This window comes from Dama dama, chromosome 1 (genome assembly GCF_033118175.1).
Source record: "Dama dama isolate Ldn47 chromosome 1, ASM3311817v1, whole genome shotgun sequence".
NCBI classification, from domain to species: Eukaryota; Metazoa; Chordata; class Mammalia; order Artiodactyla; family Cervidae; genus Dama; species Dama dama.
Window position 1 is genome coordinate 21,247,444 of NC_083681.1, and position 131,840 is coordinate 21,379,283.

Below are 131,840 nucleotides of genomic sequence, written 5' to 3' on the forward strand. Positions count from 1 at the left end.
CTGGTCCTTAGTTCTGCTCTGTCCATCCAGGAATCACCTATAAAACAATGTTCAGAATGCCCATCTCCCTACAGATATTGGCAACTCACTTTCCTCAGTCTTTTTCCTTCTACCTCTCTGCCACTTTCTCTTTGTGTCCCAAAACACCTAAAAATGATCTTTGTTCCCACTGATCCTTCCTATCCACAAACTTGTCTCTCTTTGACTATACATACGCTATCTTCACGCTTCAACTTTATTATACTTAAGCCCTTTCCTTTTCTTTTCTACCTGGGAAATGTTTGCTCTGAAGTAAATCTCAGACTGTGTCTCCTTCATAGCTGATAACCCTCCTTGATAAAGACAGGCAATACTAGACTTCAACAGAAACAAGAATGTGATTCCCAGAAAAGATCCCATTTCATTCTAGACCTGTGCTGTTTTTTGCAGGACAGTTTAACCGTGCCTTTCTGAAACTTGCAGGGTTCTTCAGATCGCAATGGGTTCCACAGTCTTTTCTTCTACTTGAGATCTCAAATGACTCTATTTAACAGCAATATTTCTTTCTGTGTTCATGGCAGGTGGTAATTCATCTGTAAATGTTCATTTGGCCTTGAACGCCTTTCACAGTACTCTTGCTATGATCAAAGGAAATAGAGTGCAGTACAGAGACACCTACCAGCAAGTCAGAAAACAATTACATCCTATTCTGGGCATCCTTTCCAAGAAATTTCACACTGGTGTTTTTAAAAAATCCTTTGCTTTCCAGTTTCCCAGAGAAGTAGCTAAGTGTCCTCACATTTTACAGGGGAACAAGATGGAATTTGATATTAACTGTAGCAATCAAGGCACTAAATTATAGGAACTTTTAGTTCTATTCATTTATATTACCTGAAATCCTTCCTGTCATGTCAAATAAACCCTATTTTTTATTAACTCCTTATCAAGCCAATATCAGTCCTGTGTGATTCTCTGCTGTGGACCTAAATTATTTAGAAACTTGAAAAATAGAATAGGTAGATAATTCAATTTCCTAGTCCATCAAAAGAAAATCATTTTTATTTCTAATATTCATTATTAAAGCTCTTTTGGAAATATGAGTCTACTTGGCAGTCTCGATAAGCATGAAACAGTGATCAGGATTTAGTTTATTTCTACATGACTAAGGACCTTACAATATTGTGGGCTAAATATTCTGAAGAGTAGTTATAACTATTAGCAAAGGTTCTTAATCTGGGTTTCATAATTGAGCATCACAGTTTATGAGCTGTCAGAAATTAAATACAAAATATCACACAATTTTCCTGTCATAAAATTGGCCATCAGTTTCATTACATTTTCAAAGCAGCTGTGATGGAAATAGACCTGTCTTTAGAATGTTCAGTGTATGTGGAGCATGATGCTATTTACACAAAATTTTTTAAATTAATAAAAAAATATGAGGTTATTGTTCACATAAATGTAGTAAAGGTATAAATCCTGCTTGGAGTTGGTAAACACCAACTTCAGAACAGTGTTTAACCTCTGTGTCTGTCTGCTCAGCTGCTATAACAAAATGCCATAAACTAGGCAGCTTGCTGCTGCTGCTGCTAAGTCGCTTCAGTCGTGTCTGACTCTGTGCGATCCCATAGACAGCAGCCCACCAGGCTCCTCTGTCCCTGGGATTCTCCAGGCAAGAACACTGGAGTGGGTTGCCATTTCCTTCTCCAATGCATGAAAGTGAAAAGTGAAAATGAAGTCACTCAGTAGTGTCTGACTCTTCGAGACCCCATGGACTGTAGCCTACCAGGCTCCTCCGTCCATGGGATTCTCCAGGCAAGAGTACTGGAGTGGGGTGCCATTGCCTTCTCCACTAGGCAGCTTAAATAACAGAAATTTCTCTTCTCATAGTTCTGGATGCTGGGAAGTCCAAGATCAGAGTTCTGGTTGGTGAAGACCCTGTTCCTGGTTTTTAGACAGTCATCTCCTCTCTGTGTCTTCATATGGTAGAGACAGAGAGAGCTCTGTGCTTCTTTCTCTTTATTTAAGGCAACTAGCACATCAGGACCCCACCCTTATGACTTTGACCTTCTAGGTTCCTTCTGCAAACACAATCACATTGTGAGTTAGGGCTTCAGTATATGAATTTTGAAAGGACACAATTCAGTCCATAGCACTCTGGGAAGGAGAGGCTACATGGAGAGCTTTAACTAGTATGCAATATTTTTCCTTAAAAAAAAGGAAAAGCTAAACAAGTGTGGCAAACTGTTCAGATCTGACTAACAGCAGGGAATATATGAGTTTTGTTAATAATTTTTTATGCTTAAAGATTTTTGAAAAGAAGAAACAAGCAAACAAAAACTTACATAGATTTCTCTAGAATACTATCTCCATATGGAAAGGGATTTTTTTCACCTTGTTCTATGTTGTATCTCCAGTACTTAGGACAGTGTCTGGTCTAGAGTTGGCATTCAATAAATATCTGTTGAATTGAGTAAAAGGAAATGGATAGGTAATTAATTCATATCTTTCCTGAATCTAAATTATTCAACAACTTTAAAAGTTGTTAATAATGTTGTGCTCATTTTCCGGAATTACTTTACTTTAAATGAATATTATAAATCACATTCATATCTGTAAATAGAGACAAAAATGTCAAAGTAAACCTGGGTGTGAGACGAGGTATCTTACTTATAAAATTGATGAGTCAAAAGAGGTTTGGAGGCTAAATCTGGCTTTTGAAAACAACTCCTGCCAATTGCATTCAGTCCTAAGGAACTATGATTTTCCTATAGTCCTGCTAAAGGACACCAGCCATGTTTTCTAGTACAGAACCTTATCACTCACTGACTCTGACTGTATCAGGATGAGAGTTCATCTTGGGGTACCTCATCTATGGGCCGGCCGCAATCTGTAGCTGAGTGAATTGTTCCAGAATGATGAGTGGGGCAAGTCAGGTTCCTTCCAGGTACAAGGAATTAAGTGGAAGCTGACAGTCTGAAAAATTGACAGTAGAGGCAGAAACTGAAAATTAAGAATTGTCATAAAGTATTGGATACATGTATGTGAATGGCTGAAACTAACACAACATTGTTAATTGGCTATACTCCAATACAAAATAAAACATTTTAAAGAGAAGAACTGCCATAAAGTAGAGAGAGGTGGGATCTTCATAGTGGACCAGGTAAAGGTCAAAGTTCTAAAAAAACAAACAAAAAAAAATAGAAGCTAGAGGACAAGAAGGCAAATGGTAGAGAGGTGAGTAGAGAACAGACCTACAGAAAAAGAGATACTGAGAGAGAAGGAAAGAGAGAGGATCCCTGAGGGCATTTCTAAAGCCAAAAGCAGCCCAACTAAAAAGCATCTAGTCAGCCTCCTTACTGTATTTATAACTGGAAAACCAATGAGTTTAGTAATTTGCCCAAGGTTAACAGTGATGAGGAAAGGGCACTTGGCTGTTTTATCTTCCTTCAGTGCTTTTCTAACTCTTAGGATGTAGTAATCCAGTGGCAGAGGGGCGTAAACAACTCACAGGGTCCAAAGGCAAACCTAAAGCAGCCAATCTTCAGTGCAAAACTCTGTTTTAGATTTACCTAAGAATTGTGGCCAACATTGCAGCTGATTTCATAGTGTCTCCGTTTTAATACACAATGACATTTAAATTGACAATATAGGAAAGTGTGTCAAATTGGCTCCTACACTTGTATGCTCACGCTGCTTGTCCTCCCAATTTGAGAACTCTTCACCTTAGTCCAGGATTTTCTTCATTCCCAGAGCACATTCAGCATTTTCAGATGGACTCTTCGGAATGGTGAACTCCTTCCTCTGATCATGTAACAGATATTTGTTTGGAGCAGATCAGAGAAAGGAGCTTTGGGAGGACTCGTGCATTTGTATGTATCACTTGCACCTTGGAGTCCCTGAAGCTTCCAGCCTTTTGGAATCAACCTTCCCTTTAACAGTGTGTTTCAGCAGCATGGCCTGTCATTCCACATGTTGTGAAAAGGCCCGTGACCCTCACCCCAGCCGTATTTTCTGGGATTGCATGTGACACCTTTCTTCTCAGTGGATTGTTTCCACTGCATTTTCTAACTGCCTGAGTGAGGCAAACACTACTTGCACCCTCAAACAGGATGGCTGCGTCACTGCAAGTTGCAAAAAACAACTTCCACTTGAGTGTGAAACATCTTCTTAAATGGTCCTGAATCACCTCTGGACCTTGTTCACATCTTGCTGCTCACCCTTGCTCCCAGAGCCCTCATCCCTCTGCTGGGAAGCCGCCTGTGCAAACTTCAGAGGCAGAGTAGCTCAGATCTCTTTTGGTTCTGCCTTTCCTCTCAAGCCCATGTCCTGTGGACATCAGCTTGCATCACTGAATGTCCATTTATGCACATTTCCAAAAAGGAAAAAAAAAAAAATGGTCAACGTCAGCAAAGATCAGGGTGGGCCTCACTAAAAATGTGAGATCTCAGCAGAGACTCTAAGGGTGTGGGGCAGCTGGCCAAGAGGTTCTGTGGAGGAAGGGCATTGCTGGGAGGAAGCACAAGAGCCCTCCAGCAGGAGAGGGCCTGGTGTGCGCACAGAGCCGGTGAGCAGGAAGACAGCGGAAGGAGAGGGGATGGGCGAGGCCGGAGCCTGTCCCTGACTGTGTCACAGCTCAAAACTTGTGGCAAATTTTGACTTTTATTCTGAGTGAACTGGAGTTCTTTTAGGGCTTGGAGTCAAATAAGTGATATGATCTGACCTTGATTTTCAAAGGACTCTGCCCAAACAGGCTAGTAAGGTGTGTGGCAGGGGCTGCCAAGCAGAGGGATGGCAGAGCCCAAGCGAGAAAGGAGAGTAATTCTAGGCAGGGCAGCCTGGGGATGGGCATCAGAGGAGGGAGGCTGTGGGGTAAGGAGTTTCCACAACAAAGAACCAGCATGCCTTGGGAAAATGCCTGATTCCAAGGCTCAGGCAAGGAAGATATGAGTCTGGAGTGTCTGATGCCAAAAAAATAAGAAAATGTTCAAAGAATGATAGGAACATGGCAAAAGCATAGAGAAGCCACTGTGAAAGAGCTCCTACTAACCTAATTAAGGACAATATGAGCATCAGAATAAAAAATGATAATAACATGCAAAATAAAATAGCAAAATGATTTAAATATGCAAAATTAAAGTAAGTTAAAATTTTTAAAAATAGGAAACTATGAGTCCATAAAGATTAAAAAATTCATAAACTGTTTGAGGTAGAATGGGATATATACAAGTAATGTGCTGCAAATTACTTATCATTTACAAAGGAAGAAATGTAAGAAAGTGGAGAAAACTGGCAGACACTAAATGAGCAAATTGAACCTCATCAGGAATAGAAAACTTGAAACTCTACACCACCACCCCATGATAGGAAAACCCAACTCACTTCTGTCACGGTCCTGTCAAAGCAGCATAATTCAAATCTATTTATGAGGAAACATGAGACAAACTCGTATTGGGAAACATATTACAAAATAACTGGCCAGTTATCTTCAAAAATATCAACGTCTTGAAAGTCAGGGAAAGATTGAGGAACTGGTTTGTTTTGTTTTGTTTTGTTTTTTGAGGCAAAATCATTGTTTTATTTTTTTATTATTTTTTTTAAATTTTTTTCCATTTATTTATATTAGTTGGAGGCTAATTACTTTACAATACTGTAGTGGTTTTTGCCATACATTGATATGAATCAGCCATGGATTTACTGTTTTAAACTGAAGTTATTTAAAGAGAGATGATAACTAAGTACAACACAGGAAGCAGAGTCGGATCCCTTCATTAGATAAGTTATTAAATACTGGGACCGTATACCAATGAGCCTACAGTCAGGGCAGCAAAGGAGACACAGAGGTAAAGAACAGACCTCTGGAATTAGTGAGAGAAGGGGAGGGTGTGATGATTTGAGAGAATAGCTTTGAAATATATATATATACATTATCATATGTAAAATTGATAGTCAGTGGAGTTTGATATATGATACAGGGCATCCAAAGCCCATGCTCTGTGACACCCTGGAGGGTTGGAATAGGGAGGGAGGTTGGGAGGGGGGTTTCAGGATGGAGGGGACTCATGTATGCCTATGGCCAATTTATACTGATGTATGGCAAAAAACCATCACAATATTGTAATTATCCTCCAATGAAAATAAATAAATTTTTAAAAATATATTGGGACCACACTGGTGAAACTTGAATGTGGTCTGAGGATTCAGTAATAGATTAAAATGTATCATTGCTAATTTCCCGATTTTCAGTGGTTGTGTTGTTCTATGGAACAATGTCCTCATTATAGGAAATACATGCTAAGGTATTCAGGGGGAAGGGAGTGATGCATCAGATTAGCAATTATGTTCGCATGGCTCAGGAAATAGAAGTCCTTTGTACTGAATTTGCAACTTTTCTGTAATTTTGTGGAGCTTAGAGTTTTCATGGCAGTGAAACTACTCTGTATGATACTTGATTGGTAGATGTATCATGACTTATTTGTTCAAACTTGCAGAATGTAGAACACTTTTGGACACTGGGTGATTATGCTGTGTCAGTGTAGGTTCACCAATTGCAACAAATGTACCATTACGATGAGAGATGTTGATAATGGGGAAGGCGGTTAGTGTGTGGGTTGAGGGCTTAAATGGAAACTCTCTACACTTTCTGCTCAATTTTGTTGTGAACCTGAAACTGTTCTAAAAAAAGGTCTTTTAAAAAAGAGAGTGACTATTATTAATGTAAGAGAAATATTCTGTTTCTTTCATTTACCACATCAAAATTTTAGTTCTGATAAAATGGACATTATTCTGCAGAGAATATCTGTCTCCTAAAGATATACAGAGAAAAAGAGTTTGGTTATGCTGAATATAAAATTTGCTTTAAAATTAAATGCCTCATCCTTTAAAAATGTTCCTTATTTATAAGATAACCTGTGTCTTGTATTGGCCTAAACTCTCCTGGATTTTACCTTATTGTCCCAGATGACTGTCTTGGATTCTAACCCAGATCATGTTTCATGGACCCTGCCAAAAGCTACCTAATTCTAGGACACAAATGTCAATCTTGTGATTGGGAATCTGAAGTCAAAAATAGAGGGAAAGGAAGTGAATATTTTTATAGATTTTCACAATGTAGAAAATTGTAGGCATAATAGAAAATAGTGAATATGTCATCAATATTTCTTAAGAGCACATAGATTGAAAGAACAAATGGGTATTAATTTGTAAAGAGATTGAAATGCTCAGCTTATATTCAGTGCTTCTATTATTAAATTTTGGTCTTAGAGGTTGTACCCCTCTTGGTTCATTTAATTTCCTGTCTAAGATGACATTTTGCCTCCAATATTAACACAACGTGTAAATATCTTAAACATTTTAAACGTGTCTTTCCTATGTCCCCATTATTGTAAAGAACGTCATCGTTCCATTCATATGTCATGGTAGGTGTAGAGCCCCACATTTCCTGACAATGTAGCAAAGAGTTCAGCTTTGAGTTGAACTCCAGAGACTCTTGAGCCAAGGAGGACAAAGTCACAGCCTTAGCCAATAAAGTCCTTGTTCCCAAAGCAGTTCAGTCTGTGACTTAATTGAGTCCCAAGACATTAGTTAAAACGTAGGATTCTAGAATCTTTGAGGGAGAGGATGCTTGTTTTCAGAAAGAAGTCTTTTCACATTGATATATGGCAGAAACTAACACAAAACTGTTAAGCAATTATCCTTCAATTAAAAAAAATTTTTTTTTTTTAAGAAAAAGCTAAAGAAAAGAAATCTTAGGGCAGAGACAAGATGGTAGAGTAGAAGGATGTGAACTCACCTCTTCTTATGAAAATACCAAAATCACAACTAACTGCTGTGCATTTATTGACAAAAGAATAATGGAACCTGCCAAAAAAGATACCTTACATCCAAAGAAAGAAGAAACCTACAACCAAGAATACTCTGTCCCATAAGGCTCTCATTCAGATCTGACAGAGAAATCAAGTTTTACAGACAAACAAAAGCTAAGAGAATTCAGCACCACCAAAGCAGCTTTACAACAAATCCTAAAAGAATTTCTTGAGGCAGAAAAGAAAAGGCCAGAACTAGAATCAAGAAAATTATGAAAGGGAAAGCTCACCAGTGAGATCAAACATAGAATAAAGTTAGGAAATCACCCACACAAAAATATGCCATCAAAACCAGCAATCCTGAGAAGAGGAAAGTACAAATGCAGTATATTGGAAATGTATTTGAAATTAAAAGAACAGCAACTTGAAACAATCTTGTTTATGTATACACTGATATTTAAAAACCTCTTGGTAAGTACAAACAGAAAATTTACAAGAGATAAACAAAAAAAAAGAAAAAAGAATCCAAACACAACACTTAAGTTTGTCAGCAAATCACAAGAGAACAAAAGAGGAATGGAAGTAAAAAGACCTACAAAAGCAAATTCAAAACAATTAAAATGGCAGTAAGAACACACATATGGAAAATTATCTTAAACATGAATGCTCCGACCAAAAAACATAGACTGGCTGGCTGTATACAAAACAAGGATTAGATCCAAGAAGAAGTTATAACAATTGTGAACACATTCGCACCCAACATAGGAGCACCTCAAATGCTAACATCCATAAATAGAGAAATCAACAGTAACTCCAGAAGTGTGTTTTAACACCTGACTTACACCCATGGACAAATCATTCAGACAGAAAATCAGTAAAGGAATGCAGACCTTAAATGTTACATTAGACCAAAAGAAGTTCTAAGAGGGGAGTTTATATTAATAATATCTTACCTCAAAAAACAAGAAAAATCTTAATAAATAATCTAACCTTACATCTACAGCAACTAGAGAAAGAAAAACAAACAAAACCCAATATTAGTAGAAGGAAAGCAATAATAAAGATTAGAGTAGAAATAAAAGAAATAGAAATGAAGAAAGCAATAGAAAATATTAAGGAAACTAAAAGCTGGTTCTTTGTAAAGATAAACAAAAGTGATAAACCTTTAGCCAAACTCATCAAGAAAAAAAGGAAGACAGCTCAAATCAATAAAATGAAAAAGGAGAAGTTACAACTGACACCATAAAAATACAAAGGTCATAAGAGACTATTACAAGCAACTACATGCTACTAAAATGGAAACCTAGAAGAAATAGACAAATTCATAGAAAGATTCTTAAAAATCTCTGAAGACTGAACCAGGAAGAAAAGAAAATATGAACAGACAAATCACAAGTACTAAAGTTGAAATTGTGATTTAAAAATTCCCAGCAAGCAAAAGTCCAGGATCATAGTCTTCATAGATGAATTCTATCAAACATTTAGAGAAGAGTTAACATCTATCCTTCTGAAACTATTCAAAAAAAACAAAAAATGCAGAGGAAAGAACACTCCTAAACCCATTCTATGAAGCCACCATCACTCTGATACCAAAACCAAACAAAGATATCACACACACACACACACACAAAAATTACAGGTTAATATCACTGATGAACATCAGTCCAGTCATTCAGTCATATCCAACTCTTTGTGACTCCATGGAGCGCAGCACTCCAGGCCTCCCTGTCCATCACCAACTCCAAGTGTTTGCTCAAACTCATGTCCATCGAGTCAGTGATGTCATCCAACCATCTCATTCTCTGTCATCCCCCTCTCCTGCCTTCTATCTTTTCCAGCATCAAGGTTTTTTGCAACGAGTCGGTTCTTTGAATCAGGTGGCCAAAGTATTGGAGCTTCAGCTTCAGCATCAGTCCTTCCAATGGATATTCAGGATTGATTTCCTTTAGGATTTACTAGTTTGATTTCCTTGCTGTCCAAGGGACATAGGTACAAAAATTTTGAACATAGGTGCAAAACTTCTCAACAAATATTAGCAAAGCAAAGCCAACAATACATTAAAAAGATCATCCACCATTATCCAGTGGGATTAACCCCCAGATGGAAGGATTTTTCAATATACACAGATCAATCAATGTGATACACCACATCAACAAATTGAAGAATAAAAACCATATGATCATCTCAATAGTTGCAGGAAAAGCTTTTGAAAAATTCAACACCCCTTTATGATAAAAACTTCCCAGAAAGTGAATATAGAAGACCCCTATCTCAACATAATAAAGGCCATATATGACAAACATACAGCTAACATTATAACTCAAGACTTAAAAGCTGAAAGCATTTCCTCTAAGATCAGAAAGAACACAAGGATGTCCATTTTAGCCACTATTATTCAACATAGTCACAGAAGTCCTAACCATAGCAGAGAAGAAAAAGAAATAAAAGGAATCCAAAGTGGAAAATAAGTAAAATTATCACTGTTTGCAGACAACATAACATTATACATAGATAACACTAAAGATGCCAACAGAAAACTATTGAAGCTCATAATGATTTCAGTAAAGTTTCAGGATACAAAATTAATACACAGAAATCTCTTGCATTCCTATACACTAACAATGAAAGAACAGAAAGAGAAATTAAGGAAATAATCCCATTTACCACTGAAACAGAAAGAAAAAAATATCTAGGAATAAACTTACTTAAGGAGACAAAAGAAAACTATATACTCAGAAAGTTATAAGATACTGATGAAAGAAATCAAAGATGACACAAAAGATGGAGAAATACACCATGTTATTGGATTGGAAGAATCAATATTGTGAAAATGACCATACTACTAGAAGCAATCTACAAATTCAGTGTAATTCCTATCAAATTACCAATGGTATTCTTTACAGAATTAGAACAAAAAAAAATTGCTACTTAATAGAAACACAAAAGACTCTGAATAACCAAAGTAATCCTGAGAAAGAAACATGGAGCTGGAGGAATCAGCTCCCTGACTTCAAACTATACTATAAAGCTACAATAATCAAGATAGTGTGGGACTGGCACAAAAACAGATATAGATCAAGGGTACAGGATAGAAAACTCAGAGATAAATCCACAATCCTGTGATCACCTATGACAAAGGAAGCAAGAATATGCACTGGAGAAAAGACCACTTTTTCAATAAGTGGTTTGGGGAAATCTGGACAATTACATGTAAAAGAATGAAATTAGAACACCCCCTAATACCATACACAAAGTAAACTCAAAATGGATTAAAGATCTACATATAAGACTGGACAGTATAAAACTCAGAGGAAAACATATTTAAAAACACTCTCTGACATAAGCTACAGCAAGATCTTTTTTGAGCCACTTTCTATAACAATGAAAATAGAAGCAAAAGTAAAAAATGAGACTTAATTAAACTTAAAATCCTTTGCACCACAAAGGAAACCGCTCAATTCATATCAGTTCAGTTCAGTTCATCAGTCGTGTCTGACTCTATGCGACCCCACGGACTGCAGCACACCAGGCTTCCCTGTCCATCACCAACTCCCAAACTTACTCAAACTCATATCCATCAAGTCAGTGATGCCATCCAACCATCTCATCCTCTGTCATCCCCTTCTCCTCTTGCCTTCAATCTTTCCCAGCATCAGGGTCATTTCAAATGAGTCAGTTCTTTGCATCAGGTGGCCAAAGTATTGGAGTTTCAGCTTCAACATCAGTCCTTCCAATGAATATCCAGGACTAATTTCCTTTAGGATGGACTGGTTGGATCTTCTTGCAGTCCAAGGGACTCTCAAGAGTCTTCTCCAACAGCATAGTTCAAAAATATTGATTCTTCGGTGCTCAGCTTTTTAGTTCAATTCTCACATCCATACATGACTACTGGAAAAACCATAGCTTTGACTAGATGGACCTTTGTTGGCAAACTAATGTCTCTGGTTTTTAATAAGCTGTCTAGGCTGGTCATAGCTTTTCTTCCAAGGAGCAAGCGTCTTTTAATTTCATGGCTGCAGTCACCATCTGCAGTGATTTTGGAGCCCAGAAAAATAAAGTCTCTCACAGTTTCCACTGTTTCCTCATCTATTTGCCATGAAGTGATGGGACTGGATGCCCTGGTCTTGGTTTTCTGAATGTTGACTTTTAAGCCAACTTTTTCACTCTCGTCTCTCACTTTCATGAAGAGGTTCTTGAGTTCTTCTTCACTTTCTACCATAAGAGTGGTGTCATCTGCATATCTAAGGTTATTGATATTTCTCCCGGCAACCTTGATTCCAGCTTCTGCTTCATCCAGCCCAGCATTTCTCATGATGTACTCTGCATATAAGTTAAATAAGCAGGGTGACAATATACAGCCTTGACGTACTCCTTTCCCGATTTGGAACCAGTCCATTGTTCCAAGTCCAGTTCTAACTGTTGCTTCTTGACCCTGCATAGAGATTTCTCAGGAGGCAGGTAAGGTGGTCTCATATTCCCATCTCTTTTATGAATTTTCCACAGTTTCTTGTGATCCACAGAGTCAAAGGCTTTGGCGTAGTCAATAAAACAGAAGTAAATGTTTTTCTAGAACTCTCTTGCTTTTTTAATAATCCAACAGATGTTGGCAATTTGATCTCTGGTTCCTCTGCCTTCTAAATATTCAGCTTGAACATCTGGAACTTCACAGTTCACGTATTGTTGAAACCTGACTTGGAGAATTTTGAGCATTATTTTCTTAGTGTGTGAGATGCGTGCAATTGTGTTGTAGTTTGAACATACTTTGGCATTGCCTTTCTTTGGAATTGGAATGAAAACTGATTTTTCCAGTCCTGTGGCCCCTGCTGAGTTTTTCAAATTTGCTGGCATATTGAGTGAAGCACTTTCACAGCATCATCTTTTAGGATCTGAAATAGCACAAATGGAATCCTATCACCTCCACTAGCTTTGTGAGTAACGATGCTAAGGTCCACCTGACTTTGCTGGCTCTAGGTGAGTGATCACACCATCATGATTATCTGGGTCATGAAGATCTTTTTGGTATAGTTCTGTGTTTTCTTGCCACCTCTTCTTAATATCTTCTGCTTATGTTAGGTCCATACTACTTCTGTCCTTTATTATGCCCATTTTTGCATGAACTTTTCCCTTGGTATCTCTAATTTTCTTGAAGAGATCTCTAGTATTTCCTATTTTATTGTTTTCCTCTATTTCTTTGCATTGATCACTGAAGCAGGCTTTCTTATCTCTCCTTGCTGTTCTTTGGAACTCTGCATTCAGGTGGGTATATCTCTCCTTTTCTCCTTTGCCTTTAGCTTCTCTTCTTTTCTCAGCTATCTGTAAGGCCTCCTCAGACAACCATTTTGCCTTTTTTGCATTTCTTTTTCTTGGGGATGGTCTTGATCAGTGCCTCCTGTACAATGCCATGAATCTCCCTGCATAGTTCTTCAGGCACTCTGTCTATCAAATCTAACCCCTTGACTCTGTCACTTACACTGTATAATCATAAGGGATTTGATTTAGGTCATAACTGAATGGTCCAGTGGTTTTCCCTACTTTCTTCAATTTAAATCTGAATTTGGCAATAGGAATTTCATAGTCGGAGGCACAAGCTCCCAGTCTTGGTTTTGCTGACTGTATAGAGCTTCTCCATCTTTGGCTGCAAAGAATATAATCAATCTGACTTTGGTGTTAACCATCTGGTGATGTCCATGTGTAAAGTCTTCTCTTGTGTTGTTGGAAGAGGGTGTTTGCTATGACCAGTGCGTTCTCTCGGCAAAACTCTGTTAGTCTTTGCCCTGCTTTGTTTTGTACTCCAAAGCCAAACTTGCTTCTTACTCCAAGTATCTCTTGACTTTCTGCTTTTGCATTCCAGTCCACTATAATGAAAAGGACATCTTTTTTGGGTGTTAGTTCTAGAAGGTCTTGTAGGTCATCCTAGAATTGTTCAACTTCAGCTTCTTCAGCATTACTGGTTGGGGCATAGACTTGGTTTACTCTGATATTGAATGGTTTGCCTTGGAAATGAACTGCGATCATTCTGTCATTTTTGAGATTGCATTCAAGTACTGCATTTCAGACTTTTGTTGACTATGAAGGCTACTCCATTTCTTCTAAAGGATTCTTGCCTACCGTAGTACATATAATGGTCATCTGAGTTAAATTCACCCATTCCAGTCCATTTTAGTTCACTGATCCCTAAAATGGGAAACAATATTTGCAAATGAAGCAACAGACAAGGATTAATCTCCAAAATATACAAATAGCTCATGTGACTCAATATCAAGGAAACAAGCAATCCAATCTAAAAATGGGTGGAAGACATAAACAGACATCTCTCCAAAGAAGATATACACGTGTTCAAGAAGCACATGAAAAGATGCTCAAAATCACTAATTATTAGAGAAATGCAAATCGAAACTACAATGAGGTATCACTTCACGTTGGTCAGAAGAGCCATCATCAAAATATCTGCAAACAATAAATGCTGAAGAGGGTGTGGAGAAAAGGAAACCCTCTTGTACTGTTGGTGGGAATGTAAATTGATAAAGCCACTTTCAAGAATAGTAGTGGAAATTCCTTAAAAACCTAAACATAGAGTTACTATATGACCCAGAAATCCCACTACAGGGCAAACACCTGAGAAAATTATAATTCAGAAAGGACACATGTACCCCCAATGTTCATTGCAGCACTATTTACAATAGCCAGGATGTGTAAACAATCTAAATGTCCATCAACAGATGAATGGATAAAGAAGATGTGGTACATTACTCTGTCATGGAAAGGAATGAAAAAGGCCATTTGTAGAGACATGGATGGACCTGTCATACAGAGTGAAGTAAGTCATAAAGAAAAACAAATATCATATGTTGACATATATATGTGGAACCTAGAAAAATGGTACAGATGAACCTATTTCCAAGGTAGGAGTAGAACAGACATGATGGACATAGGCAGAAAGAGGGAAGGGGATGGTGGGATGAATTGGGAGACTGGGATTGACATATATAAACCACCATGTGTGAAATAGATAACTAGCAGGAAGCTGCTATAAAGCACAGGAAACTCAGCTCCATGTTCTGTGTTGACCTAGAGGGGTGGGTTGGGGGTGTGGTGAGAGGAAGGTCCATGAGAGAGGGGATAGAAGGGATACATGCACCCCAAGATTCACTGCAGTGCTGTTTACATCATCAACAGATGAATGGATAGAGAAGATGTGGTACATATACACAATGGAATGTTACTCAGCCATTAAAAAGAATGAAATAATGCCATTTGCAAAAACATGGATGGACCTGAAGATTATCATGCTAAGTGGAAAATATAATATTGCTTATATGTGGAATCTAAAAAAAAAATGACACAAATGAATTTGTTTACAAAACAGAAACAGACTCACAGAGTAAGTAAACAAAGGGGAAGGGTTACCAAAGGGGAAAGGTGGTGGAGAATGATAAATTGGGAGTTTGGGTTTGACATACACACACTATTTAAAATAGATAACCTACAAGGACCTGCATGGGAAACTCTGCTTGGTATTCTGTAACAACCTAAATGGAAAAGAATTTGAAAAAGAATAGATACATGTTTATGTATAACTGAATCACTTAGCTGTATGTGTAAAATTAGCACAACATTGTTTTTTTGTTTGTTTGTTTGTTTTTTATTTTTTTTTCCATTTATTTTTATTAGTTGGAGGCTAATTACTTTACAATATTGTAGTGGTTTTTGTCATACATTGACATGAATCAGCCATGGATTTACATGTATTCCCCATCCCGATCCCCCCTCCCACCTCCCTCTCCACCCAATCCCTCTAGGTCTCCCCAGTGCACCAGCCCCGAGCACTTGTCTCATGCATCCAACCTGCGCTGGTGATCTGTTTCACCATAGATAATATACATGTTTCGATGTTGTTCTCTCAAAACATCCCACCCTCGCCTTCTCCCACAGAGTTCAAAATTTTGTTCTGTACATCTGTGTCTCTTTTTCTGTTTTGCATATAGGGTTATTATTACCATCTTTCTAAATTCCATATATATGCGTTAGTATACTGTATTAGTCTTTATCTTTCTGGCTTACTTCACTCTGTATGATGGGCTCCAGTTTCATCCATCTCATTAGAACTGATTCAAATGAATTCTTCTTAATGGCTGAGTAATATTCCATGGTGTATATGTACCACAACTTCCTTATCCATTCGTCTGCTGTTGGGCATCTAGGTTGCTTCCATGTCCTGGCTATTATAAACAGTAGCACAACATTGTTAATCAACTATACTCCAAAATAAAATAATTTTAAGAAAAGAAAAAAAAAAAAACAGAAATCTTGGTAACTCTTCCTGACCTCAGCCTGTCCTCTGCTTCTTTATTTCTTCAGCATCTCCACTCTGGCCAGCCCCAACACCTCCCTGTTCCTTTGTGGCTGCTACAGTTTTCATACCCTACTTTGCCCACTCATTCTTTCTCCATTGGTTTGGAAGCAAATAAAGCAGAATCCAAGGTAAAATGCACTGACCCAACATAACGAGACATTTCATACTAATAAAGAGAATCATCCAAATTTTAAAATTCTTAGAAGAAAAGATAGGCAAAAAGCATGTACGTGAAACCAAAAGTACTGGCAACAAAAGAAAAAGATTGAACTTTATCAAAATTAAACATCTGCATGTATCAAAAGACATTATTGACAGCATGAGAAGGCAATTCTTACTCTAGAATGGTAGAATATTTACAAACTCTGTCTATTAAAGGGTTAATATCCAAAATATACAAAAAAAAACTTCTACAACTAAACAACAAAAACAAAAATAAATCTGATTTTTAAATGGGCAAAAGACTTGAATAAACTTTTCTCCAAATGTTACACAAATGACAATGACTTCATGAAAAGATGTTTGGCATTTCTAGTTTTCAGGGAACTGAAGTCAAAGTCACAGTGAAATACCACTTCATACCCACCAGGATGGCTATTATTTTTTTAAAAAATAGAAAATAAAGTATATTGGCAAAGCTACGTAGAATTTTCTTTATGATGTACACACACCAATTTAAGATGCTCAAATCTTGAGTTCAGTTCACTGAGTTTTGACAGTTCGGTTAACCCATTCAAGCACAACCCAAAGTAAAAATCTGCCTGCAAGGAACTGCAGAAGACAAAGGTTCGATCCCTGGATTGGAAAGGTCCCCGGGCAAAGGGAATGGCTAAACACTCCAGTATTCTTGCCTGGAGAACTCAATGGACAGAGAAGCCTGGCAGCCTACAGTCACAAAGAGTAGGTCACGACTGAGTGACTAACAAAGTAAAATCTAAGACTGTGGCCTCAGAAGATTCCCTCATATCCTTTTCCAGTCAATTCCTCTCCTCAGAGGCAATTGCTTTCTGACTATATCACTGTTGATTATCTTTGCCTGTTCTTAGACTCCATTTAAATGGAAATACCCTGTATATATTCTGTTGTGTCTGGGTTTTATCATTCAATATCATATCGTATCTGTGAGACTTACACACGTTGTTGATTGTGATGGTGGCTGTTCCTTTTTATTTCTGGGTAATATTCCACTATATAAATAAATCACAATTTGATTGTCCAATTTTTTGTAAATAGACATTCAAGATGGTTCCCAGTATTTGGCTACTATAACCAGAGTTTCCTTAAGTATTCTTATAAAGGGTTTTTTTTTGTTTTTTGGTTTTTTTTGGTGAAAATATGTTTTACTCCCCTTTGGTAAATACCTAGGAGCAGAATTACTGGTTCATAGATAAACATCTGATTGCCTTTATACCTAACTGCTGAAGTATTCTCCAAAGTACCACTTTATATACCCACCAACAATGCATGAAGGTTCTAGTTGCTCCTGATCCTATCCAATATTTGGTGGAGTCAGTCTTTTATTAATCCATTCTAATGTGGATGAGATGCCTTCCCACTGAGGTTTAGCATATCCCTAATGACATTGATCACTTTTTCATGGACTTATTCCTCATCCATGTATTTTCTTTCATTAAGTTATTGTTTAAATCTTTAACCTCTTTTAAATTTTTAATTGATTTGAGGGGAATTTTTAAATTTTGTATACAAATACATTCTCTCATATATTAATCCTGTAAATATATTTCCCCCTCATCTATGGTTTACCTATTTTTTGTAATGCTGACTTTGGAAGAATAAAAATTTAACATTTTGATGAAACCCAATTTATTTATATTTTAGTAACGCTTTTTCTGTCCCTTCCAAGAAATGTTGGCTTACTCTTAAGGTCACCAAGATATTTTCCGATGTTTTCTTCAAGAACTTTTGTATTAATTTTTGCACACAGAATGAGATGAAATCAAGATTCCATTTTTCCCATAAAAATATTCTATTGTTCCAGAAGCATTTGTTAAAAAGTCTTTTTAACCCATTGAATTGACTTTGTGCCTTGGTCAAAAATCAATTGAGAAAAAAAAAATCAATTGAGTACAGATATAAGGATCTATTTCTGAACTTTCTATTCTGTTCTTTCAATTTATTTGTCTATTCTTACACTCATACCACACTATCTTGATTATTGTAGCTTTACAGTAAATTTTAAAATAAGGAATAATTTTTCAATTTGGCTATTTAAGTTCCTTTGCATTTAGCTATAAATATTAGAATCATGTTGTTAGTTTCTATAAAAAATCTGATGTACATTTTAATAGAGATGGTATCAGATCTATTGCTCCCCAGGCATGTTAATGCAAGAGACTCAGTATGGGGGTTTGATCCCTGGATCAAGAAGTTCCACTGGAGTAGGAAATGGCAACCCATTCCTGTATTCTATTCTATTCAGTCACTAAGTCATGTACTGCTCTTTGCAACTCCATGGACTGCAGCATGCCAGGCTTCCCTGTCCTTCACCATCTCCCAGAATTTGCTCAAACTCTTGTCCATTGAGTCGGTGATGTCATCCAACCATCTCATCCTCTGTCGCCCCCTTCTCCTCTTGCCCTCAATCTTTCCCAGCATCAGGATCTTTTCCAATGAGTCGGCTCTTCCCATCAGGTGTCACATTAAAAAATTGCTTTATGATGTACACACACTAATCTTAAGATGTACGAATTTTGTGTTCATTTCATTGAGTTTTGACAATTGCATTTATACATTTAACCACCACAAAGTAAAGTCTAAGACAGTTGACCTCAGAAAATTCCTTCATATCTCTTTCCAGTCAATTCTGCTCCTCAGTTAATCCATATTCAATTTAATTCTGGACTGTGAGGCGAGCAGAAGTAACGCCATGGCAGGCAGCTTAGATTAGGAGTAGGCCTTCCTACTTCTCGGTGGTAAGATTATCAGGCCACCTGGATACAACCAATCAGCTTTCGCTTAACACTGACTGCTATTTGCCAATTAGGAACAGGGCGGAAACCCCCGGGGAAAGTCCCACGTGTGAAAGTTTTGAAAGATGTTTTTGTGTGTTTGACCAATGAAATTGCTTTGCAAACTTGTAACCAATCCGCTTAAACCAACTACCAACGGCGTGTGCTCACCCTATAAATTTGTGTAACAGCTTGGGCTCGGGGTTCTCTGACCCCGCACCACTGTGTTGGATGCGGCAGGAGCCCTGACTCGAGTCAGCAATAAACTTCCCTTTTTGCGAGTTGCATTGTCTTGGAGGCCTTCTCTCTTCCCACTCGGGGATTCGGACATCGGGCATAACAGACAAAACTTCAACAAGAATATCATGAATCTTTAGCTGATGTTAAGTTTCATATGCAAAGAACATATGAGTTAATAGCAAAGATTTTTAAAAAAATATTATGAGGAAAGCACTCTCCAAGATATTCCTTAAAATATTTTGAAGCTACAGTAATTAGATTAATATGATATGGATGTAAAAATACAGAGATAAATGAAACAGAATACAAAGTCCAGAAACACGCTTGTAAGTAAATAGGACTTCAGTATATTCCATAAAGGTGACATCACAGTCAGTTAGGAAATATACTCATTGAACAAATAATGTTAGAATATATGTCAATTTGGAAAAAATAAAACCAGCCTTTTACTTCAACTTACATATATACAAAACAATAATGGCAAATGTAATAGAGAACTAGAGGGAAAATATATAAAAATTATAATAAAAACAAAAAATAATTTTGAAATCTTAAAATTGATAAGGCTTTCTTGAACTCTGTGTGTGTGTGTGTGTGTGTGTTAGTTGCTTAGTCGTGTCTGACTCTTTGCAACCCCATAGACTGCAGCCCACCAGGCCCCTCCATCCATGGGATTCTCCAGGCAAGGGTATAGGAGCAGGTTGCCATTTCCTTCTCCTCTTGAACTGTAAAGCTCCAGAATTCAAAATGGGGAACATTGATGGATTTAATTAAATAAAACTAAAAATTTCTTAATGATGAGATTTGCCATAAAGTTAAAAGACAATACCAGTAGGAGATAGTAGAACGTAAAACAAATAGAGAATTAATATTCAGTCCACACTTTACCATCTGAGCCACCAGGGAAGCCCAAGAATACTGGGGTGGATAGCCTACCCCTTCTCCAGGGGATCTTCCTGACCCAGGAATCGAACCGGGGTCTCCGACATTACAGGAGCTACCAGCTGAGTTACCAGGGAAGCAATATTCAATCCACATATAAATCAAAGATTGTGAAAGATAATCAGTAGAAGAAATACAAATGGCCAATAAAAACCTATCAAAAGGTGTCTGACCTCACTAGTAATCAAGGGAATACATTTCAAATTAATATTTTTTAAAGATAATATATTTCCCCCATCAGATTAATTAGAATTTAAAAGATTTATAATACCTAGTATAAGCAAGGATATGGAAAAATAGTTACTGCTAGTAGATATATTGGCAAACTCTTTTGGGAAGGGAATTTGGCAGTACTTAATGAAATTTTAGATGCATATACATCTGATTCATCTATTTCATTCCTAGAAATTTAATTTATAAAAATTTTATTTAAAAATATGCATTAGGATCTCCATTTAGTATCATTCAAGACATTTAAAAATATAGCTACATGTTAAAAAAGAAATTAATAGCAAATACTGAGGTTAAATAAAGCATGAAACAGTCATACAGAATGTATTACTATTACTAGGATGAGGCAATCTAATTTCACATGCATAGTGCAATTTGTAAAGCAATGCATATATAACAAACCCACTTATGCATTTTAAATGATATATATGTATATCATTTAAATATTCAGAAAAAGACTTGAAGGGTACACTTCCAGAAGTTATAGAGGTTACTTCTGGGAAGAGAATTGTAACAAGTAAGAATAGACAGTTTCTTACATTTTATTCTGTGTATTTTCTATTGTTTGAGTCTTTTATTAAGTTATACCTCTTTTATTAGATTGGGCTATTTGAAATTTTGACCTACAAAAAAATAAACTTCATAAGACCCAGTTTAATAGAATAAGAATATTTGTGTATTGTCTTTGTAACTTAAACAAATGGATAAGAAAAGAAAAGAGAAAACTAGAATATGTATATACTCCCTCCCATACTGAGTTAAATAAGCAGCATCAGCCAAGACCCTAAGGATTTATGAGAAGCTGACCAGGAGGAGGGCCACCTTAGTCACTTCTCATTTAAAATAGCTGCTTACTCATCATATTGTCCCTCCTACTGTTTGTGCAGGAGTTGTATAACCTTTTCAGCTTTGGAGAGACAGGCCCTCTCGCCTCCTCCCTGACCCTGGGACCCTGCCTATTGAGTGTGACAGTGGTTCCAAAACAACGTATTCCTCTTTGAACACATCTTGACATTTTTATGTGCTAGAAATAAAAATTCCACATTTTACAAAGCATTGAGAAATGTGATAGTCACTATTTCTACATCTCCATTAGTAATTTTCTAAAATAACCCTGAGTTCAGTGGTGTGTTACTGTAAAAACAATGACCCAGACATCTTTTTCTTTTTCTTTTTTTGCATTACCGAAAACCCCATTAGCAATCTTACTTGAATAGACTGAGCCTTTTCCTGTAACCACTACAAACAATTTTAAATCAATCCATCTTTTTTTTTTTAATTGAACATAGAGCTGTTAACAGTTTCATTTGTTTTTTTTAAACCTTGCTTTTTGAATGATCGCTGCTCTGATTTACAGAGAATATATCATCTTAGTTAAGAAAAGAATCTCTCCTACTCTATTGAAAGATGACAGGTTTAATAACCCACTTTTTAAATTTTTCCCAAAGTCAATTTGAACAAGGTCTGTAGGTTAGATAATAATACTAGATTGATGTTAATTTTCTGACTTTAAAAATTGCTCTGTGGTTATATAAGAGCATGCTCTTGTTTTTAAGAAATACTCACTGAAGTATTTAGAGGTAAAGGAGTCAATATATCTCAACTTATTCTAAAACATATGAGAACAAATTATACACACGCTTACAGAGAGAACTATAAAATAAATAATGAAGCACACGTGGTATGATGTAAAAAATCCAGGTAACTATGGGTGAAAGGTAAACAGGAATTTTTGCACTATTTTACATATCTTTAAAGTCTGAAATTATTTTAGAATAAAGATTTTCTCATCTATATTTTCTCCCAAAGTGACCCACGGACTCACTAGTAATAACAATTTCTAATGCCCCTCAGTATCTGTGTGTGCCAGGCACTGGGTCAGGCCTTTACACTTCCAGTCCCTGGGAAGTAACACTGCTCTCCTCTTGCTCCTGAGCTTTTGAGGGCCTTGGCCAGGAGCTCAGCAGTATTCTCCAGGGCCTGTGGCTGGAGGCCCTGACCTATGGCTCTAGGGGCTGTTCTAAGCCTGCACGGCTCTCTTGAAGCCCACTTCCCCCATCATTCCCCTAACACCCTCCACCCCCTCAGCACACGAATTCATTTCTTTGTTCTTTTTTTTTTTATTATTATTTTATTATTTTTTTTTTCCAGTGGGTTTTGTCATACATTGATATGAATCAGCCATGGATTTACATGTATTCCCAATCCCGATCCCCCCTCCCACCTCCCTCTCCACCCGATTCCTCTGGGTCTTCCCAGTGCACCAGGCCAGAGCACTTGTCTCATGCATCCCACCTGGGCTGGTGATCTGTTTCACCATAGATAGTATACATGCTGTTCTTTTGAAATATCCCACCCTCACATTCTCCCACAGAGTTCAAAAGTCTGTTCTGTATTTCTGTGTCTCTTTTTCTGTTCTGCATATAGGGTTATCGTTATCACCTTTCTAAATTCCATATATATGTGTTAGTATGCTATAATGTTCTTTATCTTTCTGGCTTACTTCACTCTGTATAATGGGCTCCAGCTTCATCCATCTTATTAGGACTGGTTCAAATGAATTCTTTTTAATGGCTGAGTAATATTCCATGGTGTATATGTACCACAGCTTCCTTATCCATTCATCTGCTGATGGGCATCTAGGTTGCTTCCATGTCCTGGCTATTAAAAACAGTGCTGCGATGAACATTGGGGTGCACGTGTCTCTTTCAGATCTGGTTTCCTCAGTGTGTATGCCCAGAAGTGGGATTGCTGGGTCATATGGCAGTTCTATTTCCAGTTTTTTAAGAAATCTCCACACTGTTTTCCATAGCGGCTGTACTAGTTTACATTCCCACCAACAGTGTAAGAGGGTTCCCTTTTCTCCACACCCTCTCCAGCATTTATTGCTTGTAGACTTTTGGATAGCAGCCATCCTGACTGGTGTGTAATGGTACCTCATTGTGGTTTTGATTTGCATTTCTCTAATAATGAGTGATGTTGAGCATCTTTTCATGTGTTTGTTAGCCATCTGTATGTCTTCTTTGGAGAAATGTCTGTTTAGTTCTTTGGCCCATTTTTTGATTGGGTCATTTATTTTTCTGGAATTGAGCTGCAGGAGTTGCTTGTATATTTTTGAGATTAATCCTTTGTCTGTTGCTTTGTCTGCTATTATTTTCTCCCAATCTGAGGGCTGTCTTTTCACCTTACTTATAGTTTCCTTTGTAGTGCAAAAGCTTTTAAGTTTCATTAGGTCCCATTTGTTTAGTTTTGCTTTTATTTCCAATATTCTGGGAGGTGGGTCATATAGGATCTTGCTGTGATTTATGTCAGAGAGTGTTATTTCATTTCTCTTCTGTGTGTTCTGAACCTCTCAGCTGAGCCCCTCAGGCCACACAAGCACAGTAAAGTTACTCTCACCCTATTTCAAAAGTCCACCCTTAACTCAGTCTGCTTCTCTGGCTTTCAACCTCTGTCTTCGTTGAGGACCAGGTTTTTTTTGTTTGTTTGTTTGTTTGTGTGTTTGTTTTTATGACCAGGCTTTTGAAAAGAATAACCCATATCTCCAATCCTCATTCAATTGAGGATTCAATTGAGGATCTCCAATCCACTTCATTCAAGACAGTAGAGAGAATCTATATCCTACACTGGGATTGATTTTTGTCGCTTTTTTGGTTATGGGTGTCTAATAAACAGGGAAATTTTTAATTAAGAAAAAGATAGTGATGGTGCCTTCAGGAAGGAAAAGGCAGACTTTCTCCTTGGTATGCAAAACACACAATGAATGGAACAAATAGTTCCTGGGTATCTCTGTACAAAGTTTTCTGTGAGGGATTTGTTGCTGGATGTTTAAGAATCTTGTTCATAATCTATTTCTGGTTGTAAACATAAATCTCATGACCAGAAACAAAATAAATGCTAAAGACAAAGATTCTTCAAGTAGTGGGACACTATCAAAGAAACCCCAGCTTTTTAGGTCAAATAAGATACTGGCAATCAAGGACAATGAACATAGTCTACTGTCAGCTGAATCTGAATCTTCTATTACCAAGAGAGTCAAGTAACATTCTCACTTAAAGAAGGCTTAACATCCAGGAGAGTGTTGGGCTTTGCTTGCTCCTTTTGGTTCAAACTATCCAGTAGATACCAATCTTGAGTTAAATGAGCCCCTCCCAGTTGCCTTCTCCCTGCAGGAGGGGGTTGTAGGACATTTCCTCACCCTTCCCTGAGGGCAAGGCTCCATTGTCTGCATCTGGACACTTAGCCCTGTGCAAAGACAACTTGGAGCCACAGAAACAGGGGGCATCATTCAGCATTGTTAACTGAAAGGATGAATGAAAGAACTGTATCTCTAGTACCCAGCACATAGATGAAATTTTAGGAATATTTCTTGAATGAGTAAGTAAACTCAACCCAATAGATAAAAGTCAGGGCAGAATTTCTGGCCTTGTGGTTATAATTCCAGTTTCCTCACTGCCCTCCCCCATCCCCAAGCTCACCCTTCTCTTGGAAATGTCTGAGGAATTAGATGAGGCTGAAGACCATCAACTGACTATGTTTTACCTAGGGTCTTTTCTGAGCTTAATGCAGGTAGAAGCAAATAACTCTCAGAGCCAGCTCAGTGGTGTGGATGGATGGGTAGCTCCGGGCCATGAGTCAACACTGCACAGTTTTTCTTAGTTTCTTTGTTTCGTTGATCCCTTCATTCAACAACTAGCTATTTAAAAATTTTTGTAGGGCTTCCCAGGTGGTCTAGTGGTTAAGAATCTGCCTGCTAACAAAGAAGACATGGATTGGATCCCTAGTCCAGGAAGATCTCACATGCCTCGGAGCAACTAAGCCCGTGCACCCCAACTACTGAAGCCCAGGCGGCTAGAGAAGCCATGGCAATGAGGAGCCCTCGCATCGCAACTAGAGAAAGCCAGCGAAAACCAACAAAAGACCCAGCACAGCCAAAAATGCATGCATGCTAAATCACTCCAGTCGTGTCTGACTCTGTGCGACCCCATGGACGGCAGCTCACCAGGCTCCTCTGTCCACAGGATTTTCCAGGCAAGAATACTGGAGTGGGTTGCCATTTCCTTCTCCAACAGCCAAAAATAAATAATCTTTAAAAAAATAAAAAATAAGGTAATAAAAATTTTTGTGAGCCAGTTTTCTAGTCACTTGAGGCAGAGCAATGGACAAGCCAACAGTGTTCTCTTATGGAGTCTACCAGTGGATATGCATTCCTGCCTCCATGAAGTTTACATACCAATCAATGAAAACCACAAAAGAACAAATACTGACATATTGGAAAGTAATAGATCCCGGGGGCTTACAGGTACTGAAACAGGAAAGGAGATGGAATGTGGACAGAACATGCAATAAGGTGGTCAAGATAGAACTCACTGAGAAAGTGATACTGGAGCCAAGTTTTATAGGAGGATAGGGAGCCGGATGTCCAGGGAAAAGCATTCTAGGAAGAAGAAAGCAAATGTAAAGAGTTGGGAACATTCTTGGCTTGTTCAAGAAACAGCAAAGAGCCTAATTTGACTGAAATAAAGCAAATAAGGAGGGGACATGAGATGAAGCAGGGGCAGAGGGAATTGTGTTGAGCCTCATTGGCCACTTTATAGATATTTCCCTTTCCTCTGAGATAGGAAGCCATCAGATGATTCCTAACAGAGAAATAATGTAGTGAGACTCAGGTTTCAGCAGGATTACCCTGGCTGCTGAGCTAAGAACAGGCTGTAGTGTGGCAGGGACACGCTGTGTTACCGTGGGGTTTTGTAAGCTGATGGGTGTTGTTCTAGTGAAAAGGCAAGAAACGATGCTCCAAGGACAAGAAGGGATAACTTCTGGGAAATGTACTTGAGTGGGAAAGAGAGCGGAGGTCTCGTATGCAAGCAGAGGAGCGCACTCACAGAGGTTCCATCAGTAGTCATGGGGGAACGCAGAGCTTATGGGCATAGATGAATGTAAGTGGGTAAATGTGATGGGGGAGCGTGTGTTATTTGTTTCACATTTCCCTCGATCTTTCACTGAAGTAGGAAGTAAGACCACCAACAGAGAATGAAGACAGAGTAGGCAGTATTACAAATTGAGGAGACAAGAATCGTCCATATATGAATGCATTTTTAAATAATTCCTCCAAAATCAAAAGATAATACACAGAATACTAAAATTTTGGCTATAGATGTAGTTTCAGGAAAAAAAAAAAAAGATCAGAAACTATTTTTATACACACAGCCTATGTAAAGCCATCTGAGTACAACAACATGTACAAACCAAGTGACATGATTTGGCACAATTACATGAAGCAATGAAAACTGTAAGTCAATTCCATAAATTCTATTGAGATTTGATTTGGGCAAACATCTCTTTAGGGCTTCCCAGGTGGTGCAGTGGTAAAGAATCTGCCTGCCAATTCAGGAGAGGCAAGAGACACAAGTTTGATCCCTGGAGTAGAAAATGGCAACCCACGCCAATATTGTTGCCTGGAAAATTCCATGGACAGAGGAGCCTGGCAGGCTACAGTCTATGGGGTTGCAAAGAGTCAGACACGACTGAGCAACTGAGCAGGCAAACACCCCTTTGTTACTGGAGGCCATTTAAATTTAGGTCACTGCATGAAGAGTGAAATACTGGAGTGTCAAACATGTGTCCAGTGTTGAGCAAGTGAGAAACACTGGTTAAGGAGCAGGACTGCGGATCTGTCTCACACTCTACACTGAATTCTAACCACCAGCTGCCTTTCTAACTGATTGCCATATTGTACCTCCCCCCAGAGGTGGGGATTGGAGAGGGAAATGGCAACCCACTCCAGTATTCGTGCCTGGAGAATCCTGTGGACAGAGGAGCCTGGTGGGCTGCTGCCCACAGGGGTCGCACAGAGTCGGACATGACTGAAGAAATTTAGCAGCAGCAGCCAGAGGTGGGGAACCTGAAATTCCCAGAATTTTTTTACCCTTCTCTCCTCAGCCCACAGGACCACTACCAAGAAACATACTTAGCGTACCCTCAGTGCCACTACTGCTGGATTTTACCAGCTAGATAAGACAGCCTCGTGGGGCATCATGCAAACAATTAAGGTGAAGTACAAGCCCAAACACATCTGTCTATTAAATTTGTTTTTTAACCTGGAACATTTTAAAGTATTAGGCACTTGCTGGCTGTCTTGGGAGACTGTCCTCCAGCTGAAACCTTGGCAACATCGTCCAGCAACCAAGGCTACTGGTTGGTACGCCAAGCTGGGCCATGTACAGCTATTTCTTAGGGCAGGGACCCAGTTGTCCCCCAACACACAGAGCATTTAACCAAGAGGACCTGTGGGCCTGGTGGGAACTGGCAGAGCAAGGGGCAGGCAGAGACCCCAGGTCCCTGCTCGGGGCCATCAGCAATCCAGGGACTTACCTTTTAAGTAAGCGGCCTCATTCTGGAAGCTTTGAAGGTTTGTCCTCATGTGGAGAGCTTAGACTTAGAATTTTTATATGTTTTGCATTTTTTGCTTTCATTTTTAACTTTTTTAATCTCTCAATCTCTTAGCTTAATTGCATTTTTTAACACATTGTGTGTGTTGCTTGAAGTTTTTAAGAAAAGTGTGTGCTTATTTTATATAAATTTATTTATATATAATATCTGGGGATATAAACAAAGACCAACCAAATGAGAAAAGCAAAGCCAATTTACTCAGAGCTTGCTATAACAAAGGGGTGAACTGCATCACTTCTGTTTGGCTCAGAGAGACTTAAAAGCAGACAGAGGAGTAGGAAATGCTCGATTAGCAAAATTAGAAGGCTTCAGGTGTGCCCTGACTGGAGGCTGTTGGCATGGGGATGCCGTGGCTGGGCCAGCTAGGACTGGGGCATCCTGTGTGGTTGGTTAGAGGTACACATTTTGCTTTCCCCCGTTGGCCCTCAGTTGGAAGCAGGGACAAAGGTCAGGGAAGTTGTCAGTTATTAATCACATTCTGGTCATTTTGGAGTGATTGTTATAGAAGTCATTGTTTAGCTTCCTGGATTATCACTAGAGATAGCAAGCTGACCGTCTGTAAGATTGATTTACATGGACTGTCGTCCTGGGCTCAAGGTAAGGGGCTTGGGTTCCTGGCAGGTTGCTGCAGGTTGTGAGCTAGAATTCTATTTGTGTATATGCTCTGGCCATTGTCTGTATATTCAGTCTCTCATACTTCACTATTGTTTAGTCACTAACTTGTGTCTGACTCTTTTGCGAACCCATGGACCATAGCCCTTCCAGCTCCTCTGTCCATGGGATTTCCCAGGCAGGAATACTGAAGTGGGTTGCCATTTCCTCCTCCAGGGCATCTTCCCAACCCAGAGATCAAACCCATGTCTCCTGCATTAACAGGTGGATTCTTTACTGCTGAGCCATTGTGGAAACCCATACCTTACTATCAGTTTAGTCACTCAGTCGTGTCTGACTCTTTGCAACCCCATGGACTGCAGCACGCCAGGCCTCCCTGTCCATCACCAACTCCCACAGCTTGCTCAAACTCATGTCCATTGAGTCAGTGATGCCATCCAATCATCTCATCCTCTGTCATCCCCTTCTCCTCCTGCCTTCAATCTTTCCCAGCATCAGGGTCTTTACGGATGAGTCAGTTCTTCGCATCAGGTGGCCAAAGTATTGGAGTTTCAGCTTCAACACCAGTCCTTCCAATCAATATTCAGGACTGATTTCCTTTAGGATGGACTGATTGGACCTCCTTGCAGTCCAAGGGACTCTCAAGAGTCCTCTTCAACATATTTCAAAAGCTTCAATTCTTCGGCGCTCAGCTTTCTTTATAGTCCAACTCACATCCATACATGACAACTGGAAAAACAGCCTCCACTAGATGGAACTTTGTTGGCAAAGTAATGTCTCTGCTTTTTAATATGCTGTCTAGGTTGGTTATAACTTTTCTTCCAAGGAGTAAGCATCTTTTTATTTCATGGCTGCAGTCACCATGACAGTGATTTTGGAGCCCCCAAAAATAAAGTCTGACACTGTTTCCATTGTTTCCCCATCTATTTGCCATGAAGTGATGGGACTGGATGCCATGATCTTAGTTTTCTAAATGTTGAGCTTTAAGCTAACTTTTTCACTCTCTTATTTCACTTTCATGAAGAGGCTCTTTAGTTCTTCTTCACTTTCTACCATAAAGGTAGTGTCATCTGCATATCTGAGGTTATTGATATTTCTCTCAGCAATCTTGATTCCAGCTTGTGCTTCTTCCAGCCCAAAGTTTCTCATGATGTACTCTGCATATAAGTTAAGTAGGCAGGGTGACAATATACAGCCTTGATGTACTCCTTTTCCTATTTGGAACCAGTCTGTTGTTCCATGTCCAGTTCTAACTGTTGCTTCCTGACCTGCATACAGATTTCTCAAGAGGCAGGTCAGGTGGTCTGGTATTCCCATCTCTTTCAGAATTTTCCACAGTTTATTGTGATTTATACTAATTAACAAGCATATTTTATATAATATACTTAAATTTTATATAAAATTACCAATTTAAATTTTATATAAAAATAAAGATATTTAACTGTGGAAAAGACAATAAAAAATCTTTAAATAAAGTAGGCAAATGAATGACATAAAGGAGAAAAATGCCTCCTCTTATTAACACTTACACTAATATGGTAGTGGTTCTCAAACCTGTTTATATACATCATCACACTATTTAAAAAAATAGGAGTTTATTAAACTAAAATGGGCAGGATGATCCTATTTGTATGGGAATCTTTTTTAATTGAAAGAACTCCTAAATCCTGTTTTCAGCTGCCCTACCTATATCCTACCGATAGATTGACAACCCCATCCTTCTACTACAGGTGTATGCTGAGGACTGTTAGGTAGCAAGAATGAACCTGGCTTGGTTAGCCAGGCAAAAGGGCAAGTGATTGCTGAACTGCCCCAAAAACACCATAATCAACCATGCTAATTATTTGCCCCAAGTCCTCTCATTGAGGAAGTTAAAATTGAAAAACACCCAACATGAGGAGAGTTAGGGCAAAAGAGTCAACAAACAAGTGAGCCAAACACTATAGCAGGGGTGAGGCTGGCTCCTTAAGTAAGCCGAGAATCACTAGAACTTGCCTTTTTTGGCAACTGGAAAGAGTCAAGCTAACACGTTATCACTCAAGAAATAAATATTTCAAAATTTTGAAAATATTTTATTAAAAAGTGTAAAATATCAAGGTGGGAGGTCCTATGCATAGTTTGTAAAGATATATTTATTGACAGTTTTTCACTGTGTGTGCATGCTAAGATTCTTCAGTTGTGTCCAACTCTGTCCAGCCTTAAGGACTGTAGCCTGCCAGGCTCCTCTGTCCATGAGATTCTCCAGACAAGAATACTGGAGTGGGTTGCCACGCTCTTCTTCAAGGGATCTTCCCAACCCAGGGATTGAATCTGTGTCTCTTGCATTCACAGATGGGTTCTTTGCCAGTAGTGCCGCATGGAAAGTGTTTTCAAAAAAGATACTGGAAGCACAGACAAAAATTAAAATCTGAACAGCCTATTTCTTCTAGCTTTATAATTCTGAAGGGACCTTGTGTGCCTCCGGCTCCTCAAGTTTCAAACACTCCAAGCTGTTCTCAAACTGAACCCAGTCACTGGTTTTATAATTCATCTGAATATATCTCTTAAATTGAAGTTGAGGGTGACTATGCTTTGTCACAGAGCAATTTAGTATCTACTCCCAGCACTGACTGGAGAAGGAAATGGCAGCCCACTCCAGTACTCTTGCCTGGAGAATCCCATGGACAGAGGAGCCTAGCAGGCTACAGTTCATGGGGTCGCATAAGTCAGATACGACTTAGTGACTAGATCATCACCCAATGCTGACTGTGTAACACTTTCATCTCACAAAGAAATCAGAAAAGAAAAATTTAACACTGGAGAGAATGCCTACTTGAGAATAAATTTCCATTGTTTTCCTTCTGTTTTCCCTGAAGTGAAAGTCACTCAGTTGTGTCCAACTCTTTGTGACCCCATGGACTATAAAGTCTATGGAATTCTCCAGGACAGAATACTGGAGTGGGTAGCCATTCCCTTCTCCAGAGGATCTTCCCAACCCAGGGATCGAACACAGGTCTCCCTCATTGCAGGTGGATTCTTTACCAGCTGAGCCACAGGGGAAGCCAAGGGGATGCTTACTCACCTCCTGGTACAGAAACGGGAAACTTGAAGATTCATCCCTAAAGAGGGCTGGGTAGACACTCAGTGCCTCCACCCTTAGGCCAGGGTGGGATTATAGGGATTAAAGTTAGGCAGCCTGGAAAGGAGGATGTTGGGATTTAGCGCAGCTACCTTTCCAAGGGGTACAAGGGTACTTAGATAGAGTGGTCACCTATAAAAAGGAGAACAGAGCCCCATTGGCTGTAAGAGAGGGTGAGAGGGACAAAAAGTGAGGTCACTGGGGATTAGGAGCAGGACGGGATGAAAGGGTTGTGTCACAGAGAAGAGCAGGCACCTCCATTACTACTGCTTGCAACTCTCAATTGCCCTTTCCTTCAGGCAGCTTGCCTCTGAGCCAAGCTGCATGAACTTAATATAGACACTGGCTATTTATGTTCACACAAAATGAGGATAGGCATAAGTGATCTCTTGAGAAGTCAGATGATAACCTCCAGTGGTTTGTGTTCTGGCCCCACTTCTTTTTAATTTTTACATTCATAGCTTAAAATTGCTTTAGATGGCCTGGAGGATATCCCCTCCCATGCATAATAAGAAGGCAAGTATCTCACTACGTGCTATTAATAAGGTTTTCTTATGAATAGGGGATGGATTCATAAACAACTGGTTCTTGAATCTATTGTCAGAAAGAGAGTCTTGGTATTAATTATGCAAAAACTAAAGCATATTGTCTTTGATAGGCTCCAAAATTAACCCCAAAGTTTAACATAAAATAACCATTTACCATAAATAAATTTGATTCATTACCTAGAGATAAATTTTGCTGTTAATTTATCTTAGAAAATATCCTAAGAAAGCAACTGAAAAGCTTTCAAACCTATCTCTTCCTTTTTATCAACTTTGCCGCTCTTCAGTGTTTCTTGATTGGACAGTCACAACCGAGTTCTGACAAGTGTCTCATCCTGACTACATTCAATGAACCCACTCTGCCCATACATATGTGTGAAAATATAAAAGTTCCACTACCTGACGGTCCCAGCTTCCATCTTTGGAATTTACTCAGGCACCTCCTGCTCCATGTATTCCCATCTGTTATCCTTCACTCTTGACTCTTCTGGGTCTCTGACTCTAACTTTAATGGTTTCCTTTGGACAATTCTACTCCAACTCAACCCCAGTATCTCTCTCAAACAGAATCCTGGTGTTCACTTCATATCACTCTCCACCTAGCAGTTGGGTAAGAGATACCTCTAACCCTCCCCACAACAGTCTTTCAGCGCCTATGCCAAATGAAATTGGAAACTTCCTAGTTTTAATTACTTTATCTATTCTCTAAACTGAAGCCAGATTCATCTCTCTAAAATTAAAATTCACCCCTGCTTAAAATTTTGCAATGGCTCCTGCAGCCTGACTTCAAGAGAAAGTCGAAACTCCTCATGGCAAACATGGTGGAAAAGGGTGTTGGTGATGTTGCCCCTAACGCCTTTTCCTGCCTCCTTACTCACAGTCCTTCCCCAACTACTTCTCTTCTTAACTAGTATGATATATTTGCATTTCCCGCAATGTACCATGATTTCCTTACCTCTTCTATCCCCTCTTTCTAGAATGCTTTTGTCTGGATTGTTTACCAAGTTAATTCTAACTCAGTCTTTAAATATATAGTCAGAAAACTTTGCTTCACTTCTCTGAGCAGAGTTTATCATATCATTATTGTACGTCCTACAGTGCTTTTTACTAATCTCTTTATTTATCACTGTAATCATTTGTTTTTAATATTTGTCTTCTCACTAACTATTTTTGAATCTCTAGTTCCTTGCATCATATCTGACCCATAATTATTGTTGAGTGAAGGAATAAATAAATTAATTAATGTTAAAGTAGATGCAAAACACATTCTTTAAACAAAATGTAACTCTACCTGACTTTGGTAATATCACTGATTCCTTAAGGTGGATGAGAAGAAAAAGAAACACATATTCTCTAGTTTGAACAGTATTTTGTGAGAGTTTCTCTAGGTCCCTGGTGATTCCTGCACATTCTCCAGGAACTCTGAAAAAGAAGAGGTGAAGGGAAGGGAATGAAAGAAATTTTAAAAGATAGCAGCTGATGGCTTTGCCAGGTTAAAAAAAAAAGTAAAACTTTTCTTTGGTAACATTTTCAAATATATGAGTTACTGACAAAAAAATATTAACCAACCAATATTGTACAAGCTAGGAGGTAAGGAAAATTTACACCCAGTGATGTAAGTCTGTAAGTGATGCTTTGAGCAAACATAGCAGGCAGGACATCAGCCAGGAAAAGATGACACTATAGAATTGCTATTATTAACTGAGTTATACAAGGTGTTCAAATTTTGCTGTTGTTGTCGTTCTCTATATTACTGAAGGAAAAAGAAGATATTTTTGTGTGAATAAATATCATAGAATATCAGAGAGAGAATAAATAGAACCCTGAGGTCTGTTTTCAACATACATAGCTGATTGTATATATTTTTGATAATTATAAATAAAGCATAAAAATGTTTTGGAATTATATAATATGAAATATATTATATATATCACATATAATTATATATAATACATAATATAGAATTGAATTTTAATTTTTTTTAATTCTGAAAAGTTGGATGAGGAGAAATAAGTTTATTCTTCCACCCTACGTGTCTCAGATGTTTTTGATTTTCTGATCTCTTTCCATGTGGGGGTAGAAATAATTATTCCAGAGTGCACTGGAAGAGCTTATATATTAATAGTAGGATGACAATATGACCTCTGTTCTTTTAATTTTCAAAGCACATATCGATCTTCACCAGCCCCAGATATGTACGGAGACCCCTGGACATATCGGGCTGCAGAGAAGATGCCTTCAGCATAATCTGCCTCCTACTTGGCTCTGATCAAGAGCCTCTCTGAGAGTGGTATGATTTAGCAATTGTCTTTCAGGAAGTGCAGTCCCTCTGTTCCTCTAGGTATTATGTTACTGCATCAAATCAAATCAAACCATCAGATGAGATGCTATCAACAAAACCTGTAAGAAATAGTCACCTTAAATCCTCTGTTTGATTTCCTATAAAATTAATGACCATCCCTAACAAAAAATTTCACGTGTAACATTTCTTAAGATAAAAAGAAAACAAAATAACAGGAGTAGGAAGGTCTTAGCTACTCTGAGAGAAATTGTGTATGATTCTTCCTTTTTAGCAAGGGAAGTCAAAATTTCAGCCCAGTAGCTGATTTCTGCAGGTCCTCTGAGCCCAGCTCACAGCAGCAGTTCTGCTAGCCATTAGCAGGTGTTACAGTCACTCCAGCACTTACTTGCTATCTCCTGAGTTTACAAGTTACTTTCTCCACTTGCTTTTCCTCTCTTTTCTTTAGGCTTAAGCCTTTTTTAGTGGCAAACTCTCTGTTTTACTGTTTTATTCATTCATTCAACAAAATGTATTGTGGTGCATTGAGAGCCCACTACGTGCCAAGTCTTGGCAATTGTGATTAAGACAGAACAGTGGGAGTTAGGAGGGAGGTTCCCGAAGGAGGAGATATAGATATACTTATTGCTGATTCACGCTGTTGTATGGCAGAAACCAACACAACACTGTAAAGCAATTATCCTCTAATTAAAAAAAAAAAAGACAGAAGCAGTCATGTAGTTTACAGTCTAAGCTAGGAATCAACTCATGCTATTATTTTTGGCTCTTTTACAAACTTACAATTTCTCCATCAAAAACTCCAGGTTCTTTGCAATTCTCTGAGCCCCTGTATAGATCTCTCTGAACCAGAGGACTCTGTAGACAGTACCAGACCCATGCCCATTAAGGACCTGAGCAGCAGGGTAATACAAATGTCCATTCTACCCCTGCACAGCTCCTGACCCCAAGTTCAAAACGGCCCTCGAGTGAGATGTAGTTTAATATAGGTGCAGATTCTACCAGAGGCTACTGACATAAGGATATTCTAATTCCCATGACATGATCCTTGTCTAACTCTTCTGCTTACTCTGTTCCTTGCACCCTAGGCTTAGTCAACACCAAACTACCTCGGTTCCCGTGAACGCATGACGTCTTTCAGTTCTCAAATCGGTGCAACTGTTCGCCGTCACCCTTCCTTTGCCAACTTGTCCATCTGACGCACTGCTCTCATTGTCATTCAGACCATTGCTTAAGGAACACCTCCTCACTTATGCCTGCTGGCCTCCCTCTTCCCTTTCTCTTTTCCTTTCCCAAAGTAATCACTCCATCTCCCATGCTAGAGAGTTACAAGGCAATAGTTTCTAGCTTAGTCTCTGAATTCAAATCAATCTGAGTTTCTCTCCTGTCTCTACCACCTGGCAACTCTGTGATCTTGGATGATTTATTTAACCTAAAGAGTGTCAGTTTCCTGATCTGCAAAAGGGGACAATAATAGTATCTATCTTATAGGGTTGTTAGAATTAAACAATATAAAGAATTAAAAGTACTTAGGTTCTGACACATAGTAATCATTGATCATATCATACTGGGTTGTAATTATTTATTTCAGTTTCATTCTACCCAGCAAGACTGGCAGCTTCTTAAGAGCAAGAATCTTGTCTCGTTCATCACAGGACCTGGAATAAAGTAAATGCACAATAAGTGGGGTTTTTTGTTGTTGTTGTTTAGTTGCTAAGTCGTGTCCTGACTCTTCTGTGAACTCATGGACTATAGCCCTCCAGGCTCCTCTGTTCATGGGACTTCCCAGGCAAAAATACTGGATTGGGTTGCCATTTCCTTCTCCAGGGGATCTTCCCGATCCAGGGATCAAACCTTCTTCTCCTACATTGGCAGATAGATTCTTTACCATTGAGCCATGAGGGAAGCCCAAGGGGGTTTTTAAACATATGTAAAATTCTTTGCAATTTAATGTAATTCAAAGGAAGGACTTTTAATTAATCCCTGCTGTACTAACTGCAATTAGAGAGCATCCTTCTCCCATGCCCTCTTTAAAAGTTCCTTCTCTTTTATGGCTTAACATCAGTTACTCAACAAACCTGTCTGCCTAGTGTCTACCACGTGCCAAGCAATGTGCTAGGCTGTGAGACTTTCTTAGTAAATATAAAACAGTCCCAAGAATCTAGAAAAGAGACAGACACGTAAGTCAGTTTACGTAATCAAGTCCTGTGGGAGTCACAGCGGAGTAACACAAAATGTCATAGAAAAATTTAAGGAGAAGCAATTTTGCAAATTTTGGAGTTAGAGAAATGAAACCTGGCTGAAATTCAGAGCACATGGGTTTGTGAAGTTCACCCACCAAGTTAACAGTTGAACAACCAGCCGCCCAGGGGCACTCCTGGTCCAGAGGCACCCTTCTCTAACTATTAATGACAGGGTCTAGGGTACTTTGGAGAGCAATACCCTAGGGTCTTGGGCATCCCTAGCTTTCTTGCAACATTACTCCTTGTTGCTGTTGTTCCATCACTAAGTTGTGCCCAACTCTTTGCGACCCCATGGACTGCAGACACCAGGCTTCCCTGTCCTTCACCATCTCCCAGAGCTTGCTCAAACTCATGTCCATTGCATATTCAATCTTTAGATGATGATATATGCAAATGTGACATGAAAAACATGAGATGCCTGGGCCAGTAGCATCTGGAGTCTCCGTGCCTCCTAGAAATCACAGAAATGTCTTTCTGTTTTAAACAACCACATGTCTCTTCTTGGAAGGATTCAGGTTTTTTCCAAAACACCTGTTAAAATTATACATGCAAAAATTATTTTACTATAGTCAGAACGATTTTTAATTCTTTTTGCCTGTTACCTTTGCTCTACATACAAAACATTCTGAGACAATCTCTAAGTTCTTTCATTAAATAAAACATTCCCTGGGATATGATTATCATCATTACCCCAATTAGCATAGCTTGACTTTTTAATTCTTAGTTTCCTGACTCAGTTATCACGCACAGTTTTCCTACACCTGTGGGTCTGTTTATATAGTCAAGTAATTTGAGGGGAGTGTAAATACACTGAAGAACAATAAAAGTCAACAGAATCCTTCCTCAGAGATTAAAGCAGCTTCTAGCTATGGCTTGAGGGACCTCATTCTGGAAGTTCCAATCTGTTTAGCAAGGGTCCCTTTCTTTGTCTGAACAGCCCACTGGGGCAGTTGTCTTTAATTCACATTTTCCTTTCCATATGACATACAACACTTTCCCACTCCTATTACCAACAGAATAAAACTCTAGATGTTGAATTTGAGTTAACTGGTAACGGTTAAGAGTTCTGGATGTCAGGCAGACTGGATTTTAATTCTGTCTCCAAATCATTAACTAGCTATGTGACTTTGGAAAAGTTACTTAACATCTCTGGATCTAGTTTTCTCATTTGAATAGAATTATCATAAAGATTAAATGAAATAACACTTATAAGTTATTAAAGTGTAGTTAAAAGTTTAACTACACTTTGTTCTCAGTACTTTATATGTATTCACTACTTTATCCCTTCCAAGGTGTCCATCCCATATCAGATGCTTAGGGATAAATATCATGTGACCACTTTACAGTGAGCTCTACTAGCCCACATCACCCCTACATGCCATATTTTGTACTTGCCAGTCACAAAATAAAAGCAGTTTTCTTGCCATGACCAGCCTTGACGTGCTATTAACCCTAGCATCCAGCCCTGACCCCTTCTGAAAAGGGCCTTCCGTGCGCTCAGCGTGGCTGCTTGGCTCAGATAGGCAGCCTGCCGCCCTTTGCACTAACTGCTAATGCATCACTGCATTTTAATCCAGCAGAGCTGGCTTTGCTGACAGTGAGGACGTGATGCAAAGCACAGCTCTTTAGTTTCCAAATGAATGAAAACAGCACCCTGAAAGAGAGGCTGGCCACAGCTTCTAGCTAGAAAACAATAATGACTCACAGGAAAGACAAAGAACTGAGTAAGCGCCAACGACAAACCACTCATTCCTTCAGCATCACTTGGGAAGATGTGATCTGTCTATGGAACAACCAAAAACACATGGACAAAATCTCTCAGGCTTCTGAGGATGGTTCAATTCCCATCTGGCTTATAAATTTCATAACTTCTAAATTAGCTACACTAGGAGTTGGGGGAAGATGTACAGGGACCATAGATATTAGAAATATTTACATGTGATATGCATCTGCATCATGACTGGCATTGCTAATCAATTGTGAAACGAATGTTAAATAGCTTTGATGAGAAAGCTTGTTATTTACAGTCTGGTGACAATACAGAAAATATTCCATTGGTGACAAAAGGAGACTGAATCTTCTGTCTGTATGTATACTCTGTCAGAGGTCTGGACAGAAATCTAAAAATACATAAAATATTTATATATTTTATAATATATAAAGTGTGATACTCCTTCCCTAATGTTTATGATGATGATTTCCAACATATAATGCTACCTAATCACGGACTATCTTAAGTAAGAAAATGTCTTATTAATCCATAACTTTTTCTTTTAACCTATTCATTATTTTTATGGGTGATTATTTAATATATTCATAACTCTTTTTGTGTAAAAACTAACACATCCTAATTTTTCATGCTAGTAAATGTTCAAAATTTTGAACTAAGCAAAGGTTTACATAATATCTCACAGTGGGAAAAATTACTTTGGTAAAAGGGTCTAATGAATTAGTTTTCACTTTCTTTGGTATTTCTCAGGAATTGTCAGCAAGAACTAGAAGCTAAAAGGAAATGTCTACAAGTCTGAGCATGGTATGCTAAAATATCTTGTACTATCTAAATCAAGAGGTTGTAACCAAAACAAAGAGTTCTTAGAAGACAACCTTGCTTACACTTTTAATGTTTTTGGCTCCCCCACATCTAAACCTCTTTGTTATACATGAGAAGGCTTATGAGACAGAACCCACCTCCCACTACAGAAGCTCCAGATACTTGCCCAGCCTCCCTCTCAACTAGGCTGCTGGCATATGATCTAGACTCCTCTGACTGGATGCAGCCACCTCCGATTTTGAAACTGGACCAAAGAAGGAGTAAGCTCAGAGTCCATTCTGACAAGACTGACAATAATTATAAGAGTAATAATAGCAGGGACAGAAGCTGCATTCATTTTCCAGAGCATGGTGACTCCAGACCACCTGCAGGGCCAGCATTAGGGCAAGTGTCTGAACCTGTGAACAGAGACAGTGATATTTTACTGGGAAATTTCTGCAATGTGATGGTGGACATGATGCCTGGTTCTATCACCTACAAGCTTGGTTTTCAAGCCCTTCTAGAGATGATATCAAATTGTTGCTGTTTAGTCAATCAGTCATGCCCAACTCTTTGCAACTTCAAGGACTGTAGCATGCCAGGTTCCCTGTCCTTCTCTATCTTCTGGAGTTTGCTCAAGTCCATGTCCATTGAGTTGGTGATGCCATCCAGTCATTTCACCCTCTGTCATCCCCTTCTCATCTTGCCTTCAATCTTTCCCAGAATCAGGGTCTTTTCCAATGAGTCCGTTTTTTTGCATCATCTGGCCAAAGTATTAGAGCTTCAGCTTCAGCATCAGTCCTTCCAGTGAATATTCAGGATTGATTTCCTTTTAGATTGACTCGTTTGATCTCTTCACAGTCCAAGGGACTCTTAAGAGTCATCTCCAGCACCACAGTTCAGAAGTATCAGTTCTTTGGTGCTCAGACTTCTCTATGGTCCAACTCTTGAGTTATGATATCGAATACCAAACATTTTAAAATAAATTTTATTGTGTAAGACCAGAATCCTGATTATTTTGTTTTATTTATTTTTAAATATTGAACTCATTACTCCACCTGTCCATGGTAGCTTGAGGTAGGTGGCAGTTTTCTTCTAGGTTAAAAGAGAAGGAAACATAGAAACCTAAGCACCACAAGGCAGCTGGCAGTCATTGCAAAAACATTTGCTCTTAGCGGGGAGTTCTCACTTTGAATTCCAGTATGCACTTTTCAGGTGGCAATGTCTGTGCACTAACATGTAATGTGAGTTAGCATTTAACTGTTCTCTCTTTCCTGTCCTATAGTCCTCACACCACATTATGGCTTCCAAACTGCTCTTTCTCCATCTCAAATGACCCCCTCAGGGTGCCTGACTGGAAGTAATTCCCATTCACAGTCACTGAGAACAGCTTTGAAATCTTAGGTCAACCTTTTGTTCCACGGGACCTTCCTTCATTTTATTCATTCTCTTTACACTATTTTGTCAGAGTTCCTTAGTACAATATTCTGCTTCTTTGAAGAGGAGCCTTAATTAGCTCTTCTACCCCGTTTCATCCTACTTCTTAGGAGATAAATTCATCGATGTCAGTCGTGCTTGCTGGGGTTACCCTATTATCTCTCATTAGCATTTAGGAATGTCTCTTCCCTATACCTCTGAAAGATGAGAAAATCTTTGGTGGGAATTGTATCTTTGCTCTATTCCCAAAGAGCAGTGCTACTTTACGTAGTATCTTAACAAAATTTTCAGTAAATAACTAATTAAAACCATCCGTCTTCCTGAACAAAAAGGTTATTTGGGACCTGCTGGTGAAGTTCACCTAGAGCTTTCCAAAGCAAGCATCTATGAAATTATGAGTATATCCACTGGATGAAGGAGCAGTTGGGCATTAGAGAAACTTACTAACTTGCTCGAAGTTAGTTGAAAACACTCAGTATATGTTAGCTCTAATTACAGGCACATTGAACCAGACAGAGCTGGTTCAAAGTGGAACTGATCGCTGGAACTCAAAACCCAGGCTTCAAACCGCCTACTTTTCCTCTGCCTAACTGTACCTGTCAGCTGTAAGTGTCACTCACGGTACCTGCCACACCCAGAATCCAGAGCCACTTCTAAGGGAAACTCTTCCCTCTTGAGTCCCTGCTGACAGGCAGCCCCCACCATGGTGGTCTGGTCACACCCTCTGTGGGCCCCACTAATTGAACAGGCTGGGCAGCTGACCAAAAGGAAGCAAATTCACAGACTGGCCAGCCGTCTATGAAGTGGCCTGATACAAAAAGTTTTGACTCAACAGACCTAATTGACTCAAATTTATTATAGACAATTGTACACATTATTCTAATTAACACATAGAATGGAACAATCTTGTTCAATTTTCTTTCCACCACTCTCATGTAAACATGCCCTAATGGAATACCACATGTTGGAAGTTCCCAATCTTTTAACCTCTGATAATTACTTTTCTTCTAGGTTCTGTGGCCTCAAACAACTTTGATCCTCTCTACTTTTTGGTCTGTCATTCAGCATTGGAGTGCTTTACAGAAATTATCTTATCTGAGATTCATAACAATCCCATAAGGTAAGCACTATCAGTATTTACATTTTACAGATGAAGAAAGCAAGACACAGAGAGATGGTGGTCATTTGGATCAGGGTGATGGGAGAGGAGAAAAGAGGGCAGATTAACAGATATATTTTGAAAGTGGACTAACAAGGGCTGGCTTCTAGATTCTATGTGGAAGTGAGGGAAGGGGAGAATCCAGGATGATGCTAAAGCCACAGGGTAAATTATGCAGGCATTTGTTCAGCCCACTTGTCATCTCTAACTGGACGTTCCAGAAGCCCTCCCAGAAGACAAAGTCAATGTGTCTAAAACTGAATTTTATCAATAATTTTTTCCATAAAAGACATGCTCCTCTTTTTAATATTTTCTTTTTCAGAGTGTCACCATCACTGTATTAAGTGGCAAGGACTTTACAGAAAGTACTAGGGCTTCCCTGGTGGCTCAGTGGTAGAGAATCTATTTGCCAACCCTGGAGATGCAGGAGATGTGGGTTTGATACATGCATTGGGAAGATCCCCTGGGGGAGGAAATGGCAACTCACTCCAGTATTCTTGCCTGGGAAATCCCATGGACAGAAGAGCCTGGTAGGCTACAGTCCATGGGGTTGCAAAAGAGTCAGACACGACTTAGTGACTAAACAACAACAACAACTTTACAGAAACAGACAGGAATAAGAGAAGCAGTTTAAACTCTAGTTTTAGATCCTACCATAGTGAAGATCTGTCTAGTGTTCAAATTGTTTTTTCCAACTTATTAATGTATTTACTAGACATTTAGCTCCCTCATTTGACCATATGGCTCTCAAGGGCAGAGACTGTGCCTGTAATTAGAGCTAACATATACTGAATGTTTTCAAAATGTCAGGGCTGTATTATCCCATGCAGTGAGTGGGAGCAGGGGTGGGTGGAAGGAGACGAGGGGTAGGCAGTGAACAGGGGAAACGGAAGGAACCCACAACTGCCTTCATCTTAGGGGCTCTCTAAGTCTGCTTTAGGAAGTAGGGTGCAACCAAACAGCTCAGCACACAGTAAATGCCCAGTAAACATTTGCTGACTGCATGAATGCTAAGGCAGACAGAATTATTTGAGATCTGCATCCTGGTGATCACAGCTGACTGAATGAGCCCCTAACATGGGCAAGTTTGGCACTTAATCATATTTAAATTAGTGTTTTCTCTACAGTTTTTTCAAAAGTATGTCTTACCTTTCTGAGAAAGTACTTGGTTTTTTTAAGTTATGGATTGTGTCTTTTATGATTCCAACTTCAATGATAGAACTCAAAAAATAAATCAGGAGAGGCAGTGGAATATAGATATGTAATGGAAGAAAAAGTTAAATGGTTGTTAGTTATATCTGGGTGATGGGATGAAAGATGACTTGTATCTTTGAAACCTTATGTTTTTATATGTCTTAAAAAACTTATTGTGGCTCAGTGGTAAAGAATCCACCTGCCAATGCAGGAGATGCATGTTTGATCCCTGGTCAGGAAGATCCCCTGTAGGAGGAAATGGCAACTCACTCCAGTATTCTTGCCTGGGTTATCCCATGGACAGAGGTGCCTGGAGGGCTACGTCCCTGGGGTTGCAAAAGAGTCGGACACAACTTAGTGACTAACCAACAACAAAACAACAAAAATTTTCTACCAAAAAAATGTACATTTTTTTATAATTTAAAGTGATACTATAAGGTTACTAGATATTAAAGCCAGTGAAATCTACCTCCATTAACCCTTGTTCAAGATCCATACAGCTGAAGTATTTGAGTTTTAATTTCACTATTGGTCAGCTAGATATATTTAAAAAAAAAAAGTCATGGAAAATGCCAGCTCCTGCTTCTGTACATAATGAATTGACCACCAAGACAATAAAAACAATTGTTTAGATCCAATCCTACCAACACTCTAAAACGTTCTTGCAAGCACACATTTTAGCAAAGTAAACACAGAAAGTAGCAGTAATCTATTTCATCAGGAAAGGGTCTGCTAGTAAACAAGTTGTCCTTGCCAAAGCTTGTCGAGCATTTAGCTGCCTCTTACAGTTACAAGCAGCTCAAGAGGCTTCAAACCTAAGGATTGAATTATATATGAGCCAAGGCCTGCCAGCCTTTCTACGCTTCTCTTCCCTTTCTCTGTGTTCTACTGTATTTTGACAAAGTTGTGTTTACAGAACCATTGGTATCCCAAGGCTCTCCTGATCAAAGAGCAATAAGATGTTTCAAAATTGCTCCTGTGTTTGTGTTGCCATATGACCTTTTCTTTGAGAGGAAGTATTAGCATTGAGACTCTGGCCCCAGATTGGTATCTTCTGTGAAAATGGATACTGATGAATGACACTCAAAATGGCCTTCTCTCCAAATGTGAGTTAAGTGTAGTTTGTTAGCCCCAGACTTGGGCCAGAGCAAAAGTCTTAGGCCAGGGAGCTTACTGCTGTGTATGTTACAGACCTCAGTTCTCATTAAAATATTTACTGAGAGAAAAAAATACATAAGTAAAAATCAAAAAATAAAGTGACAAGTTCCAGAATTTCTCTAAGCAAGATTGCAATTAAAAAGTAGGAACTGCCAAAGACAGAAAACGCTCACTTTTAAAAATAGATGCTTGTAAAAATGACCCAGAAGGCCTAAACCTTCTCAGTAAACCAGGGGTCTGTGTACAAAACTAAAAAAAACCAGAGGAAGTCATGTGATAACTGAAGAGCTAGAGAAACATTTGGGGGGGGGGGGGGGGGGAATACTGACTTTGTTTCAAATTAGGTAAATGTTTGAACCAAAGGAAGGGTCATGAGACAGAGAAACAGATAAATGGCTGTACTGTATCCAAAACCATTAAAAGCCATCAGATAGCTCCAGTCTTTAGTTCCTCTTTGCCATTAGGGTAGTATCATCTGCATATCTGAGGTTGTTGATATTTCTCCCATCATGTACAGATGTGAGAGGTGGCCCATAAAGAAGGCTGAGCACCAAAAAATTGTTGCTTTTGAACTGTGGTGCTTGAGAAGACTCTTGAGAGTCCCTTGGGCAGCAGGAAATCAAACCAGTCCATCCTAAAGGAAACCAACCCTGAATATTCATTGGAAGGACTGATGCGGATTGAAGCTCCAATAATTTGGCCACCTGATACAAAGAGCCAACTCATTAGAAAAGACTCTGATGCTGGGAAAGATTGAGGGCAGGAGGAGAAGGGTGAAGAGGACAGAGGATGAGATGGTTGGATGGCATCATCGACTCAATGGACATGAGTTTGAGCGAACTCTGGGAGACGGTGAAGGACAGGGAGGCCTGGCGTGCTGCAGTCCATGAGATCACAAAGAGTCAGACATGACTTATCGACTGAACGACAATAAGCTCCAATCTATTTATCTCTTCAGCCGAGATGATCTCCTGCCTCTGCCTGTGGCAATTGTTTATGAGAAGACTTGAGCCACCCGACTGGACTCCTCACTTCTGGCTCCTGGATGCTCTGGCTCCAGGGGATATTTATCCCCTGGACTGTCTACATTCAAACAAAAAAAGTAGACACTGTAAATGTCTCATTGCTTTTTACTCTAAGGTTAAACGGGAGTACCTGGAACCTCCTTGTTGTTGTAGTTCAGTTATTCAGTCATGTCTGACTCTTTGTGACCCCATGGACCATGCCAGGCATCCCTGTCCTTCACTCTCTCCTGGGGGTTGCTCAAACTCATGTCTGTTGAGTTGCTAACACCATCCAACCATCTTATCCTCTGTCCTCATCCCCCTTCTCCTCCTGCCCTCAATGTTTCCCAGCATCAGCTGTTTTCCAATGAGTCAGCTTTTCACATCAGATGGCCAAAGCACTGGAGTTTCAGCTTCAGCATCAGTCCTTCCAATGAATATTTAGGGTTGATTTCCTTTAGGATTGACTGGTTTGATCTCCTTGCTGTCCAAGGGACTCTCAAGAGTTTTCTCCAACACCACAGTTCAAAAGCATCAATTTTTCAGCACTCAGCCTTCTTTATGGTCCAACTCTCACTCCATACATGACTACTGGAAAAACCATAGCTTTGACTATGCAGACCTTTGTTGGCACTAGGGTGACTGTCTCTGTATCCCTCAGACCCCAGCATCAAGGCTCACTCACCCCTATCCTAGACTCTGAAGCCAATGTAGACTCTAAATCAAGGTGACTCCCACTTCAGCCACCCAACTCTCCAGTGGTACAGTGACGGCAGCAAGCTATTCTGCTTATAGTCCTGTTCTTTCTGTAAACTGCAGCCCTTAATTATGCAGCCATCTCTTCTATTTTATTGTTGTGCTATTTGTTTAGGGAAATTTCTTTGTTTTCATTTGTTTGCTGCTTGGTTATGTTTTGTTTCTCTCTCTCTTTTTTAAGCCAAGCCCCTACCTTGCTCCACTACTTCAGTAGTTGGTTCCTTGCCTTGTTCCTCCATGCTTAAGTATTCTAATTTCCCAATTGCTCTGAGATTTGAATTCTGCTTTACCTACTCTTTCAGATGTTGTTGTTATTAATCTCTAAGTTGTATCCAACTCTTTTGCAACCCCATGGACTGCAGCCCGACAGGCTCTTCTGTCCATGATATCCTCCAGGCAAGGATACTGGAGACTGTTGCCACTCCCTACTCCCTAGTGGGTAGGGATCTTTCCCACCCAGGGATTGAACCCACGTCTCCCTGCATTGGCAGGCAAATTCTTCACTGTTGAGCTACCAGGGAAGCCCCACTCTTTCAAATAACGAAGCCCTAAATTTGGTTCCCCTGGCCATATCTTTACTGCTTTCTAACAGATTACGGCCTAAATAAGCAGTCACAAGCTAGAGAGTCACTGAGTGTATGGTCCCCAGTTCCACCAGTCTAGAACCAACCCAAGTGCCTTCTACACATCAGGCACAGGAGAACTGAAGACACTGCAGCAAACAGAACGGACAGACTCCCTGCTTTTGTGGAGCTCACATTCTGATGTGGAGATACATAGTAAAATGAATAAGCAAATACAATGATGATGAGTCTCATGGGGCAAAAAAAAAAAAAAAAAACCAAAATGTGCTTCATCTGCCCAGGTCTACTGTTCATTTACAATACCTATTGCTTATAGGAATTTCTCCTGCATCTGTTGAGAAGAACTTCCCTTAGTTAAAGCAATTTCTATCAGAAATCTTCATAGAATCTGAGTTTGGAGCTTTTAACAATTACATTGTTTAAAAAAAAAAAGATCAGTGTTATTAACACTGTCTGGGAATCTTTTAGCAATTATGGGATCTCCCCTTCCACATGATCATAAGAATCTTCCCCTCTCCTGGGAAGCCCCAGACTCCACACGTGCAACTCACAGGACTCCCTCAACTTCCTCTTCTCTTTCTCTTCCTTTTCAACTACTTGGAAAAAATAATATCTGTTTATTTATAGAATCAAATAGAATGACGTGAATAGTAATGTGTGTGCTAAGTTGCTTCAGTCATGTCCAACTCTGTGAGACCCTATGGGCTGTAGCCCATCAGGCTCCTCTGTCCATGAGATTCTCCAGGCAAGAATACTGGGTTGCCATGCCCTCCTCCAGGGGATCTTCCCTGGGGTAGTATACATCACCAATAAATGTAAACTTAAATTTTTTTTTTTTCAAATAGCTAATTCAAGTACCCAATTCAAAATTCAAAAGCCATTGTTGAGTGTAGAGTAGAAATTGAATCTCTCTTCCTCCCTTTCTTCCAAATCATCCAGTTTCCTTGTCGAGGATAACACTTACTAGTTTCTTACATTTCCTCCCAGAGATGTTATATGCATATATAAGCAAACACAGAGATATTCTTTGTCTTTCACACAAATGATAGCATTCTATATACACTGGTTTTTACCTCACTGTTCCAATAAACAAAGGGTCTTGAAGTTTATTCCATTCACATAGGGCCACTTCACTCTCTTTCATAGCTGAATGGCACCCTAATATATGACAACATTACAACTTATTTGAATAGTTTCCTATTAATGTACATTTAAGTTGATCCTAATTTTTTTGACTCTGCAACTAATGCTGCAATCAGTAGTCTTGTGATTTAGCCTTTTAACATAAGACGTACTCTAACCTGGAAATTCCATAATTCTGTTTCCAACGCTTTCACTTTTGTACATTTGTAATTCTACATGCCTACTTCCTTCTAAAACAACAGATGCTTACAGAGGTGATGAGGATGTTTTTGGTATATTTGAAAATCCATGTTGAAATAGCAATTTAAAAACTTTGGGGCAGGATGAACTGCAATGACAGATGTGGTCCTTGTCGAGATGACAAAATGTCACCTTAGGAGTATTTCTTAAGTGTTTGTTTTTTCAAAAGTCCTGTGTTGGTCAAATACTGTGAAATGAGTGCAACCACACTGTCCAGCTCAGGTAGAATAATCACATAACTGTATGACACAAGCATATTGAAAATCTTGCTGTCTGACTTCTCACATGCTTGAAAACAAGAGTCATGCTGCTGATATTGAAACCCGTGGTAACTCATCAAAAGAAAGAAGTCGTGGGATTGGCCAACAGCCCATATCTCATACCCTCTAGTTTCCTTTCCCTAAGAACTCAGTATTAAAAAGCAACTCTAACCAGTCACTGTAGTACATAGAAAAGAAGTGTTTTATCCTTCTGTGTCCATCTTACACAGCTTGGGAAGTGGCCGTTTAGAGTAATAATACTAAGGAAACGTAACATATCATGGGTTGTTGGAATTAACCAGAACTTCTCTGAAAGACATAAAAGAAACTGTGAATGAAAATTCACAGTAGTCACCTGGATATATGAAGCTCTTCAATCAGAGGAAATCAAGTGCTGGACAAAATGCTGGAGAAGAAGACGCATCCAACGGTCTAGTGACATCACTTCAACTAAGGTAAGTGTTTTGGCATAACTGATAAAGCAGGAGATGTGAGAACAAAGAAAATAATTCTTATCCCCACGTGTAGGAGGGGATGTGAATATTCCTAAGGGCACCACTAGTAAAGCTCCAGACAGAACTAGAAGTAGTTTTCAGGGGTGTGTACCAGTTCTGAACCTGAAGGTGACCTATGGGCCATCACTTCTGAGGCTCCTAGAGGTCTTAGACAAGGTGACTAGGCATCTGGATGATGAGGCAGCCAAGTAAGGTGTGATGGGCTCCTGAAACTCAGTCTTTTAGGTTCGAATGTGAATCTCCGTGTGAGATAGTCTACCCGGGAGCTACATTTTAAAGAAGTCCTGCTGTTGCAACCATTCTTCCTCGCACCTTCTGCCTCCAACCTGTTCTTTCCAAAGTATTTGCTTTTAATCAGTGAGGCTGTCCCAAGTCTTTGCCTATTATGGATCCATAGCCTCTCAAATTCTTTAATTACATGCAATTCAAACTCACAATTCAAGGTCCAGGCTGCTTTTATAAAATACAAGTGGGCTATCCAGCACTGATAATTAGCAAATGTGCCATATTTGCCTAATGCCTATTTTTTAAGTTTAAACATCAGACATTCAAAATTTGATCCTCAGTTTCACCATTTGCAAACTGAACATTGTGGTCATGTTCAATGATCTCTTAAGTTTTCTTTCCTCAATCTGACATTCTCTGAAGCCATGAAATTTCTTTCCCATATATCTCATTTTCCTTTCAAGTAAATAGAACTTGGAGTAAACAGAAGAGGAATTCCCTAAAGTTTATTTATCTCAGAGCCACAGAAGGATTGAAATATTCTTTGAACTCTGGTTTGCTTAAGATGAACACCATGGTTGGTTACTGTTATAACTGTGACCATATAAAATGTTCATACTTATTCTCTCAGTAGCAAATAAAAGCCTCATTAACCCAACTTTTTGCCTTTTCTAGATAAAGCTATGAAATGCTTCCCCAAGCATATCCCCACTATTACCACAAACACATGCCTAAAACCAAACTCCTCTAAACATTTGCTCAAAACAGTAGTTCCTCTATCCCCAGACTTCCCTTTTTTCCAGTCAGAGATATTGCAGGTTTCATATTCAAACTCCTAAGTCATTTTGAACTTCTCCTTTTTCTTAGATTAGTCTCCATTAAGTGTATCCAGTCATTTACAAAGTCTCAGTGATTTTTGTCACCAAAACACCTAACTGGTTCCTTCATTCCCTCCCTCAGGATTTCTTCATTCCCATCTGTTCTCCCATCCTGACCTTCAAACTTGTTTCCCTGCGTCAATTCTTCCCTTTTCCAAACCATCCAATAACCAACACAATATCGATTTTACTAAATTAGAAATGTTCTCCATGTTACCTTCCATCCAAAACCCTTCACAGATTCCTCTGTGTATAAAGGTAACACAAGCTCAAACTCTCTGTCTCTCTCCCTATCTCTCTCTCTCTCTCCCTCTCTCTCATTTGTAAATCTCTGTGTAATTTTGTCCTACTTTTCTTTCCAGCTTTTTTTATCCCTATTTTTCAGATTTCCCTGGCATTCTATTTTTGCTTATGCTGTTTCACTCATATGCCTTTCCTTATCCTCTCTGCTTATCAAAGTATTATCCATCTTCATTATCCAGTTTAAATCTCCCCCTTTTGAAACCCTATCTTTTCATCCATTCCAGTCTTAAGTGATTCCTCTGCCTTCTGAACCTTCATTGCCTTTATTACCCATGACACATATTTAACACTTAAAAATTCTTTTGTCTTCTTTTAACTTTGAAGTTTTTATCTCCCAACTACATAGTAAGGTAACTAAGGGTAGTTGCTGTATCATTCACATAATGAGTCCTGAACTGTAGAGCTAAACTGCCTGTGTTTTAATCTTTGTACTGTTATTTACTGACCTTAACCTTGGGCTCGGTTTTCTCATTTGTGAAGTGGAAACAGTGATAGTTATTCCCTCATAGGGGTTTTGTGGGTGCTATGTGAATGAATATATGCAAAGTGCTCAGAATAGTGCCTGGAACATACTGAACATTCACTAAATGTTGTCTATTTTAACACTTATTTCTATCTCTCACCTCCAAAGTACCTAATATAGTACACAGTCATGCTAAATCAATATTGAGTGGAATTCAGTTGAGTCAATTGAGGGAAGTAAGATAGACTATGTGGGTGGTATTATTGTGGAGTAGGGGAACTTCCTGGCATCACTAAAATCATGTCACAGATGCCGTCACTTACTGTTGTCAGCAAGCCAGCCTCTTTCTAAGTCCCTGCCACTCCCTAATACTGCTCAAGAGACTTCTGAGGGTTTGGCTCAGAAAACATGGAATGCTTTCCCGAGCATCCCTCCCTCACTGCCAATTCAAACTGACCTGGCTGCAGAGAGCAGGTTGCCAAACTTCTGAACGCGGTACTAAAAATGTAGACCACAGAATTCACATATGCCCCCAAAGAAGCCTACTGGTCTACTGTTTCAGTTACTAGGCCCCAAGACTTGGCCTACTGTAGCGGAAAGCAGACTCAGTGAGATGCTCACCTTTCATCTTGCAGTGTCACTGTGTCATGAACACCAGCCAGCAGGGATACTCTCAGCTGGGACCCCGTATCATCCATAGCTAAAGAGTAACAGATACTGGTCAAAGAGGTGGAGGCATCTGTGCTACGCAACTGAGCCATAAAGACAGCTTTTTTTTTTTAAAAAACAGAGAAACTGGAAAGTGTGAACCCCAGTAAGCATCACAGATATCACTACCATTAAGCAGCCCAATCAGCTTCAGCAGAACCCAGGCTTAAAGAAAGCATGCCCCTACTGAAAACAATTCAGAGAGGCAAGAAATAATTTTGTTAAAAGGTGAATAGTGTGATCAAAAGTGTGATTCAAGGTCCCCTGAAACAAATACGTGCTTTTGATGAAGACGGACCTGGCTCCCTCCTATGCAAAGAGGGTCATTTCGAGAAATTTTTCTTATCTGTCTTCTGTAGGAAAAGGGGGATTATAACACCTAGCTCAGGTGGCTGTGGTAACACTTCAATGAGATAAGGCACTTAAAGCAGCTGGCTGGTCTGTGACCCCTGCGAGGGGCACAATCCAGGCACGGCCCTTTCCTTCTCCCTCTAAAAGTACATGCCTCCTGCCCAAGGCTGGGAGTGAGGCGTCAGGAGACAACTGCACAGGCAGGTGAGTGAGCCGATTTGAACACTGCGGAAACGCTGGCCTAGGCTGTGCTGGATGGTGGACATTCCGCAGAAGTAGAAAGGCCCGATGCGCTCAGAGCTTTCACACTCGCAGCTCCCACCTCTGCTGTCTCCTCCCAACCTCCGGAAAGAGATCGGGATTCAACCTGGCTTTCGCCTCCATTTTGACATGTTGCCACTTCCAACAGGGCCAGTTTCCTTACTGCAAGAAGTCCTTCCCCTGGGTGAAATTCCAACAGCTTCATTTGTTTATTAATAAATTCCCGTGTTGGTCTTTGCTACTGCCGGGTGTGGTTTCCCCCCCCCCCCCCCCCCCCTCATTACGGAATACTGATAATAAGCAAACAAGCACCGGGAAAGGAAGACAGCGATTCCCTTGGCCGCCCAGGGAATGATCCGTGTTATTGCCGGGTGGAGGAGGCGTACCCGAGCCGAGGGGCGCCCGCCCGGCCCGGGCAGGGGGGAGCGGGGCGGGGAGGTCGGGACCCCCGGGCCGGGCGCGAGGCGAGGCGGCGCGGGAACCTCGGGCGGCCGCAGGGCCCCGGCCGAGCCCGACAGGTTCCAGCAGCTCCCCTCACCCCTCTCCACGCCTCCCGGGTTTTCCCCTGGGCTGGGGTTTCCTGTTTCAGTTCTCGGTGATCTCCAGCAGCAGGTGCTGGTTTGCCAAGCTCGGCTCCCGACGAAACGAAGGAGAAGGAAAAAGAGGAAAGGGGAGGAGGAAGCGGCGACGCAGCGGCTGCGGCTGCGGGCGGGCGGGCGAGGGGCGAAGCGGCCGCGGGAGAGACTGGCTCGCCTTCCTCGCAGAGCGGCGGCGCGGGCGGCGGGCCGAGCCGGGGCCCCGGCGGGTGGCCGGCGGGCGAGCGGGCGGCAATGGGGCAGCCTCCCGCTCGCCCGGCGCCCTAGCGGCGGCCTGGGGCTGAAGGAGAGGCGGCCGCCCGCCAGCGGGACCTGGGGCGGCCCCGGCTTCCCGGGCATGTGGTGATGGCCGCTGAGGAGAGGCTGCAAGTAGGTTGAGCAACAGAGCCGGGCGCGCGCGCGTGGCGGGTGGGGTGCGCGTGGGGTCGGCCGGGGAAGGGGCGCAGGGGCCGCGGGCGGGCGAGGCGCCGAGCGGGCAGGGCCGAGGTGGCTGCTGTCGCTGCGGGCCCCGCCGCCGCCGCCGCCGCGCGCGTCTCCCTCGCCGGGTCGGCCCTGCAGGGTAGCGGCCCCCAGGTTTGTCCCTCGGGAAGGGGGTGGAGGGGCGGACCGCACCGACCGTGGCCCTTCTGGGGGAGCCGGGCGATAGGAGGGCTGCGGGCCGGGAGGCCGCGCCCGAGCGTTGGGCGGAGGGGCCGGGACCCGGGGCGGCCTCGCCGGCTCAGCTCCAGGCCCCGGGAGGCCCGGGTCCCGGGAGGTCGAGTCCCTGCGCCCCGGCCGTTCCCGGGGCTCGGGCGGGGTCGAGCGGAAAGCCCGGCGCATCCTCCCCCCGGGGGTAGAGCCGGCCTCACCGGGGATGTAGGCGAGATGAGGCCGGTCACCCCGGCCCCGAGGCCTAGGGCTCGGGTCCACTCCCGGCCGAACATGGAGGCGGGCCCGGGCGCCCCGGATGGACACGGACCCGCAGCCCGTCTGCTGCAGCTCGGACCCAGAGCACCTGTGGGGTGAGGCGGCATCCGAACGCTCTGACCCAGCCCCAGCCATTCGATTTTTATTATCCGTCGGTCCAGCCAAACTGCCGCCCCCAGGCGGGCCGTGGCGAAATCCCCAGGGCTGTCCTCCCATCCCGACTGCACCCCTAACTCAATCTCCAGACGAATTCTCATTTTCGCCCTGCGCTCATTCAGCTGGGCCGGTTCCCACGTTAAACTCCCTACAAAGAGGTGTTACGGATATAACTCGGAGAAATGAATCCTGCTTTTCTTCCCTTAACTTCCTCGTCCTTACCCCCTTGAGGTCCTTAAAAACAACCTAAAGCTTCCAAGGACTGATTCCTCTAACTGGGTATCTTGTCGTTTGGGTAACCGTTAACAATCCTGGTTTGTGATGGATAAAGGGATGAAATACTAATCCAGATTTAGGGAAAGTTTTCCTATTGGTTGCAAGATTGTGTTGGAATATCCCCATGCCCATGAGACGCTTATTGATTCAGGTTTATTTTTTTTTTTTAATCGTCTTAGAATAGTTGCAGAGATACTTAGGGCTCAGTATATTTAGAAATTTGAGGAAGTTCATCAGTTCTCTTATTTCCTCATTTACTTTTTCTAATGCATATTATAAACGGAAAAACAGTGATATGCCTCATACAAGTTTTTGGACTTTATTAAAATCACAAGGAATATAATATGTTATATATTTTTTAAAGTCAATATATTTAGGGTATGAGGCTATGACTTTCATTTACTTAATCACATATGCAATTTTAGTAGCACTTTCTCAATTTTGGTGTTATCTGTTGTTTGGATATAAGGATAGCTTCACCAAGTATTTGTAAAATTGTCTTACTGTTGATAACCCCAGGAAGATTATTTCAGACTTGCCTCTCTATTTACCTGTTTTCTTCCAGTTTGGCATTCCGATTTTAAATTACCTTAATCTGTCTACTTGAAGGTACCCTAAAAATTAAAATGATCTAATAACTCACTGTGTATCTATAATTTCAAATGTTTGAGTATTTTATTTAGTTTAAAAATACATTTTACTTTCAAAGTAAGTTACATTTTTACCTCCGGCATCACACAAGTGCTTAAACACTATATGTAAAGTAAAATGAACTTTTAAACAAAACAACAAAAAAGAGGCCACTTTTTTTAAACTGCTTTTAAAAACGAAAGTCTAATGAAATTAGTTTATTATAATGGAAAATATTAAAAGATAGGAAACAGAAACTTGGAATGTTTGTATGCTGATGGGAGTTTTTATTAGTCATTTCCTTTTATTACATTTTTGTTTTAATTACTGGACTAATAAAAGTATCCTATTTTATGTTACTGGCTTCTCTGAAGCTGTTTTCATGGATTACATCTGCCAAATTGGACCCCAGGTGTTCAGTGGATATCACGACTGAGCAACTGTATTTTGGATCTGATGGCATAAAGATAATTTTCAGGTCTGTGATGAGATATCAGTTCTCTAACTTTGCTTTGGCTTTTATAGCTAACATAATAATAGCTATTGAAGAGTCGGACACGACTGGGTAGCTGAACAATTGTGCACAGATAGGCCAATGTCATGCTTATTCTTTGTGTTTATTATTTTCATTCTGCAGATGAGGAAACTGAGACTGAAAGTTTAAATAACTTGCCCAAAGTCACACATCTATCTAGTAAATTGCAGAAGGGAGTTTGAACCCCTCAGTCTGACTTTGAAAGTCATCCCTTACCTACTGGGCAGTTCTGCCTTCCTGTGATACTGTTTTTTAGTTTGTTCTTTAAAATGTGTGTCATTGTGTGTTTGTATGTTGATAAGTATAGTTTGAAAATTTAAAGATGCATGATAATTCCTATGCCCAGTGAACTAGCATCAGGTAAAACCCATAAGCAGATGTCTGAACATTCAAAGCATTCTGCCTTTAAGATAAATGATCAAATCTCTAAAGGTGGATAGGGAATAAAAATCCCAAGTTCTTCCTGCTTGCCTGGAATATTCTTCCTGTAGTCCCTCTCACCTTTTGCCTGGTTCACAGCTCATTACTCAGGCCTCAGCTTAGATCTCACCTGGTTATTGCAGGTTAAGATTGATAATAGTAGGTGACACTGTGTGAAGCACTGTTCTAAGTGCTGTACGTACTTTAATGCATCTGATACTCACTGCACTCCTATGAAGAAGTGTTTTGGTACTTTTTTTTTTTCTGGTGGGGAAACCAAACTAACTTGTGTTTAAATAACTCACTAGAGGTCTCACAGTTAATAATGGCAGAGCAAGTGTTCCAACCAGTTGGAATATTTGGTTCAAGTTGGCTAAGAACCAAATATTAAGGTCTCTTTAACTTAATACATGTTAATAAATATATCTATTATTGTGAGATTTAAACTATATAATGGAATCATCTCAGATTTGGTTCTAAAAAGGTGTATCTTTTTCTTATATAGTTGGAATTAACACTGTTTATAGAGCTTGGTGTTCCATCTTTCCATCCCCATTTAACATGCACTAAGGATTTTCTCATGAGCTTAAAAATATTTCAAACATTTTCTTCCTAAGAACATATTTTACTTAATCATTCTCCTATTTCAATATTTGTTACTCCCTATATTTTAATGGGCATCCCAGGTAGCACAGTGGTAAAGAATCCACATGCCAGTCCAGGAGACACAAGAGACTCAGGTTCAATCCCTCATTCAGGACAATTCCCTGGAGTAGGAAATGGAAACCCATTCTAGTATTCTTGCCTGGAAAATTCCATGGAGAGAGGAGCCTAGCAGGCTACAATTCATAGGGTTGCAAAGAGTCAGACAGTACTGAGCAACTGAACACACACACAATATTTTAATATCATACTTGAGTTGAACATCATAATAAAATTTTTTTCTGCATCTGTGTTCTTAGGATGAATTCGTAGAAGTAATGATCAAAGAGAATAAGCTTTAAGGTCTTTGATGATGAAAAAGTTTTCCAGAAAAGCTGATTGATATGTACACTCAGCAGCAAAGAGAGAGCTGATTTCATTCCATATTTGAATGCACTATTAACTTTAAAATCTTGACAGTTTTCTAGATGAGCGTTAGCACAATTTTAAGCTCATTTTTGTTCTACTTATATTTTAAGATATTAAAGTAGAGCAGGTTGATTAAGAAAAAAGCAGAGAAAAGTAAAACCACCTGAAATCTTATCCATAAATAGCTTCTGTATATATTTTGATGAACACTCTGCTACTTTTTTATTGCTGTATTTATATGTTACAGAATTTTTACTTGGTTTTTTCTTTTTTTTTACTTGGGTTTTAAATTGAAAACACAAGCATTTTCTAATCCCCCATCTTTAGGCAAAATTATTTATTTACTCTCCTGTGTTTTCAAAATACTGTGAATCCATCTATAGCACTTGCATATTTGGTGATAGTTAGCTGTTTCATTTTTATTCCTTTTTTACTTTCTGTGCCTGTGCTCTTCATCTATAAAACAAACAAACAAAAAAATACTAGCTAAAACCTAGATTTGTTGTAAGGATTAACAGTAATACAAAATGTTTATAACCATACCTTATACTGTGTCTGGGATCTTCTTTATCTTGTTTGTGGTCTTTAGGCTCCTCAAGGGCAAGGACTCTGGGCTATTGTTTCATCCCAAGTCTTCTACAGTGTTTGGTACCTCGTAGATACTTCATGAATATTAAAGGCCACAGACTATGCTCTTTAAATGGATCTGCTGAGATGTGGTAGGATGAACAAAAGCCAGGAAATGGTTAAGAGAAGCTCATAGTAATCAGTGCAGAGCAAATAACACAATTGGTATACCCAACATTTTAAAATTAACTTAAAATGTATAATGTCATTTCTTGAGTGGCTGTATACATTTGTCCTATAAAAAATATAATGAACCTTATCTACCCCACTTAGCTGGGGGAGGTTATTATAAAAGTGAATTTCTAAAAGTTAGTCTTAAGATCTTCCAAGAGCAAAACATTTTAACTTTTAAATAGAAAAATTTATACCCATGAATTATATTTTTCTACCTTCAAGTCATATAGCCTTTAAGTTCACTTACTGTAAAACATAATAATAGCCAATATTTATTGGGCACTAATTTATGCCAGGTACAGTATTAAGCACTTACATTATCTAATTTAGTTTTACATCAGTTGTATAAAGTTTATACTGTTGTTTTGCCTATCTTCCAGGTGATGGAACAGAAGTTATCAAGATTTCTGATTTATCCTAACAAGACAGCAATGCTTGTTTAGCTTTATTATTATTATTATAGATGATGATGACAGCAGAATTCAATGATTTCTGTTGATTTATAGCAGTGATTTTTGGTCTTCTCTCCTTGCTGTTAGCTGTTCCTTGCTGACATTTTCACATCCTGTAGTTTGAAGCAGATGACTGATACGGACTGTGAAGCTGAATGACAGCAGCTAATATTATGGCTAAAATAAAAGTATTTTAGGCAACAATTAAAGGCCTGTAGGACTCTCAGATTGCCTCGGTTGAAGAATTGAGAGACTTTACTTTCAAAGAGAGCAGTTGGGCCCTCTGATGTCAGCTAGTGCGTGCAAGCTAACTGGCCTCAGCCGAGTTCAACTCTGCACCCCTATGGACTGCAGCCCGCCAGGCTCCTCTGTCTATGGGATTCTCCAGGCAAGAATAATGGAGTGGGTGGCCATGCCCTCTTTCAGGAGATCTTCCCCACCCAGGGATCAAACCCGCTGTCTCCTGCGGCTTCTGCATTGCAGGCAGATTCTTTACCACTGAGCCAGTGGGGAAGCCAACATCAGCTAGACCTGGGTTTAAATTCTAGCTCTGTCGTTTACTGGCTGTGACCCTAGATATAACTCAATTTCTCTTTTATTTCTTGTTCAGTACTTTGCAAGTTGTTTTTACTAATTCAAGTTAATGAGTGTAAAAGTGCCCAGAACATAGAAGACACTTAATGTTATTATAAAATGATTTAGCAGTATTCACTGAATTGATTAGACAGAGATTTTGTTTTGTTTTTCTGTCTACTTATTCACTGACTCTTGTGTTCTGAGTAATTGGGATTACCAGATTAAAAAGTATTTGTAAAATCAAATTTACTGCTTTTAATATGTCATTTACATTTTGGATATTTCAAAGTGAAAGTCGCTCAGTCATGTCCAACTCTTTGGGACCCTGGAATTCTCTAGGCCAGAAAACTGGAGTGGGTAACCTTTCCCTTCTCCAGGGGATCTCCCTAACCCAGGGATCGAACCCAGGTCTCCCACATTGCGGGCAGATACTTTACCAACTGAGCCAAAAGGGAAATGCAAGAATACTGGAGTGGGTAACCTCTCCTTTCTCCAGGGGATCTTCCTGACCCAGGAACTGAACTGGGATCACCTGCATTGCAGGCAGATTCTTTACCAACTGAGCTGTCGGGGAAGCCCTAGATTTTTCAAAGGGCTCTCTAGTTTGTTCCCTCCTGTCTTTTAGGGTGAAGCTAAAATTGGTTTCTGTTCTTTGTTCTTGGTCATCTCTACTCATTTCCCATTCAAAATTATGTGGGCTTAATTTTACCCTTATTCTGTAACTTTGGTCATTTTTAAATCTTGGCTTTTACTTTATAATTTGTTGTTTTGTATACTTACAGGGAGCAGGTTTCCCATGTAATTAAGGCTGCCTTCTCACTGTTGACTTCAATGTTTTTTATCTTTAAGTCATCATTTTTCTTGAATTGCTCCCACTGAGTTGGCAATTTTATGTATCAGATACTTCTTGGAATTTTGCTGTCATTTTAAATGATTAGTATAGATCTAAAATGCTGGAAATGTTTAATAAATTATCTATTTTGATAAAGTAGGTATTTCTATTTTTGCTATGATAGAAAAGTGCCTTAAGTAACATAAACTTTTTGAGTCATAAAGTGTGTTAAAATTAGCAGTATCATGCATAGGGAAAAAATGGTTTCAAATAGAGATGTTTTCTAAAGGGCATTTCTGTTATTTTGACCACTTCATTTTATCTTTTAAAACTAAATTTTGAGTTAAAGTTAAGTATTTTTTTTAACTGCAAGATATTTGCTTTACAATATTGTGCTGTTTTTGCCATACATCAACAGGAATCAACCACAGGTATATATATGTCCCCTCCCTCTTGAACCTCCCTCCCATATCTCATCCCCTCTCACCCCTCTAGGTTGTCACAGAGCACTGGGCTGAGCTCCCTGAATCAGATAGCAACTTCTCACTTGAGTTAAATATTTTAACACATTTATTTTATCACATTTTTTAAATAGAGAAAAAGTTAAAAAAAAAAAAAAAGTGATCCATAATTCTCCCCTAGTGATAACTTAAAGTTTTGGTAATTTTTTTTAACTCTCCTAGTAACTATAAACACATCCTTTAAAAAATTTGTATGCATATGTAGTTTTGTTTCTTACTGTTCATTCAATATACTATGTTTTCCTGTATCATTAAATATCCTTTTAAAGATTATTTTTGTATGTGAATATTGCGATTATTATTTTGAATGCCAAGTGGCATTCAGCATGTTCAAGTAGGACTATAATTTAATCAAGCTTATATTATTAAGTATTTAGAGTATGACCATTTTTTTAATTGTCATAATGAACAATGATAAATGTCCATGTATGTAGATCTTTGTACACACTTATGAATGTATTTGATAGAAATTCATAGATGTGATCATGCAAATTGCCCTCTGGAAAATTTGCACCAGTTTATATTCTTTTTAGAAATCCACGTGTGCTGCTGTCAGTACCCGCCACTGTTTCCTTGCACGACCTGTCTTTGTTAATTTGATAGACAAGAATGACATAATAGTGCTAAGAAACTCCTTCAGTAGAGTCAGAAAGATTGAATTTGAATTCCTGTCCTGACATTTGTGTATTCTTGGGCAAATTTCTTATATTTTCCTAAGCCTCAGTTTTTTGTGTGAAATTGTGATGATAGTACCTATTATCATGGTAATATCATATAATATCATGGTTGTGGATATTAACCAATAATGTATAAGCCCTTGAGAGATGTTAGCAATCATTATTTATTATGAATGAAATTTTGCCTTACTATATTTTACACTTGATATGCCTATATATTATACCTTGTAGTGGTGATATAAAGGAAAGTTATTCAATTTTAAATAACCTAGTTATCCTGTGTTCAGTCATGTCCGACTCTGTGATTCCATGGACTGTAGTCCACAAGGCTCCTCTGTTCATGGGATTTTCCAGGCAAGGATAGTGGAGTGTGTTGCCATTTCCTTCTCTGGGAGATCTTCCCGACTCAGGGATCAAACCTGCATCTCCTGCATTGGGAGGTGGATTCTTTACTACCCAGCCACCTGGGAATCCCGTACTGAACTCTTATGTACTGTTAGTTATATTGTAGGACTTACTTCCGGTACTTTTTCAGTTGAGTTTCTTGGTTTTCAGGGTCTATTATAGTTACCCCAAAATAATACCAATTTTTTTAAAACTTCAGCTTTTTTTCTTGTCTTGTTGCATTGGTTGACATCATAGAACAGTATTGACTAGTAATAGGTATTTGAGCTTATTTCTGATTTTAATGGGTCTTTTTCTATTATTTAACTTTTTAAATGCCAATGGCTGTTGTTTCCTGACATAGGTATCCCCTGCTTACATACATATATTCCTGTAAATATCTATAAATGTTAAATATAAGAAGCTTGAAAATAGATTTATATATTATGGGAAGATTCCCTTAAATTACTAAATTCCTAAGTATCTTTTTAGGCACATCTTCAAAATGTATTTTCAGCATTTGACTCATGTTATTTTCTTTTTAAATTAAGCATGGAGTCAGTCATTTTAAGTAAGGTTTAAATGTTAGTAAGGCTGAATTTTACTGCTTTCAGCCCACTTAATGATTCCATCCTTATCTCAGACTTTGAGACCCACTTTACTTTTCAGCATTGTCCACTATTACATGATATTTATAAAATATGATTTAAAGTAAATGAAACAGATTTGTCCCTTGGAATAAAACCCTTTCTTCAAATAAAGTCTTAGAGTCAGAGGCCCAGTGCCCTCATTACTCGGCCTCTGAGGCAGCTTTCAGAACACTTTAAAAACAACTGCCCCTCAAAAAAGATTCAGATAATTTACAGATCACAGAAATGACACTGCTACTGAAACTGAAGTATTCAGAGGCCAGCAGGAAACCAAACCAATATAATAAGGTTTATATTAAATAATTTTGTATCAAGGTCCTAATTTAGCTTGATTTCAAAGATAAGTATAGCAACATATACTATAGGAAAATATGGTATTCACAAATCTATCTAGTATCTAGTGTCTGTCTATTGTTAGATTACTAAAATTTGGATCCTGAACACTCTTTTTTCTACAGTTTTCCATCCATCCAATACTATATTTTTAAATACCGTCTACGTGCTGCTGCTGCTGCTGCTGTAGCTTTAGTCGTGTCCGACTCTGTGCGACCCCACAGACAGCAGCCCACCAGGCTCCCCCGTCGCTGGGATTCTCCAGGCAAGAACACTGGGGTGGGTTGCCATTTCCTTCTCCAATGCATGAAAGTGAAAGTGAAAGTCAAGTCGCTCAGTCGTGTCTGACTCTTCGAGACCCCATGGAGTACAGCCTACCAGGCTCCTCCATCCATGGGATTTTCCAGGCAAGAGCACTGGAGTGGGTCACCATTGCCGTCTCCATCTACATGCTAAGGACTACCAAATATTTATCTCCAATCCCGACTTCTCTCTGTTACCCAGCTATCTTGGGACAGCTCTACTTGGATAGCAATTAGTATCTGAAACAAAATTATCTAAAACAGAATTTTTGTCCTTCCAAATCTGTCTTCTTTCCAAGTCTTCCCCACTTTTGTAAGAGTTAATACCAACTTTGAGCAGTCAGATGCTCAAACCAAAAATCTAAAGGTTCTTGGTTCTTCATGTCTCTTTCATTTTCCACATCCATCCAATTCAAGTCTTTAATCATTACTTGTTTAAATGAATTGAATGAATTAATTAAATGTTGAATTAATAATGAATTGAATTGAATTAATAATGTTCAATATTAGAAAATCTATTACCATAGAGTAAAATCTACTGGCTAATGTGTATTATTATAATATGAATATACTATATAACTTATCTTTCTTACATGTAGGACTTTTGGATAAAGTATAAGTAAGATTATACATATATTTGGTTAGTTTTGTCCATCTTTGTTAGGTTTGTCGGCATAATTATGCTATTCTCATAAGCCAGTTGGGATGTTTTTCATGTTCTTAGGTGCCCTAGAAAATCTCAGTAACAGAGGAGTTTGCTAGAACATACCCATAGAACCTATAGGTATAGTATTCTTTGTGAGAAATGGAATGGAGGGCATAAACTTTAAGTTTTTATTTCTTCCATGGTTATTCACATTTAAAACCTTTTCTTAAATTGGCTTCAATTATAGATTCTTGTTTATTGGCATAAAGATATAGGGAAAGAATGCTTTCCATTTCATTGAACATTATGTTTTTACTGTTATATATTTGTAGAGTTCCTCAACCTCTTGGTCACGTTTTTAGGAATTTATTCACTTATTAGTTTATTCACTCATATTTAGAACCAGCTTTCCATTATATTAACCATTTCTACAATTTTTTGCTTTCTAATTTACTTATTTATGCTTTTATTTTATTCTTCTGTCTGCCTTTATTTTTGGTTTGTTTGCTCATTTTGACCTTTTTAATTTAAATGTTTAATTGCTTTCTTTTTTTTAAATACATTTCCACCATTAATTTTTTCATCGAGTATCTGTTTGACCACATCTCACAGGTTATAACCCTATTGTCATCCATTTTTAATGTCCATAATTTTATTTTTTTTTAGCCACCAGGTTATCTGGTAGAGAGATTTAATGTATATGAAACCATTTACTTCAGATTGGGACTTGAACCCATATGCCAGGACTTGAACCTAGCAAAACCCAGTTTGGGACTCAAAGCTGGCCAAAATCCTGCCTGGGACTCTAACCCAGACGAAGTCCACACTCTTCCACCAGAGATCTCAGACCTGGTTTTAGGACCTAATGAAGCTCAGTTTCTTGATGTCTCATTGCAGAAAGAATTCAGTGAGAGACAAAGTAACAGATAAGAAGTGGCTTTATTCAGAGAGGAACACATTCCCCAGAGTGTGGGCCTTCACAGAGTGCAAGTGCTGCTTTGAAATGTGGTGTGGTTTGCTTTATGGGCTGGGTAATTTCATAGGCTAATGAGTGGGAGGATTATGACAGCCCTTTTGGGGAAGGGGCTGAGATTTCCAGGATTGGGCCATCGCCCACGTTTGGTTTTTGATGGTCAGCCTTGGAACTGGCATGGCGCCTCTGGGTGTGTTGTTTAGCTCGCTCATGTGTTACAATGAGTGTATACTGAGGATTAAGGTCAAGTCAAGTTGACTTGTCTGCCATCTGGATCCATTTAATTCTAATCAGTTTATGTTGTGTCCTCTGGCTATGTCATTCTTTTAAAGGTTGTGCCCTGCCACCTTCCCTTCTGTTTCGTATAGATACCAAGTTTTTATGGTTTTTATCATTTAAGGCCAGTGGATAAACCAAGTAAATCTAATGCTTTGGATTGTTAGGGCTTCGTGTCATCAATGTGTAAGGATAGGATGGTGTAACTTCCAAAATAAGCTAAGTCCCCAGTTTATTTTAAAAATATTTGTGTTCCATAAACGGGGCATATCTGCCTGCAGATCTCTGCACCTCTTGATACTCATGTATCCCTTCTGTGTGTGTTCTAGGACTTCCTGAGGTTGGAAGTTGAACCAGCAGCTCTGTATTTCTATGCTCTTTACTAGTTTAAAGTATTTCAGGGTGCACCTTCCAGGTACTGCCCACTCTTATCCCCCAAATTGTAAAGCTTTGGAAATAAAAACTAGTTCTTTCCTGACCTGTTTCTGGATGGGATGAATAGATTGGCCAAGAGAAATTGCAGAATTATAGAAAGTACTCCACATTCTTTAAAATGGACAGTAGAGACAATTCTGGTTATCCCTTTAAGTAAGAAAAACAAAATGCCTTAAATTGCTGCCCTTTTATTTCCCATTAACTTATTTTTTCAGCATTCTTCCAAGCCTTTTGATTACATTGAAGAGACCTCTTTAGAGGTCCTAAGGTCTTTAATCTCTCCCTTTGAATAAGAACGTCTATAGGGAATCAGAGGCATCTAATGTTTGAAGTCAATCCTGATCCAAAAATTAAAAAGATTTTCTGTACTAAGAGAGTAGGTTCAGAATATAGTTACTATAAGTGTGACTCTGAAAAAAAACATCAGGAGTTAGTTGGCTTATAAGAAAAAAAAAACTTCACAAAATTAATTTTGTGAATTTGGTTGATGTAGAAAATTTTACTACTGGCCTAGGGGGCTGGGAAGCACATGCCAGGTTGGCAGATGCAACTTAGCTTCTAGACCATCGCACGCTGGGGTGGCACCTGAGTGAAGATCTGGCAGGTGGAGAAAGCACTCGGAATTCCTGAGTGCCAGCCAGAAAGCTCAGTGTGAATTTGGCAAGAGTGCTACCAGGTGCCGAGCCTTGGGCCTGAGCATTCCTCAGAATAACAGGTAGATCATAAATGTTTATTTCCCACATTGATAGCAAATGAGTACTTAAGTTAATAGACCGAGTACTTATTTGATGATAAACACCTAGGATAAGCTAATTCAGTTCAACATGGATTTATATTTGGTCAAATCCTGAAATAATTTTCCTGTCAATGTGTACTTAGCGTCTTCTGCAATTTTTTATGTTAGCTCTTAAAACATAATCAGAATTAGAAGATAAAATAATCAGTTACTTAGTTTAGAAATACTAGGTCTAGGGACTTCCCTGGCGGTGCAGTGGTTAAGAATCTGCACTTCCACTATAGGGGGTGTGGGTTTGATTCTCGGTCTGGGAACTAAGATCTTGCATGGTGTGTAGCATGGCCAAAAAAAAAAAAAGTACTGAATCTAGAGACGGATAGTTTAATCGCTAGATCTTTGCTTCCTAGTAAGGTAGCCTTTTGCTTACCACGCCCAATGGCTTGAGAATCTCTTCCAGGAGTGAGTGGTGTGGTGAACGGGCTCTATGCTCCCTGCACCCCCGTCTCCCAGGCAGGTGCGTGTGCACGCACACACAGCACCCACGACACACACAGGCACAGAGCAGGAAGGGCGCGCCAACAAAGAAGGGGTCCGAGACTGTGTTGTTGTTGTATTTAACAGTCTGTCATCAGTCTTCTCATCTAAAGAGTCACTTTGTTTAACAAGCTGTCCTCAGCGTAGCCATTGGACCCCTTCCTCAAGAATCTTTCACACTTAGATGCTTAATGATTTCTGTAATCACATAAGCATCACACTACCCTCACAGATCTTTCTTCTCGAGTTTTGATTTTCGTGGGGAGACTGGATGGAGCAACTAGGACAGGAGTATTTAGACTGCCGCACGGCAGCATCGAGTCTCTAGGTATCTTGAGAGCTGAGAAAGAAGATGGAAGATGCATTAAATAAAGGAGGCAGAAGAGCAAGCGGAGCGCACCTCCTGCCCCGAACACTGGCGGGGCCCATCCTCACCTTGCGCTCCTTTCCCGGGCAGTCCTGGCCCTCTGGGGCTGGTGGGGCTGGGAAAGGACTGCAAGGTTGAGGGTGGTAGTCTGGCTAATTTTGACTGAGAATTACAGGGTAAAGGAAAACCAAGACTTGCCTCATGGAACCAACTCTTCTTTCTCGTATGTGAATATGTGCTCAATTGCTCAGTTGTGTCCAGCTCTTTGGGACCCCATAGCCCGTCAGGCTCCTCTGTCCGTGGGATTTTCATGCAGGAACACTGGAGTGGGTTGCCATTTCCTCCTCCAGGGGATCTTCCCAACCCGGGGATTGAACCCGAGTCTATTGCATCTCCCGTATTGGTAAGCGGATTCTTTACCACTAGCACTACCTGTTTTCCCAATTTATTGCTATTCCTTCTTTTTTTTCCTCTTAAGTTATTGTCCTTTTATTTATTACTAGTCTTTAATTCATACATAGGTGGGCATGCCTTTTTTTCCTCTCCTGCCCCATTGAATCCATTCTCCTGGTTTAAAGTTCTTAAAAGAAAAAAAAAACAAAAACTTCTATCTCTCTCCCCACCAAAATATCTTTCTATATCTTACTCTTTTCCTGCAAAACTTTAAAAGAATAAGATGCTGTCATCTCTTCTTCAGATCACACTTACTCCTTAACTGGGAGTTTTTAGCCTGTGTTCTGTGGTTCCATTGATAGAAATTGGGCATTCTCTGATTTGAATGGGAAAAAAATTTAATATTTATATTCATATCCTCTAATTAAAGTTTACTGTTTCTCTCAATTATTAATGTAAGCAACAAGTCCAATTTTAATAACAGCAAATGTTTCCCTATTAGCCATAAAAATCAAATGTTCCCCTGTGGTGTTACAGTTGAAATAAATACTCTTAACTATCACTTTTAACTACTTTTGAATCATGAGAGTTATTAGATCTGCTGCTATAGCTTGTTATTTTAATGTATTAATAAAAGGCATATATTTTACTGTATCACATTTTTAAGTATTTTGATGACTATTTTAATATAATTGATTTTTTGTATCACAGTCTGTTTTTATATTACCCATTTAAAACATTACTTTGAAAAGTGGTGTTTAGTCTTCATTAGACTGATAAAGGATCTGTGATGTAAAAACTTGGTTAGGAGCAGCTGCCTCTTAACCCCACCTGTCTTCATATCTCCAAAACAGCTCCCTTGGTGGCTGCTCATCACCTTTAGCCAATGTCCTCAGTCACTCTGCAGTGTATTTGTATCATTTGATGCCATCAGTTATTTTTTGTTACTCTCTCCGGTTTAGTCTTTAATATCAAATCCTTAGCGGACCCATTGGCTCATCTTAGAAAATATCTCATAATACCTTCCTAACATCTGTTTTGAGTTTCTTGCCCCTCAAAACTAATTACAGCTGGAATTACCATCCTAAAATATAGTTAGAAACACGTCATTCACATTCTCGGAAACTTTCAGTGGTTCCCCATTCTTTCTGTTTTTATTTCAAGTTTTATTTTATATTAGTGTATAGTTGATTTAATTAGCTTTCTAAAATGTGGATAGAACTACACCATTCCCTTTTTCAAAACCCTTCAGTAATTTCCAGGTAACAAAGTTGAGACATTAGTATGGCATTCAAGTCTTTGCATGGACTATCTACCTCTTGACTTTCTAGCCTCTTCTTCAGCAGCAATAAATGCACATTTATTCTGTTTATTTTATTATCTTTCATGTCTCTGGGCCTTTGATCCTGTTTTCTCTAGGGAAAAAATCATTCTTTCCATTCCTTACTCCATTCCGCATCTTGCCCTACCACAGACACATACACAATAGTATATATAGGAATGTGTCGTCCTTGTCATTCTGTTCTTAGCTTATACATCCACCTCTCAGAACTTTCTCAAATCTGAGCCAATGTCTTTGTCTCTTGTATTCCATGATATCGGGCTTTCTTGATGCTTCAGTGGTAAAGAATCCTCCTGCCAGTGTAGGAGACTCAGGTTCAATCCCTGGGTCGGGAAGATCCCCTGGAGAAGGAAATGGCACCCCACTCCAGTATTCTTGCCTGGAAAATCCCGTGGACAAAGGAACCTGGTGAGCTTCAGTGTAGGGGTCACAAAAGAGTCGGACATGACTCAGCAACCAAACAACAACAACTCCATGATATATCACTATTAATAGCATTAATTTTGATATGACCTATATTGCATAGTTATTCATCTATTTGGTTTCTTTAATATATTTATATTCCTTAGTGTGGCAGCTGTATTCATGTTTGTACCCTTTCTCATCTTCACTCAATATCTCTCATAGTAGATAATATCATAGATAAACATATTATCTAACATAGTAGATAATAAACATAAACATTTCTTGAGTGAATACATGAATTCATTGAATACTGACTTAACCTGATTGATTTAGTTTGATTAGGTGAGCATGGCCCAGGCTGCTATTGTTCTGCCTTTCACCAGAGTATTATAAAAAGTATTAGTTGTGCACATTTAAAAATAGAGTTTGGTCAACTAGCTAACATCTGCAAAAATGCCATATAAGAACTAAGTTACTTCATATCTAATGATAATACTATCAACAAAATAGATTCCTAAGTCATAGGATTTTTTTTCATAAAAGATTTGTTAAATAACAATAAGGGAGAAAATTATCATGGCTTTAATTTTTTATAGTAACTTACAGATCTTAAGAGAAAGCTAATTCTGAAAAGTATACTAATTTATTACTTTATTAAATGTTAATGAAATTATGAGAGAGGTGGAGGCAGTGGCTGATCATTGTCTACAGCCATTTATTTTAAAATAATTTTCCACAACCCACCATCTACATTGCTAAACTGAAAGAAATGTTTTCTCATTTTCTATAAGAAAACTTGTTTCCTTTCAGGTGCTTATTATACTTTCTTCTAATTTTATTTCCATTTTCTTCCACGTCTCTTCATTTCTACCCACCATCAAAATCAATGTATTTCTTGTAAATTACTGATTGCCAGTCTTTTTTAAAAAAAACAGGAAATAGATGTCTTTATTTCTGCCTTGTTTTCCCTCATCCCAGCCATTAAAAAAATTTTTATTATTCATTTTTTACTGCACTGGGTCTTTGTTGCTGCACACGGGCTTTCTCGAGTTGTGGCGAATGGCGGCTACTCTCTAGTTGCAATGAGTGGGCTTCTCACTGCAGTGGCTTCTCTTGTTGCAGAGCATGGGCTCTAGGTGTGTGGGCTTCGGTAATTCTGGCGCATGGGTTTAGTTGCCCCAAGACATGTGGAATCTTCCCAGACCAGGGATTGAACCCATGTTCCCTGCACTGGCAAGTGGATTCTTTACCACTGGACCACCAAGGAGGTCTCTCAGCCATTTTTATACTCATATTCCTTAGTAAGCTTTTTACCATTACCTTCTTTTTTTGGAATATTTTTTTCTTCCAGTTTTATCAAGATATAATTGTTGTAGCACTGTATACATTTAAGGTTTACAGCAGAGATGTGACTTACATACATCATGAGATGATTATTACAATAAGTTTAGTAAACATCTATCATCTCATATAGATACAAAATTAAAGAAATAGAAAAAGTATTCTTCCTTGTGATGAGAACTCTTAGGATTTACTCTAAACTTTTATATATAATGTACAGCAGTGTTATTTATATTTATAATGTTGTACATTGCATCCCTAGTACTTTTTTATCTTATAACTGGAAGTTTGTACCTTTTTACTGCCTTCCCCTACCCCTGCCCCTAATAACCACAAATCTGATCTGTCTTTTTCTATTTTTTTGTTTGTTTGTTTGCTTTGAAGTATAATTGACCTACAACACAATGTTAGTTCCTGTTACACATCGTTGTGATTTGGAATTTCTATACTTCTCAAAATAATCACCAAGATAAGTCTAGTTATGATGTGCCACCATATATATTCGTATTTATTGATACCATTGTCTTCTAATTATCCTTATTAGCCAAAGTATTCCATGACACTTAAATCTTGAATTGCTTTTCTTCTAAAAAAGAAAAACTTTTTTCAAAAACGTTTTTGGCTTTTCCAAACTAAATGTTATTCCCCTTTCCCTCTGAGAAACATTGTTCTAAATTATTCTATTAATTTAACAAAATTCATATTGTGAGATCATGAACAAAGGCAGAACTTTAGAATTATGTTAATGAAAACATAAAATAATGAAAATCATGTTTTCTGTGTTTTGTACTGAAGTTTCACTTTCAGGATAAACTTTTAAGATAAGAATTAATATTTACTATGTGCCAAGCACTATTTTTCAATCCCTGGATCAGGAAGATCCCCTGGAGAAGGGCATGGCGACTCATTCCAGTTGTTGTCATTCTTGCCTGGAAAATCCCATGGACAGAGGAGCCTGGTAGAGCCATGCACAGAGTTGGACGTGACCGAAGTGACTTAGCACGTACGCACACATGCACGCACGCAAGCCCTATTCTCAGTTATATATTTATTACAACTCTGTGCTCTTGGTGGTGTTATTATCCCTGTTTTATGGATGAGGAGACGGAGACACGGAGCAGTTGTGTCATTTGTCCAGGATATTTGGTTACTTCTGGGAGAGGGTGTGTTATGGTGTCAGTTCTTATGGCCATTACGTTAGAAGATCTCTCTCTTGCTCATCCTGTTTTCTGTCCCAGAACTTATAGTAAGGTGTCAGGTACAGGTTTCAGAATACCAGTAAATTAGATGTTAGAAATAGTGGTGCATATAGAGGAACACATGGCCCAGTCTAGTCTAGTTCCCTTTGGTACGTGGGGCAATTACTTTGTCACTGAGAAGGAGTTCGGGTAGAATACCGTATCCCTTTTCTAACATTAGTAAAATCGTGGTACCCAAATGTGGCAAAGCAAGTAAGTAAAAAAGAAAAAAACTAACAAGCCAGTCTTATGATTATTGATGTAAAAATTCATAGGGAAGTATCAACACATATAATCCTCCAAAATGTTTTGATATTAGTAAATCTGTTAATTTAGTTCACAATATTAGTAACTCAAAGATGATTATGATCATCTTAATATAACATTAATGCAATCCACATTTTTAATTTTTTTCCTAAACCTTTCATGTAGAAGGAAAGCATACTTCTATAAAGAACTTTCTAAAGGCTACATATCGTGTGATATGTAAATGTATAGCTCTATATACATATAATTACATATAGGTAACACTTACTGAGTGCTTGCTTTGTGCCTGGCACTGTTCCAGTGTTAAGTGTTTTGTATGTATTAACTCATTAAATCTCAAAACAACTATTTATTTACAGCTGAAGCATGAGGAGGTAAATATGCCCAACATGATATAAAAGTATGTTTTGTATATATGTGTATGTACAACCTAACCAGCCATCAGTGTGATGTGCTGTGTGCTAAGTATAATGCTTGATAGTAAAACACTAAAGACATTCCCATTAATATCAGTTCAGTTCAGTTCAGTCGCTCAGTCGTGTCTGACTCTTTGCAACCCTATTAACCATAGCACGCCAGGCCTCCCTGTCCATCACCACTTCTCAGAGTTTACCCAAACTCATGTCCACTGGGTCGGTGATGCCACCCAACCATCTCATCCTCTTAATATCAGGAACAACACAAAATAATCACTGTTAACATTACAATGTAATTAGACAAAAATATGGGGCAACAGATATAAAAATTGGTAAGAAAGAGGCAGTCCGATGATTTTACATTATTATATATTCCTTGGAAAACCCAAGAGCCTCAGTGAAGCACTAATAGAAACTTTGAGTTCCCTGAGATACCTCATTCACTAAAGTTTCATATATGAGAATAAAATAATTATTTTTTTAGACACCAACAATAACTAGGTAGAAAATATGAGGGAGAGGAAAAAAACACCATTCATAGCAAGAACAAAAGCAAAATATTTTAAGACAAGTTTAAAAAGAAATGTATAAGCCCCCTACAAAGAAATCTAGGGAACTATATTGAGAGAGGAAATTTCAATAAATTATTCCTGATTAAACAATATAATCTTTCATGCTTTTTAAGCAAGTATTACTGCAATACACTCTCCATCAAACTCCCAGTAGCTTTTTGGTTGAAACTTGTCAAAGCAGTTCTTAAGTATCTGGAAGCACATACATGCACAAGATTCTCCTATGATTCAAATGGTGTGTGAAGTTTTGAGAAGCATTGGCCTTCAAAGCTCTTCCTGATGCGGCTTCCCTGGACCTGCCTTCCTGACCTCACTTTCTGACTCCTCCTGTTGCTCATCTGCCACCAGTCACAGAGGCCACCTTGCTGTCCTGTGAACATGCTTTCATCTCAGAGCTTTGTACTTAGCCCTGCCTCCACCTATTACACCTTCCTTCCACCTCATTTCGGTATCTGCACAGATACCACCTTATCAGAGAAGCCTTCCCTGATTAAAAGTTTCTCTGTAGTATCTATCATTTGCATCCTCCCCCTCTGTGAACTTGGTGAGAGAAGGGACTGGCTTTGTTCCTGCCGTATCCCCAGGAACTGGCACCTAAGAGGTGCCTATTTGCCGAATGACACTGGCATTAAAAATTACGGGTACGGTCACTAAGAATTCTGAGGAGAGAGTGAAATTACAGTCAATCTTGTTTTTCCTTGAACAGTCTGTCCTTGAACATCACAGGCAGTAGGGACACCACCCACCGTCTGTGCAGTCAGAAATTCTTCTATAACTTCAGTCGGCCCTCAGGATCCAGGGTTCCACACCCCCAGATCAGCCATCCCAGAATCACATAGTCTTGTGGATGCATGCATTTCAAACCCAGTGTTGTTCCAGGGTCAACTGTAGTTATGTTCTATGAAGTTACTACAAATACTGAACCATTGCTCCTGAGGAAATAGAAGATTAGGTTCCTGCAAGCCTCCTGTCAGAACATTTTCATGGACCAATCAATCCATAACCTTACTGTACATGTTTGAAAAAGTGAAAGCGAAGTCACTCAGTCATGTCCGACTCTTTGCAGCCCATGGACTGTAGCCTGCACCAGGCTTCTCCATCCATGGAATTTTCCAGGCAAGAGTACTGGAGTGGGTTGTCATTTCCTTCTCCAGGGGATCTTCCCAACCCAGGGATCAAACCCAGGTCTCCTGCATTGCAGGCAGACGCTTTACTGTCTCAGCCACCAGGGAAGCTAAACACTGTTTAGAGACACTTGATTAAGTATACACTGTTGATTCATTAACATTGAACTCGCAACCTATAATGGCTCTGTAACTTGTACCTGAACAAAGCTTACCTAACATGCGTATTTCTTCACAAGACACATCGTATCTTTCTTGCACTTAGCACTACAGCTCTAGACTTGGGGCCCATTTAAACAGCAAATTCACCAACAGAAAGCACAAAAATGTGAAAGTCATAGAGCTAACTAGTCCTTTTTAGGACACTTGTTTCAACATGAGGGATTTGCTCAGCCTCAGCTGGAATGTGTGCTTCTGGCAACTCAGATTTTTCGCCTCTCTGCACACGCACATGGCTGTGGAATGACTGTGAAGCGCTGCAGAGATTGATTTGGGGGTAAATAGATGTCCGTGAGTAGGCAAGTTTGCAAGTACAGAATCTGCAAACAATGAGGACCAACTATACATCATTCTTTCAGTAAGTATTTACTGTGTTTCCACTAGGTGCCATGCCCCCAGACACTCAGACATTTATCAAGTCCCAACCGTATGCCAGGCCCTGTGCAATACTCAGATAATCCAAATATGAGTTTAACAGTGTTCTGGGAAAGGTGTCAAGGCAGAGTTGGGAACCTTCAATACTAATAGGTGAGATTTTAACCTGTGAAGCTATGGAGAAAGGTATTTTAGGAGAAATCTTTAAGTCAGTGTTCTTAAACTTGGAGGTACGTTAGAATCACCGGGCCTATGGCCATGCTTCACCGAGACCAAAAAAAAGAAACATCTCTCGGGATGAAGCTCATGCCAGTATATTTTAAATCTGCTCAGATGATTCCAGTGTGCAACCAAATTGAAAGAGCTACTGCTTTAAATCCTCGTGTTTGGCTGGAGTGCAGGTTATGTGAAGGGAAGTAAAGAACAAATAAATCTGGTAAAGAGATTTTTGGCCCAGTTATTGAAATGCTGTAATTTAGCACATATTTATTAAGCACCTGTAGGCACTCTGCTAGTGCTGGAGATACGGCAGAAAACGAAATACAAGAATCTTTGGTCTCTTAGAGTTTATGGTTGAATTGTTTTGGCAGCTGTTCAGGATGATTCATAGTCTAGATTTAACTTATAGTATTTGGTGATTTGCGTTTAGAAGGAATCTTGTCCTAAATGCTCAGAATTCTAAATTTAATGTAAATTACTATATCATCTTCTGATATGAATAGAACCCTATAAAGAAAAAATTGTGTTATGAACTTCTGTGCTAATCTTAGTGAGCATTTTCTAACGTAACCTCTCAAGAGTTTTTCAGTTTCTTGCACACTAGGACAATTAGCTAAAACCAGCAGTACCATTGGAAATACTAACTCAAGCAGTTCATTTCTCATCTTATAGGAATTAGTGTATAAGAAACGACTGTCTTGATTATTAGAAAGAATTTATATTTAGATCAAACTTACAATTAGCAAAGAACTTTAATTGGGTCGTAGTTGGTTTGCAACTCCTTTTATGTTATTTGCTGTAAGCTACGTTTTATTTTTTCCTGAGTTCCTTTATATTTAATGTACTATTACACTATCTTCTAGATCATTAACAAGAACAGAGACCCCTAGTGATAGAGTCCTCTTTTAATTCTGACTGATATGGTTATTCCTTATAGTCTGAGTCTGTCAATTTCACTTTTAAACTTTTGGTCAAGCAGTTTTGAATTAGTTTGCTAAATAGTTACTTACCACCTAAAAAAGAAAAGACCTGTGCCAAGCTTAGCTTGTATACATACTCTGAGCTGAAATGAATGTGCACCAGTGACCACGTGTGGGTGGGAAGTGGGAGGTGCCTGCTGTGGGGTCAGGAGAGACTAGGCCTTGAGAGGGATGTTGTAAATGCTACTATCATTACTGTCAGAGATAAGGTGCCACATACACCACCCAGTTGTGTTATAATGCAGAGAATATGTCTTATATAAACATTATACAAAATTATACAGTTTGCGTCAGCTTTTCCTCAGTTTCAGTGGTACTTAATACAACTGTGTGTTTTGTTAACATGGATGATATCATGTGCTTCACACTTCTTTTAAAATCATACAGGTCCTTTTTCCCTCAGGAGTTTTCTCTCTCCTCCTCCCCACCCAGCTGCCTTAGCAACCTAGTACATCATTTTGGGTTCATTTGTGTTCCCTGAGCTCTACTAAAACCTCTCATTCCTTGAGTATTTGCAAGTTCTATAAGAATTGAAGATCACCTTTTAAAAAAACTTGCTTGTTGACTTGAATTTTTAAAAAATGTGACGTGGAGGTTGCGGGGCTTAGGAGAGAGAATTGCCTGGCCAGCCAGCGGTGAGGACACGTGCTGTTACTGCTGTGGGCCCAAGTTTGACCTCTGGTCCGGGAACTTCAATCCCACAAGTCAAGCCGCACAGCCAAAAACAAAAAAACTAAATGGGAAGCTAGTCATCAGGAAATATTTGAAGTCTTAGGATATGGGCTATATTGTCACTTAAAGTGACTATAAAAAAGTTTTTTTGTTTTTAGATCACTGAGAAGAAATACTACTTTGTGGATTTATTATTTATTTATTTGTCTCTGAACCATAAAGAGAATCAAGAGTTATCTTCTCTTAGTGATAGGGCGCTGAGGTATTCTTATAGTGAAACCCTAAGAATTTTGACTTGGGGAAGCATTATCTTTCTTTGTTACAGAATTGTTTATTTTTTAACTTTATCCCTTCATAGTATTTTTAAAGTGATCTGTTCAGAGTTAATTTATGTAAGTCTTTTCATCACCTTTTTTTTTCCCCTTAGTAGCTCTTTATAACAAAACATTATTGAATATTGTTTTTTTCCTGTCTTAGTTCTGAACCAACTGAGAAATAGACAAAGGAGCCAGGCAGATGGACATAAAAGCAGCATCTCTTGTTGATGAAGCTATTGCAGAGCATGACTTAGGAGCAGAGCATAAAGGGCTTAGTAACATTGAACCCGCCAAATTAGAAAGATTTAATCACTCAATCTCAGGCAGCACTGGAGAGCAAAGCAACTCTGTGCCGTCTGCACCAGGGCAGGCCCCAAGAGCAGTGTGCAGAGGGAGGGGCGCTTGGCTGACACAGACCCCCTTCCCCAGGTGAGGGGTAGGAGGCGAGTGTAACTCCAAGGGATGCCTCTCTACTCAGGAAGGTGGAGCCAGAGAAGGAGACCAAGAAGGGGCTTCTCGTGCCTGCCAGGCCTGAGCCTATTACTCAGTTGCACAGCTGCCCTGAATATTGCAAGCAGCCCTCATGGCAGAGCCAGGGCTGTAGAAACCCTGCAGATCACCGCGGGCTCTTTGATAAGCTCCCCCTGTTCACCAGGAGAAATAAAAGCTAGCAGGGAGCATGTTGTTCATGTGAATGCCCGCATTCAGATTTGCAGGAGCTCGTTTCTTTACTGGCCCTACTTTTCAGTCAGATGTCTTCTAGAGAGCAACACATTGCTGGGTACCATGTACGTTTTTTTTTCTGTATGGATTATGGAAGATTAAATGGATCTGCCCTCAAGGAGCTTACAGCCTGGTTCATAAGTAAATGCTATATCGTGCAGTACAGACTACTCATGTTATAGAAATTCAGTAAAAAACCGGACTGGTCCAAGAAGATTTTATGGAAAAGTAAGCCTTGAGCTGAAATTAGAATAACAAAGATGATCTGGGTAAGTGAGGCTATGCAAGAGAACACGTGTGAAGGAGCCGTTGTTTCAGCGTCTGTGACTTCACCTTGATTGAAGTGGGAAATAAGATGACAGGGCTCAGAGGAGCCCCCACTGGAAGGGGAATCTTGAGAACACCTCAGAGGACAAGAGATGTGATCTTCTGCTGAGATTTTTTTTTTTAAACCTAAGAGTGGTGTCAGTGAAAATTACTTTGGCAGGGATGTACTTAGGGAGTATTGAAGGGAGGAGATAAATTAAGAAACAAAAGTAATCTAAGCCTAAGGAAATGAAATATAGTAAGGGTCTCTCATGTGCATCTGACTTACTACATATATAATAACTCTCATAGGTTAGAGAGTAGTCCCTGATTGATTTTGCTCCATTCTTTTACACCAGGGACAGAAGTTAGGTTTTTGGTTAGTTGCTTCTTGTTGTTTAAGCAGATTGGTAAGAGTTTTTGTTAAATTTAATCTTTCAAACCTCTGGGGGCAATTGGGAAGATTTGAATTAATAATCTTATTTCGATGGTGGTGTTGTGAGGATCAAAAGAGATTGTAGATTGAAGGAGAACAAATCCATAGTAGGAGAAAGGTACCAGGAAGCCCGTTTGGATCACCCCTGACAAAGAGAATTGATGCCAACACCAGCGTGACAACCCACGTGTTTCACATTCATACCTCAGCAAACAGTTGAATTTTCAAATGTTAGAAAAGCCTCTGACACTGACAGATTTTAGTGTTATTGCTGAAGCCACGGTCAGTCACTGCACCCTGTGCTCAGTAGGTATTGCAGTGATCCGGGCAGCCTAGTACAGCTGTTCGCATTTTCTCTGCAACTGGGAGTGGACTGGGGCCCTGTGACTCAAAAAGGCAGGGGAGGGCCTCTTTTCACCTACAGATGTTTTAATGTGCTTATCAAGTTATCCAATACTAGCAACCAACATAGTCTAAATACCACAGCAGGATCTGATTAGCTTTTTCAGATCACTGCCTTTATTTGCTGTTTGCAAAAAAGCTTAATCCAGTGCTAGGGATCAGGCTTCCCGCTGAGCTTGTGGGTAGTTTTCTCTCATTCTTTGTGTTCACACTGGCAGGAATTAGTGAGAAGATCCCTCCTCCTCCTGAATTAAAGCTATAAAGTAGTAACTATAGTAGCAATGGGGAAAAAAGAGAAGAAAGAAAGTCCAAGGGAAAGAGGGACTGTCTGTTCATACTGAGGAGTGTCTTTTTTATATACAAAAGGGAAAAGGGTTCAACGTAAATTCATAAATATTGACCTCACTATCTCTAGTCAGTACATAGCTGACTGTAGAGTTTCATTTGGTTTTAGTCGTTAACAACTTTGCATGAATATATGTTATATTTTTTATCTTCATCTTGTTTAATCAAATTCAGTTTTACCAAAAGTCTATTTACTAACCATACTCATGGCCTTGATTTATCTTTCTTACCTTTTATTCATGAGATTTTTTTTTTAAAAGTACCACCACATCACCAAAAAAAGATAAAATTCTAACTTTTTTGATTCCTGTGATGTTCATATGCTTACCCAAGACATAAAATTTGAACTCTATGAAATTCACTTCATAATTTGCAATAAACATTAGAAATGCTTTATATTGATCTCTAGTGGCTGTATGAAATTAGGCCATGGGTGTAACGGTTGCAAAAACATTGCTGTAATGGTAGAAATGGTAGAAAATGGTAGAAATGGTAGAAAAAGAATAGTTCTTCCTTTAGAAATTAGTTTGATACTTAGAATCTAATCATTACATTTAGTTTAAAAATATTTCCAAAAATTTAAAAATTTTCTAACATTTTTGGAATGACGTACTTCCATGGAATATTAAGTTCTTTTTGAGGAAAAATGTCTATAGACAAACAATGACCTACAAACACCATACTTCATATTTTAGTTTTCTTTCTGGAAATACCAATAATTTTTAGGCTTTTAGTAGGCATACGGAATGTTTTTGGTGAGGTAACTGAAAAATTTTAACCGTATAGAGTATTTTTTCCTCTTATTTTGTAAATAGAAAGCATCTATCTGACTTACATTTGACTGAGCACAGTAAAGACAAGCCCAAGAGTCCCAGCCAATATTAACTTTTTTCTAAGTTTTCTCAGCTGGTCTTGTGAGTAGTGTCTATATTTGTGTGTGAAAAGAGAGATTGATTTAGATTGTTTGAGATTGTTTGGGGTGCTTTGGCCAAATTTTATACCTGTAGAGTGCTTGATTATATAATGGGAAAGCCTAACCTCTGCTTAAATGAGCTTATATCAGAAGATTGTATTTTAAGAGGAGCTTTCTGCCTTCACTCTTCTTATTTGCACTGGAATAAAAGAGGGTGTGTGTGTGTTTGTGTGTGTGTGTTCTGCGTCACATAAGCAAGTAGTAGGACAGCTCTAGATATTGTTTAGTAGGGAAATATTCTCACAACACCTGATGGTGTTTAAATTTTGATGAATTTTCATAATCAGAGACCACTCAAGATATAATTTATGCAGCTCTCAAAAGCAGATAGTCCATAACATTATAAAAAGAGTCTGGCTATCTTTGAAATAAATCAGGATAACAAACTTCCTCACTGACAGGGATGATTTTTGTATACTTGGTCCCCTTTAGAAATATTACAGTGTTTCTTCTTTGTAAATAACTTCTTTGTAACTTGTTCCTGAACTGAAATTTATACATCTTACAAATTTTATGAAATACAAATACAACACATAACATCATATTGTGTATTAAAACATAATGAAAGATTTTTCTTTAATTACATGATTAGTTTCGATAACAAAATAAGTTTACACTATTTGACATAAAGTGGGTCATTTTGGTGGTTTTAGATTGAAATTAAATAGTTTTGTCTAAGTATTCAGCTTAGATGACTCGCTTGGCACAAAGTTGGACCATACTTGCTTTATCTTACTACACTGTACTTCTAATGAACTTTTAAAAATCAGTTCTGTCTATAAGCTCTTAAACCTTTTTCTTTTGCAATCTTACTTTCATCATGTTTGCTTTATTGTCTTGCAACAAATCAACCAATACTTACAAATATTTTATATTCCCTAGTATTTCCAGGGAAGTAGTTCTACTCTAACCTCTGTCTCATTTCCGCTGTAAATCATTCTTAAAGAAAAGGGGTTACTGCAGTAGTTAATTACTACTTTGACACACCTCATTTTCTTTTTTTCTCAGAACCAAAAAACGAAAAGACTAGAGGATAGCCTCAACTTTTAGGAAACAGGCAACTTTTACTACTTTAAAATATAATTGTTTTCTTTGTTTTGTTTAAAAACAAGGAGGAAAAGCTGAAGCCTGCCCAAGCCAGGTGTCTGTTGTTGGCAGCCTGCTCCCTAATGACTGCTCTCCAAGAGCAGCTGCCTGCTAGTCAGCTTTGTATGGCCTATTGTTGCCACACACCCCCTCGTTAATACACAGGCTGCCCGGGGCAGACCCAAGAATGACATCAACTTGCTTATCTTAGAAACCTGCGGACCTGACGCAGGGTGCTGAGGTTGGCTTGCATCTGCCTGGCCGACTGATTGTGAGCTTTCTGGTCTGCGATTGGCTGTTACTCCACTCGGTAATAGGTTAAGCAAAGACATTGCCATTCCATCTGTTCACTCATTCATTGTTCTTCTTGCCTGCCTGGAAGTCTGCAGCTAAAACTGTGTTAAGGAGTTACTCCTGAAGCTGCTACAGAAGCCAATGTCTTTGTATTTTCCTGTGAACGTGAGTATATGGGCTGCTTAATGCCTTGGAAGTTAAACTTTGCTAAATATTCAGAATATTACTTTGAACTCTGTTAAGGACAGAATGCACCACAGATGAAAGGCTACAAATTGTTACATAGTGCCAAAATACCAGAAAATTTAATTCTTTCGGTAAAACATATCTGTGAAGCAGACTTTTTACATTTTTATATTCTGCAGTTATATAAATGATTACTTACAGTTTCATAAACATTTGCAAGACAGTAGGCATGTAAGTAAGCATTTGTACTTAAAGATAAGTTAAAATGTTATGGTATTTTGATAAACAGTGAATTTAGATTTTATCTTCTTGTCACATTCCTAGTTTCCTTAAGGTGTCACTGTTAGACCTAGATGCTTCAAAATGATAGTAAGATTTGATAGATTTTTCCATTGTCTTAAAAATCTAGCTTGGGGAGATGGATTACTATTAGATGTTTCATCTTGTTTCAGTTATGATGATTAAGCATTCATTTGCTTTGTCAGCAGTTTCAGGACTCGTGTATAGTTTCATGAGTTTCTTCCCACCTTTTTAATTTTTTTTTTTTTTTTGCTTGCATTAGTTTTAGATATGAGATTGAATATGTCACTTAGAGAACTGTTGCTTTCAAGAGATCTGTAATGGGGAAGGGAGGAGACAAAGACTTTCATCTATCAGTTGGGAGGGAAAGAAAGAGCATAAAGGGTTAAAAGGAGGTCTTCACTTCTCCCACATGCCCTATTGTGTGAGCATATGCGTAAGTCTATTGAAAGTTTTCGGAAGATGGGCAGGCCACCAGTTGCTGGCCTCCTGCAGTCCCAGTAGACATCTGTTGCCCCAGAGCATTAACCAATCTGTTCAAAGGGACATCCTTCTTTTGTTAGCTAGAGGGATGCAGACAACAGCACTCACTGAAATACAATGGGAATTAAATACACAGAGGCTACAGCAGTAGGTATTTATTACATATTCATTATTTTATTTTCATTGTTCTCCTACTATTACCATTTCGATAACAATCAGATCCTACTAGATGGCATTGTAACTCGATGTTACAAACAATTTGATTTAACAAGTTTATGGTCTAATATTCCTGATTAATATGATGCTCTTTAGAATATAAAAAAAAAATTTACTGGATTTGAGATAAAGGCTTATCTAAGTTATCTAATGAGAACTTTAAGGAAAGCTCACTAAATGGGGGAATCTTTGTGTATGCAGCAGATTTTTAGTAAATAGCCGTTGTATCATAAATCTGCTTTCAGCTAGTATAAAACTTTTTGGCAATTAAAATAATTATTTATACTTTATCATCAACAAAATTTGCGTGACATTTTAGTTCTTTTTTCAACATATAATATTATTTTATTAACTTACTAGGCCTTCAGCAAGAAACATTGTTCATTTCCAATACAATATTTGAAGGAAATCTAAAGCTCTGTAAGTGCAGAAATCTGTTTTTAGACCATTAAATGTTTCCTCAGTACCTTTTGTGTTCATGAATATAGTATATAAAGTCCAGTTATAATGGGTCTCTGGTATAGAGCCTAAAAGTTAAGCTGTATTCTTGGAGTTTTTTGATAACTGTGGGAATATAAACACTGACCTACTTTGTGTATGAGACTGCCTAGGCTGCTTCTTCATGAAATGAGGGAAAGGATTGGGGGCAGGAGGAGAAGGGGACAACAGAGGATGAGATGGTTGGATGGCATCACCGACTCAATGGACATGGGTTTGGGTGGACTCTGGGAGTTGGTGATGGACAGGGAGGCCTGGCGTGCTGCAATTCATGGGTCGCAAAGAGCCAGACATGACTGAACTGAACTGACTGACTCTTGTTAATAGATGATTAAATATGATTTATATGCGTTTGCATTTCAGTAACTGGCAAAACTTAAAAAGTTCATGGTTTAAAAATTAAGGAGAAAAATGTTTTCTTCCTTGCATGTAATAGTAAATTTTGTGATGTTTTTGGAGTCTTTGCTAATCATTTTCAAAATTATATTGGTCATTTTTAAGGCACTGAACAAAAATTAAGATCATATACCATTCTTTGTTCTAAGATGTCTTATAAAAAAAAAATTCCTTGTAAAGTTTTGCACATTGCATTACATTAAGAAGTACCACAGTCTATGAAACTATTTTTGTTGGCTTTTAAATTTTAAGAATAGCATTTAATTTTTTCTTGACTGGATTTCAAAATATTGCCAATTTTTCTTAGTGCCATATTCATTCAGGGCAATCTTTTACTAATTACAAGTGAATAAGAAAGCATTTTAGAGATTAAAGTTTTAAAAACCAAATCTTTACCATTTGGGTCAATAAAAATAAGTTATTTCAAATTTATATTATGTAATGGAGAAAGATATATGCATCTTATAGGTCTGGTAATTAAACTTATTTGTCATTATATGTACTATTTCATATTTAGCCTGTTGATTTATAGGAACTAAAAATTATTTAACTGCTTGCTTAGTACAAGATGACATTGGATAACTTTCTTTGAGGTAACCAATGAAATCTGGAAGATGAAGAGAGACCTGTCAGTGTGAAAAAAAGTTCAGCCAGAATATTTTAAAAGAAAAGTTATTTTGCCTAACAAAATTAGGTGTAAATTTTTTGAAGTAATGTAAATCAAGCTTACACTTATACCTAATATTAAAAATCACGTTAGCTTACTTGGAAACATTTTAGTTTCATAGTATATATAAATTATGTGAATTATCACAACCTAAAGGTGTGGTATTCACTCAGTACAAGTGAGTTTTATCTAGCTTAATATTATAAGAAGAAAACAACTGATAATACCATTTTATCCCTATGTAATCATTATAGTCCTATAATAAAATTACACAGCAGAGCAGATTTACATAGTGTTACCAATACTTTTAGTATGAGACTGAAAGTGATAACAGAAAAGATTTAAGTACATTTTTAGGCTGGTTAATTTTCAGTTTAAAAACTTTTTAATATCTGGTTTTACTTCTGTGACAAATGTGAAAATTCTTTAAACATAATATTTCATTCTAATGTTCCCCACTGACTGTATTTTCCATAAAGTGTTCATTTTGTTTAAAATGGTCCAAAAGAAAAACATTACAGCTCAATATTAAAATAATATTTCCTAGTTCAATTCAGGGATTTGGTCGGTGAATCATTATCTTGAAGAATTATCTCGCAACAGCACTTATGCAAAATCCAAACTTTAGGGGAGATCAAAAATGTTGCCCATTAAATACACTTCCTGCAGTCAGAGCAGATTGTGAGGTTTACAGAACAATGATGTCGGAGCTTCCAGATTGGTTTGGCAGCTGCATTGTTCTCAGAGGGTAAACCAGACGCACTTAAGTCCCAGTCTCTTTTATAGGCTTTTGTTCATACCAAATTATTCTTTCACTGTGCTAGCATTCATGATGGCACGTTAAAAGAGTGCCGCTTAGCAACCAGCTCTGGTTGCCAGGCAGCCCAGCTTCCAATAGGTTTTCCTTGTTTAAGATACTTTCGGTGGAAGCTCTACCAAGGCCACAATACAGATTTTTCTTTTTAACTGTATCCCTTTATTAGAATGCTGTTGTGATTTGTTGCTTGCATTATGGTGTCAGTATATTACAGTAGTTAATAAATCACTGACTATAAAGATTTGCTTTCAAAATCCCTTCCTTTAATTCTAATAATTGGGCTCATGCACATCCATATTAATAGAAAAAAATTGAAATGGATACAGCTTCATAATAGAGCAGATGTATATAGAGGTCTCCCAAGGAAAATTTCTTTTTTTATCATTTGTGCAATCAGAAGCAAAAAGAGGGTGATGTTTCTTTAAAAACTAATGAATGCCATATTAGAACAATGATGTTAAAGTTATCTGTCTTCTCAAGGGATAAGACCTGAAGAAACTCCCGTGGAAATGTGTAGGAGTTCTACACTGGAGGGATTTTAAGTGTACTGTTATCAAGCTAAAGATTCCATGGTCTCTTCTCTAGTATTTACCATAGGTAATATAATTTATTTCATTATGTAGAAATACTACACTCTGTAATAAGTTCACCAAATGCATTCAAATGTGCAGCTTCTTAGAAAATCACTTAGCATTTTCTCTTAGCATTTATATAATAGCTTCTTTCTACTGTAAATAAGATGTTGAGGAACTGTAGAATAAAATGTTTTTCCAATTTTCTTTTTTAGGTTATTTAAATAGGTGTTTTATGACAGTCTCAAATTCAGCTGCCATTGGCTTACTAATGTTAATCATGGATAGAACACTGAAATTGCCTTAATAAGTAAACTGCTGATGTGCATATAGTCCCTACAATGAAGCACAAGAGAAAATAATTTTATTTTGCTAACCTGTTCCTGGTAGAGAAATAATGATTAATCTCAACTGATTCTAAAGAAACTAGTAAAATGGCAAAAGCATTTTAAACATAAAAGCATTCCTGCATGGGGAAAGCAAAAGAAAAGATGACTTTAACCAAATGCAGATAGCAGTTAGGTAATTATCTAATGTGATACAGAAGTATTTTCTGCCATAAAATTCAAGAAATTAAGATAACATTTATTCAATTTTATTTTGAATAAACTCTATTCACTTATTCAATGTACTTAATTATCTGCTGCTAATGAAATATATTCCTATTATAACTATGCTAGAATGAGAGCTTTTCCCCCTGGAATGAAAGAGACTAGTCTTTGGCACTTAATAAGGGTAGCACAGTGTTGAGAGTTGTATTCTGTTACTGTGTTCAGGATTTGCAAAATTAAGATTATTAGGGCAAAACTATTCATCTCTTAAGTGGAATATAATTCACTTTTTTTTTTTTTTTTTTTACTATTTTTCTTTTTTTTTTTCATTTATTTTTATTAGTTGGAGGCTAATTACTTTACAATATTGTAGTGGTTTTTGCCATACATTGACATGAATCAGCCATGGATTTACATGTTTCACTTTGTAATTATTTCATTCCTTGTTGGCTCTTGTAGAATCTATGCTCTTTCACTACAGTACCTAAATTATTTTTGAAAGTCTTTAGATTAATCCAAATTAACAACTTTTAAATTATAGTAAGTTAATGTTTTCCTTTTCACATGGCTTTCTCTTTAAAAGAATGTTTGCAAATTTTTATGGATTCTTTTAGAAAAAATGTATATAACCTGTCATAGCACATCTAAAACATGCTTTTTTTTTTTTTAAATAATATTCTGTGTGTCACTGTAGAAACAGGCCTTTCTAACTCTGGGAAAATCTCTTCCATCTCGATTGAGAAACAGCATGATACTGTGGGGAAAGCATGGGTTTGGAAACCAGACAAAACTGGGTAAAAAAAATCCAGTTCCTCTACTTATTTACTTTGCTGCCTTGTAGGGAATACTTAGCCTTTCTAATTCCTAACGTCATTGTCTGAAAAAGACATGATACTATCTTGGAAAGGTGTTATGAGTGATGAGAGGATGCAGATAAAACAAAGTTGATATCCAGTAGTTTGATACTCTCTCCCAACTTCTTTATTGAACCAGAAATGAACCAGTAAATATGAAATTCTAAATATTCTACATTTTTCTCTAGGAATACGGGGTGCTTTGCATTCAAGAATACAGAAAAAACAGCAAAGTGGAGTCAAGTACACATAACAGCTTCATGGGCTTGAAGGATCATCTGGGGCATGACCCAGGCCACCTTTATGTGGAGAGCACTGACCCACATTTAAGTACATCTGTACCTTGGTCAATGGTAGAAAAACCAACAATGGATAAAGTTAATTCCGGGAAGGAAGAAAAAGAGGTGTCTGAAGAGAATGCGAGCTCTGGTGACTCTGAAGAAAGCACAAATTCTGATAATGAGTCAGAACAATTGAGTAGCATCTCAGTAGAGCCATGCTTATTAACCAAGACTCACAGACAGCTATGTAGGTCTCCCTGTTTAGAGCCTCACATACTCAAATGCAGTGAAATTTTGCAAGACTTTAAACCTGAAGAGTCCCAGCCATCCAAGGAAATGAAAAAACCCCCTGATGTGGTGCGAGAATACCAAACAAAACTGGAGTTTGCACTGAAGTTAGGTTATTCTGAAGAACAGGTTCAACTTGTGCTAAACAAACTTGGTACTGATGCTTTAATCAATGATATTCTGGGAGAACTTGTCAAACTTGGAAATAAAAGTGAGGCTGAACAAACAGTTAGTACACTTAACGTTATAATGCGGGAAACGTCTTCCCTGGAATCTCAGCGGTCTGAATCTCCGATGCAAGAGATTATAACAGATGATGGGGAAAATCTGAGACCGATAGTTATCGATGGCAGCAATGTGGCAATGAGGTAAGTGGGGAAATCTTCACTCATTATTACTAAACAATCTTTAAGACATACTTCTAATTTTGTGACCATTTCTCTTAATGTCAAAGTTGTTCTTCATCCCAGCATTAGCTTCCATATTTCTAATCATGTCTTTCTTAGTTCTCGCTCTTCCTTCCAAAGTGGTCAGCCATTCTCACCTCATTTGTCCCTAAATAAAAGACCTCCTTTTCCCCAGATATGTTTTCCCCCACTCATCTGGCTAACTTTACTATGGTATAAAAATTAACACATATCCCAGTATAAAGTTAAATATTAGTTTTAATTGAAGAACTTGAGTATGATTATATTGAACAGTTTTGGAACCTAGAGGGATAAATGGCCTATTTCTATACAAAGTCAAATAACCATAGGATAAAATCCCAGTTCTTTGAGAAGATTTTTTTTTTTAATTTGGGAACAAAGCCATAATTTCAGGTGCTTGTTTTTTGTTGTTGTTGTTATTGTTCCACTTAAGAAATGTAATTCAAAAATAATTTTTTAGGATTTTGATGGCTTACAATGTAAAGTGAGTGTAAATTCAATTTGTATATAGTTAACTGCCCACGATGTACAGAATACTGTGGGGATATAAAGATATATAAAGGTATCAGTTCTTCTTTCAGAAAGCTTAACATTTCATATATTGTTTCTCAAAGTGATCTGAGCATAACTACCAAAGAATCATTGGGGGAACTTGTGCTAACTTGTGTACATTCTAGAGCAGCGCTGTTCAATGGCACAATAAAAAATTAAACAAGGGAAATTAATATGAAAAACATTTTAGCTAGGCTAATATAGATAAAATATTATTATTTCAATGTATGTCCAATAAAAAAATTGTTAGAAATATTTTGGCATTCTTTCATATTAAGTATTAAAATTGGGTATCTTACACTTATAGCACATCTCAGTTCAGATTAACCATACTACAAATGCTTAATTTTTAGCCTGTGTCTACATATTAGACAGTGTAGTTCTAGAAACTACCAAGTCCACACATAGACCTACCAAGTCTAGATCAAGGTATAGCCCAGCCATCTCCTTTTCTAACAAATACCCCCACTGATAATGGTGCCTACTGAAATTTGAGAACCACTGTTTTTTAGGTGTTAGCAAGTATTTCTGCATAGGGTATGAGAAGGACTAACTTGTAATCCTCAAAATAATACTGCTTCCACTTGATGGAAAGGTTATCTTTCATTTATAAGCAAATTTGCCGCAGGTAAAATGTAATTCATCTCCAAATATGTCTGACTTCAGAGTCTATACATTTTTCATCATCTAATGAAAGGTAAAAAGCAAGTTAAAAATGTTCAAGTCAGATTTTCCAAAAAACCTCAAATACCAAGCTAGAGAGTTTAAACTTGGCTCTGAGCCACAGGTAACTGACAATTTTTGAGGAGGGAAATGTCAAGAGTAGAGCTGTGCCTTAAACTGATAATCTGGCCATGATATTTATAGTGGATTATAGGAGGCAGGCGATCAAGTTGGATGCAAACAACATTTTCTAATGGAGTAAAAAGGGCCTTAAGTATCATAAAGGTATGATGTGTACATACAACTTTGAGAAGTCCTTCAGCAAAGTAATCTCTGTTGTTTAATCTTTCCCACACTTCGCCATGAAATGATTTTTTTTTCTTTTTTTTTGGAGCTCTTTTTATTTTTTTTTTTTAACTGTTTAACAAGTACCTCAGCAGAGTGATAATGAGTAAAGCCGAAACACCATGGAAGCGCCAAGCAAGCAAGTAATGAAGGAAGGCAGCCTAGAGAAACACTTGCCGCCATAGTCACATGCAGCTAAAAGCAGCAGAGCGGGTTTTAACAAAATACATTTTCCAGGGCTCAACTCTGACTCAGAAGTGTATGATAGAGCTCAAATAACTCTACACTATTTTTTAAGTGCCCAGGTATTTCTGATGCTTAGTCAGTGTTGAGAACCATTCATCATGAAAAGTATGGATAGCAATAGGTCGGGAGGTGGAAAAAACTGATGATCCAGGGAAAGAGTAGTTTAGAAAATACCAGTCTAAGTAGTGCTAGTAAAACCAAGACACACACAAATGCCATCAAAGAAGAGGCTTTAAGGAGAAAATATCCTGTGGGTAGAACTGAAAACAGATCAAGGACATGACAGCCAGGAAGTCATTGTCTTCAAGAGCCATGTGGTACTGAAGATAGAAACCCAGTTACAGTATGTCAAGAAACGAAGGAATAGAGCTACACTGTTATTCTAGCAAGGTGACAGAGGAAGGGAAGGAAGAGGAGGAGTTGGGAAATGACTTTTTAGTTTTACATAAAATGAAACTCTATCAGCTGAGGGGCTTGGGAGAAAGTTCACAACAGCAATCATATGAGAGTTCACTTTGTGAAGCAGAGTTCTCTGAAGGAGGAGACAAGAAACACGCAAGTGGAGAATTTGGCATTGGAGGTAAAGGCACTTTGGGGTTGTCAGCAGAACAACCTGGAGGGGAGAAACAGCATCAAAGCCCATAGAAGTGAATTCTTTTTAAATGGATGTCCTTTAGATAAATGATGTCACAGTTGAATCAACTCACATGATTGAAATCTAGTTCCCAGTGGCAATTGAAAAGTACTTTGATAACTGAAAATCTGCATAAAACTCTAAATTTTATGTATCCCAGATGATGAGATACAAAAATAAATGGCATAAAGGAGGCATTTCAAACAATCTATTATATATAATTATTGAAAACACACTTGTACCCCCGCGCTATTTGGGCCTCATTCTGTTCCTTTTACTATAAAGATGGAACAATGCAGATTCAGTTCTCACCTCCATCATATATTTTCTTCCATCACATAAACTGAGATGCTTCATTTCAGGAGAGAACAACTTGACAGGAAATTTTTATTATAGCAGCATTATACTGTAAGTCACAATGAAATGTTGTGCCATGCCCATAACTTTGAAAGTGCCAGAACTTATGGAAATTTACAGTAAACTTTTACATTCTGCCACTTATGAGATCTGCATAAAGTTAAAAAGTCATTTAGAAATGCATATCTACTTCAGATTCAAAATCTTAATTTTAACAAAAATGCAGAGAGATTTTACCCATTTTCTGTTGTATAAAATATAACAAACATGCTTTTACTTTTTAACCTAACATCCTACTCATGGTACTTTAGCAAACCTGTTATATAATAAATTTACACACACAATAAATTATAGTAGGTAAATGTGAGGGTAAGTTAAGAATACAGTATTACTTTATTTCCTTTCTGATTTCTCAAGCAGATATATTCCATATGTAAGATGAATATATTTTAATTTCATTTAAATGCTAGTAATAGAACTGATATAAATGACTCTTTAGATGTAAATTAAAAGTAGGAAAGAAAGGCACTTTATTAAAATTACCAAAATGGGCTTTTAAAAAAGTTCTCTACACACTATCTTTGTGATTCTGAGTAACTTGTTTAAACTGTCCAATCTCAGTTTTCAGGATTCTAAAAAGGGGGGAACTCTTATCTTGCAGGCTTCTTATTAGAATTAAAGATAATCAGTACCGAGTGCCTGGCATGTAATAGGTGCTCAGTAAATTACATTTATTATCATTAAAAAGATTATCATTAAAAAGCTAGATTCTGCATTTTAATCCAGAATATAGTAACTAATGTAATGAAAACTTACTTGTTTCAGTTTTTTTATTCAACGTTTCAGTTCAGTTCAGTCACTTAGTCGTGTCTGACTCTTTGCAGCCCCATGGACTGCAGCACGCCAGGCCTCCCTGTCCATCACCAACTCCCGGGGCTTGCTCAAACTCAGATCCATCAAGTCTCGATGATGCCATGCAACCATCTCATCCTCTGTCGTCCCCTTCTCCTCCCACCTTCAATCTTTCCCAGCATCAGCATCTTTTCTAATGAGTCAGTTCTTCACATCAGATGGCCAAAGTATTGGAGCTTCAGCTTCAGCATCAGTCCTTCCAATGAATATTCAGGACTGATCTCCTTTAGAGTTGACTGGTTGAATCTCCTTGCAGTCCAAGGGACTCTCAAGAGTCTTTTCCAACACCAGAGAATTATGTTGAATTATGTGTTAATTCAGTGTTTAACCCATAGCAATTTAGCAGTTCATCTTGTTCTTATGAACCTATAGGTATATTTTAATTCTTCATATTTATATCATCAGTTTTCTTCAATGATTTCTATTTGTTTCATAAAGGAGGCTCAGGCTCTTAGATCTGGGTGAACCCAAAACTGCCTGGGAATGAGTCCTATAACTGCAATATACAGCATGGTTCCCAGAATTGCAGGGATCCTGTGTTGCTTTGCAGGAAGCATACTTCTTTCAACTTATTAATATCCTCTTAAAAATGTGCCACACTGATAGAAGTTCTGGGTAAGTTTCTTAAATAAGCAATTCACCCAAAATTGACAAATATTCAAAAATAGAAGAGAGTAAACTAATAAGTTTAGCAAAAGCCCTAAACTTTTGTACCAAAGTACTTGATTTCTGAAATATAAAATAGAATGAAATTAATACTCAGTGAAGCTGGACTAACTAGCAATTACTGACAAAAAGGTGCAGTTAATTCTTCAAAAGCTAAAAAAAAAAAACAAAAAACCCTCTCAATAATTTTGCAAATTGGTCATTCAGCAAATAGGCCTCTTTCCATAGTAGGGCAGATACTTGGTAAGTATACCATGAAGTGTATCAGTTCAGTTCAGTTGCTCAGTCGTGGCCAACTCTTTGCAACCCCATGGACTGCAGCACGCCAGGCCTCCCTATCCATCACCAACTCTTGGAGCTTACTCAAATTCATGTCCATCAAGTTGGTGATGCCATCCAACCATCTCATCCTCTGTCATCCCCTTCTCCTCCTACCTTCAATCTTTCCCAGCATCAGGGTCTTTTCAAATGAGTGAAGTTATACTCTAGATACAGACACAAAAATAAAGCATAAGCAATATTTATCATACTTCTAAAATGAAATTCTAAATGATACTGTGATTTTTATTTCCTCCAAGTAGCTTTACCATTCTTCAAATTCTGATTCTGTTAAGCCTGTGGTAGTTCAGCAGTGGAGTATAGAATTATTGTCTATCCACATGTATCAGATAGTTTAAATTTGTTTTTCCTTAAATGAGTCCAGTGTTTTTATTTGCCTGTGGTTTTAGGTTCAGATGACATTTCCTGCCATTAACAAAGTACCATCTTGGGAACCATCAGGGAAGGGAGTGTAAGTTGGATGTCAGTGCTCTTAGATTCCTAAAAGTTTTTGATTTCTTCAGTATGCTTTCATGACCTAGTCACTGGACTTCATTAAAACTGTATCTCCATATTCTCCTTTCAGTTCAGTTCAGTTCAGTCACGCAGTCGTGTCCGACTCTTTGCGACCCCATGAATCGCAGCACGCCAGGCCTCCCTGTCCATCACCAATCCTGGAATCTACCCAAACCCATCAAGTCGGTTGATGCCATCCAGCCATCTCATCCTCTGTCATCCCCTTCTCCTCCTGCCCCCAATCCCTCCCAGCATCAGGGTCTTTTCCAATGAGTCAACTCTTTGCATGAAGTGGCCAAAGTACTGGTGTTTCAGCTTCAGCATCAGTCCTTCCAAAGAACACCCAGGACTGATCTCCTTGCAGTCCAAGGGACTCTCAAGAGTCTTCTCCAGCACCATAGTTCAAAAGCATCAATTTTTCAGCACTCAGCTTTCTTCACAGTCCTTGCTTCTACCAAATATATAAAATAAGAGTGGTGAACAAGAAAAAAACCCAGAGCCTCGTTACTACCTCTATGCCATGTGCAGCACAGATTCTCCCGTTTCATGGAATAGAAGCTAGGTGCCGCCGCCTTCTCCATTTGATATGAACAAACTGTTGAAACTCCTCCTCACTGCTACTCCCCTATCATTGCAAGTCTCTCTTGGTCAGTAAATCCAGGCTTTTGGTTTTAGCTCAAATCTCCTAACTGATGGGCAGGCCTTGTTGCTGCATGTTTGTGTAGAGTATTAGGAAGATATTTTCTTTGCTAAAAATCTTAGGAGGGCCATTTTTGACCAATAGGATCCCTTCCTGTATTGCCTCTATGTTTACATTTACCTTTAAGAAAGTTCACTCTGTAGAGAAATTAAGAGAAGGATTTGAGCACTAAGACTGCAGACAAGGACACCTATTGATTTTGAAAATACACACAGAAGTTAAATTGTGGACAACTTCTGGCAAAAGAACTAAGAATATTGCTTTTGTATCCCAATCTAATGGCAGAGAATACAGACATAAAACAACCATCTGCTTGATCCCTACCCATCGAAAAGACTTGTCTTAGAAACCAGCTGGTGTGGCATATATCTGAATCTTACCTGGGGTGTAGAACAGCACTCCAGGTGAGTCACTGAAGTCATTTTCTTAAAGTCTGGACAGATACAGAGTCAGACTATGAACAGAAAAATGTCCAAGTTGTGTTAACTTTTCTTTATATCAAGAATAGTGGACTAAGCTTACATATTTATAAAATACAAGCAGAATTTAGCAGTGTTTATAAATAGGATTTATTTATAGATTAATCTTTCTAAAGGCACAAAGGCTTTTATGTATCTAATCTGACTTGTGAAAGCTATATGGACTTGAGAACTCTTTTCAGTGTGAATTTGAATATTGAAGTCTATCTAGTCTAGGCTCCATAATTTGCCTTCAGTTGTTGGGTGGGTTTGCCATCCTATTGCCTATTTACCATTTTAGGACAGCCCATTTTAGTATAGCCTTGTTTACCGTTTTAGTATACAGGGCTATACTAAATCCTCCTGGACACCTAATCCAAGTTTTTGGCTTAGATTACAGATGTGAGACTGCAACTTGCCAGGGTTCAGTCAAAGTTGATTTTGGTTCTCAACAAAACGTCTCAAAATTATGTTCAGTGGACCTGCATAGTCCAATGTGGTGACTACTGGCTACATGTGGCTGTTGAGCTTTTGAAATGTGCCTAATCCAAATTGAGATAGTCTGTAAATGTAAAATACATACCAGATTTTGAAAACCTAGTACAAAAATATGTGAAATATATCAACAATTTTCACGCTGAATATGTATAAAAATGATAATTTTTGAAGCATTGAGTTAAATGAAATACATTACTAAAATTAATTTCACCTACTTTTTACTTTTTAAAAGGTAATTTTAAATTATATTTGTGGTTCACATCATACTTCTATTGGACAGCTTCTCAGTGAAATGTTTTTTAAGTCTCAACTTAGTAAGGGCTTAACATCAATTAAAGGACAGCTTAATTTCCCTCTGGATGACTGTCAGCGTCATAGGTTCTGTTTAAGGCTAGTTGGCAGTGTCCCATTTCTCTTATTGTTTTAAAGAAAATCCTAGGTACTGCAAAAAGAATCAGAGAATCAGAACTCGTTTTTTCTGTTGTTTGATTATATCAGGGTGGAGTCCGACAAAGACAGATACTAGTTCTATTCCACCGCATCTCTTTATAAGCCTAAGTGTGTCTTCCGTGTGTCATCAGTCAGTAATTTTAATAGATGGTCAGTAAATGGTCAGTAAACTTTCCTGTTATCTCATATGTGCTTATTTAAACCTTAACCTAGGAAATAGCAATGTTAATAATCCCATTACATATGAATAAAGTTATTGGTAATTATAAATCACCTAACTAGTGATTATAAGAAATGGGGACAGTCACCCAATTATAATAGGAAAAAGTGTTTCAGGTTTTACATTTCTGCATCTACTTTACAGACACGTTCTCTTCATCTTTAGACTAATGACCCACTTGGATCTAGATTAGCTAGATGTGCTTCTTATTATTAATTCTGTCTTCAAATTGTGAACCTTATAAAGTGAGGAAATCTTTCTACTTCCCTTTTTCCTAATCCTTTCCCATTCTCAAAACTTTTGGTCACATGCCCCGTGTCCACCAACTGGAGGGTAAGAGTAAACTATTTCATGTTAAGATTTCCATTGTCATTTTGGTGTTGAAATTTTCATTGTCCTAAATCAGTGATTTTGTCAGACTTTTATTTTCCTTTAAAGCAGTACAATCCTGCAAATCTTAAAAGGAAGCCCACTATTTAAAACGAACAAAGGTAGAAGAGGGTGCTGTGTTTCCCACTTAAAAATTCCCTTCATTGCTCCCTACAAAGGCCTCTGAGCCACACTGTGGGATTTCTATTTAGGACACAACTTGATAAACTTGATCAAGCTATCTGCAACAAGGGAGCATAGATTTCTAGTTAGGACACAACTTGATCAACTTTGATCAAGTTATTTGCAACAAGGGAGCATTTTCTGGGTGTATTGCCTCCTGACCACTAGGTTTAGGTTCAAAGTGATCTTTGTGTAGTGGGAGGGAGATCAGAGAATAGAAGTTGAATAGCTACAAGAGTGACAAAATCGGCATAAATCACTCTTTGAGCCTTGAATATAAAAGTTCTAGATGCCCATGAGTCAGCATATGGAATTATAGATTTTTAAATACAATATGAAATTTAATTAGACTACAGTGATAGGAAAGAACATATTCTCTTGTTTGCATATTGAAGATGATATCCAGCTGCACTCCTGTTTCCCTGTTTAAGGAAAATGGGATAAATGTGGGAGAATTTCTTCTTAACAATCGTTTAACACTGATAATGCATTAGTATTTGAAAGCATTGCTTAAAATTAAAATCTATTTTCACATATTCAACATGATTTGTGTGCAATGAGGCATAAAAATTGAAAAATTAGTCTTCAAATATTTGAAGAGCACCTAGGTATGTTAATAATTTAGTATTCAATAAATATTTATTATTATTATATTAATATATTAAGTTAACTATATCTAAACTTGAAGGACTTAGGACTTTCAGTACTAAAGATTCAAATATGGTTTTCTAGTTTAAAAGGATACATTTTACTCATATTTTTCACTGTAAGTACTTCACTGACAAACTTGTATCCTTACCATTATATGTAGCTGATTCCCTGGTGGCTCAGACGGTAAAGCGTCTGCCCACGATACGGGAGACCCAGATTTGATCCCTGGGTCGGGAAGATCCCCCGGAAAAGAAAGTGGCAACCCACTCCAGTACGCTTGCCTAGAAAGTTCCATGGATGGAGGAGCCTGGTGGGCTACAGTCCGTGGGGTCACAAAGAGTCAGTCACGACTGAGCGACTTCACTCACTCACTCATAATGACCCATTAAGGTCACAAAGGTTTTATGATCATATTTGAATATTCCAATGGAGAGTGTAGCAAACTTATAGGTCAAGGTTTTGATTTAAATAAAAAATGATGTATAGAAGGTTATAAAAAACTGATGGATTATCTGTTAGGTTTTTTTTGGATTTTTTTTTTGAGTCCCCTGATTAGCTTGATCTCTTTTTTGTTTGTTTCCCTTGTGGCTCAGCTGGTAAAGAGTCCGCCTGCAATGCGGAAGACCTGGGTTTGATCCCTGGGTTGGGAAGATCCCCTGGAGAAGGGAAAGGCTACCCGCTCCAGTATTCTGGTGGAGAATCCCATGGACTGTGTAGTCCACCGGGTCGCAGAGAGTCGGACACGACTGAGCGCCTTTCACTTCACTTAGTGATCTCCACATATCAAACACATTGATCTAAAAAGGAAAATCACAATTTACTTTCAGCAGTGAGACTAAAGCTATTACAAATTGACTGGTTTCATTTTCATTCCAAAGCAGGCTTTTTTACCATTTTCTAAAACTTAGGCCCAAAGGATGTGAGGAAGTGAGGAACTGGTACTTGTTGAAGCCTTCTGTGTGCCCGCGCTCTGTCTAGTCAGTGCTCTCTGGACGTTACCTGGTGCGGTTCTCACAGTCCTGTAACGTAGGTGGGATTACCTCCATTTTAAATGTCAGAAAAGTGAGGTTCAGAACAAGTAACTTGCCAAGGTCACACAGAAATGTACTAAAGACAATACTTACATTCATGTCTAACTCCACATTTTGTTATTTTCACTGTGTTGACCTATTCGTGCAGAGCCATCTCTATTTAATAGTAATGCTACTACTAATACTAGCATGGTAATTAGTCGTGCTAATTTACTACGGCTTTCCTGGTGGCTCAGATGGTAAAGAATCTGCCTGCAGTGCAGGGGACCCAGGTTCAATCCCTGGGTCGGGAAGATCCCCGGAGGAGGAAATGGCAACCCACTCCAGTGTTCTTGTCTGGAAGATCCCATCCCATGGACAGAGGAGCCTGGTGGGCTGCAGTCCACGGGGCTGCAAAGTCAGACACGACTGAGCGACGAACACTTTCTTTTCTAATGCTTTCAATTTACTATTAGTAGTAGTACTAAACATGACCTTCTAGGCATGATTTTTACAATTAGATTTTAAATGAGTTAAGGAAAACCTTTTAAGGATGGCTTTCCTTTGATCATATACAAGTGTATAAGGGATACACATTACATAAATTTTAGAAAATAAGAAAATAAAAATCACCTATGATTTCCAAGGTTCTTTACAAGCATTATAAGTAACAAGTTATGTGTATGTGTGCTTAGACGCTGAGTTATGTCTGACTCTTTGCAACCCTATGGACTGTAGCCAGCCAAGCTCCTCTGTCCATGGGATTCTCCTGGCAAGAATACTGGAGTGGGTTGCCATTTCCTCCTTCAGGGTATCTTCCCAACCCAAAGATGGAAACCATATCTCTTACCATCTCCTGCATTGGCAGGCAGATGCTTTACCACTAGCGCCAGCTATGAAACCCATAAGTAACAAGTTAATTCAAAGCGAATACTCAAACTAAAGCAAAATCAAATTTGAAAAAATAACAGATAATTGGGAAAAGGCTGCTTATTTTTCTTTTTTAATGCATGAAAAGAATTATACAGAAGCAGTCCCCTCTAATAGTTACTTTCATTCCCTTATTAGGTTTCTCCATGTTTTTCAATTGCTCTTCATGTCTGCCATGGGAAGATAACAGTTATAATTCTAAAATTACCCTTCCTTATCCTGTGGTTAACCTAGTAATGATATGTGTATATATAACTTATCAGTATAATACATGAAATTATGTTTCCTAAATACAGCAGATGGAATGGTTCACCCATTTTCCCTCTCTTTTAGGTCCTGTATTGAGGCAAGCTACATTAAAATGTGTGGTTCCCTGAATTTTTCTCTGCATCACAAAATATACCTTTGTAACCTATTAACCATCACAGGTGACTAATTTAATGGCACATAGTAAGAAAGAGTACTTCAGTTCTCTAGTGGAAAGTATACAGGATATTTATATAAGATATAACAAATATCATATTAGTTTGAGTGTTTATGAAATTGCCCCTCTGTTGAAGACAGAAAAGTAGACTTGATGGGCTTTTCAAATTTGTTACATAGTATACGTGAATAAATTAAAGATAATCCCATTAGATATGAGATAAAGTGAACTTACAAAATAATGAAAAGTTATGATAGTGAAAATCGTATAAAGAATATGTTTGTTAAGATAATTTGTGTTCATTTCAGCTCCCCTTGGTTTCCAGTTTCTAGTTCACTAATAGGTACATATGTCTGAAACTCTGAGTGGGAGTCCCTGGATGCACACAATGAAGCTTCAATTAGCCAAGTCCCAGACCTTTGTAGCACTTTTCACAGCTTGGTCTAGAAATTAATTTCATCTTATTGTCTGGAATAAGCCCTACAATGAAGTACAGAAATCTGCTGGCGAAGTTGCAATGACTAATAAATGAGCAGTTTGTTTTCCTTGTGGAATATTAATTGCCCATGTACTAGAAAACCTCTCATTCAAAATTTGGGCCCATAGCCTGGCACACCCCTAGCACATATTTACTCTCAGTATCAATAAGCACATACTCACCATCTCCCAGGAGTTTGAGAAATCTACTTGGAGTACAGAATATGATAGCCTTTCATTTATCCAGGAGGTCTCTTCCCAACAGATGAACAGCATTTAGAGACAAGAGAAGCATTTCCTCCAACAGAAGACCTATTTGCTCAGGAACCTTAGGGAAAAACAAGAGGTGGAAGGTTGTCTAGGGATACCCACAACTTGGATGTTTTTCTGGATACAGGTGAAATGAGAGGGGTCAGTAGAAATTGCAGAATATGTGCATGGTTCCAGTTCTGTAAGAAAGGATAGGAAAAGACTAAGACAGGAAAAGAAACATATATAAGGTTTCTCCATGAGGCGCCTCCATTAGGTCAATTTTGCTCATTAATAGTTGGCACCACTTGCCAATTCTTTCCTGTCTGCTTTCAGCAGAGCAGTCCCCAGTGGAGGTGGGAAGGCGTCAGAGTTAGGCAGCATCCCTTATATCTCCCTCAGTTTCTGGCAGCATTCCTTTTCCCAGTGTCCAGCCTTCCTACGGTGGTAATATACTGACTTTTCATTGCCAAGTCTTGTCTTATTTGTTGGTAGACCCAGACATGTTTGCTCCCTGTGTGAATAACTCTCACTAGGCAGGTAGCACTGCATTCTTGAGTTTCTTTTTGTCTTCACCTTTCTCCATTTTCACCCCCAACTAGATTACTGTTGCCAGTACCTAAGTAACTCTCTATCCCCTGACATACAGATACCTTTTCTCTTATCTGTGCTTGAATTCCAGCAACAAAGCTTCCACAGAAGTGGAGAGGATTAGTGTCTATTCTGATTCACCCCTGAATCCATCCCCCTTAATTTAGAAAATGCCTCAGTGACCCACTGATGGAATCACTGGGACTCAGGTAGCAGCAGCACTGCGGCTTCTCCCACACCCCGTTTTGCAGAAAGACCTGGAAGCTTGCCATCAGCAGCGAGCATCTGAGGCTCCTGAGCCTCCTGAGTCGCTGGAGAAGGGACCCGCGGCCACAGCACTCCATCCGCCAATCATGCCTGTTTGGTCAGCCAAGTGTCCATCCTCACACACGTGCCTGTGAACTGAAACCACGCCGCAGAAAACCTTGGCACATGATTGCATATCTTTCCAGGGCACTGGAAGATAACTCTTAAGGTGGATATCAGCTGGAGAAAAGGGTTGTGGTGTCCTCACCAGATCTGATCCACCCAGCAGCACTAAATTCTAAAAAGCATTAGAGTCCAGAGCTCCTAAGGGGGAAGGCTGATTCTCTCCACATCTGACGAAAACTAAGTTGGCTTGTGTGGCCCTGTAGTTTCAGGCTCATGTTGCTGTTCTGCAGCCTGACTCCTTTTGTTTCCCCTTCCTTCCAAGTTATCAGGGCAACCATTTGCCAACCTGATGCCTTAATTCTAGGACAGTTTCTTATCCACCTTCTCAGACTCCTTGTTACTTTCTCTTGATCATTTCTGCCTCCCTGGCTACGTTTTGCATGTTGAATGCAGGCAGTCTTGGAGGTGGAACCCATACCAGAACATTCAAGTAAGCTATCCCCAGATCCTAAAGCCCTTGGGAATCATCTGTCCAAGAAGCCGTCATCTCCCTCTCCCAGGTCCCACATGAGCAAAGAAGACTGAGGCAGGTAGAAGGGAGCAACCGCAGAGAAGGGTCGAGAACCTGGAGAAAGAGAAAGGTGCTTTCCATTTCTTAATCCCTTCTTTCCGTTTTTAAATTCATTCTTACTGGCTGTCCAGTTCATTCTTTCATTTATTTCCTGAGATCCAGAGGTGCTGATAATCCTTTTATTTTAAGTGGGGTTTTTCTAAAAATCGGTGTAAATATACCAATTTGTCTGCTTCAAATGAGCCTTCCTCTGGCCACTGCAAAGCAAGATTTTTATAAACATGCCTATTCCAAACATGACAGAGTAAAATAAGCCCTTTAAGAAAGAGACCTACTGGCAGGCTCCTTTTATTTTTCTGCACTAAAGGCCAGGTTTAATCACACACAGCCTTCAAGCTGTATTACCCATTTTGCTCAACAGGAACTTAGAATTAGCAGTGACTTTGGCATTTTCCCTGGGAAACCAATCCCACTGAGCCAAAGAAGTCAAAAGGATACTTTATAGCAAACATCCAGGGTCTCCTTCCTAATCAAAAGTGGCCACAAATCCTCTGAGTCACCAACAGGACTTGCTTTCGGTGTAGCATCCTATTGCCAAACTGTTGAAATAACAAATAGAGGCCCATAGGACCATGCCAATTCATAAATAGAGAATTAGCTATTTTTACTACTAAGGAAAAAAACCCTAAATGCATGCACATATAGCCTGTAAGTGACTACAAAACCATGATGAATTTTCTCCTCTATTTATATGGCAGTAGAACTTCAGTTTGTAAACATCATCCTACTTTTTTAGTAAACACTCAACAGACAGTTAACTTGCACCGGTAGCTACACTGTGTTCACTCTGACATCCTGTTTTTCATAATTTTTTTTTAATCAAGATCACTCTGTTTTGATAATTCTTTATCAGAGCCTCCTTCAGTTGCCCCTTATATTATAACCAGCACACCCTTCAGCACGCCTCATGAGGTTAGGCCTAGCTCAGTCTCCCCCAGCCCCTCCCAGGCTGTGGCAGCCCCTCCTGCAGCTTGCTCATTTTCCTGTTCCTAGGGATGATTCTGGGCCTGGGCAAGCTGGCAGGGGCTTTCTGGTTAGCATTCATTGCTTTGTCCTGATCCGGAAGGGATTGGCTGGGGGGGGGGGGGGGAGTATTGGACACCCAGGGACCAACCCTACATGTCCCCACGCGCCTGTCCCTTTCCCCACCCCAACCATAGAACAGAAGGAAGACGTTAGCCTGCCCCCATGTGAGACCTCAGGCTGGCCAACGGCCGAGTGCTTTCAACCCGATTTCAAGGTACCACTGGCTGTGGAATTACTATGTTTGAGAGAAAACACGCTTTCAACTTGCTAATAAAGTACTGCCAAATTGCCCTCCTGAATAGTCATACCAGTTTATACTCCCACCTGTAATGTATGAGTTACTTCTGTCACACATCCGTGGCAACATCTGGTGTTTGCAAACTTTATCTCTCCCCATATGATGGGTGTGAAGTGGTGTCTCACTTTGGCTTTAATTTGCATTTCTTCACTGTTGAGCTTTTTTCATTTGTTTGTTGGTCATTTGGGTTTCCTCTCTTGTGAATTCACTGTTTATATCTATTGCCTTAAAAAAAATAAAAGGGGAGGATTACCCTTCTCAATGTACAGGAATACTTTATGTTATTCTGAGTACTAGTCTTTTTATCAATCCTATGTATTACAAATACCTTCTCCCAGTCTATGGCATTTTTATTTTGTTTATGGAATCTTTTTCATAAAGAAGTTTTATGTGTTCAAATGTATCATTCTTTTCCTTGGTAGTAAAAAGAATTCCTCTTTCTTGATATGAATGTCTCCTATAATTTCTTCTAAAAGTTTTACAGTATTTTCATATTTAAATCTTTGATCTATATACAATTTATTTTTATGTGTGGTATGAGGTAAAAGTGCAATTTTATTTTTTCCACATAAATAATTGATTGCCCTAGTACCATTTGTTAAATGATCCATATTTTTCATCTATCTGTAATGTCACTTTTATAATTTATACACATGTATGTATGTGTGCAAGAGAGAGATCGCTCTTAGGTTCACTTTTCTGTTCTTTATTTTCTGTTTTTTAATCTTTGCTAATATAACACTGATTGGATTTCTGTAGTTTTATGCAAAACTAGTGGGGAGGTTCCTCCTTTTTCATTCTTCAGGATTACTTAACTATCCTTGGCCTCTTGTTTTTTCAAATGAACTTTAGGATCAACTTCTCAAGTTTCACAAAAAACCCTTTGAGGATTTTTATTGGGATTTCAGTGTACTAACATTAATTTGAGAATTACCATCTTCATACATTGAGTCTTAACATCCATGAAAATGGGATATTGTTCCTTTCATTTAGGTCTTCTCTTATGCTCTTTAATACAGGTTTTCAATTTTCATTTTCTCTATAGAGCCCTTATAACATCTTTACATTTGTTTAGTTTTTGTTACTACTACAAATAGGGTCATTTCTAAAATTAAAATTTTAAATTGGTTTACAGTATAGAGCAATATTAATCTTTAATATCATTGTCAAAGAATATTGTATGATAGATTCTTAATGTCTGTTGAAATCTGTTCTGTGGCCTAGAGCACAGCCAATTTTATAACTCTTCGTGTGTTCTTGAAAAGATTTTCTCTTTAATTCTGTGCAAGGTTTTGCATTTGTCTAGTAGGTCAAGCTTGTAATTAATTATTCACTTGTCTGGATTCTTACTAAATGTATTCTGCTTTACTTGTCTCATAGTATGACTGTGAATTTGTTCATTTCTTCACATCATCCCATGATCTTTGTCATTACTTGTATGGAGATTGAGTTCACAATTATCATAGCTTCCTTGTGAATTGCTCCCTTTTTACTCTTATGTAATAACTTTTTTATTCCTAGTAATGTTTTGCCTTAAAATATATTTTTCCTGATATTAATAGAGTTTTGCCAGTTTTCTGTTGGTTTATGGTATGAATAACATAGCAGTTAAGGATGTGTTTAGCTGCAACTAGTTTCTTCTTAAACTAATGTTAGGGAGCTATTTATTCTCAAATAACCAAATCAGAGATAAATGTGGGTCCAGCAGCAGTTGATCAGTCCTACTGCCATTCAGAGTGTGGCAGTAGAATTCATCCTCTTGCTTGGTTCCCCCATGAGGGTCTGTAGGATGGGAGGCAGGGCTGTGGGTAGAGGGGATGGAGCGGATAATGGGAACAATCTTTGTTCTGAGTGTTGCATGTGGTATAATACCTGGGTTAGTATCTATAAAATCTATGTTCCATGTTTGTAAGTGGTTTGCTATTTATACACATTTTATGAAAGTTCTTTACTTACAAGATGGAATCTTTCTATAGTACAAGTGACGGTTGCCTTAACCAAACGAATTGACCTGACACAAAATACTTATGGTCCTCTCTTTAGCGCCAGAAGCAGTGAAACGCTCAAGCCTCAGGACACCAAGTGTCACAGTGCCTGGCAAAGCACCATGCACTCAAATCTCAAAGCAGTAATGCAAAGGAAATACATACTTGGCTCTCAGCAAGTTGAGTTTTGTATTGAGGAATAATTAGTATATATATCCTCACAAGAAAATGCCATCATTTTTTATAGTTTTCAGAAGACTGCTTAAATTTCAGTATTTTCTAGGAAACCTAACATCACTCTGTACCATTTGCTGGGGCATTGTCGAAGCCATCAGGTAGCCCTTCTTTCCTAGCAAATGTACTTCAAACTCCCCCTTCCTTTATCCCCTCCTCTGAAACTTTCAGTGCATCTGATTTCACCTCTAATCTTGTCCCAAACCACTATTAGGACAGGTCTGTGGAACACAAACAGTTCCTGTGGTTTGCATTATAGCCTCCGGCCCTTACAAAGCAAGTTAGCCTATTTCTGTTTTGTTCTTCAAATATGGTTAACCATATTTAGACAGTTTTAGTGCTTCCCAGAGAACCTCCAGAACAATATATTAATACACCGAATGTTTGATTTGTGTTAAAGGTTAACAGAGCATTTACTTACCTTATTCCATTCAGCCCTCCTTAGCCCAAGAATTAAAGAATTTCTGTCCCATAGATAAGAATGGAGCCTTCAGGGCTCAACCTATAATAAGAATGTAATTATTTCAGTGAAAGTGAGAGACTGTTTCTTTTAAAACACTACAATAGTGTTACTTTGAATTATTAGGTTAAAGTACACAAGCAGAGCCCAGTGCTAAGATAAATATTTATTGAATGACCACACTGTTAGTTGGACATTTTCTTTTAGACACTAAAACTGCTAATCCATTTTGAATGCCCTTTTGTCATTAATCCTTGTCCAACACAATATTGTTAAACAGAAACCAGGTGTCTTTTCACTGAAGGACATGGAAAGTGCTTCTTATATGACCTTAAGCATTGAATTTTTCATTTGAGTGCATGTGTGAATGTGTTTTATGTTAGTCACCTAATAAATTTTGTGCATTGCTTAATCATTGGATTGAAATATATGCATAAGAACTCTTGAGAAAGAAAAGTTTTTAGAAACTCTTAAGTATTCTGTTTTCACTGTTTTTACAGCTTTGTTTTCTGTGTGATTTCCTTTTTACATTTGACTGAAATTATTCTCACTGTGCTCAGGCCCGATTTTCCCTCTCCTATCAAAAACAGCTTTCTCTTTCTAACTAGTTTACAACTTCTCATTTGAAAACTCACTTTTCTTTATTCTCCACACAATAATCCTAATTTCCTTTTTGTTCCTTACAATTTTCCATTCCTTAGTTATTTCATTGTTTCTCTCAGCCATAAAACTCCATCTTAAACTTGAACTTCTTACAACTATTTTAATTATGTCATCATGTCTGTTTACAAATTTGAATTAATGGAGTCAAATTTAGGTTTTGTTGTGATTTTAAGTGTTCTAAAATAATATTTCAGCCATGGAAACAAAGAAGTCTTTTCCTGCCGAGGAATAAAATTAGCAGTGGATTGGTTTTTGGAAAGAGGCCACAAGGATGTCACCGTCTTTGTTCCTGCTTGGAGGAAAGAGCAGTCCCGGCCCGATGCACTTATTACAGGTGAGCCTGTGAGCTTCCGAGCACACCTGAGCCAGCGTCTCTGAATAATCCGTGTGTCTGCCATGATTTACTCAGTCCCTTGGGTGGGACATATTTTCTAGTTTAAAAACTTTCTGGTTATGTTAACTAAAGAGTAATTCTTGCTACTTAAACCATTTTTTTTTTAACTTTGCAACTTTTTAATTAAAATTTTATAAAAATTCTGACCTTTAGAGACATGCTAGGAGTCAGGAGGCCTAGATTCAAATTCCGGCTGTGCCGGGTACTGTCCATGGCGCTTGGAGCAGCACATTGACCCTTCTGGGCTCCAGGTTTCTCATCTGTGGTATGAAACTGGGCAATAACCAAAGACCCTGATGCTGGGAAAGACTGAAGGCAGGAAGAGAAGGGGACCACAGAGGATGAGATGGTTGGATGGCATCACCGACTCAATGGACATGAGTTTGAACTCCAGGAGATAGTGAAGGACAGGGAAGTCTGGGCATGCTGCAGTCCACGGGGTCACAAAGAGTCAGACACAACTTAGCGACTGAATAACAACAGTGAATACAGATCAGAAAAGATCCTTGGGTCATGCTGTCTGGTGTCAAGTAGAGGAAATGATTCAATCCCAATAAAATATCTGTATTTTGCATTATCTTGTAATTTTTAAATGTATGAGTTTCAGGCAGGGGTGTCCCCTGTAACTGTTAATTATTGTTGCTCAACATTTTGCTCAGGTCAGTGGTTCTCAAACAGCATTCAACCCTTCCTGCCCCTTTCTGCCCCTAACATTAACAAAACTGAGGAACCCGTGTAAAGGAAGCTACACTATTCAAATAAAAAACCAATGGAGTGACCACCCACCATGTACTCCAAGAGAAGGTTATTTTAAGACTTTATTTTTCTCTATAATTATTAAATTATCATTAAATTAGAATAAGGACCCATAGACAAGTTATGATGGAGCCCAGAGTCATGGAATCAGACCCTAGCCTATATAAACTGTAAAGTGGGAAGGGTGGGCATAATTCAGTCAGCAGTACCAAGACAATGGATAACTCTTTGGAAAAAATATGCATATTTAGATCCTTATCTTATACCATATAATAATAAATTACAGATGGTTGAAGAATTAATTGTCAAAAATCTCCATCAGAGATTATAAATAGTCTTTGAATGGCTGGGTAAGACCGTCCTAAATTTAAAAGTTTTAGAAGAAATTATGATGAGAAAGATAGGTTTAATTGGATCAAACATCTGTATTTGAGGAAATTTTCTTGAAAATAAGCAAGAAAAATAAAACAAAGAATCCACATCCATAACATAAAAAGAACTCTTACACATTGATAAAAACAGTATATTTGGAAGAATGCAAATGCCAAATAATAGGGGGGAAATGTTCAACCTCATTAGTAAATAAAGAAATGCAAATTTAAATGACTTTTTTTTTAACCCATCAAATTAGCAGAGATTAAAAACTTGATAATACTCAGTGCCTGGAGGGAGTTACTTGTACACTGCTATGGAAACATAGATGTTACAACCTTTCTGGAAAAGTTTGGTTTTAAAATGTTAATACTTTAATCTACTAGTCCCCCTTCTAGGAATAATGCCCCAGAAAATAAACAAAGGTATAGGGAAAAATTTTTGACCACAAAGACATCCAGTGCAATATTACTTACAATAGAAAAAAATGGAAATAAACCATACATTAATTAGAAAAATGGCTCAGTAAATAAATATATATCTATATGATAAAATATGTAGTATTAGAATATTTAGGCAGAATTTTTAATAATCTCAGGAAATGCTCTTTTACTTTAAGGCAGGTTTTGTTATTTTATGGGTGTGTGCACATATATGTACATACATAATACACACACATATAGAAGGAAAAAAAATACATGGAAAATGGTTAGAAGGAAATATGCCAAAATATTAACAGTAATTACCTCTGGGTCATGTCTTATGAAGTCTTATTTTCTCCCTGCTTCTTAGTACTTTTTCTTTCCCAGTTTTTGACAGGAAACTATAATGCATTAATAATCAGGGGGGAGATAAACTGAAAAAGAAAAAGCAATATTTAAACATGTAAATGAAAGCTTCTTGAGTGTGAAAGGAATATGAGATCCAAAAGAAGAGAAAATGGTAATACTCAGAGTGAAATGTGACTGAGTTTAATCTTTAAGATACTAGCACATCAGGTCTCTGGAACTCATCAGTATGCAGTTTACTTTGTAAAATGTGCACCACTATTGTCAGAGGTTGTTAGGTGTTTTCTCCTCCAGGTAACAATTCTCTTGACTAAAACCATCAACAAGATAATAACTGGTAAGTTGAACAGTCCAGTCTTTTTTCACTATACCAAAAAAAGGAAACTTGATAAGAAATATTTATGCCAAGCTGGATGACTTACAAGCTTAAATAAAGATTTCCAGGGGAAATATCGACAACTTCAAATATGCACATGATACCACCCTAATGGCAGAAAGCAGAGAGGAACTGAAGAGCCTCTTGATGAAGATGAAAGAAGAGAGTGAAAAAGCTGGCTTAAAATTCAACATTCAAAAAGTGAAGATCATGGCATCCAGTCCTATCACTTCATGGCAAATAGATGGGTAAAAAGTGGAAACAGCGACAGACTTTATTTTCTTGGGCCCCAAAGTCACTGTAGACGGTAACTGCAGCCATGACACTATGAGATGCTTGCTCCTTGGAAGAAAAGCTATGACAAACCTGGACAGTGTATTAAAAAGCAGAGACATCACTTTGCCAACAAAGGTCCATATAGTCAAAGCTATAGTTTTTCCAGTAGTCATGTACAGATGTGAGAGTTGGACCATAAAGAAGGCTGAGCGCTGAGGAATTGATGCTTTCAAATTGTGGTGCTAGAGAAGACTATTGAGAGTCCCTTAGACAGCAAGGAGATCAAATTAGTCAATCCTAATGGAAATCAACCCTGAATATTCATTGGAATGACTGATGCTGCAGCTCCAATACTTTGGCCACCTGTTGCAAAGAGCTGACTCATTGGAAAAGACCCTGATGCTAGGAAAGATTGAGGGAAGAGGGAGAAGGGGGAGACAAGAGGATGAGATAGTTGAATGGCATCACTGACTCAATGGACATGATTTTGAGCAAACTCTGGGAGAAAGTGAAGGAGAGGGAAGGCTGGCGTGCTGCAGTCCATGTGGTCACAAAGAATCAGACACAACTTAATGACTGAAACAACAGCAAGAAATATCATGAAGTTTTCAGATACAGATTCACTCTGACTCTTTAGCTAGGCTTCCACTGACTGAACAAATATTAAACAAGTGAGCACAAGAGTGTGTTATCAAGTGCTGTGCTAGGAACTAGAGATTCAGTTAACTTACCAGCTAGACTGAATTCATATTTATTTAAGTTAGGACTATTTAACATAATTAATTATCACTAATTATCTTCCTAATTAGTATCCTTTTAACCTTCTTAGCTGGTAAAGAAATTCAAATTAAGCAAGATGGTGATGACTGTTAGGCTATGTCTTACTCCTCTGGTCACTTCCAGGATGCAGGCATACCCTACATGAGTAAACACTCCCACAGATAAAGGGCCATGGATTATGCATGAACAGTGCATAAACTGGACAGTGAATAAACTGGAACGCCTCAGAATACACATCTTTAAGTAGCTTCCATATTCCTTTCACAGTCGTTTATTGAGTATTCTTATGCCGACTGCTGATGATGAGTTCACTGATAGATGTCGAGGGGTGTCTCAGTGTTTGTAGGGGGCACACACGGTAACTATCATATGGAAAATCCTGTGGCTGAAACTGGGCTTTTAATTTTTTTTGGTTTTCTGTCATTTTCAAAAGAGATGAATAATTACATGCATCTGTTAGTTGAAGGACACAGTGCTTATTGAGAGTTGTTAAACACTGTGCTGGGTGCTTTTACACATGATAACTCATTGACTCTTCACAGCCTATAAACTGCATTTGAGAACGTAAAGAGGCAGGCTTCGTAAGACTACAGTTGCCAGATAGAGAGTGGCAGAACCCGAGATTCATCCATGAGTTATGAACTCTTAACACTCAGACTTCTCCTTCTCTGCTGCTTTTCTAAACCAGAGTTCTGGTCCTGAACTCATCTTGCCTGGGACATCATGAAATCTACATGCCAAGCTGGCCCATGTCACTCTCCGTCCCCTACACTCTGCTCATACTTCCCTTGTGGCAATTACAAACCCGGCTTGCCCAGTCTATGTGCCTGTCCAACCCAATAAATGAGGCCTCCTTGAGGAGAGAATGTTCTTCATGTTGGATGTCATTGACACTCAGCATAGCACATACCATAGAATAGGCTTGTGGTGATTATCCACTGAAAAGAGAAATTTCTCAGATATCAGTAACTCCAGCTAGTAAGCACTGAGGAGAAGTGAGCCTTTAAAAAAAAATATTATGACGTCTGTCAGCTAATACCCAGCACTTTGTGCAAGAATTTACAATGGTGGGAAGTCCGGAGTGAAAGAGATAAATTAGGAAGAAGGCGTGGTGAGGAGACAGTTTTATCATTAATCAAAATATGAGCTCTGCTACCTTTAAAAAAACAAAAACAAACAATAAAACCCCAGAGCACTAACAAGTCAGTGGCGTTAGAAAGTGCTGAAAGAGTATGCCAACCAAAGACAAAATGAGCATTCCCTGCCTGTCCATTCTTAATCAATGGCTGTTTTCCCCACATAATCGCTTCTGATTTCTTCCTCAGTCCAGCCCCACCAGACGGCTGGCCTTTGTGAGCACCTATCTCAGCAGGAAGGGACACAGAACACAGAACGGCCTCGTCCAGAACAGCACTTGTGACTTCACTGCCTCCTTGCTCTTTGAAACTTCTGCATCTAAAGACCCTTCCCTTTGCTACCTTGACCTCTTTACTTCACACACTCCGCCACCATCTCATCCACTAGTTAGAAAAACAGCACTGCAAAATAAACACGGGGGAAAGAATCCGTTGCTCAGACGTGGACCCACCACAACTGCTTTGTAGGACAATGTCGTGCCAGGGATGTGTGAGAAGCTAGTTCACTGTGTACGGCTCGTGGCTTCAGCCATCAAAATCAAAGAAAAGCTTTATGTGATGAAAATCAGACTTTGCTCAGTCATGTTTCAGTTTTATGCTTTTTTTTTAAGTTTTAAACTTTCCATGTTTTTCAGGTTCACTTGTTTTGGCTTTTTTTAAACCTTTTTTTAATTGAAAATCCTGAAGGAAAACTGTTACTGGGAGCTACAAATTTGCTCTATCTACAAACTGTAAATCATAATCCCTAATTAAATGGGTGCATGCATCCAGTTCATGTTATAAAAACTGACTTTGTATGAAAGTTGTGAGATGTGTTTTGTATGTATTTATTACTAAAAATCCTACCCTGATTATTCTTGCAGATCAAGAAATCCTACGTAAATTAGAGAAGGAAAAAATCCTGGTGTTCACACCGTCGCGGCGAGTGCAGGGGAGGCGAGTGGTGTGCTATGATGACAGGTTCATCGTGAAACTGGCCTTTGAGTCGGATGGTATAATTGTGTCCAATGATAACTACAGGGATTTGGCAAATGAGAAACCAGAATGGAAAAAGTTCATAGATGAGCGATTATTAATGTACTCATTTGTCAATGACAAGTAAGTAAAACCACTTACAGTAACACTGCTTCCCTGCAAATCTGAGTATCCCTGGCAGCAGGCTACAGGCTTATCTTTTCGCCACTGACCAGACCTAAGACAGTTTCTTCCAACCACCGATGTCCCCACTCATCCTCCGTGGGAGTCAGGAAACGCAGAGTCCCGCCTCAGGAGGCCCTGTGTGAGATGCAGGCTGCCCTGGGTGACTGACATGCGGAGGCTGGCCACCTTCAGAGGATGCAAATGCGGAACACACTGACCACCAGGACACTGCCTTTCAAAATCTAGTTTAGAGTATCGAGAGCTTTTTAAAATATATTATTTTTTTTAAATATTGTAGCAATGATTCATGATTTATTCATGATTAAATTGATAATGGACACGTGACATGCACAAAGATGTCAGGTCAACTGGATTTACCAACATGTGGGAAAAGCTCACCAGTTGATAATCAAAAATGAAAATTAAATCTACAAAGAGTATATTTTTCACCCATTTAATTCACAAAATTTAAAAATATATTTTTGTATATGCCTTATGCTATTATCACTGGAGAAGGAAATGGCAACCCATTCCAGTACTCTTGCCTGGAAAATCCCATGGACTGAGGAGCCTGGTAGGCTACAGTCCATAGGGTTGCAAAGAGTTGGACACGACTGAGCGACTTCACTTCACTTCACTATGCTATTAAAGGCATAATGCAACTGATAAGTTTGGGTATGGTTTAGCAGAAGTCTTAAAAATACCCTTTCAAAACAATGGTCTCATTTTTTGGAATATATAATAAGGGAAAAAAGAAGATCAAAAATGTTCACTTCAGTATATTCATAATTGCAAGAATTCAAAGACCACTAAAGGTACAATACAGAAATCAGTAACATTGTGGTACATCTCCTAGTGGAATATTATTCAGCTATTCAGAAACATGGACAAATATTTATTAAAAAGCAAAGTATAAAATTGCATTTGTGCTTGTAAAGTGCTATGTGCATAGAGAAAAATAACTAAAATGCAACACATAATGGAAAATAATTGTATTAAGACTGTAGGATTGAGTGAGTTTGTCTTCCATTTTTAATCTTTTAATATTACCATATTGTATGTATAATAATAGTAAACATCATAGTTGCTCAATAGTATTACTCAGGCATGTTAACACTCCCTTAGGAGTTGACACATTATTCACATTTTGCAGGTAAACATGTGGTTTATTTCATGTTCAGTAACATAACAAGTAATAGAACTGCTCAGCCATAACCTCTTGACAGTATTCATGCCATGAATTCTTGCTTCCATTGGACAGTCGATCTAAAATAATAAGTTTATTTCCTTAAGATCTTTTCTATCTCAGCTAAGTAAACTTGTTATAGTGGGAAGAGAATGAATGTGGAGTTGGACAAATTGAATCTTGGTTATGCCATGTTAACTAAGATAAAAATACTTAATTCATCTGAGCCTAAGTTAGAAAAGTGTACTCACCTGTGAAATGGAACTAATTCTTCAAGGGATTATTGCTGGGATGAGATGCAGCGATGTGTGCAGGGCATCTGACGCATGCTAGGGGTCTGGGTCGTTTCAGTCTTCCTGATTCTCTCTTCCACCTCTCCCTTCTGCCCTTCAGCTGCTTCTCCTGGCTCCCACCTGCTTCATATTGCTTCGCAAGATTAATGTTCTTAAAGCCTGTCCTAAAATCCCATTGTGATCGTTTTCTTAAGTCCTTACAAAATTTCATGAGAAAAGGAAGAATTAATTAGAACATGCTAGGCCCAAAACTTGTTTGAATTAAAACAAATACAAGTTCAGCTTGAAACATTTTAATTTTGTTTTCTTTAAGAAAACTTTTTGTACTGATTTTTTTTTTATCCTATAAATGTGGAATCAAAATACTTGGATTAAAATTTCAAAATAAATAACTTAGGGTGAATATTCTTTACACTCTGTCTTTAGAACTAAATTGTCAACCTTCTACTTAGATTTAATTTTGTATTATGTCCATGACAGGTTCATGCCCCCGGATGACCCTCTTGGCAGACATGGCCCAAGCCTGGATAATTTTCTAAGGAAGAAACCTATTGTTCCTGAACACAAAAAGCAGCCTTGTCCGTATGGTAACTTTCTTTACAGTATCTAATAAATGCCTTTAAGTAGCTCAAATGGTAAAGAATCTGCCTGCAATGCAGGAGATCCAGGTTCAATCCCCAGGTCAGGAAGATCTCCCAGAGAAGGGAATGGCCACCCACTCCAGTATTCTTGCCTGGAAAATGCCACGGACAGGGGAGCCTAGTGGGTTACAGTCTATGGGGTCACAAAGAGTCGGACACACTGAGTGACTACACTTTCAGTTTTTTCACTTTAGAGCACAACATTAAATGTTTGTTATTAAAAATAAACATTTAAAATTTTGGATGGCATGTAGTATGTGGTTCTTTTGAATGTAATTAAATTTTTAAAAAATAATTCTTTTTACCTAGTTGGGTTCAGTGTATATGCATTTTCCCTGAATTAAAGCACTGTTCTAAAAACTCAGATAATTCTACGTGAAGTTAGTTTTCAGGTAGATAAAGACTTGAAGTTCTTCCATCTAGCTGCACATGAGATTAGAGTGGCTTTATCACATCACAGCAGCACATTTTGCTCTGCAAAACAGAATGTCCTACCTGACTGCAGAGTTGTATTGGAAGAGAAGAGGCAGGTAGGACTTGAGGACATGGAGGGAATTATTACTCAGTCAGCTGACTTTCTTATTCCTCTTGCTAGCACTGGCGTGGGAAGACTGAAAGGTGGCAATTCTCAGCAGCAGGGAGCAGAGTGGCCCTGAGCACAGCTCCCTTTCCTGTGCTTGCTTCTTTCTTAAGTTAAAAGTGCCACACGGAGTGTTTAGGATCTGGCGGAATGCTCCTTTGCCTAACTGATTTTACTCTTCATAGGAAAGAAGTGTACGTATGGACACAAGTGCAAATATTACCATCCGGAAAGGGGCAGTCAGCCTCAGCGGTCAGTGGCTGACGAGCTGCGTGCCATGTCCAGAAACACAGCAGTCAAAACTGCGAACGAAGGAGGACTGGTGAAAAGCAACAGCGTCCCCTGCAGCACTAAGGCCGACAGCACTTCTGACGTCAAGCGAGGCGCTCCAAAGAGGCAATCAGACCCAAGCATAAGGACTCAAGTCTACCAGGACCTAGAGGAAAAGCTTCCCACCAAAAACAAACTGGAAACCAGGTCTGTACCTTCGTTAGTTAGTATACCGGCTACTTCTACCGCCAAACCCCAAAGCACTACATCTTTAAGCAATGGCCTTCCATCTGGAGTTCACTTCCCACCTCAGGATCAAAGACCACAGGGGCAATATCCTCCGATGATGATGGCAACCAAAAATCATGGAACGCCAATGCCTTATGAACAGTATCCAAAATGTGACTCGCCCGTCGACATTGGATATTACTCCATGTTGAATGCATATTCAAATCTGAGCATCTCAGGCCCACGGAGCCCTGAAAGGCGTTTCTCCTTAGACACGGATTACAGGATCAGCTCTGTCGCCTCTGACTGCAGCAGCGAAGGGAGCCTGAGCTGCGGGAGCAGTGACTCGTACGTGGGGTACAACGACCGCCCCTACGTCAGCTCCCCCGACCCGCAGCTGGAAGAGAACCTCAAGTGTCCGCACATGCACCCTCACGGCCGCCTTAACTCCCAGCCCTTCCTGCAGAGTTTCCACGACCCCTTAACCAGAGTGCAGAGTTACAGTCACGAAGAACCAAAGTACCATCACAAGCCTCCGCTCCCGCACCTGGCCGTGCGCCTGCCGCACCCGGCCGTGGGCGCGCGGTCCAGCTGTCCCGGCGACTACCCGTCCCCGCCCGGCTCGGCGCACGCCAAGGCGCCGCACCTCGGGCGCTCCCTGGTGGCCACGAGGATAGACAGCATCTCCGACTCGCGGCTCTACGACGGCTCTCCGTCCAGGCCGCGGAAGCCCCACGCCCGCCAGGAAGGGCTGGGCGGCTGGGACCGGCAGAGCTACGGGCTGGACGCGTACGGCTACCGGCAGACCTACTCCCTGCCCGATAACCCCACGCAGCCGTGCTACGAGCAGTTCACCTTCCAGAGCCTCCCCGAGCAGCCCGAGCCCACGTGGCGCGTCCCGTACTGCGGCGCGCCGCCGCCGGACCCCCCCAGGTACCAGGACAGCCGAGAAAAGATCTTCGTCAACCTGTGCAACATCTTCCCGCCCGACCTGGTGAGACTTGTCATGAAGAGGAACCCTCACATGACAGACGCCCAGCAGCTGGCTGCAGCGATTCTAGTGGAGAAATCACAGCTGGGCTATTGAAAGATGATGCATCTTTGTGGTGTTTAGTAGTTTTTTTTTGTTCAGCTTAAACGCTGAGGGAGGTTTGCTACAATAGCACATGTGATCTCCTTCTCAGCAAGGAGGTTATATAGTATCCATTTATGTGAAATACTGTATCATGGAATCTGTATGTATAGCCCCACATAGTGGATAGTATCACGGGATTGCTTTACATTCAAACATTTTTTTTTAAACATTTCCTTTTTAAAGCTATATATCCTTGGCTGGAAATTTTTCCAGTTTGATTTATTAGATGTATCTGTGATCTTTGATATTAATCTTTGGTGCATCAGGGGTTTATATGCAGCACTTTTTATCCTTGTTTCATGTTTTATTAACTTGGTGTTTGTCTATCAATTGCAAGCAATTACAATACCTTCAGAATGTTGAACATTTGACTAGACCTAGCAAACTATTTTTTCAAGCCAAGCTTAATTGGAATCTTTTACAGCTTTTTAAGTTATTTTTATTTGGGGAAAGTGGGCTTCTTTGTGCTATAATCATTATTTATAGAAACAAAGATATACTACAGCACTGACTTTATATTTTAAACAAAATATAAGTTACCAGTTTATGTTGAAATGGGTAACAGTATATATTAGAATGATTTACAATATGGCACTTTTCATTGTTTTATTTTCGTTTGGATTTTTTGTGTTACGTAATTAGTTAATTTAATATGGTTGACTTAAAGGAAAGCAGATGCAATCAATGGAAAAAATCGTTTCCATTTTTTTTAATAAAAAAGGCAAAAGCCGTTAACTGTTACAGCATATAGAGCTTTGTTATCCAGCTATGATGTGCTTCTAGACAGTAGAAATGGAATTGAATTCCTAGACTTCCATTAACCTGTATTTTTTAATGTGTTTGTTTGTCTTTTTGTTTGGGGGCACAACAATACTGGATAAAATAACCCTTTTGCAGTACTTGCCTGTTTTTAATGAATCTAATTATTCTCAATGCAACTTTTATATTTAATATACTCTTTAGCTGTCCTGGCCTGAGGTGGTTTTATGTGTTGAGGATATGCAACATTTGTTGATACTGCACTATAGAAATGGTGATGGAGGAGTTGTAAATGGTAACTTAAAATTTTTGTAAGATACTGTATATTTTCCATTTTCCTGAAGGTAATTTTTTGGGGGGGCCTGTCATATTATTAAGGCCAGACTCTTGCCACAAATAGTGTAGTTTTAGATACAGACTGAAGTCTGTTCTCGTATTAGTAAGGGATATTTCTGGTTTCAAAGTCATGGGTTTTGCTGAGTGGATTCGTTTCTGTTGTTGGTTAGAAGAGAGATGTTGCAATCCATGGCAGACAGTTGTGTGACTGACGAGGACTTCACTGCTGCCTCCAGTTTTTGAATTTTGCTTAGTTTAACAGACTCATTCTGAGCTGTTTTTGGAGTCTGCCTAGATGCCATGGTTATCCTGATTATTCTACCTGCTACAGTTTGAAGTAAAGCCCTGAAAAACCAGAAAGTACCTTTTACTGTTGATACAAATTGTATCTTTTTAACTATAAGAACTATTTTGATTTGTAGATCTAGTTAAAACACAGATGTGTAACTCTGATTAGACTTTTGGGCAACATTTTATCCCTTATTTAAATACAAATTTTTAAAGTAAAATCGAAGTCTAGAATAGGGTAGAAGATAAAAGTAACAATTTAGGTAAATAAAAGTGTCTGTCTTATAGTTTTATATATTAAAATATATTAAATGAATTTATTGGCATTTTCTTTCTCCTAAAACTTATCTAGCGTGAACTTAAAATAAAGGTAAAATGCTGCCTGAAAATAACGTCCAAGCACCTTTGACTAGTACAACATTTTCACTACTCGTGTGACACCGTGTGTCACATGAAGTAGGATTTGGGTTACAGTAAATGCTTCTAAAAGGCATTGTGCATATTGACATATCCAATAATCTGAACCGTGTTCAGCAAACCTAATTCAGGAAAGTGGGGTTCACAGTCGCTGCTGCCGCCTGCGAGGTGAAGTGCCCCTCGCTGCGCCCGCAGAGGATACGGGCGCTGCCGCACACACCTGCTTGCAGCGTCCTCTGAGCGACCTGCTCACTTGTGAAATCGTTCTCCTGATTTTCTCGGTCACTCTCTGTAAACAAGTTTAATGTAGACGCTAACCCAGTGCCAAAAGTAGGGTTACAAACGTGGAGTACCTTTCATTTCAGTCTTCTTCTAAGCTTGCTTTTTTTTTTTTTAAGTACGAAATCATTTTTAAATTGTACATGTAGGTTTTGCTTCCATTTTCTTAATTTTTTGCATTTGAATTGTTTGAAGGTTTTGCCAAACTTTATTACTTTTCTTTAAATGAACTCTTAGGCGAAATGTATAGCACACCCTTTCATTTGACCTCCTGATGTCTGTAGCTAACCATCTGTCACTGCATCCTGGATTTTAGACTATGGCAAAACAGTGGAGCTTGCCGCTGCCTGTCCTGACGTGAATAGCTCTGAGCAGCCACCCTGAAATCCTTCAGTGTAATTGACTGCAAGCCAAGAAGGAGCAGTTTTCTTATGTCAAGAGGCAATCTGTACTCCTCTCCCTTTTTTGGAAGCACTGACGTTGCTTTCCAAGCTTAAGAATGAGATACAGCAATTTGGCTGACTTTAGATACAGCAATTTCTTAATTATCTAAAGCAATAAGTAAAAGGATCCATCATTAAATTAAATTCAGAGCTCATCTCAGAACTTCATTTTAGCCAAAACTTTCACTTTAATCATATCTTCAGACTGACTAACAAATAACCGGAGAGAGGTGTGTTAGTAAGTCGTGAAACTGCCAGTGGTGGTCAGCTGACAGAAGAGGGGGGATTCAGACCGGAATATTCTGCCCTGAGTAACTGACAGTTGACTGGACTTTACACAGTAACTAGCCGGTTTGTCATCTCTGTGTCTTAGTACAGAGGGAGTTGTATTCAACTGGCCAAATTCTGGCCCTTAGTATTTCCTCCTTTCTTGCATGCAATACCCAAGTTTTCAGCCTCCTTTATATGATCCCTGTATCCTGATAGAGTGTCATTGACCTAAACATTTGAAAGAAATGCACACCAGTATAAAATATTTGATACTGGTAGAAACTTGAACTTTGTGTTTTTATGAAAATTCATTTATGAGAATATGTAATATAACTAAAAAGAGTGTTTTATATATATACATACATGCATACACATTTGTTAAGAAGTATTAAAAATGGAAGAATGTTACGCTTTTGATGGCTAACTTTTCCTTAATTGAACTGTTTCTTTGAGTTATGGACGACCAAGTCTGGAGTCTGGATGACCAATGATAAGATGTGGAACCACTTGAATGGAAAGCAACTCTTTACTGGCTTTATTCCTGATATTTTTAAAGAATTATTTTAATAATTTTAATAGAATGTGTAATTTTAAAACACACAAAAAAACTTAAAGTAGTATTGCTTATACAGATAATTATTTAACATGTCTTTTATGGATGTATCTATATGTATATAGACAGTAATATATTTATGAAACAAATATACTTTATGTTGTAGTTGTTGTAATAGATGGGAGGATGGATGACTCTCATATGTCTGTGTGTGTTTTGAAAACTCTCGAGCTGTTTTTCCCCTGACTTAATGGCAATTACCCTAAGAGATATTTGCTTTTCATTATTCTTCTTGCTACTCAGCTTCCTTATTCAAGATAAATAGGATGTACAGTTTCCTGGCCATTCTTTTAGATGTGGCTCATCCATTTTATTATCACCCAGCTCCTGGAGAATTTCTGAGTGACCTAAAATCGAACAGATTATGGCTGGAGAGATCAGCTGTGTCCCAAATATGTTAAACACAGAATTCAGCTAGTGTGTTGAGTTTTCTTGTTACACACCGAGAAAGCAGTGTCAGTAATAGTAGAGAAATAATTGCATTATTTTATATTGGCATGGGAAACCCTGTAGGGTAAGGGTTGACAAACCTCTTCTGTAAAGGATAGGAGAGTAAATCATCCAGGCTTTGAGAATCATATGGTCTCTGTAAACCACGCCCCTCATCCCTTAAAGTGAAAGCAGCCACAGAAAATACATACCTGAATGGGTCTGGCTGTATGTCAGTAAAACTCACAGAAAGGGGCTACAGGCCCGATTTGGCCCAGGGGCCGTAGTTTGCTGATTTCTACCCTAAAGGGAGAAAAAAAGGCATATTAAGCAGCAAATCCTGACACACATTAAGAAATCATACTTACATTTCAGTTGGCATTCAAACAAAATCCACTATTGAGGACCTTAAAAAGATTTCTCAGATAGTCACATATTAAAAGCATCTTAATTCACTTATTTTTCTGCCTGGTCACACCCATTATTTAGTAGAGTTAATTTCTTGTGTTTAACCATCCAAAAAAAGCATTCTGTAGAAAGATGTTTTAATAAGTATTGGAATTTTTTCATGAACTTTGTACTGATAAATGGGAATCCTTACCTACCTTTTGGTTTTTTAAGGGCCTCATGGACCAAAAATTCTGTTGTATTTTGAAAATTAGCATATAATTAGCCATAAAATATTTTAAAGACTGCATTTATCAGTTACAATTTTTTGCAGGTTTTTTATTTCTAAAAAATGACAGATCAGCCCTTCTTTAAAAATGGTTTTAAAGAAGATCAATATGTTGTAAGTTTACATGCTGTAAACTTTATTCTGTAAAATTAAAAATTGTGACTAGTATAATTGTGAGTGCACGTGTGGTATTGTGACTCTCTATAAGAAACAAAATGTATACCTGCTTTCTCTATCCAAACCTTTAGTATAGATTTAAGACACCTTAGGACTATTCTCAGTGAATGATACTCTTAACAGGATCATGTATGGTTTTAAATTCATTGGAGTATACCACTGAGCGTGTTCATTCACAGTGCTTTGTAAATGATGTTAACATCATAAACGCACATCTGTCGGAACAGTAGTTTTGAATGTTGTCATCCACTTAAGTTGCTATATTTTCTTTTAAGATTGGAATATAACTCTAGTTTTAACGAGTGTTTACTGTTTTAAATGTTTTTTTTTTCTTCTTTTTCTTTAATGCCCTCTGTTAACCTGCTTTTTGCTTCTGTAACAATAATACTTTGTTATGTTGGGAGTGGCTTTTTCCCTAAAGCTCTTAGCCTTTCAGATTGAAAAACAGTTTAAGGTTTTGACCACTTGACAAATTTGGCAGTAAAAAAAAAGAAATTTTGTGCATGTTTCAATTCAGTTTTATAGATAGTGTAAAATTTCATTTTTTAACCCATATATCGAATTTGCCAATTTTCTGTCTAGATATTTCAGATGAATAACAAATTGTTCATTTAAAACATTTGACCCCATTCTTGAAGCAGCTTGTGCCTCAAGGGAAGATAACATTGAACAACAATGGTTTGTTTTTATAAAGAATACATTTTAAATATGAAGATTTTCTTCAGTTTGGGGAAATTAGAAACATCTCATCTAATACAGAATACCTATCAACATGCACACTTCCACAAACATGTGGACATGGCATTGCCAGTGAACCTAGTTACAGACTTTTATCTTTTCCTTCTAGGTTTTCTCCTCCCAAATCAGAGTCGTTTGCTGAGAGTAGAAATTCCAATTTGATCCTTCAAACTTATAAGAAAACAAGGCAAAGAATATGTTTAGAATAACAGTCTGATGAATTCATGTGATTCTGTTTATTCTATGTCTGTTCTATGTGTTTGTGTAATGGGATTTTTACAGCTCCAAAAAAAGCAGTATTTTAGACCTACCAGAAATCCATATCAAAACAGCTATGTGATTCTGCCACTGAGAAAAAAAATGTATTAAAAAATTCACTTTTCTTATGGTGGTTTGTTTTTGTTTCATGAAGAAACGGACATGCAGCAGCACAGAAGCCCTCTAAGTAAAAGCATCCTCCCCTCGCCCCATGGCCGGCCTGCCTGCCTTCAGTGGGTAGTGCAGACACGTCCTCTGTAGCATCAGCACACATTCAGTATCAGCGTGTGTTAGAGCTGTAATTAATTCATACGACAATCAGAATTAAATGCCAAAGACAACTAGTCCTACCTTATGGTTCTAATAATGTTCCATCATTGATTAACTTAGGCTGCTTGTGGCTTTGCCTTGAGGCTTCTTTATCACCTCTTGTGAATCTTTGTTGTAAAGGTCTTTCTGCATCTTTCCTTGCGTGAATCAAGTTTAGTATCTTACTAATGTTGCCCCCAATAGGTTCACTTCACTTCTTTTGTGACCACCTAGGATTTTTCATTTCAGATAAGGTCACAGTTCTGAAATGATCTCATGTTCTGTGTCAGTGAGAAACTGTTGTATTTCAGATAGGAGATTTCTTTTACCCCTCATTGCTTTTCAGACTTTTGCTTTCCTTGTTATTTTTTTCCCTAAAGGTATACTCCCCCCCCCCACCCCCACCCACTGCCTCAGCCCCACTTAAACTTTTTAAGTATCTTATGTATTTAGGTAACTTGTTTCAGCTTTGTCAGCAAAGTTGATTTTTCATGTTCAACTGTGGTTGGCAGAGAACTCAGCAAATCCACATTTGCAAATCTCCCATATTAGGTGGGCGAGTCTGAGCTGAGAGTCTCAGAGAGTGTTAGGCTACAATGTTGGCTAGGGGTAGTAGTTTATTTCTCCCCCACCTAGAACCTTTGTCTAAAGAGAAAGGATTCATAAACACTGATGAATCAAGTAACATTCAGGAAGAGGAGATTGTAAACAGAAACTGTAATGATGAACTTATTCAAAACAAAATACCTCTAGTTGGCCCTCTCAGTTAGGATATGTACTTAATATCACTTATGCCTCAGCTTCAGATGCTGTTTTTAAATTAATGATGTTCATTTGGTGTTTTAAGCCTTTTGATAAGCATTTTTTATCAGTCAGTGTTTTACAGGTTTTCTTTTAAGATCTTTAACCTTTCTTAAAAATGTATTTCCCTGTAAGTTAAGAGTACAGCCTTTGGAGGCACCATCTTGCCGCATACATCCTACAGGTAGAGACGGGCATGTTACAGAGGTAATAATGTCCCAAACCCTAGGCTTGTTTAGACTAAATGAGTTAAACCCTCTGAACACGTAGATCCATAGTGTACATTTAAGGACAGCTATTGTTAGGTGAATGCAAGGTACTTAAAAACAGTCGTTTCAGATGTTTTCATGAGAGCCTTCCTGTCTATATGTTATGTTGCAGAAGAGTTGGACTCTAGCCATTAGTGTAATGAATATTCCATGCCCATGTGCCTTTCAGAAGGGACACTTTCACCTTTAAAGAATTCTTGGTACCCCATGACCTTCTTATCCCTGTGACTGTCCTTTCTTGGCTTAAGGATTTTGTATAGTATTTTAATGAGGAAATTAATGGAATAACAAAAATAACAATAAAAGAGAAACCCTTCCGGAAGCTATAGTTCAGCAGACTGTGGGCTGAGGTCCGGTAAACCCAAACCTGAGGCTGGGCAGACCTGTCTGCCCCTCCCCCTGACCTGTAGGAAGGGGATATTGGCCCCTGACCATCAAAACCTACAAAGCCAGTCTGGACAGAGGAGCTGGTGCTTCGTGGTTTATAACTAACTGCTGCTCTTGAGGGCTTCCCTGGTGGCTCAGACAATAAAGAATCCGCCCGCAATGCAGGAGACCTGGTTTCAATCCCTGGGTTGGGAAGATGCCCTGGGGAAGGGAACAGGCAACCCATCCCAGTTGGAGAGAGAGGGCTGTGGGGAGACCACTCACATGTGAAGGTCTGGTACAGTAGATAAAGTATAATCACATGAAACAGGCATTATCCCTATTTTAGAAATAAGAAGACTAAAGCACTTGCTCAAAAGCAAACGTCTCTCTGCACGCTCCCAAACTCTATTTTCTTATCCATCTGCTGCAAGACAGTAATAGGAATGAACCCATGATCATCCTAGGTGTGCTATTTTATTAAAGTCTAGTTCTGAGGAATGCTACACCTGTGGCATTGTGTTGCCGCTGTACATTCTTAGACATGCTGACTTACCTGGGGACAGGGCAAGACCTGGAAAACTGCACCAGAACTTCACTAGACCCACACCGTCCACCCTGGTTCCTGTGGAGTCACGAAGAGCCTGTCTCTTGTGTGGGAGGGAAGTTTTCCCAGAGAGCTGCGGGTCGGGGGGCCTGTGAGGACGGCCCTGGCCCCGCTGCTAGGCCCAGGGCCCAGGCCACAGCCTCTCTGACGAGCAAAACGGTTCTGTGGTGGAGGGAGGTGGTTTTTACGGTCTGGACCCCCGTCTCCACTCCTTGGCGCTCTCTGTGGGCCTCGAGAGGAAAAGGCAGTACACTCATTTCCAAGGTTTCCGTCAGGCACAGAGTCGCCCTCAGGTGTCTTTTCCAAAGCCCCATTTAGCTTTCAGATTCCTGACGAGGCCTTCTGAGCACACAGCAGCTTCTGTGTGAGGCAGCTGCCATTGGCATTTCCCATGCTTTCTGCCATTTGCGTTTTCCATTTGCACAAATTCAGCATGAGATTAGAAATAGAAAAGTTAGCTTCGTTGTCGAACAAATTCCCAGGAGAGCCGGATGAGGGGCAGAATACGGTGCTGAAAGGTGAATAAAACGTTGCGATGGGCTTCCGGCCCACCCATCCCGCGGCCTCGGGGCGGCTCCGCCCTCGGGCCGCGGGCACCCGGACAGCGGGGTCCAGGCCGCGGGCCTCGTCACCGCCTCAGCCTTCAAAGCTCTCCTCTCCGCCTCCACTCTCTAAAGATGTAATCCTCATTCACTTGAATAGTTATTTCAAACAAGCCCGCGAAAAGATTAAGGGAGACGGCAAATACAATTCATGACTACACGAAACGCTATTGAGTAAACTCCAGAGGAGATGTATCGGTTCGCCGCGTCTGTTCCCAGATTAACTAACTCAGGACGAGGCGCCTCTCGCAGCTGTGAAGGCGGCGCAGGGTAAAATGCTGCAAAGTACGGGCCGGGAGGCGAGCGGAGGGAAGGGAAGGTCCCAGTCCACGCTCCGCGGCATGGGCTGAGCGGAGCGCGGGAGGTGGGGAGCGGCAGCAGGGCCCGAGGCGGCCCCGAGGAGGCCGCGGGCCCGGGGGCAGCTCGGCGACCAGGCCGCCAGGCCCAGGTTCCTCCCCGTCGGGGCGCAGAGCTTCGCACCTCGCAGCCTTTCTTCCTGCTTCCGAGTCTCCCCGCGGGGGAGCGTCCTCAGCTCTGCCCCTTCCCGCGCCCCAGCCGGAGTCCGTCAGGAGGCCGCGGGGAAGAAGGCAGCCACAAGCTTCCAGAGATCCCCCTCCATCTTTCTAACAGTTTACAGCCCTTTGAATCCGCTTCCCAGTTTGGGCGTGGGAAAGGCCAAGCGGTTAAAGCGGAGGTTTGGGGGAACCTCTGAATCCGGCCACAGGCCCTCGTTCTGTGGTTAAGCTGCACAGCCGCTCCAGGATCGACCAGCTCCAGTGGCCTGCGCTCGGGGAGGCGGGGCGGGGCGTGGCTCCGAGCTGGCGGCCCACCTTGCAGGCCTCTGGGTCCTTTGAAAAAGGTAGCCGTGTCCCCACACTGCCTTCCCCAGCCGTCTTTGCTGAATGGGAGGCACAAGCACAGTCTCCCCTCTCTGCGTGGGCTCTCAGTGCACCGCCTCCCCCTGCAACCGCCGCAGGCTCTGCCCGCACAACCTTCCCCTCTGATAGATCCGACATTTCGGGGGCTAACTGTATCATCCCAGGGGAAAAGAAATGGTTTTGAGAGGCACGGGCTCTTTCAGGTTGTAAAGCAAAACCTTGTCGTTCGCAGTAATACTCTGCCAAGGGCCTGGGGCAAAGCAGAGACCCAACAGCAAGGAGAGCTGGGTGGAGGGAACCGGCGGCCAAGGGAGTGGGGGGTCCAGCCTCTCCCTGGCCACGGGAACAGACAGCCGCTCAGTCCTGAGGGAGACCGTGTGATGCTGGGGTGGCGGGCACAGCAACAACTTTTTTTTTCTCCTTTTATCAAAGGAGAACCATACATGTCTTGGATTCTGTTTTTAAATCAGTACTTCAGGCTGCTTTATGGCTGGAATTGATTCCTCTCATGTTTTACTCAGAACAGAAATGAGCATAATCTACAACTGTTTGTTCCTGCCCAAGGCTGTGTGCTAGAAGAGGACATTGATCTGCGAGAATTACTCATACAGACCAAGAATGTTTTCTGGCCCCAGCTGAGTGAAGGGCACCCACAGCTGACTCAGACAGCCTTGAGAACATTTGGTTCTGGAGTTTGACAAAACCAGTAAACACAACTCCTCTCTGTTCAGTGCCCCCGGGGCCTGTAAGTGTGGTCCCCAGTCCTGGGCCCCACCCCTGACCCAAGAATCAGACACTCTTGGCGGGTGGGGTAGGGTGGGGGATATCTGTGGTTTCACAAACCCTCCAGATGATACTGATGCTCATCAAGTTGAAAGTAAAACCACTAAGTGAAACTGAGAATTAAAGCAAAATAGTAAGCAGGTGAAACTCACAAGATCACCTCCATCACTGATAAAGCTAGTGCTAGAGAATCTGGGCTTGTGCCTAAGGCAACTGGGCTCCCTATGTGTGTGTCGGTGGCTCAGTCATGTCCGACGCTTTGCGACCTCATGGACTATAGCCCGCCAGGCTCCTCTGTCTATGGAATTCTCCAGGCAAGAATACTGGAGTGGCGATCTTCTCCACCCCAGAATCCAGATGAATCCAGATTGAATCCAGGCCTCCTGCATTGCAGGCAGATTCTAATACTGAATCCCAAATTTGACAGACACCCGTCTCGTGGGGGAGCCCGGGCCTGCCTCATTGGAACTCGGGCATGGAGGAGCCAAGATGAGGTGTGCTTCCTGGGGACAGAGAACAGGAGTGGGGACACCACCTCTCTGCAAACTCACCACTCAGGCAACCTGTCCCACCTGCATGGAAAGGAAGGAGGGGGCCCGCGGAGGCCAAGGGGGCAGAGGCCATGCTGGAGACAGCTATGTCTGTGCTGGGCGAAGGTCGCGCTGCCCGCCGGTGCATTCCTAAGTGACTGGGAGTGATCGGCGTTGCTCCCTTTGGGTGCTATGCCCCTGACAGCTTGGCTTGACCAGGACTGAAGTCCAGCCGTTCACAAGGGCCTTGGCGCGCTTCACAGCATCACCCCCTCTGTTGGTGTGGGCAGTTCCTGAAGAAAAGGGGCTTGTGCTGAGGCTTCAACTCCCCACCCGTCAGTCCCAGGGCCCACTGTCGACCCCAGCCCCTCTGCCCCTGCAGAAGAGAGCTCACGACGAAGTCCGGCCAGTTTCCTCTCCCACAGGAAGTGGGAGCTGACTATGTTGTTTCCTCAGAAGGGGTTTGACAAAGGTGGTGCTCTAGCTTATTATCTTCATGCATTTCTTATAACCTGAAAATGAGTGAGCTTCAAACTCTCCTCAACTCCCAGCTGCGCACCTCTGCCTCCCCCATGATCAAAGGAGGCTAACTCCCTTCCTAACCCAAAGAACAGAAAGGGTCTTAGACATTTAGTCCAAATGTCTCATTTTCTGGCAGACACATCCGAGGCCCAGGGCACTGTAGGGACCCGTCCAGGGTCTTCACCATGACCCGTGCCTAGGTTTGACACCCACAGGCTGAAAATCTGCAACCCTCCCCATCTCCACGAACAAGCTTGTGAGCAGCTGGTTAGATGGCATTATCTATAATTGTGTTTATCTCTTATCGCACTGTATCAGAGGCGACTGATCATTCATCCTGTCTCTTTTCTGGTATTTCCCCCTGTATCAGCAGTCACAGCCAGATCGATCTCTGTGTGGCAGAATCTGTCTGATGGCAGCACGTGGGAATTCGCTGTGGGAGCAGCGGCCCGCGCTGTTGCCTCCTTCCCTGCTGGCCTGAAGCCTCGGGGTCTGTGATGGATCTATTAAAAGGTGAAAGTAAGGACATACCTGGCATGACTGTTTGGATTGTTACCTGATCAGTGGTTCAAAGGCCCCAACCAGGTGATTTCCTCAAGTGTTCTGTCTGCATTGTTTTAACACATAACAGCAGTCTCTCAAGTGCTGCCTGAGAACCCTGGCCACAGGATCCCAGCTTCGGGCTCCACCGCACCCCCAGGCCTTAAGGCCCAATGCTGCTACACCACCTGCCCCTTGTAATCAAGGAGCAGCCTGGGAAACCGCAGTGATAAGAAACCACACAAAGTATGTGGTTATCTTTCAAGTTATAAAAAATGCCTGATAAAGCAAAGACTTCAAATAAACCATGAGAACAGTCTGGGAACAGATATTTCTTGAAAGTTGACAAACGGCATAACAAAAAAGTTGTTTCCTATGTGTCCCCTTTGGAAGGGCACTGTTTCTGAAACAACCAGACTTACTTAGTGCCCTTGAAAAGCATCAGGGACAGATTCAATGTCATGCTGGCATATTTTGTGTGGTTTTTCTGAAAGTCTTTAAGAGGTGATTTTGGGCCTGGCCGGCGAGCACCTGTCATATAATTGAAGCACAATACATTCTTGAAGGATGTAAGAGTGGCTATTGAAAAAGCCGACTCCAGTTGCAACCTGTCACCCAATCCTCTGAGCTTCAGTCCTCAGACATTCAAGCCACCCGCAGTGTCGGGAATAGTGCCACCTAGTGAATTAATAATGTGGCTTCACGTCCCAGCTCTGCCACCACACCCCTCAGCCTTCTTTCTCAAACACTGGCCAACTCCAAGCTAACACTCTGTGAAATCAGAGAAGACAAGAAGCTGAGAAAGGGTAGGCAAGCCCGCTGGTCAGTAGGACAGTTCCTTGAGAATGTGGTAGTCACCGCCTACCGGCAGTGTGCAGAACCAAGCAGAAACTAGTGCCCCAGGCTGATGTTAGAATATATTTATTGCTACATTTATGTACAGTTATACAAACAGCCAGGAATGAAAGAGAGTGTTGCAACAATTGTTCCAGATTCCACAGATGTGTGCCAGGAAACAGAGCTGTATACCACTGAGTCTGCTCTTGGTTCAAAGCCAAAAATGTCACATACATTTTTTTTTTAATGGAAAGTTCTTGGAAATCCTCTCAGTTTATCCCTCCTTACAAGCTAGTCATGCAGAAAAAAGTGGGTTCTCAGAAGCCTATGCCTTCAGGCATCTGTTGTGAAGATGGAGCCTTGAAGACAGGATGCTGGCTTAGGACTTTCGGGTGCAGTGCAGAGCTCCCCTGTCCTGGCCCAGCTCTCTAAGCTCTGTCCTTAGGAAAGACAATCGAGAAGGGTGGGGAGAGAGACAGAATAGCAAGAAAAGGGAAGCCAACAGTCGACTGAGGTGTGGAAAGAACCATCAACAAGAGCCCTGACTGGGGGAACATTCGTCCCTCGGGCTCCAGCTGAGATTCTGGACTTTGGGGGAGAGAGACGTTCAAATCATCAGGCATGTCTTGGTATGACCTTATCCTAAAGCTCGCCATGTGTCAGATGCCAGGGACCTGCATGAAGACACAGAAAGTGAACAGGAAAATTAGGCAAGAGAGAAGAAAATGAAACTTTTATATATCACCATAATACGGGAGAAAAGGGCACCACCCTGAACACCTTTCCAGTGACACATGGCCAAGACTGAGTTTACTACTGAATTATGAAGGGGGATGGAATGCCACAAAGGAAACACAATGATGTACACACTGCAACCAAACAAAGGTGGTTCCCCAGACTCTACACTCTGACCCCAGTCTTGCTAGAATTACTTCCATTTCTCAGAAGGAATCTAACACGAAAGATCTTGCAGTGTTCAGATCCAGAATCCTGACGCAGATATGAGATCATGGTATAAACAAACTCCCCTTCACGTCACATTCTGATAAGCCTTTGTATGTGAATCACAAGAGAAGTAGCTGAGCAGCCCGTGAGACATGTGTGCCCAAAGGATCAGTCACTTTATTTTCACCAGTTCTGTCTTACCCACCTCGGGCCACTCCCCCTCCCCCACCACCAGGGGTCCAGGAAAGGTCATCAGATCAGGTCTAACACAGCCTCCTAAGCCAAAATCAGCCTAGCACCTCAGAGAAATGACAAGGCCTAAAGGTTGAGAACAAGAAGCCTGTGGGTCTGAATGCACCAGACAACCAGAGGCCTCTGGGGCTGATTCATGACTCAGATACAGCCTGTCACCCGAAGCTGTCGGTGTTCTATCCCTGAAGACACCTGCCAGCTATAGTTTGTTGGTCCATGGCTATCCATATCACCTCTAATTCCTCGCCATCATAATCCCTCAGGACCACTCAATCACAAGGAAGAGGGTGAGGATTCTGACAGAGAAACCCGCAGGACCAGAAACCTGTCAGAAGTCCCTGATTTTCCCTTGGGTCAATAACACTATAATCAGCTAAGGAGGGGCCCAGCTGTTCTTCTGAGGCGGACAACTGTGTGACTTTTCAAGCTGAAGGATGTGGTGATCGCCAACTCCCTTGATCTTTTAATAAATCTGTCTTTGGACAATTCAAAATGTCGGTCATTTGATCTGACTTTTTGTGTGAGTCATGCAGAAACTTTCTTTTCCTATGTCCGATGGCAATAGCAGAGTTAAACTCACTCAAAGGATTCCCTCTAAAAAGCAAAAATGTTGATGTGTGAAAATCAATGAGGAAAAACTGCAAAACATCAGGCAAATTTCATTTGGAAGGATTTTGTTGGTGGTGGTGTTCCGTCACTCAGTCGTGTCTCAGACTCTTTGCGACTCCATGGACTGCAGCATAGCAGGCTTCCTTGTCCTTCACCATCTCCTGGAGCTTGCTCAAACTCATGTCCATTGAGTCGGTGATGCCACCTAACCATCTCATCCTCTGTCGTCCCCTTCTCCTCCTGCCTTTAATCTTTCCCAGCATCACGGTCTTTTCTAATGAGTTGGCTTTTCGCATCAGGCGGTCAAAGTATTGAAGCTTCAGTTTTAGCATCAGTCCTTCCAATGAGTATTCAGGGTTGATTTTCTTTAGGATGGACTAGTTTGATCTCCTTACAGTCCAAGGCACCCTCAAGAGTCTTCTCCAACACCACAGTTCAAAAGCATCAATTCTTTGGCACTCAGCCTTCTTTATGGTCCAACTCTCACATCCATACATGACTACTGGAAAAACCATAGCTTTGACTAGACAGACCTTTGTCAGCAAAGTAATGTCTCTGCTTTTTAACATGCTGTCTAGGTCTGTCATAGCTTTTTTTCCCAAAAAGCAAGCGTTTTGTAATTTCATGGCTGTAATCACTATCCCCAGTGATTTTGGAACCCAAGAAAATAAAGTCTCTCACTGTTGCCATTGTTTCCCCATCTATTTGCCATGAAGTGATGAACCGGATGCCATGATCTTAGTTTTTTTAATGTTGAGTTTTTTTTTTTTTTTTTTTTTTTTTTTTTTTTAATGTTGAGTTTTAAGCGAGCTTTTTCACTCTCCTCTTTCACCTTCATTAAATGGAAGCTCTTTGGTTCCTCTTCACTTTCTACCGTAAGGGTGGTGTCACCTGCTTATCTGAGGTTATTGATATTTCTCCCGGCAATCTTGATTCTAGCTTGTGCTTCTTCCAGCCCAGGGTTTCTCATGATGTATTCTGCATAGAAGTTAAATAAGCAGGGTGACAATATACAGCCTTGACATACTCCTTTCCCAATTTTGAACCAGTCCAGTGTTCCATGTCCGGTTAACTGTTGCTTCTTGACCTGCATTCAGGTTTTGCAGGAGGCAAGTAAGGTGGTCTGGTATTCCCAACTCTTTAAGAATTTTCCAGTTTGTTGTGATCCACAGTCAAAGGCTTTAGCTTAGTCAATGAAGCAGAAGTAGATGTTTTTCTGGAATTCGTTTGCTTTTTCTATGATCCAATGAATGTTGTTAATTTGATCTCGGGTTCCTCTGCCTTTTCTAAATCCAGATTGAACATCTGGAAGTTCTCGGTTTACGTACTGTTGAAGCCTGGCTTGGAGAATTTGAGCATTACTTTGCTAGCATGTGATATGACTGCAATTGTGTGGTAGTTTGAATATTTTTTGGCATTGGCCTTCTTTGGGATTGGAATGAATACTGACCTTTTCCAGTCCTGTGGCCACTGCTGAGTTTTCCAAATTTGCTGGCACAATGAGTGCAGCACTTTCACAGCATCATCTTTCAGGATTTGAAATAGCTCAGCTGTATTTCCATCACCTCTGCTAGCTTTGTTTGTAGTAATGCTTCCTAAAGCCCACTTGAGTTTGCACTCCATGATTTTTGGCTCTAGGTGAGTGATCACACCATCGTGGTTATCCAGGTCATTAATATCTTTTTTGTATAGTTCTTCTGTGTATTCTTGCCACCTCTTCTTAATATCTTCTGCTTCTGTTAGGTCCACATAGCTTCTCTCCTTTATTGTGTCCATCTTTGCATGAAATAGTCCCTTGGTATCTCTAATTTTCTTAAAGAGATCTCTAGTCTTTCCCATTCCGTTGTT

At 39.4% G+C, this 131,840-nt stretch overlaps 1 protein-coding gene across 3 annotated transcripts; it reads left to right on the forward strand.

The window, feature by feature from the left end:
* The first annotated feature begins 48,475 nt into the window (after positions 1 to 48,475).
* ZC3H12C (zinc finger CCCH-type containing 12C) lies at positions 48,476 to 121,270 on the forward strand. Of its 3 annotated transcripts, none has more exons than XM_061144383.1 (6): positions 48,476 to 48,704; positions 86,212 to 86,960; positions 105,303 to 105,442; positions 110,850 to 111,084; positions 113,086 to 113,192; positions 114,012 to 121,270. In XM_061144383.1, exons 2-6 carry the CDS (start codon positions 86,284 to 86,286, stop codon positions 115,409 to 115,411), a joined length of 2,559 nt encoding a protein of 852 aa, XP_061000366.1. In that variant the 5' UTR covers positions 48,476 to 48,704; positions 86,212 to 86,283; the 3' UTR covers positions 115,412 to 121,270. The 3 variants fall into 3 exon arrangements, with proteins under 3 accessions (XP_061000366.1, XP_061000349.1, XP_061000357.1); XM_061144366.1 differs by lacking the exon at positions 48,476 to 48,704 and adding an exon at positions 52,800 to 52,918; XM_061144374.1 differs by lacking the exon at positions 48,476 to 48,704 and adding an exon at positions 84,527 to 84,643.
* Positions 121,271 to 131,840: the final 10,570 nt, after the last annotated feature.

What these genes read in the sequence shown, in the direction of transcription:
- ZC3H12C (XM_061144366.1), top strand. Translation starts at nt 52,895, where the DNA reads ATGGCCGCTGAGGAGAGGCTGCAA. An exon ending in TACTCATTTGTCAATGACAA is followed by an intron (nt 111,085 to 113,085) that starts GTAAGTAAAACC and finishes TGTCCATGACAG; the next exon opens with GTTCATGCCCCCGGATGACC. An exon ending in AAAGCAGCCTTGTCCGTATG is followed by an intron (nt 113,193 to 114,011) that starts GTAACTTTCTTT and finishes TACTCTTCATAG; the next exon opens with GAAAGAAGTGTACGTATGGA.